Genomic DNA, 144,179 nt, shown 5'->3' on the forward strand with positions numbered 1-144,179 from the left:
AAAACCAAATCATAGTAATCTACTTCAAATAAAATATCAGTTAAATAGATAAACTGGTGCTATAAAATATGTAGCATTTGATTTATGTCATAGTAGCACATGGGAAAAATACCCAAGCCAGTCTTGAGGACAGGAGGTTAGAATCAGTCAAGCAGTCCTTACTAAATGCGGTTATGATTGGTCTAAGTCTTAAAGGACCAGAAGAATTAGCTATGAGAACTGGGGTGAGGAATGGGGAAGGTAAACCCATTTCAGACATAGGAAATAGCACATTCAAAAGTCCAAAGTATGAAAGGTGTGGCTATAGCAGAGGTTCATGTGATGATCAAATGTACAGTGTATGAGAGAGCACTTGGCAAATAAGGTGGCATGCAAATGGGGGACTGCCATGATCCCCATTTTCAATGATCTCTGCCTTTCAGCGACTCAATCAGGGTTAGGGAAGAGAATATAAACTCCAAGAGGCCAGGTATTTGTGTTCCCTTATTATCTCCAACACCTAAAACATTGTCTGGCATATACTAGGTACTTGATACACACTTTTTTGAACAAATGAAGGAAGAAAAATGAATATAATTGTATACAGGGTAGAAGAAATAGAGTAAGAGATAAGCCTAGACTCCTAAGCAAGGGCCAGATTGCAAGTGGTAATAAACACCATGGCATCCTGTTTGGATTGTGTTATGAAAATTATGAGTTCATATTGAACAGTATTAAAATCTGAACATGATACGATTCTAGTTTCCTTTTAGAAAGCTCTTCTTGGTAATTGTGTGGGGAGTGGAGTAGAGGAGAGTTTGGTAACCAAACTACATTAGGATTGCAAATATTGCCTATTATATAAATTAAATCTAGATTTCCTTAAAAACAGCTAACCAAGTAATGGGCTGAAAGTAATGGAAAGAAAAATTAGGATCCAGGCAGATACTGCATTTATTTATTTGCCTTATTTATTCTTGGCCTCATAACCTTTTTTTTTTAAACCTTTGGGCTAATGTGATAGTGATTATGTTTATGATTATATTTTTTGCATATGGATTTTATATAATGAGAAATAAAAAATTGTTTAAAGGAGGGATTTTTGCTAAACATTTTTGTAGTTGCTTATCTGTATGCAACTAATTATTAACTCAAAATTTTTTTTATTACTAAACTGAACTAATTATCTATAACAAAAGGTTACATAAACTGTCATCTGATGAGCTGTTTTTTTCTTGTTTCCCAATATATTTACTTCCCATTTTATATTTTTATATATAAAAATACTTTTATATTTTTCCTTCTATTTGTGTAACATAGTTTTTAACTACATTTGTTTTTAATCACATAGAATATACATTATCATAGACAAAACATGATGTCTTTTTCCTCATTTTATGTACATCTTTCCAGAATCCACAAATCCATAACTTATCAGGACATTTGAAAAACATCAGTAGACAGACACATACATATTCTTTATATTAGTTTTTCACTAGGTTTTACATAAGTAGTATTCCAAACATTTGGATTCAGTGTGGTTTAAACAGTATTGAACTATGATTTTAATATCTGTGTAAATTTGAAAAAAACCAACAAACCTCTTCCAACTCTGGCTTCTTATTTAAAAAAAATGAGGTTAAATACTTGAATGGCCTGTTGTTTTTGACTCAATTCACTGGCATGACACATAATCAAGAAGTTTGGAATCTTGAAATTGTCCTATGAGGAATTAAAATTATTAACATATCAGTGTCCAAATCAGTCATGACAAATACACACTCTGATCAACTGAAAAAGTAAATTCTGAAGGTAGCCCACTGACCAACACTTTTGGGAAAGTTTGTGCATTGGTGTTTAAAGATAAAAGGTTAAAAAAATATAAAAGATTAAATTCTGGGTCCTCAGAGAAAAGAATGTCAGAAATGTGTTATCTATGTTAGCTACCTACTATGTAAGTATTTAGAAAATTATAATGTTGACATTTTAATTTATTCTTACCATGTTATGTTCCTCACCTAAATATTCTATTGTTAGCTAATAATAGTATTAATAATACTAATTTTTAAACATCACTTTTCTATTTCTAAAAGGTGATGTGTAGTTGTTCCATTTGATATAAACAACATAACATTTAGTACTAGTCTTTCTCTCTACAGACAACTTGCTTAGAAAAAAAAAAAACTATTTGGTAAATTCTCTCTATGGTAAAGAGGGGATTTGAACCCAGCTATTTTTCTTTCCCAGAGCTGTATTCTTGATGGTAATCATCTTAATCCATGAACAGAAAGAAAAGTTTTACAGTCTGGATTATCTCATAATAGTTGAAGCCTCTGTGAAAAAATGGTGGCAAAAACAGTTATTTGTTCCCTGATATTTATTCTCCCCTGTTTTATTGGCCTTAAACTTCAGATTTTAGGCTGGGTGCATAGCCAGCTAGAAAAGGCTTGCTTCCAGTCTTGACTAGTAGGTATGTCTAAATTTTGACCAATGGGATTTAAGTCACCTTTAAAATGAGGACATGTCTTCTTTCTCTCTTCTTTTTTTCTTTCCTATTGGCTAAAAATGTGGACATGCTACCTGGAGCTCATGCAGCCATCTTAGACCATAAGGTCTAAGCTATAAATTGAAGATGGCAGAACAATATAGAGTAAGTCTGGTCCCTAGTTGTTAAGGAGTTGTGTTACTAATTCTGGACTGCTAACTTCTGGACAGTGGGAGGATAAACTTCTATCTTATCAAAAGAAAAAGCAAAAACCCTTTAATTTTCTTTTCCATGCTCTAATTTATTGCTGCTTCATGTCCTTCCAGCAAAGATTAAGACTTGCTTTTTAATATAATCACATTTCCAAACAGATATTCAATATATATATTGAATATGGCAGTTCTTTCTATTTGAGGTTGAAATATTATGAATAATTTTGTACATGTAAATACATGTTCCAATTAAGGTTGTTTCAAGAATAGACAGTTGAATCATACTTGAACAGAAATGATGAGTTAAATTATGATCTGCCTTCTGTCTCTTCTGTCAGATCTAATACCTAAAGTTAACATTGCAATTGACATTGATAATAAAATAGCCAAGTTGTATATTTTTTTGCCTTTCAAAGGTTTGGTGGTTTTGGTTAGAAACAATCTTGATTTTAAAAATCTGTGTTTATCAAACTGAGTTCTAAAATAAAATAGCACATTTCTTTTCTTTTTTTTTCCATTCTGTTTCATTTTGTTTTACATCATTCAACTTCAGTTAAATACATTTACTTTTCTTGGGGATTGTAGTTTAGAAACACTGAAGGCCTTACCATAATTTATTCTATAAAGCATCCTCTCTACTTGCAACCAAATAAAGCAATGGCCTAGAAAATTTGTCAAGTAAGTATTAAATAATAGTAGGATAAATAAATAAAATTATATCTATGTGTAAACTCTTTGCTTTTTGTAAGCTGTATTATGTATTATTTCATTGTTTCCATACACATTAGTACATAATTAGTACATATAGGGATCTACCTCTGGATTAGGTACTCAAGTGAGAATAAAAATTTAGGAAGCATGAAATAAGAGTTTCTGTCTTTATGGAGTTAATATTACTGCACAAATTCTTATATTTTGACAAGCAGGAAAAGAAACCTAATTTATGGAAGAGAAAGAAAAACAACTTTTTTGAATGTTTGTCTTACAAATTTTTATTTAAAATAAAAGAATAGTTTGAATCCTTGGAATATGCAATAATGCGAGGCTTTGACTAATCAAAAGAAGTATTATCACCAAACACTCTTGTGGTGGCTGGAAAAGGGAAAATAAGGAAATGTGTCATGACGGTTATTAAATGTTAAAAATAGAGAGCTGAAGTGGAGAAGTGGGCTTGCTTCCAAATATGACTCTTGAACTCAGGAGTGTTTTATATGGAGCAATGGGAAGCATAATATTTTATTGTACAATGATTAACTCTGAAAATTGCTGTGCATAATTTGAAACTATGTCAGACATTCTGATATGATAAGTTTCTTAGAATGATAAAACACTTATAAATACATCCTTCCACAACAATGATAAACCTGCTTCCATTAAAAAAAAAATACATTCCAATCTGGACAGTCTTTCACTACTTTCTTTAGAAGTAAAATCAATTATTTACAGTTGTTTTAGTTTGATGAGAAAAATGTCCTTTCAATTCCAAAGTTATGTTTAATCATGGACTATTCTTTTGCTCCTTTCCTTCACTGAGGTATTTATCTCTTGATTCATATTACCCACTGGTCCTTTTATGGTCCAATTCTTTCCTACTCAATTTGTTCCACAGTCAACCTCTCAATCATGCGTTTCAAGCCTCCATGATTCCCTGATGTCTTTGTCAGTATAGCACATTTGTCTTGTTCTTCTGAAGTCCTAGATATGCCACCTCATCTACTTTATGGTGCTTCAGAATGTTGAGAACATGGGGGAATTAGGATGACTTATGGAAGCATATAGTTATGGTTTGGGTTTCAACTAGGCTCTTGGTTCAAGATGGATATTACATTTATCTATAATTGCTTCCCAATCAAATTATCCAAATAACTCTTTTCAGACTCTTTCCTATTTCCTTCCAATGAAAAAGCAAAGCAAAACAAACAATAAAACCCCCACGTGACTCTTTGTAGTTGACCATTCTTTCTTGAAAAAGCATACAGTATGGACTTGCTTAATTTCCATTCTCTCCATTTGAAATTTTTCCTTGATTTGATTTGATTCCAGTGTCTTTTGTTTTTGTCTTCAGTGCCTAAGGTTCATGGCTGGTTAGAAAGTATTCTGCCAGATGATTTTATTTCCAAATATAAGCTATGGGCATGAAACAATAGCACTTTATTAAACTAGCAGTGTACATATTTGAATTTAAAAATGTGCAAGGTGAATTGATTCTCCTTGTGGTTATGGGTGTATGTTTTAGAAGAATATACTTAAGGCTATATATTGTGACCTTATGGCAAAAGATTGGAAACAACCAATGTCCATACACAGGGTACTGGTTGAACACATTGAGGTAAATCTACAGCAAATATGTACAGCTATAAAAGGACCCAACGGATATCTCCAGGTACTTGAAAAGGAACTTTAGATGAAAAAATAAAAAGTGAAGACAGAGTTTAAAATATATGAGTAAGGAAGGAGAGGAATGTTAATATACACATGTATTTACTTATAATTTCAAAATAAAACAAAGAATAAATTAAAATGCAATAGAATTGTTTGTTTTTTTTTTGTAGGAGGGAAAGGTGGTCAGAGGACAAAGGATAGAATTAAGACCATTGTGTATGCACTTTTTAGGTTTTTTTTTGTCTTTTTACTTTGAATTTGTAGACATGTGTGTTTGTAATTTCACATAAAGACAAAAATGAAAAATCAATCTTTAAAATTGGAAACCAATGGAAACAAATGAATCTAATTGTGTATCAAGTTGTCAGAATCACATGGTAAAACTACTTCAAACTATTTTAAATACTCACTCAGTATTTTAACTTTACACTTTAGTAAGATATAAGGACAAATAGAACCAAAGACAAACACAAAAAAATCCTCTCTGAAACTTCATTTATGTAGTCTTATTGTTAGTATATTGATTTAAAATGATCATAGGTAAAATGTAGGATAAAATCAATATAGATTATGTTAACATAATTAGAAGCCAGTATTTTTAGTGTGAAGTATGAAGGCACTGTAAAGAATCACATTCTCTTTTACCTGTCAGAATTGATTATTTTATTATAGTCTTTTGTCTAATTAGTGTTGACATAACTAATAATGAACTTCTAATCTTATAAAATGGTTTGCATTTATTTAGAAACAAGAAACTGTATTTATGTATATTTAAAATATTTATTATATAATTATACATATATAGCATACACATTTTATATATTACTTTCATAAAAATGAAGATATCCTAGTTCTAGCTGCCAAAAGTTTTGAAAGGAAAGTAAATTAAAACTCTAAGTTAAAAAAAGACTTTAATGAAAACATATGCTTACTATTATTAATCTACAGAATCCCTCCCTATTCAAAAACTTAGGAATATTATTCAGCAATAAAAAAGAATGAAATTTTGTCATATGTGACAACATGGATGGACCCTGAAGACATTATGCTGAGTGAAATATGTCACAGAGAAAGACAAATACTGTATGATCTTACTTATATGTGTAACCTAAAAACAACAGTAATGACCACAAAAACCAAGCTCATAGATATGGAGAAAAGACTGATGGTTGTCAGAGGTGGGAGGTTGAAGGTGGGTGAAATGGGTGAAGGGAGTCAAAAGGTAAAAACTTTCAGTTATAAAATAAATATGTCATGGGGTGTAATGTACAGCATGGTGACTATAGTTACTAATACTGTATTGTATATGTGAAAATTGCTAAAAGAGTAAATCTTAAAATTCTCATCACAAGAAAAAGAATTTTGTAACTATATACAGTGACCAATGTTAACTAGACTTGCTATGGTGATTATTTTGCTGTATACGGAAATATTGAATCCTTACGCTGTATACCTGAAACTAATGTAATGTATGTTAATTATACCTTTAATGAAAAAACAAAAACAAAACAATTTACTCATATCTTCTTATAATCAAAATTAATATGGAGTGAACTTACTTCCTCATTTGCTGCATTTCAAGGATCACTCCTAAGGACTGTCATTGATTTCAGGTTACAGTTGGTTTATCGCTGCCATCTTAGGTGAGTTGTCTTCCAGTAATTCACTACATAGACTTTATTTTAGTCTCTTGTGTTAGAAAGTGGGCCAGAAGTGGATTTACATTTTGAGTTAATAGTTAGGATTTAGGATTGACTCCAAGACAAGTCTGGGCAAAACCTCCATTTGCTTATTACTCCCACATCAAAGAGAAGGGTTAACTTGGAATCAGTACCCTGAAAATGGGTGTTAAATAAAGAAATACTGACTAATAGCAGCATTATAAAGGATTCTTAATATTTTTTTACCTTGTTATCATCCTAACTATATTAATTAATCAGGTACTAAAAGAAATTCAAAGTCAGTGCTGTCCAATAAAAATATTAAGCAAACCACAGATGCAAGCCACATATGTAATTTTAAATCTTTTTTAGCCACGTTTTTTAAAGTAGAAATAAATAATGTAAAAGTAATTTTAAAAATATATTTTATTTAGGTCACTACATCTGCAATATCATTTCTGCATGAATTCAGTACAAAACGTTAAGACTTTACATGTAATACTAAATCTTTGAAATTCAGTGTGCATTTTATACCCACAACACTTCCCAGTTTGAACTAGCCACATTTCAAGTATTTAATAGCCACATATACAGTGGCTACTGTGTTGAACAGCATAGGTTTAAAGTGTAAAAAAGATTTTTAGTAAGGCATAGTGGAACTCTCATGTAACTAATGTGATACAAGAGTTTAATATACTGCAAAATAAATTTTAGTGAAATAAATCTAAGTATTATTTAATTACTTTTCAGATTAGTCAAATTAAGTGTTTAGGTAGAGTTATGGAACCACTAAGGAAGCAGTGTTTTCTTCTATTTGTCACAATTGATTATTTATTTTAATTATTGGCCTGGATTAATGTGGAATAAGTAATAATGAACTTTCTTTAATTCTTACAATACTGCTTACATTTATTTAGAGTAAGAAGCCTATAAAATATTTAAAATAGATATGTTTTCATTAATGAAATAGAATGAGCTGAAATGACTTGAAATGAGGCTTCTGATTCCTTTGGTGACTACTTTAAATTCACAGGCAGAGTAAAAGGCATAGCAGGAGTTAGCATAACAGATATCAGGTACTGAGTGCTTGTCTGTTATTGTGGAATGCTTATAGCACTCTGTAAGATGGGTGCACTTGCCATCCTTATTTTACCAAGGAGGACACTTGTAAGGTTTTGAAGCATCTGGCCTAGAGCTGTCACCATGGAAGCCAAACCATCAGGCAGCTGAAGGTATATGGAAGGAGCATCAGATAAAAGCAGAAAAAAACTACTGGGATAATGGAATAGACATATAGAAATAACTAAGACTAACTTCTGCTATAGTACTGGAGTGTGTGTGTGTGTGTGTGTGTGTGTGTGTGTGTGTGTGTGTGTAGGAAAGAGAGTAGAATAAATTAGAACAAGGTCTTCCCACATGGCACATTCTTACCTTCCCTCATTCTCTATGCCTCCCAAAAAGCCTTCTTCATAGATAGACAGCTGAGAGAATAAATTATAAGTAGTATCTGATATCAATTGCAAACTCTTGGGACTATCATTTCTGCTGTCTGGACTCACACCACAGGCCCTCAGTGAACTTCCTCCTTCTCCTGTGGTAATTCTGCCTCCATGATAATGAGAACATTCTTTCTCACTAGCATCAAAGTTGGATTTTTCTCTTTTAGTTTGTGAGCAATTGAAATCTTTGAAGGTTTCTAAGTTCTTTTTCAGCATTTAGCAGAGGGAAGAAAGGACATTAATAGGTCACTCCTTAAACCTACCTGGTATGGCCTAAGGCACATCACTTCTTTGTCAAATTCTCCTCACCTCACTGGACAGGAAAGACTTGGTTATCACCTGGAGGTCCCTCGTCCACCTGCTAGAGCATACAGCTGAGAACTGGCATTTCAGGAATGAATGCTTTTCTTTGATTCCCTGCCTGTTACTGGAGAATATATAACCTGTAGACCAAGAAAGAATTCGCTGAACATTTAAGCAAAGGACATTTATTTGGGAAATTACAATTGCAATTTGGGAGACACAGATTCAAGTACACACCTTAAGTGTGTTCCAAGGAAGGCAAAGAAGGGGGCAGAGTTATATGGCAAAAGCTACCACTGCAGTTCTCATTCAGGTCCTCTATGCAAAACAAGGATTAAAACTAGGTTAACTGGAATTGGTTGGATCAATATGCAAATGAGGGATTGAAACCTGTTAAATTGCATTGTCTGTTTTTGAAGTAAAGAATGCCCATGATTCAGGTGTCCTGGTGAGAGGAAGTTAAATCCAGGGTGAGGGTTTGCAGCTTCGTGAAAGGTTTAAAAAAAAAAAAGTTCATGGCTTTTCCCATGATGATGTGCATAAATTCTTTTGCCTCCTGACCCTAATTTTAAGAGAAAACTCTTTTAGCTAGGCTTGCTTGTTCTGTTTTGAAAACTCCTTTTACAAACCTGACCTTTACTTCCGTTCCCAGCTCACACAGCTTCCTACTCAGCATGCTAGTAGTGTATGGGATTATTGGATTCTCTTGGTCTATACTCTTCTAGTTGTGTTGCATTGAAAGAGGGTTTTGGCTGCCTCCATTTTGACCTCAGACTTTCTATTTGGGTTCGTCTTTCCAGCTTGTCTCTTGGCTCAGGCAGAAGAAAGACCCTGAGGGCAAAGCATCCCCTGATGGGAACTGAAATTACCTTCTCAAGCAATGACGTCTGCCCTGAGCCAGCAAGACAGACTCCCAAGACAATGAGCCATTTGACCTTCACTGCCCAAGTTCAGTACCTGCTCACCTTTACCCTACACTTTCCTTATGTAAAAATCAAAGTATTTTTGGCACTTTGGAGACAGACTTTGGGATGTTAGTCTGCTGTCTTCCCAGTGTTGGCCTCACTGAGATAAATTATTTTCCTGTTTCGATACCACTCGCCTCTCTGCCTTTAGAACTTGTCAGTGGCAAGTGACCCAAGCTAGTCTATTTGGGGCCCTTGCAGCCAGGTGCTCTTGCATGCCTGTGCCCTGGCTATACTGTCTTCCTAGCAGCCTAAAAGAGCATATTCTCTTGGGACCTGTGTCTCAAGGCTTGCAAGGCTATGCAACATCCAACACCTAACAGCTATAGATGCTAAAATGTTAATAAATTCCTATGTTTTATTATAAATGTAAATGAATTAAAGAACAGTGATACAGTAATCGGCAATCTTATATTGCAGTTTATAAACTGTCTAGAGAGACTGTCAGAGAAAAGAGATGACTTTGAGGCCAGAATTGTTGGGGAGGCACTCCGTGTATCTATAGCCCCCTTTTCCAACAGTAATCTCAGCGTGATAAATCCTAGCAGACTCTGGGAGCTGCTGGGTAGATACTCTTGCTCTTTAGCATACCAATGACTAATTCCATTTCTCTGGCATTTTCCAACTATCAGTAGAAGTGTTTTCAGTCAACCATAGTACTTATTATTTAAGTAGTAAATGATACCTTTTCAATTCTAAGTTTTATAATTTATCCTACTTGTCATAATCTATATTTACAGATTATTTAAAAAACAGTCAACAATGAGTTCTTCAAAATATGAGCTTTTATTCTGCCTTTTAAAATAAATAGATGTGTATGTACTCATTTGTGCAAATACCACTTGTTCCCCTCTGCTGCCATTTCTGTGACAGCAGTATGCAGGACCATTCTTTAAGTGATTATATTCTGATGGGAAAACAGCCAAACAAAAACTGTCAGCTATTTCATATACTTTCTAAAGCTATTTGGAAATACAAATTAACATCTGATGTGAAGATTTATAAATATGGGAGAGTAATATGCGATAAATGTGCATTTTATTTTTTTTAGCTTCTCTAAGTTTCTGGCAAAATAAACTTGCCTGCTGATTTTTTTAAGGTTGGTTATGTGGTTTTATAGCATTGATAAGTGAATTGAATCATAATAAATTGAAAGGTCCAGTAATTAAAATAAACAAAAGAAAATGGCATAAGAGAAGCAAGCTCTCCCCCTCCCATTTGTATTCCTTTTTAGAAGAGTTACACTTTAATTAAGTTCTTTCTTGACTTATGAACTCCGAGAAGATTTTCTGCTGAAAAAAGATAGCCAGCTCATCACTTAGGGTCTTAGAGGTCTTAGAGCTCTGCTTCTGACAATGCTAATGTCAACTGGAGACTGCCTTGCCTTTGTTCTTTTTGGTTGTGGGAGAGGCAAGTTCCTGACAGAGACAAGTTTCACTGTTCTATTTATTTGTCATTTTGGCCTTTCAATGGGTGTGATTTATAAATAGCGAATCATTAATATGCTGAGTAGTTTAAAGAGCTTTTAAAACCACTTGAGAATGGTATAAAGAGGTTGTTCTTGTTTTCTTGCTGTGACAAAGAAATGAGGGGAAAATATTAGTCACTGGCATGTTGCAATAGGCACCATGCACGTTTTATGTTCTCCTCGAATGGACGGGTTATTCCATTGCAAAGAGGAGTGGAAACTGTAGTTGCTGGGTCACAAAATGAAACACAATTCTCTAGTTTCTAACCAACAATCCTTGAATGTTTTTCACAAAATTTAATGCTTTTGGGTAAGGTAACATAAATAACATTTAATGAGCTATACAGTGTACAAGTGCTCTCACTTACATTTTTATAGCATTGTTGTAATATGTTCAGGTGTATATTTCTACTGGGAAAATCAATTATATTTTTGGTTCAATGCTAGATGATGAAACTGTGACTGTGTTAATTATGAGGAAGATGCTCTTCTTTTCTGTCATGAAAATTATAGGTGTAACTGGGGACGCTATGCTATTAGAGGCTACTTTGACTCTCTCTGTAGGGAATAATTGTGGCTTCTTGTAGACTCAAATTACTTATATAGTATCATTCTTGATATATGTGATAACAGAAAAATTTCTAAGTTTCCTGGATAGCTGAATTTGAAATGGAAGGAAACCCATTAATATATTAATACATCTGAGCTCAGGCTACTCAATTTTGTTAATTTTGCCTCTTATTTTTTTCTCATATTTGTCTCTACTACTTCAGTCTAATTTATCAATGCTTCACTTAACTGGGTTTCCCATACTCACTCCCCTAACTCCATTCCATCCATTCTCTGATATGTGCCAGAGGGGGCTAATAGAAATCAAATCTGATCGTGCCCTCTTTCATTTCCCTATCTTCCACCCCCTGATCAAAAGCCTTCCATGACTTTTTATTGCTCTTGGGATGAAGATGAAAACCTTGCAAGTCCTACATGGCCTGATACCTGGCCTGGCCCTGGTCTTCAGGTCTATATATATCACACACACTTTGCTGCCTATGTCTGTGCTCCAGTCACACTGGACTTCTTTCAGTTCTTCTCTTTAGGGGAATTGGTACATTCCATTCTGTTTCCCTGGAACACTTTTTCTTCCACTCTTTGTCTAGTTAACAGCTTCTAGTCACTTATCTTTTAGCTCAAACATTACTTCCTCTGGCATATCTTCCCTAATGCCTTTCATTAAGTACCCTTGTTCTTCAAAACACATATCTGAATATGTCATTATTATTTTAGTCCTGCAACTATCTGGTTTATGGCCACCTATCTAACTGGAATCCAACATAAGTTCCATGGAGAAGAAGCCAGGCCTGAACTCCGTTGTCTTCCTTGCGTCCAGCACACCATGATTTGTACAATAGTAGGAACTGAGTAAATATTTGTTGAATGAATGAATGAATATGAATATATAAATGAGTGCCTGAACCAAGGAATCCATCTCTCAGAAGAAAGTAGCTGGGTAAGAGACATATTTCGGTGTAATATTGGAATATATTGTATCAAGAAACTTATTCTGAGATTTATGGGAATCACTATGGCAGCTAGGTGAAGAGATCAGCAGATTTTGTGCCAACAGCTGTACCCTGGCATTAATACTGAAGGAATGACACTGAATTCTCCAGAGGCCAAAATATGAAATTTTGCTTAAGAAAAGACCATGAAGGGAATCTTTGGGCATCAGTGTTTCTGAAGATTGCCTTGGTAATTTGGAATAATGGATGAAAATCCAGAGCTGAACAATTGTCCTAGAAAAGAGAAACTAGAATGGAAGGGTAGTGGACTGAGAGCATCTGCCCCAGTGGAACAGTAGAAAACTTGGAACAGAAGAGCAGAAATATGTGTGTGTGTCTCTGAAGAGACAAGAATAGGGCTGAATCTTCTTAAAGTGGCAGGAGGAATTAAGGAGGGAAACCCCTTCCCTAATTGGTCTAGATGCCCTAACTAAATCATCTTTGTCATTTGGAGATAAGGACAATTGGAAGTTGTTGGAGAATGGAGGATTGTACAATTATAAGTTCTTGCTAGGCACGGAATATTGTTGGAAATCAGTGTAGTTTGAAGTTCCAGAAAGTTGAATCAATTAGAGCTTTTGAAACAAGAGGTTTTGGATCACAACATTAGACTAAGAGTTAGATAAGCAGGATTACATTAATAGCAAATAGCTATTTCCAAGTCAGAAAACTATGGCACAGATTATGGACTGGTTAAGGCCTGTAAATACATTTGTCTGTCTTCTGGTATCCCTTAGGGATGATACTAAAGGGCCATTATTTTCTAGACCTCCTTACCAAAACACACATAAAAAGGTTTTATGAACTAAACAAACCTCTTGCTTTAATGTCTTCCAATTCAGCTGCTTCCTTAAGTACTATCTAAGTGATTTAGCAAGATAATAATGAAGCTGATTATGAAACAATCCCATATCATCCTCTGTAGTCAAACACAATTTTTGTTTGTTGATTTTTTGTTGTGGTTCACAGACATCTAGAGTTTTAAGTAATATTTTGGTTAGTTACCCTACTTAATAGAGAGAATGGCTTATTTTATGTTATCTCATGGTATAAGTTAGTTCTTTAGAGAAAATTTGAAAGTGTCTTTCCTTCCATCCAGTCTAATGTTCCTGTGTTTACAAAGAAGGTACATTTGGTTGGTACACACCTTTATGAAGGTGAGAAGCTATGTAAATAGTTATGTTAATAATACTTTGATACACCAAAGGTTTCTCCAAATGATGTATTTACAAAGTAACTCCTCAGGGTTGGTAAGGGAGAGAAAGAAGACAATATGTGCAAAGTCTGTCATTTTTCATCTAATTTAATTCTTCAACAACCTCATGGTATTATAATCATCCCCATTTTAGACACAAGTAAATAATGCTCAGATATGTTATATCATTTGGTTTGACTTTTGATACACAGACTATAATGATAGAACTAGAATTTGAACATAATTTTGTCTACTTCCATATTCCCTTTAATAGATTCACCTTTTCTTGTTTTTCAAACCAAGAATAGTCATAGAACTAGGGATAACAAAATGAATAATTCGAGAGTAGACTTTCCATTGTTTATTCATCTTAAAAGTTCTTCATATAAAGGGATTTTCCTGAAAATTTTCCCATGGTATGCCTGCCTGGAGAAAACCCTGTATTAGTTGGAAGACTGTCCTAGAATAAGTGATAGTATGTCTGAGGCCATGGAGGCAATAAAGGAATATAGCATTGTGATCACCCCAGGAGTAAAACCAAGTTAACAGTGAAAGTTCATCCACTGAGGGAAAGTGATTCATGGAAACTTCTCTTCATGCCAATAGAAATCTCTGAATCCCCACAAAAAAACAAAAGGTCCATTTTGGACATTAGAATATGTCTGTTAGATATCATTATGACAGTTGAATATACTAGTAGGCCACTGAATATTCTAGATTTAGTGAGAGGACTAGTCTAGAGGAATATGTTTAGGAATCACTGATATATACACAAGTGTTTATATCATCAGACTAGAGAAAACAACCTAGGAAAAATGGATATATGGTGATGGAGAGCCAGGATACCCAGGGTGGTTGTGCCAGAGGATCACTAAAGGGGAATTTGTGCACAACACACAAAAAGGTCATACTAGCAGGACACAGGGCCAGTCAGTTGCTGGCTATCATATAGGTAAGTAGGTCAGTCTACTTGGATCCAATTTAATATTTCCCCAATAACTGAATATGCGCTTAAACATACCAATACCTAGATACATAAAGTATATCTTATAACTAGTTTAATATTCAACAGAGTTGTAATTATTTCCTGAGATTTCAGTCATAAAATAAATCAGCCCAATCAATGCTGACATAATAAAAGCTTAGAAAGTATTTTTTTCATTAATTAAGATGTCTTTACCTGAAGGGTATACATGTTCTTCTAATGTTTTGAGTTTTGCTATCTATACACTATTAGGCAAAAACTGGACATTTCTTGCAAAATTTTAAACAACCTATATTGACTACTAGTTATAACAAGCATACACAAAGATACAGGCAAAAATACAAATGTAGTTTTGCAAAGTGGACACGGGCCAAAATAATTTAAATATTAGGCAGCATTAATTACCAGCTGTGTTTTGAAAACTAATGTGATCTGTGTGTGTGTATGTGTTTATGTGTGTGTGTGTGTGTGTGTGTGTGTGTGTGTGTGTCTGTGTGTGAATGTGTGTGTTTAACAAGCTAAGATTTTTAAATTTCTGATTAACATTAGTCAGGATTTTAACATTAGCAGCTCTTAAGACTGATTATGCTTTGGACACCTTAGGATGTCAATCCTCTCCTCAGGCAGTCTGATGTATACCAGGGAGCCAAGAGGAAATACCTTGATTATAAAGTTATCCAGGTTATTTTCAAATAATTGCAAGTAAACAGGAAGTAATGAACTGACATTCTCAAATATTAAAAAAAATTGTGGTCCTATTGTTTCTGTGATTTGCAAAGTTACTGTAGTAATTACTGCTTGTTTATTCAAGGGTTGCTTAATTTATACAAGAAAACTTTCCTTTCTGCTTGAAGAGAGTTTTCTCCTACGTTTGGCCATACCGAGTAATTTGTAGTCACCCCTCACTATATAAAGGGATGTCATAAAACAGTTCGTGCATATCATGCAGGGCTAGTCTATTCACCAAATCCTGTATCTCTTGAAGTAGTATGCACCTGCTGTTAAGATCAGATGGCTTAGATTATAAGGGGGAAGCCTGTGGAATTTAATCTAAGTGATGGCTTGTCATGATCTTCCCTCTGTTTAATACCTGTCTGTGAAATGGCCCTGGCAATGCAAGTTTATGTATGACAGGAAGACAGGAGACACAAAACTACACTGAGACACTGAACTTAATCTTGACTTTTTCATCACATGAATGGAGAATAGAGTCTTCAAAAATGTTTGGAAGATCAGTAAACATTTTTAAGAACCAAACTGATAAGGATATAAACATTCAAAATGTTTAGTCTTGGGAGAGAAACTCTGCTAGAAGATACTTAAAAAGACATGTTACTCAGAGGAAAGTAAAGTTCTAGTGCCCATCTTTACTTGTTTAGGACCCAACAAGCTGCTGACACTAACTGCCAAACTTCAGGTTCATCCCTGCCCAGTTCTTGACTAAACCAGGCAACCTAGACAAATCTTGGGATCCTCATTTATACTGGCCAGTAGGCATCTGTAGTAACTAGATCTGGTAAGTCTGGAGGATTTCAGAGCTTCTCCAGCCCACCTCCTGCTTGCCATTTCATCTTCTACTTCGATTGGACTCAAGCTATTTGAAGATGTTCTGAACTTCTAACCTCGGTATTAGTTTGTTCTAGAGATCTTTGCTATAATTTTGAGTTTTATCCTAAATCCCAATATGTAAATAGACTCTAGTATACTAATATAGTACTTAGTATAGTGATAACTACAGTAATTACTAATTATATATAACTAATATACTAATTATATAATATGTACTAATTATACTAAGGTAGTATATTAGTCCATAATGTTAATATAGTATATTAGTCTATAACACTAATGTAGTATATAGTCTATAATACTAACATATTAGTCTAATACAGTTTATCATTTAACTTCTCTGTTTCATTTTCCTTTATTGTAAGTGGAGTTGATCATAGAGCTAATATTTTCTACCTCATGTAGAGGTAGAAGTAGGTGGGATAATACATAATGTTCACAATGCAGTACAATGCCGCATAACGATTGTTTAATACATAATGACGATTATTTTCTATCTATAATGACCAAGTGTGACTCTTGGTGAGGCCCCAACTCAGCTTCTTCATCACAGCACTCAGTGTAAGAACTATTGGTCAGCAAGGAGGTCTGCATTATACAAAAGCAGTAGAGTGATTTCACACTGATGACAAAAGGTTTCAATGGTGTTGCACCATCATTCTTATAGGGTATGAGCCAAATGCAAACACTTTCATTGCCTTTGACAGTGAGTGGAATCTAAGTCTTTTGTATTTGCTCTTCCTTTCATTCATACTGAATCTGGAATAAAATGAAAAATAAAGATGACTCTCTTTATTGAGAGCTGGATATAATAGTTCTTGGATCCTTTATATATAAATACTGATGCTGTGGATCTATGACTTAGACATAAGATAATATTCCATTTAAAGAACTACATTTCAGCAACCACCTCCTCCTGCCACTATCTCCAAATTAAGAAAGCAATTTTATTCTTTAATTACACATCTTGAGGATCTAGTTCAGTATCTTCTAGCAATACGTTGCCCCTTTCTAATTTTTTGTACCTCTTCCACACTCTCCAGAGATCAGTTCCACAAGAATTCAATGCCTTTATTCTCTTTCACTCCTCTTGTTTTATCTCCCTCTCTTTACATATACTGTCGTGACTGATTCTTGCACCATTATTTCTCCTATCTTCTGCCTCCTGGGTTTTGCCCATTTCTATGCATTCTCTAAGGGCTTATCATCAAAGTCTAGTATTTGATCCAACAAAGACAGGTTTACTGTGAGATCACAAGGGCAGGGTACATGCATGTAGGGATGACCAGGATAGTAAACCTAAGTACTAATCTAACCTAGCAGACAATGATGGGAGAAGTTACAGGGATAGGGAGGAGTGGAGATGACTTGGCAGTTGTGACACCATTTCCATGTCAATAATTTTAGTCCCTATTGAAAAAATTGATACCTATAAGGTAGGCATTGACATTATATTTTTTTAAAAAAATGTTTACTTGTTTTGAGAGAGAGAGAGTGCAAGGGAGAGACAGAGAGAAAGGGAGTGCAAGGGAGAGACAGAGAGAAAGGGAGAGAGAGAATCCATGCAGGCTCCACGCTCAGCACAGAGCCCAGAGTGGGGCTCCATCTCACAATGGTGAGATCATGACCTGAGCTGAAATCAAGAATCGTATGCTTAACTGACTGGGCCACCCAGGCACTTCCCCTTTTTTTTTAACATTCTATTTTTACAGGTGAAAAAACTGACTCAGAAAATTTTTATTATTAATCTATACAAACATAACTAATATTTTTCTAAGTCAAATATGTCTAACTTGATGGTCTTTGCTTTTACCCTTCATTGTGAAATTTCCATGTTTGTTATATATGGTATTAGGTTATGTTATAAGAATTGTTATGTAAGCAATTGTATTAAATCTATCAACTACATACTATTCCATTATATAATGACATGCTCTGGATGATCTCAGAACTGGACTCACTTTACCTTAATTATAACAAAATCACTAAGTAAAATATGTATTTGTGCTAAAGTAAAAATAATCTAAACAAACAAAATTAACACACTTACTAAATCTATAGCTCTTTTCTTCCTAGAATAAAGGAAATTTTATGTTAGTATACTGAAAGATCTTATAGGCATCAGTGCAGGAAACACAGTGAGTGTCCGTGTGGATCGGAATGAGAGCAAGCATCTATCTCTGTGTCTGTCTCTCTCTTTTGGGCCCTACATGTCTCTTGTCACTACTGTATGTGTCTGCTTCATTTTTATCTGTCCAAAGACGGACTTCTTGTTATTCTATGTGCATACATCTCACCATGGCAACCTTCAAAAGGTATTCTCACTCTCCCAGTCAACATGACCTTTCAGTGCAAACCTCAAAACAATAAAAATTTCACTACTTGTGTCTTTATTCCAAATTCTGGGGTACAAGACTAGGATTGGCTGAGCATGTTTTAGTTGTTTACCCCAAACCAAATGGTGGTGGCCTGTAGGTCAGAGTCTTTTGCTAGATATCTGCTCCTTCTGGGATGTGTGAACATGTTTCACCAAAAAGAAGTGTGGATAGAAATAAAAGGATTGACAACCCTTTTATCATAGTGTGAGAAAGAAGAAGAAACCAGGTGTTTCTATGGCCTAAATGAACCCTGGATTTCAATTTGGGCAATTTTAGTGCATAGCTAATTATTCCAGGCTTTGGTGGCTAGACTCTAGTGAAAATTTACTGTGGTATTAACCTTCTTGTTCACTGAGTGTGGAGATGTTTTAGACTTAGTAGATTTTTTTTTCCCTGATAACTCACCCCTGGAATTCAATGATAGAAAATAATGAGAAAGATCATTTATATTATCTTTTCATCAGATGATTTTGTTGTTAACAGTTGTGAAGAATCTAAAATTCTACCCCACTTGACACTGACAAATTAGTTTGCAACAGTTTGATACACAGTAGTAGACGGCAGGAGACTCCAGGGTCAGAGACAGGAAACTTACTACTCAACAGCAATAGTGGTAGCCAGAATAGAAGCATTTGCACTGTTTTTTTCTGAGCCCTGGTTGCCATTAAACAATACCTGTTGTTTGAAGATGTTCTGGACATCTGCATATGAGTGTGCTATGCTGTAGGGGAGGAATTCTTAATTTAGAAAACCCAGCTCTTTTATAATGAGCAGTAATCCCAACTGCGGTTTGCCCCAGAGGGTAATATTATCTTTATAAACAAACCTGCCTTTTCCCCAGAGGGAAGTACTATCTTTACTTTCAAAATTATTTTCTGTACAAATATTCTTGGAAGATTGTTCACTGAGAAGGCAGTTTATGTCTCTACTTACAAGATATGCAGCAACAAGGGAAACCCGTACAGAATTCTCTCCCAAAAGTTACATTACTATCATTTTGAAAGAATCAATATAATCCTCAGAAAGGCACAAATTCATGTGAAAAAGTAAATAGGAAATTTCAAATATTAAGAAATAAAGTAAACCACTTTTTTTGGTTAAAATAACTCTCAAGATTTTCTTCCTAGTTAGTGATGTCACTCTAGAAAAAGACATAATGAGAAAATTCAAATTTAAAAGATGGATTTTAGATCAAACTAGTTTTGAGAGAAGTCTGTATGACATAAAAAATCAACTATTTTTTTCCACTGATTTTTTTTCTCATTTTCACCATTTTATGTCATAACATGAGTGATCATCAGCTTTGCTGATTTTCAACTATTAGAATTTTAACTGTCATCAGGGTTTTACTTGATCTTTTAAAATTAGAGTTCCTATTAGTGTCTGATTCATAAATGTGTTTAAATTGTTCAGAATTTATATACTCTGACATGTTTTTTCATAATTATATTGTTAGAATTCATCACATATGTATTCACAATATTAGAATCTCACAACAACCTGGGAGACAGGCAGAGCAGACATTTATTTTTGTCTTGACCTGAGGGATGAGGAAGAAAGCAGAGTGTTAAGTGGCCTCTCTGTCCAACTCCACAGAACTAATTAGAGTCCTAGATATTAAGTCTTCTTACTTGCAGTCCAGTCTCTTTCCACCACCTTGCAGTATCCTTTCCTCAGAAGCACAGTGGAAGTGGAAACTAAATTATACACAGGAACAAAGAGAATGATCCTCTCTAGTCAGGGTCAGAAACACATTTGTATAGCAGCATGTTGAAAACTTGGTTGAATTCATGGGGATTTTACTTGAAGAGGCTCAAGGATATAATCTCCTACCTTAATAGAAAACCTACTGAAGAAATAACTCTTTATGCTCAAAAGATCCAATGATGGCAAGTACAGAGAAACTCACTAGGATTTCTATTCAGACTTAAAGTAGGGGACTAGGAAAAAGGTTGTTAGAATAGCCATCCTGCAGTTTTAACATAAAGGTTTAGAGACTTTGAATGGATGACAGGAGCTTTCCAGATTTTTGAAGTAGTACCATGGTTTTTAATAAGCATTCTTGCTCATGGAATTCCTTCTTGGGCAATAGGTGCAAATAGTTTTGGGATCCCTCAACCTTTTATATTATTAATCATTTAGGTTTACCTACAGAAATAAAATATGAAGGTATATAATAATAAAATTTTAACTGAAGTACTGAAATTTTTAAAAAAATATGAACAGATTTATGTTATTGAATTCAATTAGTTAATTCCAATTGAAATGAAATAGAAAAAAATTAATTAGAAAACACAGAATAATTAGAAAGCTTACTCTTTAAGATTAAATAAGAGATAACAAACAATTGACTATATGTGCCTCTGTGTGTGTGTGTGTGTGTGTGTGTGTGTGTCTGAGTGTGCGTGTGTTTCTATGTGCACACCTGTGCTGTGTGTATGTTTATGTCTCCCACTCAAAACTATTTTGGGTTCAATGTGAAAATTTCTCATCTTCTGGTATTTGTAAGGATTAATATACCAGATTAGCTTTTCTACACCTCAAAAGGCAGAGAAAGCCAGACATAAGCTTGAGGGGATAATTAGGTAACGAGGCAGTTATCTATTAAATGGAAATAAAATGCTAGAAGCTTTATAGTGACTGGACTCAGGAATTTAGAGCAACATTCTAGAGTACCTCAGCTCAGTGGCACCAAGGAAGATAGGAATGTGCTGAAGGGAGTAGGGGAGACCATGCTAGATTTCTAATTTTTCCTCAGACTGGGCTTTGACAGGGTGTCTGAAAAGCTAAGTATGCTTTTATCTTTCTTTTCTAATTCAATTATCACAATAGCTCAGTGACTAAGGCATTATTCCTACCTTTGAATATACTGAAATCTCAGAGTTAAATGGTATGTGACTTGCTCAGGATCTGAGATTTGAATACAAATCTGGCCCTCAATTAAAAACCCTCTCTTCATTTCATTTCAGTTGCTCTTGAATTGAGCTCTTTACAGGTCAAAAAAGTTGGGCCAGACTTTTTTATTATTTTTAAAAATTAAAAAAAATGTTTCTTTATTTTTGAGAGAGAAAAGTGCAAGCAGGGGAGGAGCAGAGAGAGAGGGAGTGAGAATCCCAAGCAGGCTCTGCCCTATCAGCACAAAGCCTGATGTGGGGCTTGAACCCATGAACAGTGAGATCAGTACCTGAGCTGAAATCAAGAGTTGGATGCTTCACTGACTGAGCCACCGAGGTGTCCCTGGGTCTACTTTTTTGTGAAAATTAACTTAAAATCTTGACTTTGAAAAAACAGTGTTGACCAAGGATCGTTTATAAGTGAGGTGGCAGGATGTGAGTGAGTGTGTGTGTGTGTGTATGTGTGTGTGTCCGTCTGTATGTACGTGCCTGTATGTTTTTGAGACAGAGAGAGGATCAGCTTTTAAAAAATTTTAATATTAATTCCAGTGTAATTAATATACAGTGTTCTATTAGTTTCAAATGTATAATATAGTGATTCAGCAATTCTATACATTACTTGGTGCTCATTATGATAAGTGTATTTTTTATTTTTTCAAATTTTTATTTAAATTCTAGTTAGTTAGCATATAGTTGCAATATTGGTTCCAGGAGTAGAATTCAGTGATTCATAAGTGTATTCTTAATCCCCTTATCCCACCCACCCACACCTACCTCCTCTCTGGTAACCATCAGTTTGTTCTCTATATTTAATAATTTGGTTAGTTTGTCTCTTTTCTTTATTTGTTTGTTTTGTTTCTTAAATTCTATGTATGAGTTAAATCGTATGGTATTTGTCTTTCTCTGACTGACTTATTTCACTTAGCATAATACGCTCTAGATCCATTCATGCTGTTGCAAATGACAAGATTTCATTCTTTTTTATGGATAAGTAATATTCCATCGCGCGCGCGTGTGTGTGTATCTATCTATCTATCTATCTGTCTATATATCTATATATATCTCACATCTTTATTCATCTATTGATGGACACTCAGGCTGCTTCCATAACTTGGTTCTTGGAATAATGCTGCAATAAACATAGGGGTGAATATATATTTCTGAATTAGTGTTTTTGTCTTTTTGGATAAATACCCAGTAGTGGAACTACTGGATGACATGGTAATTCTATTTTTTAAGTTTTTAAGGAACTTCCATAATGTTTTCCAGAGTGGCTGCACCAGTTTGCATTCCTACCAACAGTGCAAGAGGGTTCTCTTTCCTTGCCAACACTTGTTGTTTTTTGTGTTTTTCACTTTAGCCATTTTGACAGGTGTGAAGTGATATCTCATTGTGGTTTTGATTTGCATTTCCCTGATGATTAGAGATTAGCTTTTTAAAAAAGGTATTTTTCATTATGTATTGAAATAATATCACCACTGACTCAATCTGAAAATTATGTATGTCATATCATTTGAAATATTTGTTATGTGTTGTGTTAGGTGAGGCTGCCATAAGAAAATATCACAGACCGAATAGTTTAAATAACAGAAATTTATTTTTTCACAGTTTAGGGGCCAGAAGTTCAAGATTAGGGTATCACCAGGATTGGATTCTGTTGAAGTTTTTCTTTCTGGTTTGCAGATGGCCAACTTTTCAGTTAAGTCCTCACATGGCCTTTTGTGTGTGTGTGTGTGTGTGTGTGTGTGTGTGTGTGTGTGTGTGTGCGCGCGCGCGCGCCAACTGGTATCTCTTAGTCTTCTTATAAGAACTTAAGTGCTATTGGATTAGGGCCCAGCCTTATGACTTTATTTGACCTAATTACCTTCTTAAATCCCTGTTTCCAAATATGGTCATATTGGAGGTTAGGGCTTTAACATATGCATTGGGGGGGGGGGGCCCAATTCAGTTTATACATTGTGTACTATCAAAAATTTGTGAGATGAATTAAAGAATGCTAATTTTGATGTATGTATATGTGTGCACATGTATTGTGTTTATATAGAATTTATATCTGATGTTTGAGAAGTCTAAGTGGATTTTAACACATAAAAAATGGAAATAATTTGAGATAGTTCCTGAGATTCAAAAGTTTCAACACTCCACCAATGATAGGTTACAAGATAAATTTGAGGCAGGTGTTAACAGCACAAACAAATCTCCATTTTAAAACTTCCAAGAAAAGTTTGGAAATGGGATAAGAAATATGTATGAAATAACTTTATTTTTTTTCTGAAGTCTAAAATTTCTACTCGTGAGTGCTCTGACATTGGAATGCCATGAATACTTTTAAAAAATAGGGGCGCCTGGGTGGCGCAGTCGGTTAAGCGTCCGACTTCAGCCAGGTCACGATCTCGTGATCTGGGAGTTCGAGCCCCGCGTCAGGCTCTGGGCTGATGGCTCAGAGCCTGGAGCCTGTTTCCGATTCTGTGTCTCCCTCTCTCTCTGCCCCTCCCCCGTTCATGCTCTGTCTCTCTCTGTCCCAAAAATAAATAAACGTTGAAAAAAAAATTTAAAAAATAAAAATGCGTATAATTTAACACATATTTAATAGTTCTCTGATGTCTTAATATTTGGAATATATTTGAAATATTTCATAAATATGTATTCAAATATCAAAACAGCAATTTCTTTAGTGGCAGTGCACTTCAGTAGTTGAGAACATAGGACATAGACATTAACTTCAGACTCAAATCCTGGTTTCACCACTTATTAGCTAGCTATGTGACTTTGGAAAATCTACTTAATAGTTTTGTGTTTACATTTTCTCATCTGTAAAGTAAGGATAATGGAAATGCCTGTCTCTGGGGTTATAGCAAAAAGTCAATGAAATAACATCTGTTAAGTGCTAAGAATAGTATCTGGTTCAATAAATGTTAGTTCAAACAATTTGTGTAGCTAGCCTTCAAACAATTGGTGGTAGATCACTTTTAATAAAAATAAGATCATCTACTAAAGTATGTGTACTTTTTTGAATACCAAAACATATTTCTAATTAGATCTGTGTAATCTATCTACCATTATATGTGTCTTTAGAGAAAAAGATGTACTTTAAAAAGCATGAGAAAGTTTGTCAGTATTCTGGGTATAAACAATGTTTATTTCCTCAGGTGTTGAGAATTGAAATGTTACCCAAAGCAGGGGAGGAGTTAAGATGGCAGAGAAGTAGGGGGACTCTGGGCTTTCCTAGTCCCTTAAGCACAGCTGTATTGAGGCCAGATTATTTGGAACACTGAGGAAATTGATCTGCGGAGTGGCAGAAGGATCTCCACAGTTGGAGGAAGACAGCTTGGCAGGTGCAAGGTGTGTGGATGTGAACTGGGGGAGAGAAAAACAGCAGTGGTGCAGAGAGGAGGGAACCATTTCCATGGAGTGACAAAAGAGAGAGAAAGAGAGGGGTTGAGACAATGCGACATTAAGTTAGCATAAGAGGAAAACATCTCTGGATCACGGTCTGGCGAGTGAGAAGTACTGAGTGTCCCAGTTCTTATTTTGCAAACAGCTTTTGGAACTCAGACTCTGAGGTTATTGGAAGTGTGTGATTTTCTCTAGAGAAGAGCTGTGGCATGCACTCCTGGGGAGGAGGGACCTGTCTCCAGAATGTATAGCCTGGGATAGCAATCTCAAGAACATACTGGGAAAGAACATTCCCCTTGCTGGAGTACTTTTGGAAGAGGGTTTATTGCCTCTCCAAGGACAAAAGACCCTGGAGGTGCCTTTCATCAACAGTAGAGAGGCTCTACTTTGGAGGAGGGGAGAAGTACTGTGCTGTGCCAGGCTCTTTAAGATTTGGGGTTTTAAATCCCAGTCACAGGCCAAAGAAAAAACAAGAGAGTTGTGGCACAGAGCAAGCTGACTGCCTTTGCTATTCTGTGAGGGCTGCCTGAACAGTGGAGGTTGAGATCCCTGGGCCAGGGTCGAGAGATTGGGGTGGCACCATTTTCCCCCCAATACCAACATGGTAGAACTTCAGAGAGCAGCACAGTGGTCTCCGGTGGCGGTAGGACACACTTACAAAACCCTGCCCCTCTGTGCCTGGAAAACGCTTATTTGCTGGGGCAAGACTGACTGTGAGCCAAAACAGCTGGCCTCTCCTACAGACCAGCACAGTCAGCATCCCCTAGTTGCCATCAGACAACTCTTTTTTTTTTTTCTCTTTTTTTTTCCTCCTCCTTTTTTCTTTTGGAATCAGGGTAATAGTTCCTTATTTATTTTTTTATTCATTTCCTTTTCTCTCTCTCACTCTCTGTCTCCCTTTTTTGGATCAGGCTTTTTGATTCTTGTCTTTTTTCTTCTATTTTCTTTTCTTCTTTTTTTTCTGTTCTTTTTCTTTGGAATCAGCCTTATATAGTTTTTTGATTCTCTGTTCTTTTGGGTTCCCTTTCCTTTTCTCTTTTTTGGGGATCAGCTCCCTCCACTCTTTTTTTTTCGAGGGTTACTTCAACAAACAAATCAAAACACACCTAGCTAAAGATCCAAACACTTAAGCACTGGAAGCAAGAAGGAGCTCTACAGAGTACTGATCAGTGGGAAAGAGCACCCAAAACACAACAGCAGAGTGCACACAGCATACACGGGAAACACTTCCTGAAGTGCCAGGCTCTGGACAGTGTATGACCCTTTTTAATATAGTAGTAGTCTCTGGTGCAGGAACACAGCAAGCTTTTAAAACATACAAAAGACAGAAAGTTAGCCAAAAAGACATGCAGAGGAATTCTTCCCAAAAGAAAGGTCAAAAAGAAATCATAGCCAGGGACTTGCTCAAAATAGTTATAAGCAATATATCTGAATAAGAATTTAGAGCAACAGTCATACTGGCTGGGCTTGAAAAAAATCATAGAAGAAGAAGAGGAACCCTTGATACAGAGATCAGAGACCTAAGAACTAGTCAGCATGAATTAAATAATGCTATAACTAAGATGCAAAATAAACTAGATACAGGGACAATGAGGATTGAAGAAGCAGAAGAGAGAATAGGTGAAATAGAAGATAAAATTATGGAAAATAATGAAGCTGAGAAAAAGAGGGAAAGGAAATTACTAGATTACCAAGGGAGATTTAGAGAACTAAGTGATTCCATGAAATGAAACAAGATCCATATCATAATAGTCCCAGAAGAAGAGCAAGACAAAGGGGCAGAAGGTTTATTTGAACAAATTATAGCTGAGAAATTCTCTAATCTTGGGAAAGAAACAAGCATCTAAGAGGCACAGAGAACTCCCTTCAAAATCAACAAAAACAGGCCAACACCATGACATATCTTAGTGAAACTTGCAAAATACAAAGATAAAGAGAGCAGCTAGGGGAAAAAGGTCCTTAGCCTACACGGGTAGACACATGAGGTTATTAGCAGACCTGTCCACTGAAACTTGGCAGGCCAGAGGGAGTGCAGGAAATATTCAGTGTGTTGGATAGGAAAAGTATGCAGACAACAATCCTTTATCCAGCAAGCCTGTCATTCAGAATAGGAGAGATAAAGACTTTCCCAAACAAAAACTAAAGGAATTTGTGACCACTAAACCAGCCCTACAAGAAATTTTAAGGGGGACTTTCTGAGTGATGAAAAAAAAACCACAAAAAAGAAACAAAGACTAGAAAGGACAGAGAACATCAATAGAAACACCAACTCTATAGTGGTGGCACCAAATTCATATCTTTCAGTAATCACTCTGAATGTAAATGGACTAAATGCTCCAATCAAAAGACATAGGGTATCAGAATGGATTAAAAAACAAGATCCATCTATAAGCTCCATATAAGAGACTCATTTAGATCTAAGACACCTGCATATTGAAAGTGAGGGGATGGTGAACCATCTATCATGCTAACAGATGTCAAAAGAAAGCCCAAGTAGCTATACTTATATCAGAAAAACCAGATTTTAAACAAAGACTGTAACAAGAGATAAAGAAGGACATTATATCATAATTCATGGGTCTATTCATCAAGAAGATCTAACAGTTGTTAATATTTATGACCCCACCGTGAAACACCCAGATATATAAATCAATTAATAACAAACATAAGAAACTCATTTATAATAATACCATATTAGTAGGAGACTTTAATACGCCACTTAAAGCAATGGACAGATCATTTAAGCAGAAAATCAAAAAGTGAACTGGTTTAAGACAAGATGGACTTTATAGATATATTCAGAATCTTTCATCCGAAAGCAGCAAAATACACATTTTTTAAAATATGAAATTTATTGTCAAAGTGGTTTCCATACAACACCCAGTGCTCATCCCAACAGGTGCCCTCCTCAATACCCATCACCCATCCTTCCCTCCCTCCCACCCCCCATCAACCCTCAGATTGTTCTCAGTTTTCAAGAGTCTCTTATGGTTTGGCTCCCTCCCTCTCTAACATTTTTTTCCTTCCCCTCCCCCATGGTCTTCTGTTAAGTTTCTCAGGATCCACATAAGAGTGAAAACATATGGTATCTGTCTTTCTCTGTGTGACTTATTTCACTTAGCATAACACTCTCCAGTTCCATCCACATTGCTACAAAAGGCCATATTTCATTCTTTCTCATTGTCACACAGTATTCCATTGAAAATACACATTTTTATTGAGTGCACATGGAACATTCTCCAGAAGAGATCACATAATGGGTCAGAAATCAGCCCTCAACAGGTACAGAAGATCAAGATCATAATATGTATATTTTCAGATCACAATACTATGAAACTTGAGATCAACCACAAGAAAAAATTTGGAAAGCCCTCAAATACATGGAGGTTGAAGAACATCCAACTACAGAATGAATGGGTTAATCAGGAAATTAAAGAAAAAAAATACATGGAAGCAAATGAAAATGAAAACATGACATTCCCTTTGGAGTCCAGCAAAGACAGTCATCAGAGGAAAGTGCATTGCAATTCAGGCCTATCTCAAGAAGCAATAAAGTTTTGAAATACGTGACCTAACCTTATACCTAAAGGAGCCATAAAAGGAGAAGTAAATAAAACCCCAAGCCAGCAGAAGAAGGGAAATAATAAAGATTAGAGCAGAAATAAATGACATAGAAACAAAAACACAGTAGAACAGATCAATGAAACTGAAAGCTGGTTTTTTGAAAGAATAAGCAAAATTGATAAACCCTTAGCCAGACTTCTCAAAAAGAAAAGAGAGAGGACCCAAATAGATAAAATGAGTGAAAGAGGAGAGGTCACAACCAACACAACAGAAATGCAAATGATTATAAGATAATACTATGAAAAATTATATACCAACAAACTAGTAAACCTGGAAGAAATGGAAAACTTCCTAGAAACTCATATACTACCAAGACCCAGACAGGAAGAAATAGAAAATTTGAACAGACCCACCAACAAAGAAATGGAATCACTTATCAAAAATCTCCCAACAAATAAGAGTCCTGGGCCAGATGGCTTCCCAGGGGAATTCTACCAGACATTTTAAGACGAGTCAATACCTATTCTTCTCAAACTGTTTCAAAAAACAGAAATAGAAGGAAAGCTTTTAGACTCATTCTATGAAGCCAGCATTACCTTGATTTCAAAACCAGACAAACAAAAACAGAAACAAAACCTAAAAAGGAGAATTAGAGGCCAATATCCCCAATGAACATGGGTGCAAAAATTCTCAACAAGATACCAGGAAATCGAATTCAACAGTGCTTTAAAAGAATTATTCACCAGGATCAAGTGGGATTTGTTCCTGGGCTGGTTCCTGAACCAGCAGGGCTGGTTCAATATTTGCAAATCAATCAGTGTGATACACATTAATAAAAGAGTAAGAACCATATGATTTTTTCAATAGATGCATAAAAAGCATTTGATAATATACTACATTCTTTCTTGATAAAAACCCTCAATAAAGTAGGGATAGAAGTAACATACCTCAACACCATAAAAGCCATATATGAGAGGCCCACAGCTAATATCCTCCTCAATGGGGAAAAACTGAGAGCTTTCCCCTAAAGGTCAGAAACTCTATAGGGATGTCCATTCTCACCACTGTTATTCAACACAGTTTTGGAAGTTCTAGCTTCAGCAATCATACAACAAAAGGAAGTAAAAGGCATACAAATTGGCAAACAATTCTCAGATGACATGATACTCTACATGGAAAACCTGAAAGACTCCAAAAACTGCTAGAACTGATAATGCAAATTCAGCACAGTTGCAGGATATAAAATCAATGTTCAGAAATTGGTTGCATTTCTATACAACAGTAGTCAAGCAGCAGAAAGATAAATCAAGGAATCGATCCTTTTTACAGTTGTACCGAAAACCAGAAGATACCTAGGAGTAAACCTAACGAAACAAATAAAAGATCTGTACACCGAAAACATTAGAAAACTTATGGAAGAAATGGGGGATGACATAAAGAAATGGGAAAATATTCCATGCTCATGGATTGGAGGGACAAATATTGTTAAAATGCTGATGCTACCCAAAGCAATCTACACATTCATCCCTATCAAAATAACAACAGCATTCTTCACAGTGATAGAACAAGCAATTCCAAAATTTGTATGGAATCAGAAAAGACCCCAAATAGCCGAAGTAATGTTGAAAAAGAAAACCAAAGCTAGAGGCATCACAATTATGGATTTGAATCCATATTACAAAACTGTAATCATCAATACAATATGGTACTGGGACAAAAACAGACATGTTGATCAATGGATCAGAATAGAGAACCCAGAAACAGATCCACAAATATATGGCCAACTAATCTTTGACAAAGCAAGAAAGAGTGAAATACAGTTTCTTCAGCAAATGATGCTGGGAATACTGGACAGCGACATGCCGAAGAAGGAACCTGGACCACTTTCTTACACCATACATAAAAATAAATTCAAAATGGTGAAAGACCTAACTGTAAGACAAGAAACCATCAAAACCCTAAAGAAGAAAATGGGCAGCAACCTCTTTGACCTCAGCCGCAGCAACTTCTTACTTGCCATGTCCTCTGGAGGCAAGGGAAACAAAAGCAAAAATGAATTATTGGGACCTCATCAAATAAAAACTTCTGCACAGCAAAGGAAATAGTCAAAAAAACTAAAAGGCGACCAAAGGAATAGGAATATATTTGCAAATGACATATTGCATAAAATGTTAGTATCCAAAATCTATAAAGAACTTATCAAAATCAACACCCCAAAACCAAATGATCCAGTGAATAAATGGGTAGAAGACATGAATAGACACTTTTCCAAAGAAGACATGCAGATGGCTAACAGACACATGAAAAGATACACAACATCACTCATTATCAGAGAAATACAAGTCAAAACCACAATGAGATACCACCTCACACCTGTCATAATGACTAACATTGACAACTCAGGAAACAAAAGATGTTGGTGAAGATGTGGAGAAAGGGGAACACTTTTGCACTGTTGGTCAGAATACAAACTGTTGCAGCCACTCTGGAAAACAGTATGGAGGTTCCTCAAAAAATTAAAAATAGAACTACCCTATGACCCAGCAATTGCACTACTAGGTGTTTATCCAATGGATACAAAAATGCTAATTTGAAAGGGCACCCCAATGTTTATAGAAGTGCTATCAACAATAGACAAATATGGAGAGAGCCCAAATATTCATTGACAAATGGGTAAAGAAGTTGTGGTATATATATAGATGTAATGAATATATATAGTAGAATATTACTTGGTGATCAAAAAGAATGAAATCTTGCCATTTGCAACAATGTGGATAGAAGTAGTGTGTATTATGTTAAGCAAAATAAGTCAGGGAAAGATTAATATATGATTTCACTCATATGTGGAATTTAAGAAACACAACAAATGAACATAGGAGTTGGAAAGGAAAAATAAGACGAAAACAGAGGGAGGCAAACCATAAGAGACCCTTAAATTCAGAGAACAAGCTGAGGGTTCCTGGGGATGAGGTGTATGGGCTAAGTGGGTGATGGGCTAAGCTGGGGATGGGGGTATGGGCTAAGTGGGTGATGGGTATTAAAGAGAGCACTTGTTGGGATGAGCACTGGGTGTTATATATAAGTGATGAATCACTGTGTTCTTCTCCTAAAACCAGTACTACACTGTATGTTAACTAACTTGAATTTAAATAAATAAATTTATAAAAATAAAAAACAAAATGTTACCTAAGGGTACAAAATATATCCATGGGATATATGGGATGCACCTTTGTGTGTGAAGTATATGGACCCTACAGAGTAGTACCAGGAAGCATGGTTTTTACCATTGGGCTCCTTTGGTCTTTACAGTCCTTTGGAAATCCTTTTGTAATTAGTTGAAGTTAAGAACTTAATGGTTAAAAGGAATTAGACTTTAATTCCACTAACATTTGTAGTGTGGTGCTCATTAACTTTTCTGAACTTGCCAGAATTGGCTGGTAGAGGCAAATGAATTTGTAAAACTCTGCAATTCTGTGGGCGTTGTCTGTGAACTCCTGTCTCAGACCCTTTCACTGGGTCCAGGAAATCAAAATTGTTTTCCTGTATTCTTTGCCTTTTTCATTGTGTTGACATTTGCCCTGATGATGCAGAAGCAATTGTGGATTAAACTGCTGGTACCATAATATAATTCAAGGCAGTGATACCAATGTGTACTGTCAGTTCCATTTAAGGATCTCTTCTATGAAGTAAAAATTAATAATTTTATGAAATTTTGATCTTTAGGATTTTAAGTATTCTGTGTGACAAACAGAAATTCATGGAAAGTACCTCTGCTGCATCCTAAATTATGAGGGTTGTTTTGTGAAAAGAATTTGTGTGATCACTGGAGGTACAAGCCAAATTTGTACCTTTTTCTTGGAGTACTTATTTGTGCTTTAAAACATAACTGACAAACTATGGTTATGCAGACTTAGGTACTTGGAAGATATTTCCTCAAAAGTAAGCAATATGAGTCTGTCACTTCAAGGAAAACAACGTGTAGAATATTTGTTACCAATGATAATATTTGCACTTTCAAACACAAATTAGAATCTCTGGCTTGTATATGATACCTGCCCAATACTTAAAGACTTTTCAAATGTGATCTCTAGTGATCTCTCTCTCTCTTTCCTTATTTATATATGTATGACAGTTTTGGCATTATATAAGTAGATGTGTCAATATTTGGAACATCTGCATAACTCAGTATTTTCCAGAGACCCAGTATTTTCCAGAGACCAGTTCATGATGCTACAAAATCATGCATGGGTAAAAGGTTCATTCAAAGTGACAAATATAATATAAAGTCATTTAATTTCCAATGTATTAAATGTCAATAGATATAATCCGTATAAACAAAATGCTTTAGGATCCTCAACATATTTTAAGAAAGAAAGGGATCTGAGATAAAATGTTGGTAAACCTTTAATAAAATCTGAATTTATCCTGGAAGCTGGTCCCATGATGTGGATGTTAGACATTGGTAGGGTCACCTTTGTTCTGTTGCATTTTGTCATTCACTGCATGCCAGTTTATGCCAGATCTGAATGAGGAACATCCCAAGGCCACTGGCATGTAACTGGACTTTCAGAACTTTCTATTTCTAAAAGAGTAAATACATTCTTTTTAATCTCTACATCTATCAAGTCAGTCCTCAATAGTAATACCCCTTTACACTTAACAAAATGCAAACTCATATAATAATCTAATGACTCTCTCCTTTTTGTTGTTATCCTGTATAGCCGTCACATATTTCTAGTACATCATGAAAGTTCAGTTTAAAACTTTTAAATTAAAAAATCTACAGAGGTGCCTGACTGGCTCTGTTGGAAGAGCATGCAACTCTTGATCTCGGGGTCATGAGTTCCAGCCCCATGTGTGGGTAGAGGTTACTTAAATCTTTAAAACAAAACGCTGCTAGTTTCAAAGATAATTTTTTTTTAAAAATCCACAAAAGACATTAATTAGGGAAAAGATTTGGGGAGGTCCTCCAGCATCAGTAGATAGTTATGTTTTCCCTTTGGGAGAAAAAAAATACTCAGTCTATAAGTTTTTAAAGTTGTATTGGAACATGTGTGCTTCTTTTACCAACAAGTAAGCCGTAACTGAAATAAAGAGAGGGAATATGGTATGTTTGAAACATTCTTGTGAGAGGCCCCCCTCTCCCTGCCTAAATTATGTTTGCTTATTGTTGTCACTATTGAGTGTATCAAAAATGAGGTGAGAAAGTCGTGACAGGAAACTACCTGTGGATCTCATTGCTGATCCAGAGGAAGTGGTACTCTTCTCTCCATAGTGAGCCACCGTTGTCATTCGTACATAAATTCCTCTTCACTGGTTCCTCATCTAAATTTTCAGAGGAGTGTTAGACTGCTTGGTTGTTCAAATAATTAAAAAAAAATCAGGTAGTGAGTGGAGTTATTTCAGATAATGTCTGAATGTCTGTAATAGAAAATGAAGGCACTGTTAACTCTAAGCTTAGTTTCTGTCTCTCAGTGTCCCAAAACATCCATTATATTGCAAAGAAAAGAATGAAATTAAAGCATTATTAGCATAAGAAGAGGAGTCATTTATAATTTTGCCAGATCCAAATACAGCATTACAATCTACTAAAATACATTTAATTTAATTTCTTCAAAAATAAAATTTTGCTATTTTGGTGTCTAATATATATCATATTTATTTATTTTAATGTTTATTTGTTTTTGAGAGAGAGCACACATGAACAGGGGAGGGGCAGAGAGAGGGGGCAGAGGATCTTAAGCAGGCTCTCTGCACTGACAGCAGAGAGCCCTATGTAGGGATTGAACTCAGGAACTGAGAGATCATGATCGGAGCCAAAGTCTGATGCTTAACCAACTGAGCCACCCAGGCACCACTAGATACTTATTTGTTTTAAGGATGACTAGCTCAAGTTTTAAATCAAGGTTGACAAATTATGAGGTTTTTTTTTTCTCCCAACTGTGCAGATGATTTTATTTTACCTTATTTTGGCTGAATTGGATGCATTGATTTGGGGTGTTTATTTTATAAAATTTAAATTTAAAAGCTATGTAACAATTTTCTTTTTCTTCTCTGCACATTCAATAAGTTTTTAGTGGAGGGAAAAATTTGAAATCTGGTATTTGAGAATAGCCTCTGCCAAAGTCATGAATAATGTGTATTTCAGACAGGAGGCTCTGGGTGTGAGAGGGTCTTAAAGAGTAGGGGGATGCCTCAAATCAGAATGCTTTGGGAGGTTTCCCAAGAAGGTCAGAAGCACTGAGTGTGTAATAAGCGGGGGGCACTACAGCAGCCATTATCTTCCCTCTGACAGAGCAGCTCACTGACCTGGCATGCTGGCAAATGGAGAGGAAAACTCTGCACCGAGATGTAAATTCCCCATCCAGGTCCCTCATGAATATCTTGTCTCCAGGATTCAAGCCAGTGACCTGGAAAACAAGGTTCCTCCCCAATCAAAATGACAGGCAGAGCTGGTTTCCTGTTAGGAAGACTGTGAGGTGTGTAAAAAAATTATGATTTCTGAGGGGAAAAAAATTAGATGTCACACAGAGCAAAATATTACTTTCAAATGGTCCTCTGCAGTTCTTTTGAATGGCAGCTGTTAAGAATTCAATTGTGTGCATGACACGCTGGAATCCAGAATGGAAGTTCTGTTGGGGGGCAGGAATGAATAGAAATTTTCAATTTAAATACTCATTTGAGAATATTTGAATATCTGTCATTCTTTATAGCCTAAAGGTTAATTCTTGAAAAATAATTTCCATTAGCAACACAAATTGTAACCTTGTCAATTCCTCTTATGTAATGCTTCAGTGCTGAAAGGCATACTCTTGCAAAACTATACTATTAAATATATAGCCCTGGTTTATACAGTATTTTCCTTTAGAAGTTTCATTGATTTATCAGTTATTTGTTTATGGAAATTCATTAAGATTTGTCTACTCTTATGTTCAACATAATATAATTATGGATCAATTTTTTTGAATTATGGAAAAGACTAAAATTATGAAAGATACCTGTGTTACATATTTTAATGAAAGAGATGTCTAAAATTTCTATGAAAAATATGACCATTTTAGAGTATTGTATTATACAGTACTGTATATAGTAAGTCAATGCTTTAGATTTTGATTATATTTTCAACAGCATGTTTATTTAAAATCTATTTTTTCTAGTAATATTTTATCCTCCTTTTTATAATAATTGATAAACTGCAACTCAGTTAAGACAAATCAAATGTTCTACCACACATGATCAACTTGAAACAATTAATCATATATCAAATACAGCATGTAAAGTATGTGTAAAAATCAGAACTAAACCTCTTTTGCTTTCCCAACAACAGCATTTGCACTTAATGTCAATTAAAATTAAATTTCAAAAAGAGGTTTTGAGAGTTTTAGTTTACACAGAGATATGTAAAAATTTTTTAGAAAAATAACATCTCAATATTCTTTATTTTAAAATGCATTTTATTATGATGATGATATATAGACCAATTTAAAAATCAACTTTGAAGTTAAAAAATCACTATCTGAAAGAGAAAACAAAACCAGGAACACATATTTTGGGATTTTCACTAGGAATATTATACATACATAGACATTTTTTTCCCTTGTTACTCCCACGTGAAATTTCTGTTTATATATTGCAGTTTTTAAGAACTTTTTGATTTAGTAAAATCCAGATGCAAATTACATTCTGTATTGTTATGATCTTTATATCAGAGTTGGGAGTTACCTTCCAAAAGATTTCTTAGCATGGGAAAATCTTCAGACTCAACCACTGGTGTTAAAAATGACTGGTTTTGATATTTTGGAGTTGTTATGGGTGCTTTTGGAAAACTACAATTTAAATTTGCACACAGAGCTTATACAGAATAAATATGTTAATGAGCTCCAGCCATGGATTGCACACTCAAATTATCATCAATTGTGCATGAAATTTTTCCAGGCTATTTGTTCTGAAAATATGTACTAAATTATGCATTCAGCTTAGATTCAGGCATAAAAATAGGTTTTCACAAATATTTTCAGATGGCAATTTTTGTGTGTGCAAATACTATACAATCTTGTTATATGGCATTTTTACTTTACTAGATTAAAATCAACATACGGACTAGTTCCATTCATTGTCAAAAAAGCACAGGCAGGTTTTTTGCCACTCTTAAATTATATCCTCAAATAATAAGATACACTATTGTTTATAAAAACTACCATAAGCATGCCTTCTGTTCACTTCTATGTCACTAAAATATGCCTTCAATCTAAGGAAACAATTCTTAAGCATTCCCTTGCAGTAAGCATTATAATGGCAACATTGAGTTCCTCTGAATTTTATGTTCAGTTTTTCAAAGGACTTTATAGATGTGAGAACTACATTTGTCTCTTTGAATTCTACAACAAAATAACTTAAAGTTTCAGATCAAAAAATAGCATTACAATCATAGCAAAATTTAATACTAGAAGAATAAAAAGGCAAATGAATGACCTTTCTGTGACTAGAACTAAATATTTCCTAATCTAAGATTGTTAATTTTACTGATGAATTTATTATTTGATCATAGCCAAATAACAGTCCAAGTAGCAGTTTGCAGGGTGATTCTTCATTCTTCACCACAAGAATCAGAGAAAATGTTTTCATGTAGTGGGGGTGAGGAAAGTAAGCATGAGCTTGAAGCAATCTTACGTCTTCTTTGCTGCCTCAATTGTGCATTTAAGAAAGAGGACGGGACTTGAAAGCAGATTCAGAGGAACAAGGACCTTTGTCATTGTATGAGCACAGAGGGGGAGATCTGTAGTAAGGGCATGAGTTACTGGGTATTTTCTTAGGCTCAGAGCTACAGATTTCAACTGCTTACTGTAAGGGCTTCCACTGCAGCTTAAAGGTTTATAATCAGGGAATGTTTGGGCTAGAAAGCATCATAAAGAACATAAGTCTGGGGGTGCCTGGGTGGCTCAGCTGGTTAAGCATTCGACTCTTGATTTCAGCTCAGGTCATGATCTCATGGTCTGTGAGGTCCAGCCTGACAGTGCTGAGCCTGCTTGGGATTCTCTCCCTCTCTCTCTGTCTTTCCTCTCCATGCGTGCTATTTCTCTCTCAAAATAAATAAACAAACTTAAAAACAAACAAAAAAGAACAGACTTCTGATCTTCTTACCATGCTCACTGGTTGCTGGGTAGGCTCTAACGTGGTCGCAGAGTAGTTCAGTCACAGAGAACTTCAGTGCTTCCAAATAAAGTTGTTTGGAGGCCAGATTATACTTCAAAGTTCATTATAGCCAAAATGTCAAAAATGCAACTATGTTTTTTGTAATAGAAACATGTAACTAAGTAAGTGAGTATTTGTGATGATCTTCGGAATGATCTAATTCGGTTAGAGTGTTTGCTAACTAATTTAGTGGTTGGAAGTATCCCAAACAGGCTTGTATCTTTTCGATGGCTTTGAAAAATATTTCATTCTTTTAGCAAAAATGAATGATCCAATATTTTTCAATTAAAAATTTTAAGAACATTTTTTGTATTATTTTTATATTATTTATATTTATATTTTTGAGCTCAGGGACAGCCATCTCTTAAAATGCTGAAGTAGGTAAAATTTGTCATTGGTTTCATCACTTTCCTAACCTGCACCCTTTTCTGCCCAAATTTTCTTTTCAGGTGAGTGAGTCTTTCCTTTAGATTTTCCCAAATGACTCCCTCCCATCCTTGTAAAGTTCACTGCTTTCAAGCCTTCCTGGTGATCCCACTGTCTGTGGATATGCATTCTCTGTACTTCCCTCCAAAGTCAGCCCTTGTTCTGTACATCCTTACCCTCCTTCGAAGTATATCCCTAGGTGGCTGTCTTTGCCAGGGATTGTTTGGTTTTAAGATATGGAAACCCACCTCAACTAATCTGAGCAAATGAGAATGACCATCTATCTGAAGCCAAGAGCAGAAACTGTAGCCATGCCTTAATGTAGAACTGAAAAAAAAGGACCTGGGAAGTCATCAATAATTAAAAGAAATTACCCTCTCCAACTGTTTTTCTCTGGGGTTGCATGTGTATACATCTCTTGTCTCCATGCATTTTCTTTTCTTTAACTTCAGAGAATATATGCTGCTTAGTTACAGAGGAGGCCTCATCATAACTTGTCCCTAGAAAGTGACCTTTAAATTTGAGGCTAACTCACTTTATAAGTATAGTATCTGAATTTTTTTGAGCCAGTCCTTGAGTGTACCAGTTGTAATTTTCTTAGAGACAGAATCTCATGGACCTAACACAGCCCCTGGATTACATGTCCAGCCCTGAATTAGTCAGTGTCTAGAGAAAGAGGTATCTCTTCTCAATGATGAAGGGTGGTGAGTGGAGAAAGATGGCGTGGCTATGAAAGGCACCTGAGACCTTCCTTTCTTTCCATGCAGCTTTGTTGTGTTTTTGAAATTAATAAATTGTTAGATAAATTCATTAATCAGTTAATATATTCAAAAAGTGCTAGTAAATTACCCTCTGATAAAGCTTTTTGCCTTTTAATGGCTCTTTGGTGCCTAGATCATAAGTTCAAATGCTTCTAAGGGGTTTGACTGAAAATTACAAGATGAAAACATCTGGATATAAGGCAGTTGTCTATAGAAGAGCCTCTGGCCAATTGGAGAGGGCATGCCCAGTGTAAAGACATTACACATCATTAGATCATTAAAAAATTATTTCTAGGGGCGCCTGGGTGGCGCAGTCGGTTAAGCGTCCGACTTCAGCCAGGTCACGATCTCGCCGTCTGTGAGTTCGAGCCCCGCATCGGGCTCTGGGCTGATGGCTCAGAGCCTGGAGCCTGTTTCCGATTCTGTGTCTCCCTCTCACTCTGCCCCTCCCCTGTTCATGCTCTGTCTCTCTCTGTCCCCCCCCAAAAAAAAAAAATTAAAAAAAAAATTATTTCTAGAAAAAACAAAACAGCTTGTTGGCCAGAAGTAGCCCACAGTCTGCTGTGGTTCCTGGTATGAAGCTCTGCTGTGATTCAAAAGGATGATTCTAATAGTTGCTCTGATTGGCATCATGAAAAAGCCAGTGGAAAAGGTAGTATTTATTGCCCTATACTATTTCTAAGGTCCAGTAGGAGAAGTTCTGAATGGGGAGTTAGAAGACTTGGATTCTGGTTCTAATTTTGTGCTTATTAAGATTTTTAAGGTAAGTTTCTTCTCTTGGGGCTCATAGAAAAAGAGATGACTGCAGACAGGAATACAAACTTAGTATTCATCAGAACAACATGATGGCGGTGGTGATTGGATATGGTGTGTCAAAGCAAAGAGGTCTTATTCTAGACCAACATTTTCAAAATGCCTGAGAGTAGTAACCAGGAATGTGTATTTCTTAAAAACTCACCAGGTGGTTTTAATGCAATTATGATGGTGACTGCCATTTAGGAAACTGACCTAGCTGTTCGCTTAGCTCTGACAACCAAAGAGACTAATATTCTAAGACTGACCTTTTTTCATGGGCTGCTCTGCCTGAAATGAAATCTGGGATTGCCATATTGAGTAAAACCAGACTTCCCTTGGGAAAGATTAACACATCCACCATTATTTTCTCCTCAGAGACTAGTATGAGGGATTTCTATTTTCCTACATGTTAAAGCTTGCCTCTGCTAGGGATCAATCATTCAACTGTTAATTCTTTTATTTTTCCCAACTATTCTTGAGTCCTGGTTTTGTAATGCTGTTTTTATTTTATTGTTGTGTGTGTTTGTGTCTTTGCACTGTCTACAATTTTTTGTTCCTCTTCAAAAAACTAACTCTTTAGTTTTTGAGTCTAGAAAGATTGCATACACCTCAATCTTTCCCAGCCAGATTTCTCTAAATGCTGTCTTATTTATACAGTTCTCTTGCATGTTTCTGTCATATCTTGCATAAGGTTTATGTATTTCTTATGTTAAACTGTGGAACTTGGTTTATTTTTCTGCTTTTTCCTATTCAATTTTATCTTCATAAAGCAAAAACTCTACCCTATTTATTTTTCTATTGCTAGTGTCCAATATATTGGCTAAAAAAAGCAGATATCTCTGTAATTAGTAAATTAGTAACCTGAAAATTGCTGCCACCATTGCTTATATCACCACCATCACTGCCATCATCATCATCATTGTCATTACCACTATATATGTGGAAGAGCTTTACACGCATATTTTCATTTATTTTTCACAAGAATGAGAGTAGTTGCCTATTTCTGTCTCCAGTTGTTTTCAGATGAGAAATCTGGGTATAGCGTAAAATAAATGGGCCAAGGTCAATATGTTTGTAAGCTGCAGAGCCAGAGTCTAAATCTAGTCTGACTTTGGAGCCCAAGGTCTTAACCACAAAGATATACTCCTTCCAACATTTATTACAATTGCTCTGAAGTCGGGAGTAAAGATTTGTTAGGCTGCTTTAGAGTCAGGGTCACCAAATTATTCACAAAAAGAGGAGCTGTAAAGACATTTGTTGCTTCCTATCACTGCTCACACAACCCTAGATTTTGTATCCTTGTCTCCTTTTTTTCTGCATGACTGCATCTCTGTGCAAGCTCTGGTCAAGGCAAAGTCACAGTGATTCTGGTTTACATTGTGAAAGCCAGGAAGAAAATGCACTGTTCTGACAGTAATACATCAACCTGTTCATGGCAAGCAGAACAAAGCAGCAAACAAATAAAAACTCCATAACCGTCATAGTTCACCAGGTGATCTAAGAAAAATAATACGTTCATTAAAAATACTTAGCATTGTGCATCACAGATGTACAAATTGACTCATATGCCACTATTGGTAATTTCTTATAAGTGCTGGTTACCTTTCTTTATTATTATCTGAAATGTTCTTTATAACTGAGGCAGGAATATATTTATGAACTCTCCACCATGCATCGCTGTCTCTGGTCATTTCTAACCACCTGAAATTCAAAAATAATAATAGCAGCAGCTAAAATGTTCTGAAAGTTTGCTTTGCATCATTGCATCATGTATTCTCCAGACATTCTCTTATTTCATCCTGAAAACAACCGTGTGAATCACAACTTAATACTATTTCCACTTCACAAATGCATGTACAACCTGAGGCCTAGAGAGATCAAGTAAATTATCATTACCATGTAACTAATAAATGGAAAAAAATAGTATTCAAATAGAATTCTATCTGATTTTAAAGCTCGTGATATTAACTACCACTCTGCCTCCTCACCATTCTGCCAAGTATTCCACACATTCATGTCCCTGCCTATGCTGCTCCCTCTGTCTGGGTTGCCTTCCCCAGAGTGGTACCCACCTGGCTTCCTTCTGCTCATCCTGCGAAAATCATCCAGTCACCACATCTGGAAGACCATTCTTGCCCATACTTTCACCATCTCTTACACTAAGTAAACTCTTTGCTTTTTGTCTTCTAATTTAGCAACACTCCATTATTATATTTGTGAAGTCATATTTAATTTTCCTATAATGTATTGTGAAAGTGTGCCCTCCTACTGCCAATGTCCAGCAACATGACCAGCTTGCTAGGAACGTGTAAGAAATACTAAATGGAAAAATAAATGAGCTCTATTACGGATTTCTTTAAAAAATACTTTCTTTTACTTTAACTTCAGATTAACAGAAAAGTTGCAATAAAAATTCATCACTTATTCAATATATTTACATTACTTCTCTCTAAAATGTATTTTTCATAGATCTCTCATATAAATATAAGAGAATGGTATCTAGATCCATCTGTAGATAAAGATATGTGAATATACATGTGTATACATATAATGAGAGAGCAAATTGCAGGTGCCACATACTTTTATTCTTAAATATTCAAAGTGTATTATCTGAGAACAAAGATATTCTCTTATGTAGCTGTAATACAGTTATCAAAATAAATATTTTTAACGATGATACAAAAATAAGGCTATTGTTACCTAATTCACAATTTTCAAATTTTACAATTATTCCAGTGCAAGATCACTCATTATCTAGTCCTCTTTTAGACTCATTTAATCTGGAATAGTTCTTCACTCTGTTTTTTTTTTTCTTTCACTCTTGTTACTTTGACATACTTTAGAGTATATGCCAGTTAAATTGTAGAATAACTGATGGCTTAGTCTGATGTTTTCTCTGACTTTTCCTCCTGATTTGATGCAATTTGTGCATTTTTGTCAAGAATTTCTCAGAAGTCGTATTGTATCCTTCACAGTGCCTTGCATCTGAAGGTGCCTCTTGGTTCTTTGGTAGTTGCTTTTTTGTTTGTTTCTCTCTACACTATTGGTGATGTTAAGATTTTATCATTCCTTTAAGGTGGTATCCTCTATTCACTTTAAAGAAGTGGATAATTAATATGTTATATGTGAGAATATATTTTGAGACCATATAAATATTCCTTTCCTCCTACAAATTTCTCATTCCTGCCTGAATCACTTACCCAAGGTTATTGTATAGTGGTGATTTTCTAATTCCATTATTTCCTGTGCATTTATTAGCTGGAATTCTACTTCAAGGATGATATTTCCTTTTTCCTCATTTATTTATATACTTTAATATGGAATAATGGATTTTTATTTTATTCAGTAGTTTATAATGAATACGAAAATTTTTAAAAATCATAAAGTGTTCTTACACTTGGCGAGTGGGCTCTCTTAAATCTGTGCTTCTTTTGCATGTTCTTTTGAAGATATTCCATACAAATTTATTTTTGATACTTCTCCTGTAAGAATTTTAATAATCAACAATGTTTTGATGTCTAGGGAAAAGGAACTCTGGGATGGATATGAATGGTTTCCTGAACTGTAGGAACTATAGTCTCGGTAGTTATGATATGCTGCAGCTGTCTTGAAAGACCCAGTTGCTTGCATTTCTGCCCAACTTCCAGAAACGTCATCATGTTTGTAGCTTGAAATCAGCCAGGCCATGAAAATTGTCAGTTTTCTCCTTCCTTCCTATCCCCTATTGAAGAGATAGTTCTTAAATATCTTACTAGCACACGACTAGCTATATCCAATTTCAAATTTGCTGTTACTTTTTTTCTGGCTAAGAATCCTGAGAAGCTGGTGTAGCTGTCCTTGAAATACTTAATGTCACCTACTCGTCTCCTGCCTTAGAACACAGTCCTAAGAAGCAGAAGGACATAATGAATGGGAGATAAACAGTAGCTGAGAGTAAATTCCCCCATTGGTTGTCCCTCCCAAACATGTAAAAGAGGCCTCATAAGCCTAGAGTCATCTGGTAAAAAGAGGTCATTCCAATTCTATGAACGTGGCTCTTTGGGGTCTCAGAGGGGTGTGTGCCTGGAGCTGAGGAGGTCTCTTCCGAACGGGCAAATACAATTACCCAGCTTCAATGGATGTAGCTGCCATTTGAGGTTCACTGATTCCTCTTCCTCTCAACCTCACAGCCCCCACACCATGTCTTTGTCTCACTGCAGCCCATCACAGAGAGCTGTCCCAGATAACCACAAGTTAAAGATGCTTGGGTGAATTTGTTCTGGAAAGTGGGGTCTCTATCAAATTCTTATTTAAAATGTGTGTGCCCAGCTGGAGCATTTATTTATCTCAGATTGATAAGCAAGCCTCGGCTTGTTTTCATCGTTCCAAATTTGCTTTGACACAGAATGTTGACACTACCAACCTGGGCTCAAATTTCATCACATGCTTTTACCAAAAGGGTGGCCAGCAGGATAGGATTTCTCTAATGTGACAGTACTTGAATGTACTATCCAGCTTTTAGTGTAACAGCATTTGAAAGGCTTGCTCTAACACTAAGAGGGGTTGTAACATTCTTGAACAGATGCAATTCTAAGTGCTGTGCCATTCTCAGAAAGGTAACCAGGAATATGGAAGCTTTGCTTACTCTCTTTCAAATCCACAAACGATCATTCTCTCTCAATCTGCTGCTTCCAAAGGAATGTAGATCATATAAAGATGTATTTAAATATTTTCTCTTTCTTCTTTATCTGGTGTCATAAACACTGCATTTTATTTTTTTGCAATAATTTGTAAAGTAAAGATGCGAAAATAAAAATTTTACCTACTTTATTATTTGTAAGATTGTTTCCTGACAGATCTGATTGTGACAACCAGACGAATATTAAATGCTGACACCTGCTATTAAGTTGGAATTTTTGATGAGGTTCAAAGATAGATCTCCATGACCTGGAAAAATAAATCAAGGTCACTGATTGACTCATGCAAAGTCTTTCAGCCATTTATATTACAATGTAATTATAGCAAACTGAAGTACAATTCTGGAAGAGCTGTAACCTAGTCACATTGATACATATGCATTGTATGATGAATAAATGAAAAGAGAGAAAAAGACAATATGCAGAGGAAATTGCTTATATTCTTTATTATGAGGGGATTCTAAGTACTGCATAGATACCTGAAAGATTAGTTTTCAGATACCCATTATTCAGTGATGTTCAGGTCATCTTGATTTACTATAATGTTGCTTGCATTCACTCTTTATTATTATTATTTGCATTTAAAACATAGTCCTATTATTTTACCTGATCTTAGAAATGAGCATTATTTCAAAACTGAAACACTTTCTGATTATAATAGTGAAGAATATCTAAACATCCATTGGTATATCTTGAAGAAACATCAAATCAAAGTGTGCATTAAGGTTTCTTCTGCTGCAGTGTCTTTGGGAAATTGTGGGAGGATAGAAATATTCATATTTCCAGAATCTTTCTGCTCACTTATTTCAGATTTAGACTCAGTACTATTAAGTCAGCTGGTCCCCCCCTTATCAAGGAGCAGTAATACAAATGTACAAATAGAAGCACTGTATAGAGTTATGTGTGTTCGAGATGCAACTTCTTGTTAGTAGTATTTTCTTTCTTGGATGAAAAGGAAAGTGCTGATTGGCAGTCCCGTTGCCTGAAATATGAAGGAGAATAGTCAAGAATTTATTGGTTAGGGGCGCCTGGGTGGCTTAGTCGGTTGTGTCTGACTTTTGGTTTTGGCTCAGGTCTATGAGCTCACAGTTTGTGGGTTCTAGTCCTGCATTGGGCTCTGTGCTGACAGTGAAGAGCCTATTTGGGATTCTTTCTCTCTCCCTCTCTCTCTGCCCCTCCCCCACACACTCTCTCTCAAAATAAATTTAAAAAAAGACTTTATTGATTAAAAAATTATAACATCAAGGGGTTACTTAGCCCTTCCCTTGGTTCTAGTCAACAGCAGTTCGTTTCCTTAGTTATTCTCTGGAGGAAAGAAAAAAAAAAAAAAGAAAATTTCAAGGAGCAAAGCTGTGGCTAAGAGGTATTATGACAAATTTCCTGTACCTGAGAAAATGTAAAATGGAGGACCAAGGTGGATTTGTTGTCTTTTTTTTTTCTTTCTTTCTAATTCCAGGAGATTCCAGTACATTGTTGCACTTTAATAGCTAAATGAAATACTTAAACACAGTGTACATAGATAATTCTCATAAATCAAATGCCTTTTTTGGAGATACACCTAAAATGTATTGTAGAAAACAAAGTTTCAGTATTTTTTAAAAATGGATCCCTCCTTTCAATATGTATGAATTGCATGAATTTTACCATCTTTTTGACTATATGCCTTTAGGCTGTGTCCCCTAAAAATTTTATATGACATCCCCTTCACCCAAGATTGCATCAAGCTTTTTTTCTTGTAGTTGGTATGATGGAAACTCTCTCTCTCTATCTCTCTCTCTGTCTCATCTCTATCTCTCCTTCTCCCTCTCCCTCTCCCTCTCCCTCTCCCTCTCCCTCTCCCTCTCCCTCTCCCTATCTATTTATGTTATCTAGCAACTAGCTCTCTAGCTATATAGCTCTCCATATTTAATACTTTATAATGTTTGGTATACCCTAGCATGACCTCCTTCTTGTGGAGTATGTTATATCATTCTGGGGATATTCTTTCGTGTTTTCTCTAAAACCTCAATTGAGAATCACTGAATTAAAGTAATCTTCTTACGGATCTTTTTGTGAAGGCATTTTTTAAATTAAAAATTTGCTGTTTAATTTACAAAGTAAATGATTTGAACATTTTCAAAAAGAGTTGGGATTTTTAAGGTCATTTCTGGAAATAATAAAGAAATTAAAGTTACCTTCTATTGAACATTATAACCCAACTCAAAAGTTGTGAAAATAGAAAAATAATTTATCTCTTATTTCCTGCTGATTAAAATTTGATGTTGTGTCAAACTTAATTAAGACTTAATCTCAAATTTTTGCTTTTATTCTCAAGAAGACTACTGATGACTCACTATGTCATAAAGATGATTTAGCCATACTTGAGTGTATCAAGGAGGCAAGTTGTTTTCTCAAGAAAATACATGATTCAGTGCACACCACATTAAACATTAGAATAAGAGAAATGTATAAGCCAGTGAAATAAAATGAATTCTCATGTCTATAAATATTTACATTTGCAGAATGTAATGTAGGATGTCCTAAAATTTGACTGAATGGAACATTTGTCTCCAGGTAAGGGCGGGGGGGCACATAGCAACACTTTTAAAAAGCTGAATAGATTGCAACACTAAATCACATCAGATGCTGTAGAGTAGCGTAAATAGGATTGTGTCTCTGTGCATTTTCAATAGTTAATATGCAGATAGAGCACTTTTGTGGAATTAGTTTGGCTCCTATTCAGGTCCCAGCAATATCAATATTAAATCTCTAGTACAGTTGAATAAGTAGGGGATTAACATATTTCCAGATTCATTTTATTATGTACCTTGATGGTTGATTTCTTGTATTGAAAAAAAAATTACTTCTGAAGTTACTCCATAGATGAGTAATTTCATTCTAAAGATATGGAAATTTGTACACATTTTAGGTATAACAAACCAACTTAGTAGCTTTAAGAAAAGTTAAAGGGGAGAGAATTCCTTTCTGCCTCATTTTAACATGACTAGTTATCTATATTTTTGTACAAATGGAAAATTCTCGATACAGTTGATGAATATTAGCCTTGTTGCTAATTTACTTAAATATCACATTTAAAATGTTACTAATTGCTCTCCCTTTCTTTTTTTCCTCTGTCTTTTTTAGGCAAGTAGGTATAACAAAAAAGTGCATAGCTGCTATCCATAATGTTCCCTATAGCGAGTTCTATTTTGCTTGTGCTTCGTCTGCAATTTTCCTCTTGAAATTTGGCACAATATACATAAAAATTAGAATATCTGCCACTAGTATTGTAGATTCTGCCAGACAGAACCATCAATATGAAAAAGGAGGAAAAAAAACCCAAAAACAAAAACACTGCCTTTCATAGATCACACTTCAACCATCACAGTGACAAAATAATTGCAGGACCAGTAATATTAGTCAGACCACATGGGCACAGGACACCGAGTCTGTGACAGAAGCAAATGTGCTATTAAGAAAGTAGCCAAGTAAGGGCATGCTGTTCTGACATGTCGAGTGCTGCCTGTGAATATAGAATGCCTTCTTTGAGTGAATGTCAGGGCATGGTGATTACCATAATTAAAACATACACATATGGCACATTTGTAACTGTTTAAGGTTCCAGCAAGTAAAGATTAGTCACAACTGGAAATCTGCCACAGCCACTGTGGCCTAAAGACATTTCCGAGTTCAGGTGTTAGAGGTAACACCCATTTAAAGAAAGCACAGCCCTAAACTCAAGGGGCTCTGTTGCCTCATGGGCCACCAGAATCTATTTACTCATGCTATGGTTTGAAAGAAAAAAATAAATAAACTCATTGGCTTCAACCAGTTTTATTTTTCTTACCAAGCAGCAGAAACTGAGAAGCTTTGGGTCTTATGTTTTATAGGGAAGTCAAAAAAACATTTCCCCCTCTGTGAGGGCCTAGCAATAAAATAGTCTGGAAAATCACATTAATTATTATGCATTGATGATTGAGTTGGTGAGCATTACATCAAGTAGTTCCTGGATGTACTCTAACTTTTCAAATGCACCAATACCATGGTTATATGTAGCCTGTAGATTAGAAGGGTTATACATTTCCAGTACTTAGTTGATTTATTTAAAAGAAATCCACTGTGTAACTCACACTTTGCTTCTCAAATTAGCTTTTTGGCACAAAGTAAAAAGTTTTGTTTTGTTTTGTTTTATAACAGATTATACTAATATGAAATGATGGTGGTTTGATGTAACAATTCAGTTAACAACCCAGGTAAAGTTATAGTTTTATTTCCCAATAATGGGTATTGCTGAGGAATACTTCCAGTCTATTTTTGAATAAGTCAAAATTGTGGAAAATTGTGGACACTAAATTGAAGCAGTTACCTGATTTAAAAATATTTCTTCTGGGGTGCCTGGGTGGCTCAGTCAGTTGAGCATCCTACTCTTGGTTTTGGCTCAGGTCATGATCCCAGCAAGGGTCATGGGATAAGCCCCACATCAGTGTGGAGCCTGCTTCATATTCTCATTCTCTCTCTCTCTCTCTCTCTCTCTCTCTCTCTCTCTCTCTCTCTTTCCTTCTCTGCCCCTCACCCCTACTTGCACACTCTCTTCTCTCTCAAATAAATAAATTTAAAAATTTTAAATTAAAAAAATTCTTCCAGGGGCGCCTGGGTGGCGCAGTCGGTTAGGCGTCCGACTTCGGCCAGGTCACGATCTCGCGGTCCGGGAGTTCGAGCCCCACGTCAGGCTCTGGGCTGATGGCTCGGAGCCTGGAGCCAGTTTCTGATTCTGTGTCTCCCTCTCTCCCTGCCCCTCCCCCGTTCATGCTCTGTCTCTCTCTGTCCCAAAAATAAATAAACGTTGAAAAAAAAAATTCTTCCAAACCACTTAAAATAAAATGTAAATTAATTATAGTCACAAAAGTTATACATTTTATACTAAAATTTTAGACACTTTTTTTTTAGAGAGAGGAAGAACAGAAGAGAGTGGAGAGGAAGAATGAGAGAGAATCCCAAGCAACCTCCACACTAGTGTGGAGCCCAATGCAGGGCTCAATCCCATGGCCACAGAATCATGACCGGAGCTGAAATCAAGAGTGAAACACTGAACTTACTGAACCACCCAGGTGTGCCTATTCCAAATTTTTAAATGAATATTTTGGAGAGAAAAATAATTCCTCATTTATATGAACTATCTGAGTAACAAATATTTATTAAATACTTGCACAATATTTGTTAAATACTTGTTATCCAAGGGGTACTAACTTACCCTAAGATACATTTTTGAAAAGTTGTGGCACCTTTCTTAAGGTCACAATGAAATTGGTGATATCTCCGGCATTTAGTGTCGGGGCCAGCCCGAGCCACCCTGCAATGCAGGGATTATTTGTCCCTTGCTAGCTAAAGTAGGCAGTTTCCACCTCAAACATCTTCATGTCTCTTCTTCTCTTAGTAAAACTTTTCTCTCACATCACAAGAGCTTACTCTGTCACAAGCAAGGGCAATCTGGAAGTCAGGAGTAAAGACTGGAGTGGGTCAAGGGAAGTAATGGGTAAATGCTCCAGCTTTCTTATCCTTGGTTTAGTTATAGAATTCCGAAGCATGTACCACATGGTTTCTCATGGGGGCTGGTCCCTATTTACTCACAGAGGTAGCCTACATAGTAATTCCTCCATAATTCCCTTTTCATCTTTCCCTTTACTCATGTTCTTGTCTCATTGTCTGCTTTGGGGAGACGACAATCTAAGACATAGTCTCTCCTAAGACGGATTGTCCTGAATGCCTCACAACTATTGAATATTCTGCTGGGTATTCAGTAAACCATATAGGCACACACATGCACACACACATGCACACACAACATATATGTGTTGTGTGTGCATGTGTGTGTAAACACATATATGTTGTGTGTGCAAACACATATAACAAAATATATATGTATATATATTTAATAGGTCTAGAATCTATGAATATAAAATAGATCTCACATGGTTTCAATACATAGCAAAATTTTCAAGAATACAACTATGGGGCAAATGGGAAGATTTTACTTAGTTTTGTTTCCATCTTCATCAAGAAATTTTCGGCATGTTGGAAAATCTTGCCACCATTAGTAGAAACTTGTCTTTTGAACAGACCATTGTGGCTGCAATGTAGAGAGCCTAATGAATAGGTGATTGTTGATCTTATTGACCAATTAGGTGTCTTGGGCAGTTATTACAAGGCACATAGTGGTAGCTTGGACTAAAGAATTGTCTTGGATCTGAAAATAATGATATAGTTTTAAGGGAGAGTGAAGAGTTAGAACTGATTAATATGGGTTGAGAGAAAGAGAAATGTATAAAGAGTGATTGCTAATTTTCTGGATGATATAACTGAATAGATGATGGTAGTGACATACACAGAGGCAAGGCAAAGTAATTATCTTCATATACGAATCCTGAGTTTGGTTTCTATAGACCAAATTTGAACTGTCATTGAGGTATGCAAAAGGAAATGTTAGGTAAGCACCTGAATATTTATTTGTCTGGAAATTAGAGAACAGGTCAGATTCAGAGACATAAATGTCATATATCATCATCCTTTAGAAAGGTAATAGATTTTGATGGCAGAGCTAGGATTGCCCAGGGAGAGAATGTAGGGTGGGACAAGAAGCTTGAGATGGAATTTTCAAAACAAGCTATAAAGCGGAAGCCAGTGGGGTAGGGGAAACCAGAAAAGGCATAATGATGACAGCCAAGGGAAGAGAGTACTTCTAGAAAGATTAAATGCCAAATTTTGCTTCACAATAGCAACTAAAAATTGCTAATTAGTTTTGGCAGCAGACAAGTTAGAAAGAACTGAATTCAAATTTTGGGTTCACCATTACATGTTTACTCTGTAAACTGAGGCAAGTTACTTATAATCCCTCCATCTATATAATCTAGATAGAATTATTGACCTCATGGAAATATTTTCAAGATTAAATGAGGTACTGTTTGTTTAAGGCTTATCATACGCTATCTTAATTAACAGAAATTTCATCAAAGGTAGAGGACGGTTAAGGTTAAATTTGCAACATCCCCGTAACCTGTTCAACATTCAGTGTAACCAAGAGAAATTGAATTGCTGATCCCTACTGTAAAAGAAAGGTGGCAGATACAGGTAGTATAAAGGAATTTCTAAAGCAATTCCAATAGCTAAAAATTCAGTGAACAGTGTTTGTTACAGAACCTAATTATAGTTAAACCACATTTATTGAGAATCATTGAGAAATAGTGGGATCATTATCAGGGCATTTTCTGTGCTATACTGTACTTTGCTACTCGGTTACTATACCTACTATTTATTTACATTTGTTTTCAAATTTTTATTTAAATTCTAGTTAGCTAACACATAGTATAATATTGGTTTCAGGAGTAGAATTTAGTGATTCATCACTTACATATAACACCTAGTGCTCAACACACGGGCCTTCCTTAATGCTCTTCACCCATTTAGCTCATCCTCCCACCTAACTGCCTTCCAGAAACCCTCGGTTTATTCTCTATAGTTAAGAGTCTCTCATGGTTTGCTTCCCTCTCTTTTGTTCCCTTCCCTATATTCATCTATTTTGTTTCTAAAATTCCACATATGAGTGAAATCGTATGGTACTTGTCTTTCTCTGTCTGAATAGTTTTATTTATCATGATACACTCTAACTCCAGCCATATTGCTGAAAATCATGCCTGGTTTTAAAAGCATTTCTTCTTATTATCTTCTTTCTTTGGTAGTCCATGGTGATTTCAAGTTGTGCCAGGATGCCTGTGATTAACCAACATTTCCTTCTCCTCAAACAGTCACTCTGTGCTGCTTTAATCAGTGATGAGGCTATTGTCTTTCCTTTTTTCTCATGTTATGGCTTGAATTTGGGGCAATGAGTAGCTTCTTTAGGCAAGTGTCTAATGTAGGTATGTATTTAACATATTAAATGATAGACAAAATTGCTGATTGCCATTTCTGGCTCAAGTTATGAATATTCACCTATGAATAGTCTTCACAATAATGATTTACTAGGGGCATCTGGGTGGCACAGTTGGTTAAGCATCTGGCTTCGGCTCAAGTCATGATCTCACGGTTCCTGAATTCTAGCCCCACGTTGAGCTCTGTGTTGACAGCTCGGAGCTTGGAGCCTGATTTGGATTCTGTGTCTTCCTCTCTGTCAGCCCCTCCTCCACTCATGCTGTCTCTCTCTCTCTCTCTCTCTCTCTCTCTCTCTCTCTCTCTCTCTCCCCAACACTCTCAAAAATAAATAAACATTAAAAAAAACTCAAAATAATAACTTATTTGATTTGGTCTATGGACCTTTAGTGTATGTACTTAAGAATCATCTGGGGAACTTGTTAAAAATTCTAAATCTAAAAAAAAAGTGAAATAAAGAAATAAATTATGGGGGAGAGGAAGGAAAAAAAAGTTAGGGAGAGAGCCAAACCATAAGAGACTCTTAAAAACTTAGAATAAACTGAGGGTTGATGTGGGGTGGGAGGGAGGTGAGGGTGGGTGATGGGTATTGAGGAGGGCACCTGTTGGGATGAGCACTGGGTGTTGTATGGAAACCAATTTGACAAATTTCATATAAAAAAAGAAATACATTAAAAATATAATAAAAACTCTAAATCTCAGCCAGAGTTTCTAATTCGGTAGATCTTATTTGGCACTCATTAGGCAATTCACTTAAGCTTTAGTTTCCTTATATAGAAAATGAAACTCATAATAGTAGCTACATTATAGGTTTGTTGTGAGGATTAAGTGAGTCAATCGTAAAAGTATTTAGCACAGTACCTGACACATACCTAAGTGCTTGTCTTAGGTTGAGTTCCTTAGAAAACAGACCCTAAAACAAGGATTTGTGCAGTTGTCTTTTTGAGAGATGACCATAGGAAACAAGTGAATGATGAAGGAGAGAGAGGGGAGGGAGAAAAGCCAGTGGAAGGTGAATTAATGGACTGGTTACCACTGAGGGCTACTAGGGTTCAGTGCCATGGGGAACATTCTGAGGGGAACCTTAGATCTGTCCCACCAGAGGAAGTGGAGGCGTGGTAATCAATCCACTAACTCCTGTCCCCAGCTGGTTGAAAGTTGCCTGGAGGTGATAATTTTTCTCGATTCTGGGCTCTACCTGTTCATGGATGATCATCTGTCTTCCTTGATTTCAGAAAAAGCCTTGCAGCTTAAAGCAGAAACACCACTGGCAATTTGATGGGGGCTTGGCATTGTGCATAAAACAGTCAACCAGAGCTGAGCTGAAATTAGGGGGCCTGAGTTATATGACAGGATTCATCCCAGGCATCTGTGGCAATTATTAATTATGAATGACACATATGTGTTCCATAAATGTTAGTCATTATTTTCAGATTTTAGACATTGTGCTAAAATTCTTTATATGATTATTTCACTTACATTTGGTAAAACCCTTTGAGGTGTTACTATGTTTATTTCACAGAAACTGATAGCTGGAAGGATTACCTAAAATGAAAATGCACAATATCACATGTAAGAAGAAGTAGGCATATTTTAAAACTAAGTTGTTTTTCATCATGACACTCTTTACTTCAATATGAACAAATCTGAACAGTGGTAAGAGAGAACAAAGACATATCCCCAGATTTTAAGGTCTTGAAGTCCTTATAGGAACAGCAGCAGGTTTATATAACTTTAAGATTCCAAAAGTTAAAAAAAAAATCAGAGTTAAATCTTGCCCTCAAAGTCATCTAATAACTTAATTTCCCGATGGGTAAAGTTCTTTTTTGTCAAAGTGTTTAAGAATACAACATAAAATGGATGCTAAAATTATTTTTGAAGCTAATATAATAAAAATCAGAAAAGCACAGAAATAACCAGTCTTTTACATCCAATAATTTTTGTCAGATATTGCTAAGAAAATAATTTTTATTATGTCCACTTTGCAAAAAAGAAAATTGATACACTAGAAGAGACTGTGTGACAAGCCTGGATTTACCGAGTATCATCTTGAATTCAAAACAATTACTTGAAAATTTCAGCTTGGTGCTTAGTATCATGAAACAATACAATGAAATAAATTCCTTGTAAGATCTTTCCATATTCCAGCATAGAGGTGAAAGAATACCTCAGAAGGAACATTTTTTTTTAAAAGACTATTTTGCTAAAATGAAACATGCAATCTCTGATATGCTGAGGAGTGATTTTGAAGTGGGATCCGGTGCTGTGCCTGCACTTGGGCTGAGCAGACCAGCTGTGCTAGTTGTTCTGTTGGAAGGAATACCTGCTGAGAGAGTAGCCCGCATGTGTTCCTTAATTTCCTGCATTATCATATCCTTATAATCAGTTTCTAAACCATGACGCCATTATGAAGACTGAAATACTAGGTGCCAGGAGAGTCTCTAGGAGATGTAGTTTGAAGTGGAATATTTTAGTTAGCCTCGTATCAGTCAGTATGTGTGTGTTTCTGTGTCTGTGTGTGTGTCTGTGTGTGTATGAATTTATACATGTATGTATATACACGTAGACTCTTATGTTTGCCTTACCTAAGCCATGAGCCACTTATGTTAATTTATCATAATGAGGTCTCAGACTCAGATGGTCTTCAAGTAGTTAAGTAAGAAATATTATCTCACTTTAGAAGGCTGAATCAGACAAAATGTATTTGGGTTGTGCATACACTGTGAGAAGAAAAAAAAAATCAAGTCCTACAGACACAATGCAGGGCCAAAATAATGGATACACCTTTAATTGAAAATGATATGCTTTTCATAATTTAATGATTGATGCTTCTTTACATGGGGGTGGGTGCAGGAAATAGACTGATCCATAAGAACCATATTTTTATGAGGGTCCAATAGTCCTTGTTTATCCTTTAGATATTCTTTTTAAAAAATATTTATTTATTTATTTTTTGAGAGAGAGAAGCAGAGAATGAGTGGGGCAGGGGCAGAGAAAGAAGGAGACACAGAATCCAAAGCAGGCTCCAGGCTCTGCGCCATCAGTACAGAGCCCAATGCGGGGTTCGGACTCATGAACTGTGAGATTACGACCTGAGCTGAAGTCAGACGCTCAACCAACTGAGCCACTCAGGCGCCCCTATCCTTTCGATAACCATGAGCTGCCATTTTATTCCATGAAGTTTCGCATTGCATGGAGACACTATGGGCTTTTACAGTTAATGAGAACTTAGTTTTAACTTCAGAGAACAATGATTGTTATTATTAAGAATACTAATCCATGTCTTCTAGAACATTTTGATAGGGTTAAACAGTAAAATTTGTCTTCCTTCCTTTATACTTTTCAATTGCTGTTATTGATAAAACTAAGTTTGTATTGTTTAAAACAATGTATTTTATTGTCAAAAGTTGTAAGCATGAGTGAAATGGAGGATGATAGTATGATATAACATAAAACAACAACAACAAGATAGGGTGTCCAGAAGAGAAGCCCATGTTCAGCCCATGAAAATTAAACGCTTAGATTAGGGCATATTGGGTCTGCAGGTCATTTTTGCATGCTCTGCTGGTCGAGGCAACCAAATGCTCAGATTCCCTCAAGCAAATTAATAATGTTTACTTCTTCATGTTTGAAGTAACCCTCTGGATCATTTTTAAAAAAAAGTTCAAATTAATTTGGCGGGAAGAATCAAATGTGAGAAGCAGTAGTAGCAAGATGAAAAGCCTTAAATGTGTGGGCATCTCACTTGGAGTGGACCCAGGTCTGGACGATGCATGAAGGCCACCCAATTAAATAATCTAGGCCCAAAGTGCCCCCTCTGAGCTAATGGTACTTGTATATTTCCAGACTAAATTTCTTTCTAAAGCCCTTTGAATTAGTCCATTTAAATGACCCTAGGGAATTTACTCTAAATATGCTAAAGAGCAGTCAGAATTTTCTGAAGCAGTGTCTGCTCCTCCTGTGTTCTTGATGTCAGGGAAGAACATCTCAAGCCTATAAAAGAAAGTTCTAGAAACTGTGTGTTTTTAAACTGTAAAGGACTTTTTTTTAAAGCAGTATGAATGAAATATTCTTTTCTCTTTCCCTTCAGCTTCACTTGGAAATGGCCCCAAATAAAACTGTAGTTTATAATTTGTCATTTTTACCATGTATGATTATTATATCCTATGCTCTTGGATTAAATAACACATGACTAACATGTCTTATGTTTCTTTTACACTCTAAACCACCCTCAAAAGGAACAAACAAATCCCCCAAACTGAATAAGTTTTTCTGTACTTATGAGGTCCTCAGCCACGAACTGGTGGTTTATCATTCGGGATGGCAATAAATTTCCCCAGACAGACTATCGATTTTGTCTCTACCATATTCAATGAACAAAGAATTTCATTTTACACTTGATAATATTGGCCATATGCTCTTCTGTGAAAGAGATGGTGTTTGAGGTGTGTTCAAACATTTTCATAAATTAAAACTTGCAGAGTGCACAGTCTAAGTAACAGGCACTATAGTCCTAAGCCCAGTTATGGAGGAACCAGGTCTGTTCCTTCCCGCTTCAAACTTATTTCATTCCAAAAATTGGCTGTTAAAACCAGAAAAATTGGGGGCGCCTAGGTGAGTCAGTTGGTTGAGCATCCAACTCTTAATTTCAGCTCAGGTCATGATCCCAGGGTCATGGGATCAAGTCCTGAGTTGGACTCTGTGCTGAGCATGGAGCCAGCTTAAGATTCTGTCTCTCTCACTCTGCACCTTTCCCCCACTTATGCTCTCTTTTTCTCTCTCAAATTCAAAGAAAAAAAATTGTTAAAGGGAAAAAAATAATTAAAATTATAATGTTTTTAAAATATGTTTTATGCTTATTTTTATTTTTGAGAGAGAAAGAGCACAAATGGGGGAGGGGCAGACAGAGAGGGAGACACAGGATCCAAAGCAGGCTCCAGGCTCTGAGCTGTCAGCACAGAGCCTGATGCTGGGCTCGAATTCATGGAATGCGAGATGATGACCTGAGCTAAAGATGGACGCTCAACCGACTGAGCCACCCAGGCACCCCTAAAATTATAATTAAAAAATAATTTATATACCTTAAATATTCTTGCTTCTAAATGTGCTGAGAACTTGGTATTTATTTATCCATTATTTTTTTCATTTTGTGCATGTTTGCTATATGGTAAAGTACTTCAATAACTAAATCCAAAAGAATGAAGTCTTACTTAACACAGTATTATAGTGATTATTTGAGGAAAAAAACTAGTAAATATTTACTTCTATGAATCATTAAGTTCGGTTCTTTCTACTTGATTCCTTACGTTATCAGTCTAATATGCTATTTACTTGAGAAACGATAGCCATTCTCATCAGTCAACTATAATTGAAAACTGGGGTTTGGAGGGTTTAGCCAAGTGTTACATTTTGTCGATGTTTGCTTTTTCATATCCCTTATTATAATATTAATATTTAAACAAGAACAATAGTGTTCAACATACGACTATAATATTCCCTATGTATATTTATGCTGGAGTCCATGAAAACGTAATCTAATACAGTATCTGTATGGGGATTGGATTTTATAATTTTATTGTGAAATTTTAATTCATTATTGGCCAGAGCATTTTCAAGATGTTAATATTGAAGCTTTTTTTAACCATAATACCAGTGCCCTAACCAGCTTATCAGGGTGACTGAGAGTTAAAGATAGTGCATATAGGGGCGCCTGGGTGGCTTAGTGGGTTAAGCGCCGACTTCCGCTCAGGTCATGATCTCCGGGTTCATGAGTTAGAGCCCCACATCGGGCTCTGTGCTGACGGCTCGGAGCCTGAAGCCTGCTTCAGATTCTGTGTCTCCCTCTCTCTCTGCCCCTCCCTCGTTGGCACTCTGTCTGTCTGTCTCTCTTTCTCAAAATAAAATAAACATTAAAAAAAATTAAAGACAGTGCATATATGTAGCTGTTTCTTCACCCACACCTCCAATCCAACCATACTAGAGAGATGGCCATCATTCTGTTGCTAGACTAGTTTTCTGCTCCACTTCATTTTCCTAGTATGTTGCATGCAAACCCTTGCAGATGCCTTCGGTATTTACTCCATCTCTTATTATATTGCACAAGCTTCAGTGTCCTAAAACAAAAAGATCCCTGTACCTCCTGCTCCTGTAACTGTTGCTATGGCAGTTCTGGTTTTCTGAGCTACACGGACTCACGTTTCTTTGCACGGTACTGTGCATGATATTGCTGTATTGAATTCCAGTTTGTTTTCTTTCTTTGTTGAATTCAACTACTGATACATCTAAACTTTCTTCTTTTCGTTTTAGTTTTCTTTCTGAATTTGGCAACTATTTTCAAGATCGAGCTTTTGTATTTTTGTTTTTTTTTTCTTCTGTTTTATTGAAGGACATACACTTATAAAAATCTAATAATACTCAAAAATAAAAGAATATAACAGTTAACCTAATTCACATTGGTCACACAGGAATAACAAATTTTAACATTAGGTCTTCTCATGTATATGCATATATTAATATATTAATAATAATAACAGTAATAACTATTAATTCTCCTCACATGTATGCATATATACAAAAGTGAAGACCCAATGAGATAATAAAATGTGACACATAGGCAGCAAAAATAATTTTATAAAAATTCAGTTCCCCTCTCTCTCTGCCCCTCCCCCGTTCATGCTCTGTCTCTCTCTGTCCCAAAAATGGATGAACGTTGAAAAAAAAAAAAAATTAAAAAAAAAAAAAAAAAAAAAGGGGCGCCTGGGTGGCGCAGTCGGTTAAGCGTCCGACTTCAGCCAGGTCACGATCTCGCGGTCCGTGAGTTCGAGCCCCGCGTCAGGCTCTGGGCTGATGGCTCAGAGCCTGGAGCCTGTTTCCGATTCTGTGTCTCCCTCTCTCTCTGCCCCTCCCCCGTTCATGCTCTGTCTCTCTCTGTCCCAAAAATGGATGAACGTTGAAAAAAAAAAAAAAAAATTAAAAAAAAAATTCAGTTCAAAAAAATTCTCTCTGCCCCTCCCCCGCTCATATTCTCTGTCTCTCAAAAATGAATAAATATTAAAAAATAAAACCACAGAGCTAATAAATGGACCACTGCCACTTATTTCAAAAAGTTTGGAGTCTAGTCTCAATACTCACATGATCTTCCCTCCTTTTACTAAATGTGGTTATTCCAAGGTCTACCCACTAATAGTGAGAATTGTTCATATATTTGAACATATTGTTTCAGAACCATTATGATTAATGTGTCACTATTTTCTACATTTATGTAATATGTGAGAAACCTGATGTTTACTCAGCTTCTGGGTTCCAAGCAGGGAAAAAAAAAAGCCTTTCAGTTTTGATTAGTCAACTAGAGTCAGCTTAAACAGAACATCTACTCAGGGGGCATTTTTTAATGTACCATCTTCAAATGATTTAATGTGTTTTCCATGATTATCTTTGACACTTTGGATAATTAACAAACACATTTATAACTTTTGAAAGGGCTAGGATACTCTTCTTCCTAGATGATGAGAAAATTTGTCTTAAAATTGTGACTGTCATCTGACTGGTTAGTGACCAGGAAGTCATCTACTAGCCACCATTTAAAAGCAGGAAAAAATCCACCAAAATATTTCTTCAGATATTTAATTGACCAAGATTATATAAAATCTTATTTTTACTTATAAATGTAACATATTTGGAAGCTTTATTAGTCCCTTCACATAATTGAGATATTGTTTTTTAGAAAAGTATAATATATATGATTATTATTATATATTATCTTGCTATTATCTTAGTGTATATAAGATTATTATCATATATAGTATATATAGAGATAATATATAAGAGATTAATCGTATATATGATTTCGGTGGTGAATAGTAATGGTTAGCCTAATCAATATAATGATAATAATCTTGCTCTTCTGTGAAAATGACACTAAGGATATTCATGTAACTTGTGCTCATCCTCTTGTCCACAATTTTGTCTGTCTGCATATAATCAGGAAACTGACCTGTGTATTCTCTATTCTGTTTCTTGCATATGTCTCTGGCATGTAGTAAGAATTCAATAAACACTACTGACTGAATGTATTAGTTCTAGAGCCAAAGGTTTTTAAGAAGTATATATTTATGTCCCTTCCATATTTGTAGAATTTTCCCTGGTGATTATTTTTTAAAGAATAATATTTTCATATGGTTCAAAATGTTAAAAAAATAAATATTATGAAATTATGTCTTTCTTATCCCTGCCTCTAAGATTTCCAATTGCCCTCCCTAGACTCAACCAATGCTATTAGTTCTTTATGTATGTGTTAAAAAATCCTTTTTCATACAAACCTGGTGGCATATTCCATATGTCCACATGACTAGTTACAGAAAATAGAATCTAGCTAGTTAGCTTAAAGAGAAAGATCCTTACTAAAGTATATAAATAATTCACAGAAATATTGGGATGTCTGAAGAAGAGACTTGAGGTTGAAATTCCGAGGATACTCTGAAAGCCATACCTTTTCTAGAACCAGAACTGTAAGAGAAAGTTCTAGCATTTATCCATGATTTATACAACAGCCACAGTGCCTGTGCCTGGATTCACATTACAACATGAATGCCTTACATTCTGCCACTCCTCTCACTCTCCCTAGGAAATCTCAAGCTATCTTAATATTTCAAAAGATTATTTTTTTTTCTCTGTATGGATTGGTTCTTAACAAAGGTCTATATGAATACATCTCATTGATAAGGTGAGATATTTGGAACTCTAGCTCTTTAGGTATCAAGAAAACACATTTTTATTAGATTTATATATATTTTGTCTTGGTTGTTATTTTTTCCCCTTTTCACTTAATGATAAATATTGAAACTTATTTTATATAGCATATAAAGATAGTATCACTCCTTTTACTGGATATACAGTCATCCATAATATGGCCTTAATGTGGTTTATTTAATCTGCTTTAGTCGGTGGACAGTTGTGTCATTTCTGATATTTGCAATTATAACCAAAGCTTAATTAAATAACTTCTTATCTACATTACTTTTATTTTTTGCTTGCTTTTGAGAATGTCTTTGAATAAAATGCTAAAAGTGGCATTCCAAACACAAGCTCGTATGTACCTATGCATCTTCAACTCAGTAGTTCAGAGAAATTAATGTTCTGTGGAATGAATCTTTGATTAGTGGGAGAAGAAAGCCAGCAGAGAAAATCTCTCTCCTTTTCCTGCATGTGTGATCTGAGAATTATGTGTTTACATGGTCTTCTGCAAGATGGTCTCAAGAGATAGAGCAGTTTGCTTGATGTCAGGTGGTTGCTGGTCTGCTAGCTCATCTGGTGTTGGCTCTTTCTCAGTTCTCAGTCTGATTTCCCTTTAACCTGACTTGTTGCTTGGCATTGCACTCTTTAAGAAAGCATATAAGCTTTCACCTCATGTTCTTTTGGGGAAACCCAGTATAAGCAAGGAGACATAGAATAAACAAAATATATGAATAAAAGACATACTGTGTTAGATGATATAAGTATAATGGGGGGTGGGGAACAGGGTAGGGGGAGAGCTGAATCTCGCAGGTAAACATTACTGCAATGCAATAAATGTCATAGTTTGTTGTCCAGATCCCTCCTTCTGGACTGAATAGTTATTCTCCCAGACAATGGAAGTGTTGACAATTGTTGGGTTTCACCTAAATCTGTTTCTGAGTATTACCCTTGGTTGAAGTGTGCCATCTTCCACGGTTACACTTCTTTTCCCAGAGTGCGTGTATCCAGTAAATGGAAAATGTGGGATATAAGAGCTTGGCTACCTTGGCTCAGTTGTGGACAATTTCAAAAGACCATCCCAGCTTCAGAGCTTCCTGTGGTATATCTCAACACCTTTTTTTGGAACTACTTTATAGTTTAACTCATCCCTTTGTCCAATAGTGTTGTATTCACTTTTTAATAGGTGTTGCTCCTATGGGCACTCCCAATACATATCTTGCACATTAATCTCTGTCTCAGATTCTGTTTACCAAGAAACCCTACATAAGATACTATGCAGTGATTTGCTAGAACACTGAAATTCAGATGACTTCCATACGGTGTGGTCCAGTTTATTGCCCCAAGTGCTCTCTAATCCTGCCTTGGTCGTGCCAGGTCTTCCCCCAAAATACCCAACTTCTCTTACTCACTAGGGGTCCTAAAACTCTGACAGGGCCTAAATTAGTAAAATATGCACAGTTGCAAACCAAGATTTGACTATAAGTTTTGACTTTCAAATTCTAAATTCTTTGTAATGTATTTAGATGGCGGCATCTCCATTGCCACACGCATCCATGATTATGTGTAAATGACAACTATGTGTAAATGACAACGTAAACCAGTGAGAAGGCACATTCTCTTATATCTCTAGTTTTCAGAATGAGAAGAAAAAATATTTTATAAAGGCTGCTGTTGAAACAAAGTATTTTTTACTGAGACAGCAGATATATGAGTGAAATATATGGATGAATGGATAGATAGTAGTTATATACATGCATACAAACATAATTGTTGTGCTTTTGATTAAGAACAGATCTCATCAATTAAAATAACTAAAATTTGTTGGTTGATTATCTATGGGAAAGTATGGTATAAAGGTGCCACATTAAAAAGTTGGAATATGGGGGCGCCTGGGTGGCGCAGTCGGTTAAGCGTCCGACTTCAGCCAGGTCACGATCTCGCGGTCCGGGAGTTCAAGCCCCGCGTCGGGCTCTGGGCTGATGGCTCAGAGCCTGGAGCCTGTTTCTGATTCTGTGTTTCCCTCTCTCTCTGCCCCTCCCCCGTTCATGCTCTGTCTCTCTCTGTCCCAAAAATAAATAAACGTTGAAAAAAAAATTAAAAAAAAAAAAAGTTGGAATATGAAAACAACCCATGACATAATAATATTAATCTTTTAAATAATAGCAAATTTTTAGTTGTTATAATTTAAGTAGTCAATACTACATAGCAATCATTTCTTGATTTTAATAATTCATATGTATTAAAATAGACATTATTTAAAGAAACACTAACAGAAGAGTAAGTAGCTATGGACTTCACCCCCTTTAAAAACATATGAAGCCACTTCTAAATTTCATTTCTGTTAATATTACTAATTTACTCGATATAGAAGGCTGTCTTTAAGAGCAGGTTTTTCCAATTTTAGTTTTAAAATTAAAATTAAAGAATGATCCTTTATTAAAATGATGGTGATAAGACATTTTAAACATTAATACAGTAAAATAAAAAGTTGCCAATGCTATGTATGGACTATTATTTTTGTTGCTGATATTTACTCTTTTTCAAATCCCAGAAATTTAGGCATTTGGTCTGACAAGATTTTGCTTCTTTTTTCAGAAGCAAAGCCAACATCAAAGAGTATAATACTACTGACAAGAGATCAATTATTGAAGGTTTCTTCATTTATAGCTATACAACTTAGCTTTTAAGATATTTAGGATATATACAGGACAAGATGTGTAAATTGATGTAAATATAAAATGCTATGCACTTGCAGTATTCTCCACTGTATTACAGGGCTAATTTCAAATTCACTGATTTTAGAGTGAGTGTTCTTAGCATTGATGTCACTGATGATTTTAGGTTAAGAGAGCGCTAGATTTGTGGAATGATAAACACAAATGGGAAGAGAAACGTTCCAGTGAGCAAGGAGTGCAGCAGGGTGGTTATCGTGTCCTTGTAATCTTGATAGCATCTTCCAGGAGACTTCTGGTGTTAAACTCCTCTGGAATCAGCTTTCACCTGTGGGGCCTGGCAACAGATTGTGCCAAAGTCTGACAAAGCTCCCTGGAGGCCGTACTGCTCCCGGTCACCATATGGCCTGAAAGGGCTTTTCACATGTTACAGTATTCTCCGGTCAGGTCTTCTGGCTAATCTTCAGAGTACATTCTTAATCTCATGAACCTAATTATCTGTAAAGAACAGTTTAAGGGGTGCTCCTTAGGCTTACTCATACTAGTCCCTGTACTTTTATTATCAGAGGGCATATATAACTCTCATCATCCAGTGATTACATTTTGGCTTTGAAAGTGTATTCCAAGAAGGATTGAAAGGATTATTCATTTCCATGGTGATCTGTGTGTCCATTATTGATCATAAACACCAATTTCAATGCCTCATTCACATTTTCAGAATACCTTAGCTTTCACATACTTGTTAAATGTTCATGTTTCACCTAGAAGCCATAGGGAAATGCTGAGTTCCTACTAGAGACCAATCTCAAACAAGTGCTTTTAGGATTTCTATAAAAAGAATTTGTTCTCATGTTGTATATCAGAAGCATATAAATGGGAGATGCGTTGTTGATTATATTTTAATCTCTTCACAACTCTGCTCTGATTACCTTTTTTGTTTGTTTGTTTTTTTAAACAACAAGCATAGGCTCTGAGGTGATTGTCCTTTTACAATGTTCATACCTGATGCTGTGATTACAGTTTAGCCATCATGAACTATGTTATGTGAATGAAGAGGGACTGAGCTAACACAACACCAAGTTCCTTTATCAAGAAGGGTATGTTCCTCCCCATATCATGGATAGTCACATTCCAAGCAACAACACAATGACAAGTGACCCTATTCCTTAACACACAAATGTTCAAATAGTAAACAGATAAAAAATAAAAATCTCTCATTATGAAATGCTTAATGTAAGTTTATGGAAAGGTAATATGCAGTTAAACTTGCAACAGTCTGTTACTCTAACAGATATGCACACAGTATACTATTTCCACTAAATTTTGATCACGAAAAATAGGTCCTTATTCTTGTAATGATATATTGGACCGAGGTAATAATTTAAGTCAAAATACATCTCCCCCCCCCCCAAAAAAAAACAGGTAAAATGTTTAATCAGGTGAAATTTCAAATAGCAAATAGTTCTAGTAAGCTAAATGCCTGCAGTAGCCTTCTCATTGAATTAAATAACCAGTATTACTATTATTATTTGCATGTAGTAACCTATCAAGGAATAGCACTTTTAGAAAATGTTATATTAAAAAATTAAATATTCAACTATTTGGGATAAGAAATATGCTTGAAGAAAATGCATGGTAATAAATCAGTTAGTGTAACAAGTAAACTTTCAAAGTATTATCCTAATAGCTGGACAGCCACAAACAGAAGAGTTAGAGATACCATTGGATGGAATACAGAATTCAGACAGGAGAGCAGTTGGTAACACTTCTGGGACTAAATCACTCCAGACATCACTAGCCTCATTGTCCCACCTCTACTCCTTTAAATGAACCTTTAATAGGTTCATTTGGTAATGCGCTGGAAGGGGAGAAAAGTCCTGAACCCCAGCTGCACTGCTCATTCACCTGTGCAAACAACTTGAACTTGACTTCTCTCCAAATGGTTTCCTAGTAATCTTCCCAATGTACAGCTGCTATATATAAAACATGAATTACAGTAGAGAAGGTCCTGCTGTGTTGTGAATCACAGTGCACTCGACCACATTTTAGCAGGTTGTGGATGAAAAGAATAAAATGTCTGCAAACGCTTGTTCTGTCCCCTTTTCCAGCTGGTAAAGTCAACGCATGGCAGCTTCCTGGATGCTTTATTCTGTATCCAGCTGTACTAGATAGGACCTGTCCATTCCCTTGCCATCCTTTAGTGTAAAAATAAATGGTAAAGAGCATCTTTCCTTTTTTGAGGCGCTAAGGGCCAAATCAATTGCCTAATCAAGTGAAAACAAAACATCTGTGATGTATGAAAGGGAGGGTGGCTTTCTCTGGAGATTTTTATAAACTGATTAAGTCAGGGCACTGCTAATCCTCTATCCTGCACTTCAGATGTTCCATTGACAAGGAAGATCAGAATGAAAAGATAATGGTTATGTCACCAGCATGCAATAAACAACCTGTGAAGAGCCAGCAGAGGTTCAGAAATGTTCCCATTACAAATGTAAATGTGAACTTCAGCAATGGGGCTGGAGAACACTGTGATAGACGCCTGCCTCTGTGTCAAGAAGATACAAAGGAGAGAAAAACAGAAAAAGGAGCTTATTCTAATAACATAAGACATCAATTCCCAAGTGCTTATCATATTAAGTTTAGGATATGTGAATTTGTCATGATAACATCTGTTCTACTTAATCTTAGAGTTGTTTTGGACCTTAAATTAGATATTTTGAAAGTGCTTTTTACAATTCAAAGGAGTCCCACGCAAATGGTAGTTGTAAATTGGCAGAATCGTACATGAATGAAATCAAGTTCTAGAGAAAGTTTAAAGAGAGGAGCTCTCGTTATACTAGCTCATAGGATCCAAGTTATGCATTAGAAGGAATCATGGAGTAAGTCAGACATTAGGGTTTGGGTTCATACCCAAACAAACCCATACATACCTGTTTATCTATAGACCTAAGTACTTAATGCTCTGTACACACATTCTTCAGGTAGCAAAATTCCTTTAAATGTTACTTCCATAATAGAAGTTACTTCTACCTTTTAGTTCTACATACCAGATAAATATGAAAGATGTTAAGTTTTTAGAAAAAAATAAACTTGCAGCAAGCAAGAAAATATCATAAGAATAAGGTGGCATTATTATTAAAAGGTCAATTGAAATGATTACATACATTCTGGCAAAGGGATAATTAAAAATAAGTGCATTTTATTTTCATCCTGTGCTAATTTATAATCTTTTCTGGTCATTCAATATTGAAAGCAATAGGAAAACTAGAATTGCCAACATACTAAGAATAAACACATATGATGGAAAATGATAAATTTTGAGAATTACAATAGCTATTTCGCTCAGGTAAAAAATGATTTATCAGATGGGACGCAAAGATTAGTAAGTTAATTTTCCCTATGCTTGGGAACTTTACAACCATGTAAGAAAGAAACATAAGTAAATATGTAATAATGATACAATGCTAAAAGTGCTCTGAGAGCTGGGAACATATAGGATACTATGGGAGGAGAAAGGAGAAACAAAATACCCAAGTTGGGAGCAGAAAGACAGGAAAGGAGGAAATGATGTTTGGTGTTAGTTTTTAATATGAAAGAAAATTACTGAACAAAGAAGGTAGGGAGACATTTCAGACAGAGAAAGTAGCATGTGTGAAAACTTAGATGCGTGAGATGTCATTACTCTTTAGTAGTTCAGGGTGATTGGCTCCCAGGGAGTGAAGAGGGACCTCAGAGAAAATAAGGATAGATACATAAGTAAGGGTCAGATCTGAAGAATTGTGTTTACTTGCTGTGGAATTTGGACTTCTGCTTAAGGATTTAGGTATCACATAGTGGTAAGCATATAGTACATACTTTAAAAGATTTGTTGCATGAATTCATGAAAAGTTCTTGGTGATATTTGGTCAGATGTGCATTTTAGAAAGGTCAGTCTTAGCAGTGTGGAGACTGGATTAGATAGCTGATGTTCTGGGCAACAGGACCAGTTAGGAATCTGTTGCATGAAATGGCCAAGAATGATGAGGACTTGAACCAAAGAGGAGGCCATGGAGTTGAAGTGTAGTCAATATTTTAACCTGTATGGGAGGTAGAATCAATAGTGTCTGAAGGCAGATTACATTGGAGAGTTCAGGGTTCAGTGCTGTTTTGAAATACAACACGCGTGTGTGTGCACGTGCGCGTGCATGCGCACATACACACACACACACACACACACTTATTCTAGATAGATGTAACTTCTCTAGACTGGCAAACAAGAAACGGCCTTGTCAAAAAGGTAGGGTGTGCTTTCCTTCTGCTTGATGGAGCACAGACACACGAGGCATAAAACTTGGAGAGCAGAGTGTAAACTAGGTTTCAACCCCAATTTGTCATCTCAACTGGACGCCTTTGTGCAGTGCACAAACAGTACCATCTTATATGGCAGCCTTAGTGGGATGATTCTCAGATTTCTTATGTGAATTATCTTCATCACTAGGATGCAATTTACTGAAGGAAGAAAGTCATCTGGAAGAGCAAATTTTGGGAAAAGAATGATGTTTTCTTGAAACTTCTTGAATTTGGTGTGTCTGAATACATGCAAATGAAGATCTCTAGATTTCCATTTAAAATATGGGTTTGCAATTTAGGAAATTGACTTGAAACTGTGAGTTTATTAATGGAAGAGAGTTACTTGGATGAAGTGGTTCCAAATTTTCTCTTTAGGACTATCTTTGGATGACAATGTGATTGGAAGTAGAGAGAATGAGCATTTAGAGATTGTGGTGATTAGAATGATCAAAACCAAAAATGAGGCAGTAAGTACCATAATCTGGTGTTAAGGAAGGTCAAGGTCAAAAGGGTTTTAGAGGATTTGCCACCTAAGAAGTAATTGTGACCTGCTTAGGCCAAAAAAAAAAGTGTGATGATAGAAGCAGTAGGTATGCTGGCGTGGGTTTATTTTGTTTTGTGTGTGTTCAGAATAATCTGTATCCTGAAAGTCCATTTTCTTCATTGCTTTGCATTAGCAATGTGTATTAAAGCATTATGTATCAATTTTTTAATGTTTATTTATCCTTGAGAGGGAGAGACAGAGCACAAGTGGGGGAGGGGCAGAGAGAGAGGGAGACACAGAATCCGAAGCAGGCTCAAGGCTCTGAGCTGTCAGCACAGAGCCCGACATGGGGCTCGAACCCACAAACTGTGAGATCATTACCTGAGCCGAAGTCAGACACCCAACCAACTGAGCCACCCAGGCGCCCCTGAAGCATTATATATTAAAACAACAGTAGTGTGCTTTTATTAGAACTTTCTCTTCAGGTTTGCCTTCTATGTATTTCAGTAACAGCCACATGATAGAAAATGGTCTTCCATTTTGGAAAAAGCAGCAATAAAATCACAAAATAATGGGATATTTGATATTAAATGTATCTTCATAAATTTATACATTCATTAATCTATTCTATTCTACTTATCTATGTATTTATGTGACTTAGGAAGCAAACAGGTGTGTAAGGATCTAGTGATAGCCAGGCTTCAAGATGGCTTTCAATGAAACCCACTTCTTGATATTCACATCCTTATGCAGTCCCTTCCCACATTGTACCAGAGTGATCTGTGTGACCAATAGGATGTGTCAGAATTGTGAAACGTCACTTGTGAAATTAGGTTATGAAAGACTGTGGCTTCCATTCTGGTATCCTCTCTTTCTTGGATTACTCCTTCTGGGAGATGCTACCTACCATGTCATGAGCAGCCCTGTGATGAGGAACTGAGGGTTGCCAACAACCTCTGCTTAGCAGTGGGTCCCTCTTCCCTCGTTGAGCTTCTGTATGGTTGCAGTCAGGGCTAACAGACCTTGACACAGAACTACCCAACAGACTGCTTCCAAATCCTTGAACTTCAGAAATTATGTAAAATAACATATATGTGTTATTTTAACTATAAAGTTTTGGAGTCATTTGTATATAGCATTAGATATTTAATACATATTTGGATCATCTCAATTTTGATATGTTTATAAATTCCTTTCTTCAAGGAATATAATCTAGATAATCATATAACCTGGATATATTGTATATAATTATTTTTTACTCAATGTATGCTTTAAGACTAAAGTAAATTTCTTTCTTTTTTTCCTGAGAATTCTAAGGTTTAGATAATCCAGTTAGGGACTCAAGTTAGTTAGCCTTCAGCATCTTACTTTTTTAGGGTGGCTTATTGGTGGTAGTGCTTTAACAATGATCTAGAAGCTAGATGCTAAAGCGTCTCTTTCTCCACATTGTGTGTACATGACATTCTTCCTGATATTCTTCTCTCCAGGTTTGCAAATGACACTGTACCTTCAGAGCAGCTGTGGGGCTAAGAAGAGTGGAGGCAGAATAGAAGGGAATTCCCTCCACACTCTTTCCCTTTCCACTCACCCCCTTTTCTAGACTTTCTTTCATTTTCCCTTCTTTCCCCCCTTTCCCTCCCTCCTGCCATTCTTGGCCTCTTGTTTCTCCCCTCAAATTAAATAATATTTTTGGAGTGAAGGCAGGAGGGTACCCCTGCTGTTTGTGCACCTTTCAGGTGATTAATGAAAATACCATGACAAGACGCCAAGTGTGCTCCCCTTGGCCTTTTTAGTGAAGGCAGCCACTCTCACAGGGAACCAGAGACTCCTGGAGACATTTTAACCTCTGGGTGGTAAAATAAACAAACAAACAAATCTTTATATGGGTGCCTGTATATAATATAGATAGAGATATATACACAGACATGCAAGCATACTCAGACACATGGATTTCTATAGCTTTCCAAATACTTTTCATAAAAATATAAAAATATGCAAAAATTACATGACTTGATGTATAGATGCAGTTGAATTTATAGGACAATATGGGCTACCTAAAGTTCTTATCAAGCTAATTGTATTTTGCCAAAAAAAATTCTTTCTGACTGGTGACTTGGGTTAAGTACAGTTTTTAAATGCTAGGTTCAAATCCATGCAAGTGTATCATGTGCAGAGTAATTCTCAATTGTTATAAAAATTATGTCCATTATGCTACTTGCTGGGATTCCAGTAATCATCTAAATTCCATAAAACTTAAATTTTCAAATTATCCTCAGTAATTTAAATGTGTTATTAGGCCTTTCATGAAGCATTTTTCTTCTCTGAAGAAAACAAGCTAAGTTTCTCAAAAGCACTGCAGGATAAGTTATAAGTGACTTTCACTTGTAATTTGCAGATGCTGTAATAGGAATTTTCCTTTTACCACCATCTAGGTTCAACTGTTTTGCATTCTAATTTGCAAGTAAAAAGTTTAAAACTTGGTACAGAAGTTTGTGAGGACTTTAAGAGATTTAAGGTATATTTTTTCAAAAGAGTCAGAAATTGGGCATGAAAATGAGGATGAGATTTCTGATAAAAAGGGGGAAGAATATATAGAAAAGGATGAGAGGGTATAAATATCTTTTATTTGACATCTTACTTTTTAGAAGCAGAAAATTACATCCTTAGGGGTTTGCCTGTGTCCTATAACACAAACATGTTTTAGGCTCTATTTTAACTCATTTTTGTACAGTAAATGATAAATGTCAATAGATACCCTATGGAGGGAAAAAAAAAAGATTCAGATTTCTGCCTCTTGTGATGTTGATGATTCAGATGTGACATTTGAGACAGTGAGCATCATAGTGTTATCAAGAAGATGATATAAGGCTGGAGATGTCGTCATCTCAGTAAGACATACACCAACATGGCATCAGTGCACCACCTTGGAGAAAACTGATTTTCTTCACAAGAGTCACAGAGATTCATAGAACAAAGTTGAATAAAAGAACACAGCTGCCACTTTGACTTGAGTCCTTATTGCCATGTAGGAATAGATTGCTTACAGATCAGGTTAGTTATGTTTAACATTAACGGCTCTTCAATGAGCATGAGTATTAGTTTGATTGAATTGTTTACACGTCTCACACAATAATTCAGATTACCATAATAGATTAATGATCTCAAATGCCTGATAATTCAGTCAATGGTGAGTATTTCCTAAGAATGATAAGTGTCACAATTGGAAGGGACTGTATATATTCTCAGGTCTAGTACCATCATTCAGGAGTGGAAACTAAATCGAGATGTGAAATTAATACTATAAGAACACATGGCTAAGGAACTATTCCTAGTGATCCTTCAGATCTGTCTTGTGCCACCTGCTGAGGGCCCCAATTTCTTTGGAAGAATCAAAAGCCAAAAATAAAAACAAAAACACTACAAAAACAAAAACAAAAGCACTGTATGAACACAGAAACCATAGAAAAATAATATTTTCCTCACACTAGTCGAATCCTTTCTAAAAGTAGGTAGGAGAGCAACCATATAAAATGCATAATTTCTATATACTGCATAGACATAAAAATATCTCAAATTAAAAATGCTATTATATTAAAGCTTAGAAGGGTTTAAAAAGCTGAAATTTTCTTTAATTAACATTTTCTTGAATTTAACAAACATTAGGTTTATTGTGTTGCAAGAGAGGTAGTATAAGATAGTGATTTAGGGGGCGCCTGGGTGGCGCAGTCGGTTAAGCGTCCGACTTCAGCCAGGTCACGATCTCACGGTCCGGGAGTTCGGGCCCCGCGTCGGGCTCTGGGCTGATGGCTCAGAGCCTGGAGCCTGTTTCCGATTCTGTGTCTCCCTCTCTCTCTGCCCCTCCCCCGTTCATGCTCTGTCTCTCTCTGTCCCAAAAATAAATAAACGTTGAAAAAAAAATTTAAAAAAAAAAAAAAGATAGTGATTTAGGACTCAGGGTCTAGTAGCACAGCTTCATGATTCAAGTCCAAGATGACACAAGACAAGGTTATTTTTTTAAATGTTTGTTTATTTTTGAGAGAGCGAGAGAGAGAGAGAGAGGAAGGGAGAAAGAAAGAGGGAGACACAGAATCCGAAGTAGGCTCCAGGCTCAGAGACCTTCATGGGGCTTGAACTCGTGAACCACAAGATCATAACCTGAGCCAAAGTCAGCCACTCAACTGAGTGAGCTACCCAGGCGCCCCAAGACAAGGTTATTTATTTTGAGAGAAGGTATGGAAATTCTCCTCTCATTTTATCTTTTCTAAGATGGGACAAGTAATGCTATTTGCCTCATAGGGTTGTTATGAGAAATAACAAGCTGATGTGTAAGTATGGTATGTATTATTATGCCCATATTAGCACATAGTAAGTTATCAACAAGTTGTTAGGTTTTATTATTTAGAAGCCTCCTTATAATTACTAATATAAAAGGCTTTATTTAAAGGAGAGTACTTTTACTTTGCTTTATTGCTGTACTTAATCAGCATTATTGAAATAGTTTTCTATAGTTTGCAAATATGTATCATTTTGGGGAGAGAAATAATTGGTCAATGGTATTTATCAAGAATATACTTTTTGGGGCACCTGGGTGGTGGCTCAGTTGGCTAAGCATCTGACTCTTGATTCCTGCATTGGGCTTGGCACTGACAGTGTGGAGCTTGCTTGGGATTCTCTCTCACTTTCTGCCTCTTTCTCACTGTCCCTAAAAAATAAATAAACTTAAAAAAAGAATGTACTTTTTGATTTCCACAAAATAGAATTTATAATGCAATAATATAATAATAATATAATACAACAATATATGTTAATATATATACTTTGTATATATATATATATATATGTGTATGTACTATACTATACATAAAGTATATATATGTATATGCACAAATAAGCACACACACATTTCTTATATAGTGGAGAAAGATTTGTTATATTGTTCTCCTGGAATGCTTTGCCTTTAAAGATAAACTGTAAATTCTGTTGCAAGAACATTTCCTGAAGTATGGGTCATGTTATTAAAAGGAAAATATATGTGAATGTGGGCTGAAAACCCCCCACAATAATTGCCATGTTAATAATGACTGTATCTATGGCTATAACGTGCAATATTTAGTAGCTGTGATTTGGTAGATTAACAAAAGAAAGCTCTAAATGAATCAATTAGGTTTTTAACAAAGGAAATATATTTTTGTATTTTGCACCGTAGCAATTTCCATAGATGGTAGCAATTTACAACAAGGATTAATAATACAAATTTGAGTTTCCTGGAAGGGGTCCGCATGCAGAGTGTTTCTTTGCCACACAGTTCTGACAAACAATAGGCAACTATTCATTACTTTTACTGTGTATTATTATTACTTCAGCTTAAGATGGGGACAGCAAGATCCTCCAAATTGGATATGGTCTAAGAGGCTTGAAAGAACAATGCTTCCAAATGATCCTTATTGTATATCAGAAGTCATGGTATGTCCAGGGAGAATGCGTAGCTGAAGGTGGGCTGGGAAGGAGCCCCAGGAGAATGCTCCACGTCATGTCGCCCACTGACATACAATTACAAGGCTTTGAATCCGATCCATGACACAATCCATGGTGATTACAGCACTCAGAGAAGCCAAAAGACAGATGAAAATGCTTAATTTGCTTGTTCTCAAATGTGGCAATTTGCCTAATGAATGAATTTGACTTCATAAAATGTCAGGGTTATCTTTTAGTTTCAAATCTGGAATGCAAGCATACCATAGATCCCAGTGTTGGTAGCTATAATGGATTCAAAGTGAGGCACAAACAGAGTGCCTCATGACTTCAGTTCTACAGGAAAACAGGTCAAAATAAACAGAAGAGTTGGTCAGCACAAAGGTTTTGCTGACAGAGTAAGAGAGAATCTGAAATCCTGGTCAACCAAGATTATCTCTAAACACCTGCACAAAAGGATATAGAGTTGTAGTTTATTCGACCATTTCCTTTCATTTCAGCATCTTTCAACAACATATTACATTGCCTGAGTGTCACGTGAATTCTGTGAGAAGTACAGAAAGAAAGATTACCAAGTCTATTTTACATGACAGAAAAGCCCCAGAATGTAGAGGGGAAAATCTGCAGATCTCGTGGGTAATGGGCGGTGGTGGTGTGTCTGGGGAAGGCAGAAGTTTTAAAAAATTTAAATGTGTTTTCTGAATTTAGAGCAGAAAAAAAGAATCCATAATCATCTTAAATCAAAATGTAGCTGAAGACATGATTCTAATATGACAGTGTAGGAAAAGCAAGAATTAAAGGCTGAAGACCTGTATTTCAAAGTATAAAAGGCTTATTACTCTAGGTCTGTTTTCTGTCAAATGTTTCCCTACCCATTCTCATCCATTTTTCAATTTGCCATTCCCTTATACTGCAAAGCAGGTGTCTTGCTCCGCAATAGCAGGGGTATGCGTTTCAGAAGGTCCCACGGGGAATAATTTATCATGCAAGATTACTTCATGACTAATGATGATCTCTATAAACATTCAGGTGCAACTTGACTGCCTGGTTGGTGGTGGTCCAACCTGGTGACAGTTGGCATGTGTTTTATCTCGTCTCACCTTCCACATTCTCAGCATAGGCTAATAAATGCTGGAAGGAAGCACTGGGATGTTATAAGGAATAAAATGAATAGAAGCTAGTCAATAAAATTGCTACAAATAAAACATTGAACATAGGACTTTATCATCTCTGGTTTTATCAGTGACATCAGAGGTCCTTTTGAAGCTGTATTGCAAACCTAAAATATTGGCCGCTGGATACTATAAGATAACAAGGAGCTCATTCCAGCCCAGCTTATGACTGGGAATGTGCTAATATGCTATTCTAGCTAAAGCTTCAAATCTACAGATAATAATGCGTTTAAAATGCTGTGGCAAGTGTAAACACTATATGAATATGAGGTGTTTTTTATATTACTGTAATATTTAAGTCATATATCTTATTAGATAAACATTCTAAACACCTGAGTTTAATGACTGGTCCTAGTCATTTTGAGCTCATTCAGCTACCTCAGCAAAGGAGCAAACACATGAAACAAATGTGTTTCTGACCTAAAAAATAAACCACAAATTGTATTTTTTTATTTAAAAAAATTTTTAATGTTTTATTTATTTTTGAGAGAAAGAGAGACAGAGCATGAGTGGGGGAGGGTCAGAGAGGAGGGAGACCCACAGAATCCGAAACAGGCTCCAGGCTCTGAGCTGTCAGCACAGAGCCCGATGCAGGGCTTGAACTCAGGAACAATGAGATCATGGCCTAGGCTGAAGTCAGACGCTCAACCAACTGAGCCACCCAGGCACCACACAAATTGTATTTTGATATTAGTATGTATAGCCTAAGAAGATGCAACTTATGAAAGAACTATTAAACTGATAATTTATAATTCTGAGCATAATTAAAATAAAAAATAACATTTTAGCAGTAGAAATTGAAATTCTACACAATTTCTAGAAAAATATCCAGTACATTTTAGGTTGTAGATAAATCATACAGAAATATTTTCATGAAAATGGAAACATTTCCTAGCACCACCTCCTTATGGCATCCAACATAATCTGCAACTTATGCAAGCAAATAAAACAAAATTTTTCAGTTTTCTACTTTTTTGATAGATGAATTAGTGTTTTTCTAAATGGCCAAAATTTACAAGCTCATTGTTTCTTCTGTCTTTCTAATGAACATTGAAATGACGAAGCTCTTGAAAACTGCAAAATAACTAGAAGAAATGCAGATAAGAACATTAATTTAGGTGTTAGGCTGCCTGGCTGTGGACCCTAGCTCTTCTCTGCCAGCTCCATTATTTTGGACAAATGACTTGGCAACTCTGTCCCCCAGTTGCTGCTTCAACTGTAAATCCGGGGTAACAATAGTGTCCATTTTTGGGGATTATTGTGAATATTAGAAGTCATGTGTAAAGAATTACGAATTTCCAACACATAGGCTGTGTTCAACAATTATTAGATGTTAATATTTGTTAGATGTTAATTAGATGTTAATATTATTTATCTTCTTTTTAAATGATTTTCACGCTTCAAAAAAAATAGCATCAGAACTTGGCAACTGTAATGAGGTGTGTTGTAGCAACCTTTAAACTCTACATAGACTTAATTAGTACTTGCTTCATGCACCACAGTGACTCCAGGACCCAGCCCAGTGCCTGACACACTGGGTATAGTCAATGCCTGTCCAATGTATGAACAAATGAATATGTTAATGAACTTGACCTCAAGGCCAAGGGAAAACCCTGTGTTGTTTCCTCTTTGGCCAGGAACAGCCAAGGATGCTTCTAAAAACTAGGGTCAGGTTTGTCTCAGTTGCCTTGTATCACTGTGTCCTATCTGTTTTGTCCTCAGAGCTTGCCCTAACATTGACTGAACATTCTAGTTTGGCATCCCAACACTTCAGAATCCTGATTACAAACTTCTGTGTTGATTTTCACGGTCAAGTTTGAGAACCTGGAATAGGTAGGACATGGCTTAAGATATAAGATATGTGCAGACCTCCAAGAACACTAAACACTAATTCTAAAAGTACCGAGGTATATCTACTAGTATATGCTAGTGTTATAAATATATACTCTCACTTAATCCTCATACAAATCCTACAAGATTATTATCTCCATCGTACATAGATGAAAGAAGTGAACACTAAGAAAGGTTAAATTAATTATCTGAGATCCACAGTTCGGTTAGGTATCACAATCACAACTAATAACTAATAGTTATTGCGTGCTAAGTAAATACTGGACACCTTAATTTGTATGTATGCATTTGCAATGCATGGAGTAGGTACTATTATTACAGTTGGAGAAACTGAGGGTAAAAAAGACTAAGTAATTGAATGCAAGTCACACACTTAATAAATGGCACTGCCAGAATTCAAATCTAGGCAATTTCACTGCAGAATCCACATACTTAATGATTTTGATGTAGGGATTGCCACTATAGGGTCAGTGCTAAGACTTATTCTATTTTATTTTAAGCCCATATGTTTTTAAAATTATTTTTTAATGTTTATTTATTTTTGGGAGACGGAGGCAGAGCATGAGTGGGGGAGGAGCAGAGAGAGAGGGAGACACAGAATCTGAAGCAGGCTCCAGGCTCCGAGCTGTCGGCACAGAGCCTGACGTGGGGCTCGAACCCACGAACCATGAAATCATGACCTGAGCCGAAGTCAGACGCTTAACTGACTGAGCCACCCAGGCGCCCCTTTAATTTTTTCTTTTTTGATCTCATTTACAAATGTTATGTACTTTAAATATATATATATATATGTATATATATATATACACTATATATATATACATATATATGTATATATATATAGTATATATATATATTTATTTATATTTAAGTCATATATATACTTTATATACATATTAAGTCATCATATTTAAAGAGTATCCCATTTAACATTTAAATATATTTAAATATATCTCTATCTCTATTTATATATCTATCTCTATCTCTATCTATCTATCTATCTATCTATCATCATCGATGTTGTCTATTCCCTTAACTATTCTGGGTCTGAAATCTTTGTAAAGGCAATTTAGAGATTGTTGAATGTAAAAATGAAGTTATGTTGTTTAGTTTTCTTGTACATTATCAGATTTGGATTTTTAGCATTTTTTTTAAGTTTATTTATCTTGAAAGAGAGAGAGAGAGAGAGAGAGAGAGAGAGAGCGCGCATGTGAGAGGGCCAGAGAGAGAGGGAGAGAAAATTCTAAGCAGGCTCCACTCCATCAGCATGGAACCAGCACCATGAGATCATGAGCTGAGCCGAAATCAAGAGTCAGGTGCTTGACCGATTGAGCCACCAAGGTGCCCTTCACATTTGTTGTTTTTAAACTAAATCTGAAATTAAATCATAATGGCTAAAAATTCACTATGGTAAGCATGATGGCATTTCTATATGGCATTTCCAGCAATACCTAAAGTTAGAAATAGAGGTAGTGTTCTTGGACAGACTATTTTAATAGGGAAACTAAATAAGATGAGTCTATGACATAAAATTCTCCGTAAATTGCACCTTTTACCTAACCATCACTCTTGGTAGAAAACTGTCTCTGCTCTATCTCTATTCATCACCTGTTTAGCTGACACATACTATTCTTTTTATTTACAAATGTGGAACTGTGTACAATAAACTACTCTTTTTAGGAGACCGCTTAACTCCATTCCTATTTCTTGGAGTTTAGGTTACCAATAATATGGTTTAGTTAGAGTTTAAAAACTTAGTGTGAAATTGCAAGGAACTAAGGGAAATAAAATGAAGTAAAACTGTGGTAATCAAAAGAATCAAAGTCAAGGAGACAATATAGAAACCTGAATTTTGATAAGAAACTTATGTATTCAAATTTTTTAATTTTAAATTATTTAAAAATTAAATTAATTACATTAATTTTAACTAAATTTTGTATAGTCAAGTTAACTTTTTAGTGAAATTCAATGGAAGGATTTGAGAAGGGGAGGCAACTTAGCTAGAATATTGACTCAGTGTGTTTCAAATTAACATCCAAAAAAACATTATTTAGTATAATATGAGGTCTGCTGTAATTTTCACCTCAAATTGTTACCGTTCATGTTTAAGGTTGACGAAAGCAGGTTGGGGAAAATCTCAAGGTGCCAACAAGTGGTAAGAATTTCTCAGGGCAGGACTGCAAAGCACAAAAGAAGTAGTTAGAAATTTGATGTGAGTTGGATAGCTATATTAAAATTTACAACCTGAGTAGTCATTATTATTCCCACTGTACAAATGAGGAAACCAAGGCTTTGAGATTCTATATAACTTCCCAATGGGTCCACAGCTAGTTAGTGGTAGAGCTGGCATTGAATTCCAGGCTCTCCTTATTCAACAGCTTGAACTGTTTATGGCACATTATATTGTGTTGGCACACAAACCAGCTGCATTCATTATTTAAATAAAAACCAGTTAATTGAGCATAAATTATGTGGTATAAGTCATGATATGTTCTTGAAGTGGGACAGTAAAACAAGACACTCAAATTTCTGCCCTCAAGTAGTTCAAACCTAGGAAGAGAAAGCTTCGTAAACAGACACTTAGAGGCAGTGTCATCAGGGTGACAGTGGAGGTATTGCACCATGGAGTAAAAGGGTAGATGCTGAATATACTGTCTTAAATGACAAGTTGAAAATGTTTCCAGGTAGGTAGGCTGCAGGGAAAAATATATTCCAGGAAAGGAAAATTACTTATGTTAAAATCACAGGGGCGCCTGGGTGGCGCAGTCGGTTAAGCGTCCGACTTCAGCCAGGTCACGATCTCGCGGCCCGTGAGTTCGAGCCCCGCATCAGGCTCTGGGCTGATGGCTCAGAGCCTGGAGCCTGTTTCCGATTCTGTGTCTCCCTCTCTCTCTGCCCCTCCCCCGTTCATGCTCTGTCTCTCTCTGTCCCAAAAATAAATAAACGTTGAAAAAAAAATTAAAAAAAAAATCACAAAACATGATGTCTCATGATGTCTTAGGGAATAGCAGGCGAACGAAGTTTCATGGACTGGTATAGAGGCAGTAAAGTGAGGTGGTGAATACAATCATGAGCTCTCTATGGTCATGATGGCAATATTTAAAAATTGTGTTTATGAGTATTTTTATCCCCATTTTCCAACAGAATAGTGCCCATTATCTCTAGCACAATATTAAAGGCTATTTGTAGCTAGCCCCTGCTTACATACCCCATGTCATCCACTTCCATGCTCTCTTCATAGATAAACCACCTGTCCTTTATCCAAACTAATATTCTTGTGTAGTGCTTACTGTGAGTCAATCATTCTTATAAGTACTTAAAATATACTAACATTTTTTCCTTTTTCTTTTGAAATAATTTTAAATTTATAGAAATGTTGCGTGAGTAGTACAAAACAGAACAAAACTCCTGTGTATCTTTCATTCAGAGGCTCCATGAAAGTTTTGATAATCATTCCTAATGACCTTTATAGCAAAAAAAAATCAGTTCAGGATAAAGCCTTCGCTTTTTGTCCTATCTCTCTAGTCTCCTTCAATCTAAAACATTTCCTTTGTCATTCCATGACTTTCATGACTTTTATGTATGGATATTGATGGGTACTATTTTATAGAATGTCCCTTCACTTGGGTTTTTTTTGGGGGGTATTTCCTTATGGTTCGTTGCACATTATTTATTTTGGGCCAAATATATAATGATATTGTATTATTTTCATTGCATTCTTTTGTGGATCAGATGGTGTTAGTTTTAAGTTTCATCAATAGTGGTCTTGACTTGGATTTGCCTATGATGATTCTCATGTTTCTCCAGTATAAAATTACTTTTTCTGAGGCGCCTGGGTGGCGCAGTCGGTTAAGCGTCCGACTTCAGCCAGGTCACGATCTCGCGGTCCGTGAGTTCGAGCCCCGCGTCAGGCTCTGGGCTGATGGCTCGGAGCCTGGAGCCTGTTTCCGATTCTGTGTCTCCCTCTCTCTCTGCCCCTCCCCCGTTCATGCTCTGTCTCTCTCTGTCCCAAAAATAAATAAATAAACATTGAAAAAAAAATTACTTTTTCTTTCCTAATAAGTATTTTGTGAGGAGCTTCCTTGAGGCTGTGTAAAGTCCTGTTCTTTCTGACACTTTCACCCATAGTGTCAAATATCCTTGTTGTTTCTTGCAAGAATTACAATTATTATAGTTGTCAAGTGGTGACAACTTACTGATCTTACTGATCTTTCCGTACATATTTGCTAGTTGTCCCTTTACTATAAAGAAAAGCTTTCTCTTCTTTTCAATTATTAATTAATTCATTTATGTCAGCATCTACTCATGGCTTCTACATTTCACTCAGTGGATTAGAATCTATCCCTCTCACAGATTATTTTGATGCTCAAACTGTTCCAGACTTGACGAGTCAGAGCCCATCCAAGCTGCTTTCTGCATCCTTCTTTGAACACTTCTTTACTTGCTCATACTGTGTGTTCCAGTCCCGGAATCAGCTGTTTCTCCAAAAATACTTTGTTTCTCTTGTTGGACAGTTATAGATGCCAAGACCTAGGTACTCAACCATAACTACTGCAATATCACTACTTCCAAGCTCTCTCAAGGATAGAACTAAAAAATATGTGTTTGTATACCAATACAACTTCTATACATGAATATGTGTATATGTATTCATTTAATTTATATTATTCTCTGTGTTGAAACCCCTAAGCTTCTACTGGTAACTCTAATTCACCATGAAGTTCATATTTGTGCTTTTCTTTTCAAAGCATGAAAAATTCTGGCTGTCCTTATCCTCAATACATTACCTTTTTCTCAATTTCTTTGCATATACTCAATCCCCTAATCCACTAGGCCACTGACACACTCAGCTCCTTTTGGGTTATCTTCTCCCTCTGGTCTAATGTCACTTTTTTATGTAGGTTCCAGCTACCACCAGCCTGCTTGCTCAACTCACTGGGGCTGCTGTAGGCTATTTTACTAGGTTGGAAGAAAGAAATTAGCGAAGGAAGATAGACTGATTTCTTACTATATTTCTTTTTATAATCTTGACAATGCTGTGATACAGTACTATTATTCCTATTTTGTAGATTGGGAAAATGAGGCACTTAATGGCTGGATAACTTGTCTAGAGTCACACATTTAACTAGGGCTAGGATTCAAACAAATTCGGGTATTGTGACTCTAGAGCACACACTCAGAACCACTACATTTTTCTGTCTCTCTTAGGCAGATAGAGGATGTTTAGAAGGGTATATCTGTGACACAGAAAAAAAATCTAAACTAGAGACGCAGGTTTGGGGTAGGAGGATGTTAATTTTTAAGTTCTGTGTTGTATTCATGGCACTGGAATTGAATACTAGTAAGAGAGGAAGTAGAAGAGGCAAGGATAAAGATTCAATATGCATAAAAGAAAGAAGGGACTGGTACAGAGAGACCATAGGTTGATAAAGAGAAAAAAATGATTGACCAGAAAGGCAGGAAAAAAAACTAACATGACAAAATGGTGCTTAAGCAAGAAGCTAGCATAAAAAACTCTCACTAGATTTCATGATTCAGTCACTGCTGCTTATTTGATTCTGTACTTCATGTGATTTACTAGCAGTCTGTCTCTATAACTAGAAAATGGTGAAAACACTTCAAGGTGTACCCACTTGTACACCTCAAACAATTCTCTGTGTAGAGCAAGTAGTCAATATGAAGCTATCACATTTTCAAAAGAAATTGAGATGAACTTAAATCATTATTTAACTTTACAAAAGAAGAGAACAGAAAAGAATAGAAATTAAAGGAGAAACATTTTAGGATCTTGGATTCCAAAAGAGAAAGAGAGAAGAGATAGGGAGTTCTTTTTGATAGTGTTTTGGAGAAGATTAAAGAAGGAAACACTTTGAGATTGCTTAATTTGCTTCTAGAAAGAAAACAAATTGTTTTACTAGAACTCTGAAAAATGATTATTTAATCTTAAAAACTGCTTCATGATGTAAAAAATGTTATTTTTCTCACTTTATAGACAAAAACGTTAAGACAAATTAAATATTTTGCCTAAAATCACACAACCAAGGAGTGGCAGACATGAGCTCCAAATCTATGAACCTTTCATTCCAGTGTCCTAGTGCTTTGCGTGGGAGCTTTAAATACACATGTAGCTTAAGATCACATGTATTTCAAAATTATATTATTAATGAGCCTGAAAAAATTATACCTGTGAGAACAGAGAAGAGAGATGAGAACAAAGGGAGAAGATCGCATCTTGTAGAGGAGGGGCAGTTTGTTATTCAGGAGTGCAGCAAAAATAGCAGTAATAGAAGAGTAGGGGGAGGGAGAGTAAAGGCAGCAGTTAACAGTTACAATAGTTGTAGTAGCTGTTGAGGGGTGCCCACTCTATGTCATGCATTGCTTCATACAGTACATAATATCTGTTTACATTTTTTTTTCTGGAAGGAATTCCTATTTTTTTAGATCTGGGATTGCTTCTAACTACTAATTATTTTTCTTCAGCCTCTGGCATTTGAGATAAGATGGACAAGAAAATTTTTCCACTTTTCAAATTCTCCCCACAAAATGACCTTTAGTGTTCTGGTTCAGTTTTTAATGACAGGCAGGATATAACTGCTCTCATCCATTTCAAGCATCCATGAATTGTTATTGTTTTTTCTCTCCATTATCATTTAGACAATCGATACATGTTTAGCTTCTTCAATAAATAAGTCAGTGATTTCAGAGCCTTCACCATTACTTGAACTCTCTCTAGTTGTGTCTTTCTGGTAATAAAGGGATGAAAAACAATCATACGGTTTTCCAGAAATCATCATAGTTGTGTAAAAGAAGGATTTTCATTTTGTTTTTCATGGTACAATGTCTCTGAACTTCACTCAAAATAATTGTGTGTGTGTGTGTGTGTGTGTGTGTGTGTGTGTGTGTGTGTACTATCACAGGGTGTATTCAATACATATTACAACTTTATCTCTTAGTAGGCATTTCTTTATTTTTCCCCTTGTATATCACTGCCCCCCCCCACAGAGATGGGGGAGGAAGATAAGTATTCATATATGCTAAATATAATGGAATTTCCAATATATGCCCAAGACAAAAATAAAGTAATTATTTAAACACACACCTGGTTTAAAGAAAAATTTAAACAACAATATAAGTCATATGTGAGATATAGTTAGTTTTTGCTGCCATAAAACTTACCTCAGAGCTAGCGATTTAAAATATAGCTGTTGAGGTGCACCTGGGAGGCTCAGTTGATTGAGTGTCCAACTTTGGCTCGGGTCATGATTTTATGGTTCATGAGTTCGAGCCCTGCATCGAGCTCACTCCTGTCAGCGTAGAGCCCACTTCAGATCTTCTGCCCCCTCTGCCCCTTCCCTGCTTGTGTGCTCTCTCTCTCTCTTAGTCAAAAATAAATCAAAATGTAAAATATAGCCATTTACTTATTTTACAATTTTGTAGAATGGTGATCTGGGCTGGCCCTTTTTGGACCATTCTTCTGGTCTAGATCTGGCTTGGTTAATCTCAGCTGGACTCATTCATACTTCTCTCAGTAGCTGACTGGTTATCTATGGAATGGCTGGTTTCTAATGTCTTTGGCTGTGACAGTCGGGATGACTTGGGTCCCTGTCTACAAAGTTTCGTAACCTCTAGCAGGCTAGGCAAGTATTCGGATGATGGTAGATTTTCAGAGCAGTACAAAGGCGCATCCCAATGGGTAAGGGCTTTTTATATTCACTGCCCCATATCATATTTGTCAAACTGTGTCAGGTTTGTAAGTCTCATAGCCAAGGCCAGAGTCATTGTGGGAAAGCAACCACCAAAGTGTGAGGATAAAAGGGAGATGTGAACAAATTTGTGAAAGTTGCACTTAAATGGCCAAGTAGATAGCATAATATATGTAATTATATATATTGGAGGAATGTTGATCAAACAACACTTTACCAAAATCTATAAAAACTGAAGTGATTCTTTTTTAAAAAAAATACTTTTGTTATTTTTCAGAGAATCTCTAATTACTAGAGATTAAAATGTTCTCAAAATTATAAGGAATCTAAGTGAATTATAGGATATGACCTTAGCCTGTTATAAGATACAAATAATCTTTTGGGACCAATAGGAACTGTACACCTAAGCAAATATGAAATGATAGAAAAAATAGTAATAAAGTCTCATTAATTTATTGAAACTAGATTGTAATGTGGATATTTTGAAGAAAATAATATGCTTTCCTTTATTGTCTTTCTAAATACATGACATTGGTTTCTATTTGATTCTAGATATCTGATCCAGTATGAGTCTGATCTAGTCAAGAATATAGGCAATTTTAGGAAATTTAATCCATGTAAAATGAGAGGTTTAAGAGATAATTATTGAGCAACCATAAATGAGCAAATTTACCATCTACAAAATAGACTAAAACAGTAAGACAGAATTCTTGTAAGTAAGGCCAATGTATTAGGAGATTTTCCAATATCTATTACATTTTCTTTAGTTTATTGAGGGTCAAGTCTTGAGAATTCAGCCCTAGAATTCTCCAGGTATGTAGAGAAAATTACTACCATTGCCTGTTATGATTTAATTATGATGTTGAAGTTGGAAATGAGGATAAATCAGAAAGGAAGTATCACTAAAATGAAAGCCTACCTCACTCCTGCTCTGTCCCTACTGAGGACTCTAGGAGGAAGCTCAGAATGCTAAGAGTCAGAACAGACAATAATGTGCCTTGATTTATCAGTATTGAGCTGCTTTGGATTCTTCTTCCTAAAACTCCAGGGATTGTTAAGACTGGGCCCAGAGTGGCTGGAAGTCTGTGTTAGAAACTGACAGAAGGAGCCGCTACAGAAGGGATGAAGTCAGCTGAGTATGGTACACCTTCTGCATCAGGGCCAGTGTAACTCCAAAGGGAACCAAGAGCCATCTTGATCACCAATGAAGGCCAAAGTAAGAGGTTTCCACAAGGGCATGCAATTGTACCAAACCCAAGCCTAGAGAGATACCCCATGATACATACCCAAAACAGAGGCACAACAAACAAGCATGCAGACGACACTCAGGTAAAAAATTAATTGTTTCCATCCACCCCAGGAACCAAGAGACTGTGAATCTTTTCCTTTAATATGATATTGAGTAATCTGTATCCCTACTACCTAGACCTACATGCCATCTTGGGAAGGGAAAGAGAAAAAGTAAGAAGATTAGAAATATGTTACTGTTATAGATTTCTTTTTCCAGTTAAAGTGAGCAAAAGTAAAGGCATTATTTAATTATTAGATGAGACTGAATTTCAATCTGAATTAAACATTTAGTTTTCATGCCCAAACCCCTTCATCATGATCTGGTGAAGATGAATGTATGTATAAAATATAAATACTTTGTTTTAGATGTTAGAATTTTGATATGTGTTAAGATTGATAACCTGGAATATGTCCCTGGTTTATGTTTTAAAATAAATATACATTATATTTACTTATTCCTTTGACTATTTTGCACCACCATTTTTTTATGTTTTATTTTTTTCACAAATGTGGTACCTATGATACAACATGAGTAAAATAAATTTATTGGATAATTTCATGCTACTTGTCATTGACTATGTATAAATGATGATAGCTAGCTTTCTGGCTTGAAAAATCTAGATAAATGGGAGTACCATTCACTGAGAAAGAAAAACAGAAGCGCATGATACTTGGATGGTATATGTTTAAAAGTTCAGTTTTAGATCTGTTTTGTTTGAGGGGTTTGAGTCATCCTGTAGAAAACATTATGCAGGCTACTGGCTTTGCAGTGCTACAAATGTTAGGATGGGATCCTAACTCACAGGATTAATTTTTTTTTTCAAGATTTACATACGTAGACTTAAAGTGACTTCATTACAAAAAAGTAAAATGATCAAGGTTGTTCATTTTTCAGGGTTACACTAGCACTGAATTTGGTGCTTTGATATTTATTTTATTCAATTTAAATACATATGCTTTTATAGTATATAACCTATTGATTTTCTTTTGGTATAATTCAACTCTTGCTGATGTTTCTTCTTTGCATTCTTGTGTGCTCTAACCACAGGCCCTTGGACTGTCTGAAATGCTCTTCTCTGTACCTCAGAGAACTTTCTTTCCACTTCCTGTTATCATCCATAGTTAGTTTCTAGGTTTTCCAAGGAGTCCTTTTTTACTTTCCCAATGGAGCTATTTGCTCCTTATCACTCTTAGAGAACAGTATATCTCTCTTTGTTGTTATTTACCACAGTTTCATTGTTACTCTATTTGTGTTTATTTGGTTAATATTTTACTCCCCCTTAGGATGTTGTGTTCACTTTGGCCTACCTCAATACCTAATCCAAAATCTGTCACAGTAGTGCTCAGTAAATATTTGTGAAAGAAAAACTAAATGAATCAGAGAATGGCTGTTAAGGTATAAAGTATTTAAGTAAAATACTTCATAAGTTCACTTCATTAGTGCATAACTCTTTCTATAACTCTTTATATACTTATACCACTAAATTTCTCTTGTATGAATGATGGCTTTAAGATATCATTTTTCATGGGCTCTTTCTAAAATTTGCTTTAAGTTTCTGTTTTATGGAAAATACTAAAACTAAGTTCGTTTGTTCTTGTTGACTTTGAATCATTATAAGCATATTTAATCATACTCTGTGTTATTAGAGTTGGTGTTTCCCCTTACTGTTTTCTTCTGCAACCTTTAAAGCCAAGGTATCATTCTTTTTTTTTAATTTTTAATTTTTTTTTATTTTACAAAAATATACTTCTTTTAATTTTTATTTTATGGATAAAGAAAGTTGCCTAAATTTAAATGAAAACACAACTAGATTTATAGGAAGAAAGAACAAAAGACAATCACAATAGTGAAACGATTTAGAACACAGAGTCAGAGTTTTTGGATAAAACAGTGTTGAACACTCATACTTAGAAATGTGTAATAATTATTTTCACTTTGCACTTTCAAAAAGCTTAAAAGCATTAATAAAAACAGATTTAGGGAGGTCAGTTCTACACTTCTCTTTTCTTCATTTTATTTTTGTTAATTTTATTTTTAATTTTTTAAAATTTACATCCAAATTAGTTAGCATATAGTGCAACAATGATTTCAGGAGTAGATTCCTTAGTGCCCCTTATCCATTTAGCCCACCCCCTCCTCCCACAACCCCTCCATCAACCCTCAGTTTGTTCTCCATATTTATGAGTCTCTCTGTTTTGTCCCCCTCTCTGTTTTTATAAAACAAAAATAATGTGAAAAAAATAATATAATTCTTTTATATGTCAAATTCCACCTTTTCTCAGAGTCCTTTGATACTAACCAACCTTTCTTCCTCCCTTAGATTGCTCCTTTTATCTGCTGTTGTCAAGCAAATAAGACATCCAAGCTTTTAAAAAAAGAGGCAAAATATGAATCAACAAGGAACTAAGTATAAATTTTAGGACTGAAGTAGAAAGCACTAAAGCAGAAACTTAAGGATTATTTCAAATATGCAACAAATTTTTTTGCTTATGTTTGAGTTTATAGATTTATTAATTTATAGATTTATTTATTTTTCTTAAATCTAACCCTAGAGAAGCAAGGTCTTCTCAAAGGGAAATAATTAGGAGATAGTTTGATGGACCTTACCTGTGAAAAGTCTAGAGTTACAAATTTCCAGTTATAAAATAAACAAGTCATAGAGTTCAAAAGTACAGCATAGGGATATAGTCAGTAATATTGTAATAGCTTCACATGGTGACTACACTTATGGTGAGCATTGACTATGTACAGAATTGCTGAATCACTGTGTTGTACACCTGAAACTAATATAACATTGCATGTCAACCAACTTCAATAATAATATATCTAGCTGTTTGAATCATGAGAGTATAATCAAGATACCACTTCTCATATGGTGTTATGAACCCGAAACTAAGACAGTAGAACTACAGTGAAATAAGCATAAGCTAGTGGAACTCACATGTATGAAAAGTCACCAAATCTCATAACCTCTTATAGAGCTTTTAATAATTTTCCTCATCTTACTTTCAGAGAAGTGCAACAAACAAATGCTACTAGATCTAGATCTGGAATGGTGTCTCTTACATCTTTGTGTGTATAAAGCCCCACAAGTGATCCAATTTCAATACTGGATCAAGAAAGAGCATTGTCAACCAGCAAGCTGCTGAATTTATAAATGTTTACAGGGTGATTTCACTAGAAATTTTCATTCTTGACTCTGAAACAAGCAGCCTATTGCATGATGGTGAAATTTTCTCTGGCACTTATATTATAGAGGTTGGACTGACTATTTCCCGAGGGTAAATGGAGATTACTCTATTCCACACATTTATGAGATTGTCTTAGATGTCAGAGTCAGATTTCTATTCTTACCATTTTTCATTATTGTCAACTTTATAACTTCAGTCAATTATAGGGCTGCATTATAAGATGTAGATTATATCAACCTTTTAAATTGGATAGACTGAGAATTTAAACCTCTCAGTTCCAACACTAGAAAGTAAATAGGTTAATAACGTATGACAAGAATGTTGAGACTGTAGAGGAAAAGTTTAGCTAAACTGGGGTTTTCTCTACTAATTAATAAAGACAGCAGTAGACTCAAGGAACCTTTTAAATCCCTGTGAAAATGGTGTCTATTTTTCAAATGCTCAGTATCAGTTAATGTCACATTTTTGTCTAGAAAACTTAGGCTCAATCTGTGTTGTTGAATAATTTAGGGACAATGATATATGGTTTGCCACATATACCCATGATAATATGAATCAATTTAGCAGGGAGGATAATGTTTTGAATCTTTTAGTTTCCTAGTAATTTTACAGTTTAATATAACTAAATTATTATTTTTCTTACTTTTATTTTGTATAGTTCAATTTTCCACAAATGTAGTAAGTCCAGACATCAAAATGATACCAGTAAATACATAAAGAGTGTCCTTTAGGAAAGTTAATTTTGACTTTGGCCATCATAATTCTATCTTAGATTTCACTGCTGAGAAACTGGTAACCTATACATCACTTAGTTCAGTGAATACTGACCTTTCCTCTATATTGATTATAATATATATTATTACTATAATATTTGATTAGTAAAGTGAATCCTAGTCTAGACTCTAGATGCAGACCTCCTGGATTCAATTCTGGCCCCTTAATTACATGCTCTGGGATTATAAGCAAGTTCCTTAATTATTTTGTGCCTTCGTTTCTCATATGCAAAATAAGCACAAAACAATCATACCTTACACGGTTGTTAGGAGGATTAAAAAGTTTCTGCATATAATATGCTTAACACAATAAATAACCAGTAAATGTTAGTTTGTATAAGTATATGTAACAGTAATACTATTCCTAATGCCAGAGTTTTAAGTGGAATGTAGAGGAATGCACTACTTTAACTCTATGATTGATATCATGAAATACTGAATTTAATTTAATTTATCCTAAAATCAATGGAAGACACATTTTAGTATAGTGAGGACTAGAATGGAGAGAAACTGTGGGAAAACAATTATGTTTGGATCTTTCTTCAATTTTTGGAGACTCCTTAAAATGCATCTAAACAGCAATTAGTTTGTTTTATAGAAAACATTTTATGAAACTATTTTATGAAAATAGTTTGTTTTATAGAAAACAAAGCATGGTGTGGAAAATACAAGAACTTCAATGAAAAAGAACAGCAAGAACACAAAGTTATTTTGTATGTAATGTAAGAAGTCTTTCGGAAGGTTCTTTTAGTTCTCAATTTAGAGGCATCATGAGTGCTCAGAGTTATTGAGAAACTCTTTTATTGCATCACATCGAGGGAAAGAAATATCAATGTAAGTGGACTGCTTCCTAGTGTCTGTCAATTAGTAGGCTGAAGAAGACTATAGTGGACTGCATTAGGAGAAGTCCTTCATAAAGTTGAAGATTCTCAATGTACCACTGGGTGAAAAGCTAATCTACTTGATGCTTAGTAGTATGCTAAATGAGAAAGGAAAACCTTGATCACATTTAGAGAGAATTAGAAACACAGAATAGTGCCAACTTAGAATCTGACTATACAAGTGAAACCTACTAATTGTTGACCTGAGCACAGTTATGTGAATCTTAACTTTATTTCCACCCAATGCCCAGGCAAATTGACATTTCAGAAATTGTATAAAAAAGAGCCAGATTGATTTCCAATCTCTTTTAAGATTAACATTAATAAATATGTAATAAATAATATTTATGGAATGCTTACTGTGTGGCAGGTACTATTCTAAATATTTGACAAAGTTTAAGTCACTTAGTCTTCACAACAGCCCTGTCAAGTAGATATTGTTATTCTGTCTACTTTATAGATGAGGCAACTGAGGCACATAGAGGTTAAGTCAGCATCCAATGCTTCTACTTATAACTAACATTGAAATAAAGGAATTTGTTTTTTATCTGCTTGTTTTGATGTCATATAAAAAGAACAGATAACAGTAATAAGAGTTACAAAATGATTTTTTGATTAATTAAAAATATTGCTGTATTATTTATTACTATTTCAGTCATTCTCAAAGAAGCTAGAAGGAATTACCAGCAGGAACCTTAAATGTGAATAAAAAGGCTACAGCAGTTACATTTCTGCATGGAGTTATATTGGGGTGAATAAGGAAATAAACATAAGAAAGATACAATTTCACATATTAAAAGGACAGTTTACACCCATACATGCATTTATGTGCTCCAAATTAGGCACAATTCTGAATGTTCATTTTCAAAGTAGAAGAAATCAGAAGGAAGAGTCTATATTATTAACTCAGGGTATAATCATTTTACAAAGTGAAGAAAATTATATTTTGAAATTTTGAATCTGTTTACCCGTATTTCTTTGGTACTTTCATAGGAGAAAATAATTTTTCTCCTCTCCTTCAGGTTTGGGTGAAAAGCTCCCATTTTAAAGAAAAGCAGTGCAAAATTGTGAGCTCTGAATCGTCACTGTTGTTCTACATCATGAGGATCGGTTTGAGACATTGAAAACTGCCCAACTACACATTTGAGCTGTGTCTGCAATTGTGTAATTTACTTAGGGTGCCACTGCTGAAAGCATCTTAATTGCTTGGTTTGTTTTGCCTTACCTCCTCACCTTTTCTCTTACCTTCTTTGCCGTGGTTCTGTCTGGTTACCAAGCATGCTGTTCCCATGAGTTCAAGCTCCTTTTTTTTTTTTTTTTTTTTTCAGTGTTCTGGTTAAATAGCACACATATTTATAAAGTTAGGACTTCAGAGAAACTTCACAGTGCCTAATACTGCATATTTAACAATGAGACTTTAACTACCCACTTTGAAAGCCATGGCATACCATTTATGAAAACGAATCCTGTGGACCTCTTTCAGGTTAGTAGCCTAACCGGACATTAATTAGATTAAGATGTTATCATATCTTTTTACTTTGAAATGTTAGTTTTCACTTCCAGAACTCAGCCATATTATGTGTCTCTGCCTAGTTTTTAGACTACTTTACAGCCCAATTCAAATTTGGGATTCAAACTTACTTCCTCATAATGTCTGCCTTGCTATGAACGCCACATCACTCTAGCTCTCTTTTATGTCTGGTTAACAATTCTGGATCCAGCTGAGTCTCTGTCACTTTACCTTGGTTGGCATCTTTATGGCAATAGTGCAAATACCCATTCACCTGGGAGAAAATGTTCTCTTTTTTCCACATTTCCCTTTTAGAATCCCCAGTTGCAGATAGTACTCAGTAGAATTACTCAAAGCAGTCCTCTTTTTCTTTAATGCCGTCCTCTTATATACTTTACATGTTCCTCTGTGTTAAATACAAAGAGCAGCTTGCTTCTTCCATTTATTGAGTAGCTACAATTTGCCAGACGTCATGAAGGAACCTAAACATACCATAAAGAGCTTATGCTCAAGTGGAGAAGACAGTTAATAAATAAGGAAATACATGATAAGAAAGCAAATTATAGAGTTTGGAGAGTGAGACAAAGCAAACATGGTGTTAAGATAGAGCGTATTGGGAGGGTGGGGGGTATTGATATATGGCAGAAGTTTACTTAGCATGAGTCAGCACCAGAGAGGGCATGTCCTTTTTCTGAAAGATGAGAAGGGGCCAGCTGAGTAAAGACCTTGGGGATGACACTGTGTGCAGAAGCAGTGGCAGGTGCAACAGAAAGCTTCAAGAGATTCCTTGACACATGGAAGGAATTGAAACACTAGATGAGATTGAAGAGGTTGGAAGTATCCTGATTACAGATGACTATGCAGTGAATAATACAACAGGGTTTCTGTTCTTTTCAATAGTGATGATAAGCCATGATAAATTTTCAACAGTCTCTCCTAGACTCCCATGGAATGAAAGGCCTACATAGGTAGAATACATTACTTGGGCCAGAATCTGTGGCCAAACAACAGTGTATTTGTGTAAAAAAATGGGCTATTAAGATGATTAATTCACAACTCTAATTACCTGTATCCTACTCTTTCCAACAAAATCAAATGGACCAGGCTACCTAATATATTGTATATCCATAAAAGACATGAGCCTTGTAAATATATTGAATCTATTTATGGGGGACTTTACAGTACATTTGATAAGAATAATTGAATCAGTGTTACTATATCTGTTTTTTATACTTTTATGAGAAAGATGATGACATTTGTTTAAATGTATGTAGTATACTTGGTATAAATGTACCTTTTACAAAGAAAGAATATACATCTTGTTAGAATCTTTTCTGGGCCTTTAATTTAAGTAGTATTAAAAATGTAGTCCCTATCCATGAGGTGAGAAAAATACAACAGGCCTTTGAAAATCAACTTGACTAATACTTTGCCAAATGATCATGAACATATATCAACGCTTATCTGTACAGGTGGTTCTTGTACAGGAAACAGCATTATGCACACTTTGACTAAAGGTCACAGAGGAATAAATAAAGTTCTTTTTGAACTCGGCAAGAATTTATGGGAATGTAGCTTACTTTAAATAACAAAGTGGCAGCCTAACCCTCAAAATTCTCCATTGTATACACTCATTTCACTGACTTGACTCATTATGGAGATAAACTGGTCCTGACTGAAAGAGAAGGAAGTTTGTGTTGAAAGATGTATTACTAATAACCCTTTAGTTAATACTGGCATGAGATGCTTCTCAAGAACACTGGTCTGAAAGTTTCTTATCTTTTGGGGATTCAAACAGAAGAAGAAATCCAACAGTCAGTGATTCAAGAGTCAGTTTGTCTCTCTCCCTATCTGTCTGCCTATCTGCCTGCCTATCTATCTATCTATCTATCTATCTATCTATCTATCTATCTATCATCTGTCTATCTATCTATTCTATTTTAAAATGAAGTTTAATGTAGAATTTGGGCAAATGTGTAAATTATACCTTAAAATAAAAGACTCAGTTTTAAGGTTGCTTCTGATGGAGTCCTCTGCCCAATTTTGGTTTCTTATTAGAGTTTTTTCTGCTTCTTGAGTTGATGTTTTGTTTTTGTTTTGTTTTTTCTTTGCTCTTTCTCTTGGTAGTGTAGGTATAGCAGCAAAGGCATCATAAAAAAATAATTTGTGTATAATTTTATTATACGTGTGGATAGAAAATGTTTACAAATATAATCAACATAATATTTTACTCATATTTTTAAGAATTTATTTTCTAATTTGACAGGTGTATATTGAATAAATAATTCCTGCAGTACCTTGCACCAGGAATGGCCCATGTACTTCATTCATGTGTGTTGCAGAATTTATCTAACCACTTGCCTCTGCATGAACCACAGTCTATCTCAGTTTCCTTATAAATTAAAATGCTTCAATGTACATTTTTCAATAGACATCCTTGTACACATGTTTTTTGAAAAGCCCATGGTCTTAATCATCATAATATATGCTCTAAAACAAGGAGGGAACATCTTTTCAATGTAGGTAAGTTATGTTTGACAGATAGTAATTGATGACTTAACCCCACAGAGAGAGGTGACCTGGGGACTAGGGTTGATGTTTGAAATTCTTAAGGAGCTAAGCATAACACCAAACACTGAGGATCTTGCTCCTACATCAGTGATGACAGATTCTACAGGCCATATCTACATTGATGTTTGTGGAATTTATAAATATGAAAATGAGATATATACCTAGTCTATGAGGATGGGTTGGTGTATCTATCAACTTTCCTACCCATTTAACTACTATATATCTTCTCATAGAAATTGCTTTTTAGTTGTTCCTTTTTCCATACACCAATATCTTAGTCTACATTTTTTAAATGATCTCAGCTGAACTCTTGATATTCTTCCTTGTATGAACGAAATACTATAAACTGACACTCGTGGCTTTGAATTCTGGATTTCTGTCTCTGCGACTTATAGCCATATTCCCTCATAGTTTCAATAATGGTGGGGATGTCAATTTTTAAATAAAGTAAACTTTATTGCTCTTTTGGTTGTCAGAGCAGAAGCAGAAAGGGCATTATCTTTGATTTTAAAGGTATTTTGCTTAAAAAATAAATCAGTTCAAAGCATATTCTCTTCTTTTCTTACAGCTAAGTGTTTGAAAAACTGGTGAAAGTGTGGTCATTTAGTAACTATAAGAAGACAAACCCCTTAACCCTCTGCAGGTGTTACTTTGTAATGGCTACTTTCATTAATTTTTGCAATTTAATATATATTCAAATAGACATCATTGTTTTAGTTATTTATCTTTAAGCTACCAGTATTAATGCCCTATAGATAACTATAAGTCTAACGTCCAAAACATGTAAAAATAATATCCAAATAAAGGTAAAAATGAAGGTAAATGGCTTTTAAGCATGTGTGTATTTAAAACAAATAAAACCTCTCTCCTTAACAAAAATGCATCAAATGCCGGCAGCTATAATGAAATATTGCTTATGTTATAAATAAATCATGCCTTCTGAATTTTAAATTAAAAAAAAATGATCCAAGAGTGATAAGCTTTGTTGAGAGAAAAGCTAGTTTTAGAAGTATACCGTTTAATAAAGTAATTATAAATGGGAATATAATATTTTAAAGGGAATGATTCACTTATTTACTAAATAAATATAGTATTCCTTCATAATAAGAAGGATAGGTAAAATAACATATATCTTTTCTTTGTTTTATAGTTAATCTTATCCAAAATGTCAGTATTTCACTCAATTAGAGAATGCCTTGAGTGAATTAATTGAAAATAGTTTAATAGCTATGTGAATAGAACCACTAGAAAGAATTCTATTCTTTGCAATCTAGCGTCCACACAGAGGTCTCAGGGGTAGCCACTATTTTTGATAGGCTGAAAGAGTTTGCTTTTAACTGGTCTATCAGAATTGAACAGTAGGGGACGATATTTCACTAGTTTGTGTAAAATCCATTAGCGTTAAAGCAGAAAAATAGCCTTTTAATGGGGCCACATAGCTAGTCAAAAGTAAAGACAAATCTGATAGAAAATGATTAATTTAAACTGACTTTTGTTTAAAAATATTTCTTTTTACTTGTTTATCTAAATCAATTTTTGTTACTTGTAGAACATTTGTCTATACTCTCATCAGCATTTTTTAATGTTTAGATTTTATTGGAAAGGCATACTTATCTTTAGTGCTATTTTTACTACATTTTCCCGATTAGAATTCTCCATAGGGGAAGACTTCACATTAAGAGATTTATTTAAATTAAAAATATTTTATCCTCTAATTTTGCCAAGAAAAAAAAAAGCCAAGAGTTAAGAACATATTAGGAGTAAAATCAATGGTGATGCTTCCATAGAGTTTATACCTGTGCTTTCAATTCTTTTCTGTGTAACAGACTGCAGGGTGGGGGGGGGGGGAAGAACTTTATTTTTTTTATATTATATATTTATATTTCTGCAATTGAGTCTCCCATAAGAGAGAATTCTGGCACTGAATGGTTCTAGAGTTTTCACTGGCAAAGCTGACTCTCACAAAAATTAATGGCAGAACATAAATGCATATTTATATAGAGATAACAAGAAAGTGTGGTGTAGTAAAATATTCCAAAGTAATGTTTTATATGCTTTTGAAGTTTGATATATTTTCTATGCCAACCTTGTCATGAAAACCAGCAGCAGGAAATTTACATGTTATTTTAAGTAGGGAGTATTTACTGATACTTATGTGTTCCAGTATCAAGCATTTTAACTATATGTACTAATGAAATATTAAGAAATTAATTAACAGCTTATCTAGAAATCTCATGATTCATTTTTTTCTAGAAATAGAATTTCTATTTACTTTTCCAAGAAATGATTTTGAAGTTCTTGGAATATAAAACCTAATATATATCTCAGTGTTTCATAAATTTACTTGTAAATTAGGATACTACTCTTAAAAATTATAAAATATAATGCAATGAATTTCTTTGTGAAGGTGTATTCTGTAAATAGTTGTTAAAACAATATTTCTGATAGTTTAATTAATCATGAAATAATTAACAAATTATGTCATCTCCATTAATCTTAATTTCTGCAATTGTCAGAGGCCCAGAAAATCAAATACAATTTTAACTTATTTATAAGTGTGCCAGTGATTGATTGTTTTTGGGGAGAGTATTTTCTTAGGAAATCTGATTTGGCTAAAAGAGAATTTTACTGAAACAAATCATATTAAAACGTACAGATAACTTACTATCCAAAAGTAGGACATGGTTTAAGAGGAGTTTCTCATACTGATCTCAGCTTAGTTGGAAAATGCGCAAGATCTTAGAATTGGTACTAAGCATTACAATTAATGACACCTACATATGACTTGGATAAAGAGAGTAATATAAGTAACAGATCAACAAGAGTAAAAGATGATTAAGCAGAAAGTGAGAATATCAAAGCAGCCATCAAATGGCATACTAATCCTAACTTCTCTCCTCCTGAGAATTTTTCAAACCAAGAAGAGATTCTACACTAAAGACATTACATTTAGGATTGATTTTCATTTAGACCTTGTCAGGACAAAGATTTTATATACAGTGCAGTAACAGATTGTGTTTTATCCATAAAATCCTTTTTAACAAAGCACACACACAACACATAAGCTACTTGCAATAATGAAGCTCATAGTCTCATTGAACATCCATCAGATTCAAGCTGTTTATCTAGTCCTAAGGATACCCTCTGAACAAAAACAGAATAGAATTCCCTTCACTACCCTCTTAGGAGCACGTGTCCTTTGTTTTATGAGTGACTCAAAGATATATGTGTGGAAGTTTAAAGGCACTGGAACAGTAGCTTTTATTTTTTTATCTTTCTTGTTTTGAAGTTTATTTTTCTTGAGAGAGAGAGAGCGAGCGAGAGAGAGAGAGAGTGAGACAGTGTGAATGGGGGAGGGGCAGAGAGAGAGAGGGAGAGAGAGAATCCCAAGCAGGCTCCATGCCATCAACACAAGAGCCTGACACAGGGCTCAAACTTGAAACCATGGGATCATGACCTGAGCCAAAATCAAAAGTCAGATGTTGAACTGACTGAGCCACCCAGACACTCCTGGAATAGAACTGTTAAATTGTTCTAAATAAGAAATAAGTACTAGAAGGGCACCTGGGTGGCTCAGTAGGTTGAGTGTCTGACTTCAGCTCAGGCCATGATCTCACAGCTCGTGAGTCCGAGCCCCGCGTTGGGCTCTGTGCTGACAGCTCAGAGCCTAGAGCCTGCTTCTGATTCTGTGTCTCCCTCTCTCTCTGCCCCTAACTTGCATTCTGTCTCTGTCTCTCTCAAAAATAAATAACATTAAAAAAATTAAAAAAAAAAGAAATAAGTACTAGAGTTAGAGCAGTTTTTCTCCTTGGAAGAAATTTTGCCCCTTGGGGAATATTTAGCAATGTCTGGAGAAATTTTTGATTGTGACAACTTGGGAGGGTTATGCTACTGGAAACTGTTGAGTGGAGGCCAAGACACTGCCCTTATACATACTTCACCCATAGCAAAGTATTATCTGGTCCAACATGCCAATAGTGCAAATGTTGAGAAATCCTAATTTATGGGAAGAGGAGAATGTTCAGGAAAACAAACAAACAACAAACAAAAACCCTCTCTGCCTCCTTTGAGGTCAAATGGAACTAGGGAGTAGGGAAATAAGGAGGATTCTTTGGCTAGAGGCAGGTTGAATATAAATGTTACGTGAAATAGGTGTTAATGTGCTAAGAAGTGTGACCCCTTCTTATGACTTACAAATCTTCAATATAAAGTATAATGTTTTCGTTGTGCTTTATTTCTTTCTGCAATCATACGAAGGACTGAGTTTTACAATTAAGGCTAGTCAGTCCATGGAGATGTAGGAGAACAAATACTGTTTTAGTTGGTAACTACTTTGTGCATACTGACTCAGTGATGGTTCAGTTATTGAGATATTTTCATGCCCGTTAATGAGTAATTGTTATCTTGAATCCTTGAGTGAACTTGATACCCCAACTAACCCCCAATACCTCTCACAATCCAGCGAGTAAAGAATAATGTCTGACACAGTTATAGGCCAGACAATGGCCCATGTCTTTTCTGATGGTTTGTGGTTAAATATTTTGAATGTTACTTTTTTTAATGCTCTTAATAAAATCAAACCTCAATCTTTCAAAGTTGGCACCTAAAGGACAACTCACATAGAGGGTCGTGTGAAAGGCAGTGAAAACCAGTCACCACTTCATAAGTTAAGATTTTTTTTTCTATTAACAAGCTTGGAAGTGTAGTCTTAAATTTATTAATGAAAGTGGCAGGTTTCTGTTGAGAGATTCAGTGTATGAACAATCACTTGTCAGTATGCTAGTTTTCTAAGTAAAGCTAAGATATTTTAAATAGCATAATATTTATTTGCTTAGTTTAGGCTCCTTGGAGTGAAAATGCTTTGACAAAACTGGCTAAGTGTCAAAATAATAAACATGTCAAGGAATGGAAATCTCCTTAAAAGCAAAATGAAGATGAGAATAAAAATGTCAGGTTTGGGCTGTACAAGTTATCAAATCAATTATCTCAAATGCATTTTCATTATCTAAATTTACTTGCTGTTATTTATTTTTAAGAAATTTTTATAGTTGCCATAAAACGTATTGCACAGCACCTTGGATTGGTTTGCATTTTTTTCTAAAGGAAGAGCTCTGAAATTGTAGTGAATAGTCATAGCAAGACAGAGGTCCAGGGTACAGAAACGATTCTACAATTCTGTTCAGGAAGACAAAATCAAAATGCAGGGGGGCAGAAAGTTGGATGATAATAGATACTGTACTGTGGCATTTGAACAATTTTTTTTCTTAATCTAGTAGAAGTTATTAATTGTAATAATTTCCATGAGATGTTCTTCCAGATGTATTATATTTTAGAACTAAATGGCATTTCAGTGGAATACCAACCAGCATAACATATGGTTTTGAAGAGTATCTGTTACAGAGATTGAGAGTAAAAAAAAATGTATCTATCCTATTTGAAGAAATGGATATTTAGATGATGAACTGTCACCATGGAAAATGGCAATGTACTCAAACCACAGCAGAGATCAGATGGCTTTGATGATGAACATTTAAATTAAAATAATTTTTAATTGCTTACACCAATAACAAATAAACTTTACCTTCACCTCACATGTATGCCCATTTCTATATCCACACCCATTCAGCTTGCTCTCATAACAACTTTCAAACATATGCCATCATGTTTGTTTTTAGAGAGTCTTAAAACTCCAATATTCATCTACACTGAGACACATTATAGTCATGTCAAAAATCAAAGACTGAGAATTATTTTAAGCAGCAAGAGAAAGATGACTCACCAAGTATGAAGAACCACCATTATTCTATCAGTGGATCTCTCAGCAGAAACCTGGCAGGTCAAAAGAGAGTGACATGATATAATCAAAGTGCTGAAAGGAAAAAAAAAAAAAAGTCTACCAACCAAGAATACTGTATCTGGCAAAACTATCCTTAAAAAATGAAAGAAAACAAAAATGTTCTCAGATAAGCAAAAAATGAGGGAAATTTTCATCACTAGACTTGCCTTACAAGAAATATTAATGGTAGTTTTTCAAGATTCTAAACAGGAACACAAAGCCATATGAAAGTATAAAGGTTGCTGGCAAAGACAAGACTATAGACAAATACCGAATACCATAATCCTATAATGATGTTGCATAAATCACTTTTAATAATTAGATATAAGTTAAAAGACAAAAGTATAAAAAATATAACTAAAATATGTTCATGGATACACAATATAAAAAGATATAACCTGTGACATCAGTACCATTAAGTGTTGGAGGATGAAAAAGTGTAGAGTATTTGTATGTGATTGAAATTAAGGTGTTGTCAGCTCAAAAGAGATTATTATAACTATACAATGTGTTATATAAATCCTATGGAAAAAAGTGGGTTTTTTTGCCATGTTGTGCCTTTCCTCCTGGAATTGTAAGTGGAACACAATACCAGTACCTGTTTACACTGTGGAGTGGATGTTGTGACAGAGAACACACTAGAGGCTTTCTTACTGTTAAGCAAATAATGCCTTGTGAATGTATGATCTGTGGAGAAAGGCCTCTAGTTTTAGCTGCTGATGCTGTCTGTGTTGTTGGAGAATAAATTTTGGATGTTATTTTTTTCTCTTCCCCCCCCAAAAAAGCCTATGGTAACTACAAAGAAAATACCTATAAAGATATATGAACAAAATGAGAAAGTACTCAAAGCATGTTGCTAAAAATATCAATGAAACACAAAGGAAGAGAGCAAAGGAAAAGAGAGACAAAAAGTCTATAAGACAGAAAAAAATGAAGAAAATGGCAATAATAACTTCTTCCCTATCAATAATTACTTTAATGTGAATGGATTAAACTCCCCAATCAAAGGACATAGAGTAGCTATATCCAAGTATATGTTGTCTATAACAGACTCACTTTAAATTTTAGAATGTGCATAAGCTGAAAATGAAACGATGGACAAAGATATTCTATGCAAATGGCAGCCAAAAAAGATTGGGGTGGCCATACTTATATCAGACAAAATATGCTTTAAAATTTTTTTAATGTTTATTAATTTTTGAGAGAGAGAGAGAGAAACAGCGTGAGCTGGGGAGGGTCAGAGAGAGAGGGAGACACAGTGTCCAAAGCAGGCTCTAGGCTCTGATCTGTCAGCACAGAGCCCAACACAGGGCTCAAACTCACAGAACCAGGAGATCATGACCTAAGCCAAAGTCAGACACTCAACCGACTGAGACACCCAGGCGCCCCAGACAAAATATACTTTTAAGTCACAAAGTGTAAAAAGAGACAAAGAAGGACATATAATGACCTAAAAAGGTCAATTAGCCAGAAAGGTATGACAATTATAAACACATATGCACATCAGAGTACTCACATATATGAAGCAAACAATGGTAGAACTGAAGGAAGATATAAGAAGAAACATGATAATAGTAGAGGATTTCAGTACTGTGCTTTCAATAATGGATAGAGCATCCAAATAAAATATGAATAAGGAAATGGGATTTGAACATTATAGACCATGTGGACCTCAGACACATTCAGAACATTCCATCCAACAGTAGCAGAATACACATTCTTCTCAAGTGCACATGGAACACTCCCCAGGATAGATTGTGTGTTGGGTTACAAAAAAATTTTTTAACAGATTTAAGAAGGTCAAAATCATACCAAGTATATTTTCTGACACAATGAATGACACTAGAAATTAATGAAGAAGGAAAACTGGAAAATTCACAAACACGTAAAAAATAAACAGCTTTTGGTTTGAACAAGAAATGGGTCAGTTAGGAAGTCAAAAGAGAAATTAGAAAATATCTTGAGACAAATAGAAATGGAAATACAACATACCAAAACTTAGTGGATGCAGCAAAAGTAGTACTAAGAAGGGATTTTATAATGATACACACCGTCATTTAAGAAGAAAGAGCTCAAATAAACAATCTAACTTTACACCTAAAGAACCTAGAAGAAAAAACAGAAGAAAGGAAATGATTATAATTAGAACAGAAAAAATTGAAATAAAGAATAGAAAAATAATAGAAAAAAGTAAAACTAAGATTTACTTCTTTGAAAATATCAATGAAATTGACAAACCTGTAGCTAGATTAAACAAGAAAAAAAGAAGACTTGAATAAATAAAATTAGAAAGAAATTTTCAATGAAGAGACATTACAACTGATGCCACAATTTTTTTTAAGAAGTTTAAGAGGCTACAATGAACAACTATATGCAAATAAATTGGGTAGTCTAAAAGAAGTGGATACATTATAAGTGTGCAATCTACTAAGAATGAGTCTTGAAGAAATAGAAAATCTGACTAGACCTATAACTAATGAGAAGATTGAATTAGTAGTAAAAAACATGCCGCCAAGAAAAGTCCAGGATGAGATCATTTCACTGGTGAATTCTATCAAATGTTAAAAGATGAATTAGTGTTACTCCTTCACAAATTCTTTTAAAATTTGAAGAGAGGGAACTCCCAACTCATTTTATGGGGCCAGAAATACCATGATACTAGAGCCAAGGAGCAAACAACAAACAAACAATAAACAAACAAACTCACTACAAACAACAATAATAAAAACAAGCCACTATCCTTGATGATTATATATGCAAAAATTCTCAACAAAATATACTAGTAAACCAAATCCAACAGCACTTTAAAAGAGTCATACACCATGACCAAATGAGATTTATTTCTGGGATGCAAGGATGGTCTAACATATGAAAATCAATCAATTTCATACATAACGTTAATGGAATAAGGGCTAAAAATTACATGGTCATAGCAATAGATGCTGAGAAAGTATTTGAGAAAATTCAGCACCATTTCATGATCTAAAACAACAAACTAGGAATAAAAGAAAATTAGCTCAATGTAATAGAGGCATATATGAAAAAAAAACACAGCTAACAGTATATTTAATGGTAGGAAAACTGAAAAGCTTTTCTCTAAGATCAAGAATAAGGCAAGTGTACCTACTCTTACCACTTCTATTCAACATTATGCTAGAAAGGACTACCTAGAGCAATTAGGTAAGAAAAAATAAAGGAATCCAAATTGGAAAGGAAGAAGTAAAATTATCTCTATTCCCAGATGACATGATCTTATACATTGGAAAATCCTAAAGATTACACACACGCGCACATACACACACAAACACACACACACACAGAGCTAATAAACTATAACTAATAAATTCAGTAAAGTTTCAGAATAGAAAATCAACATACAAACGTCAGTTGCATTTCTATACACTAATAATAAGAATCTGAAAAGGAAATTAATAAAACAATCTCATTCATAATCTCATCAAAAAGAACAAAATGGTCGCTAAAAAACTTAAGCAAGGTTATGAAAGACTTGCACACTGAAAACTTGCAGACCACTGATGAAAAAATTTAAAAAGACACAAATAAATAGAACAACATCCAATGTTAATGGATTGGAAAACTTAGTATTGTTAAAATATTCATATTATTCAAACTAATGTACACATACATTGCAATTCCTATTAATATGGTGTATTAGAAAAAAAAATCCAAAAACTCATATGGAAGCACAAAGTACCCCAAATTGCCAAACCAATCTTGAGAAAGAAGAGTAAAACTGGAGGCCTCACACTGCCTGATTATAAAGCATATTAAAAAGCTGTGGTAATTAAAACAGTATAGTATTACCATAAAAACAAACATTTAGACCAATAGAATACAGTGGAGAGCACAGAAATAAACCCACATACATCTGGTCATACTTGGTCTTCAACAAGTGTTCCTGGATTACACAATGAGGACAGGACAATCCTTCAACAAATGGTGATGAGAAACTGGATATCCAAATGCAAAAGACTGAAATTGGATTCTTAAACTATACACAAAAATCAACTCAAAATAGATTAAAATATAAACATATAACACCTGAAACTATAAAACTCCTAGAATAAGTTATAAGGGAAAATCTTCATGATATTGGTCTTGGCAATGATTTCTTGGATATGACACCAAAAGCACAGGCAACAAAGCAAAAGTAGACAAATGAGACTACATCAAACTAAAAAGCTTTTGTGTGAAAAAGAAAACAATTAATACAGTGAAAAGACAACCTACTGAATGTGAGATAATGTTTGTAAACCATATATCTGATAAGAGATTAGTATCCAAAATATATTAGGAATATCTCAAAGTTAAAAATAAATAACCTAATAACAAAAAGATCAAAGGATTTGAATACACATTCCTCAAAGAAGACATATAAATGGCCAAGAGGAATATTAAAAGATATTTAACTTCACTAATATCAGGTAAATGCAAATAAAAATCACAATGAGTTGTAACCTCACACCTGTTAAATGCTTATTATTAAAAAATAAAAGAAATAACAAGTGTTGGCAAGAATGTGGAGAAACTGGAGCCCTTGTGCTCTGTTGGTACGTATACAAAATGGAATATACTGTATACTGCTATGGAATATATGGATGTTCTTCAAAAATTTAAAAATAGAACTATATGATCTAGAAATTTTGCTTCTGAATATTTGTCCAAAATGATTAAAATCAGGATCTCAAAGAGACATTTGTGTTCCTCAATTAATTGCAACATTACTAACAATAGCCAAGAGATAGAAACAATGTAAATGTCCATGGATAGATGAATGGATAAAGATATATATATATATATATATATATATAGAGAGAGAGAGAGAGAGAGAGAGAGAGAGAGAGAGGATTATTCAGAGCTAAGAATGAAGGAAATTCTGCCATTTGGAACAATATGGATAAACATTGAGTATATTATGCTAAGTGAAAGAAGCTAATCACAAAAGGACAAATATTACATATTGATTCCACCTCTATAATGTATTTAAAGTAGTTAAACCCATAGAAAAAGAGTAGAATGGAGGTGGCCAGTGGCTAGGGTGAGAGAGAAATGGGGAGTTGATGTTCAATGAGTCTAGAGATCAGTTATGCAAAATAAAGTTCTAGAGATCTGTTGTATAACATTGTGCTTATAGTTAACAATACTGTGCTGTACACTTAAAAATTATTAAGAGGGTAGATCTCATGTTAAATGTTTTTTACCACCTTAAAAAAGATGAGAAGGTGGGTGCCTGGGTGGATCAGTCAGTTAACCATCCAACTTCGGCTCAGGTTGAGTTCGAGCCCCGCATCGGGCTCTGTACTGACAGCTTGGAGCCTGGAGTCTGCTTCGGATACTGTGTCTCCCTCTCTCTTGACCCCTTCCCCACTTGTGATCTATCTATCTGTCTGTCTCTCTCTTCAGAAATAAAAAAAAACATCAAAAAAAGTTGGGGGGCACCTGTGTGGTTCTGACTGTTGCATGTTGGACTTCAGCTCAGGTCATGATCTTGGGGTCTGTGAGTTTGAGCCCCATGTTGGGCTCTGTGCTGACAGGTCAGAGACTGGAGCCTGCTTCGGATTCTGTGTCTCCCTCTCTCTGCCTCTTCCCCAATCACACTCTGTCTCTCTCGCTCTTAATAATAAATAAACACTAATAAAATTATAAAGATGAGGAGGGGAAACACCCTTTTTTTATGGAAGACAGAAAGCAGAGAAAGTGGGCTATCTGGCTCATGTGGGCGGGGGTTCTTCCATCTTGTTCAATGGTGAACTCCCAGGGTAGTATATTCCAATGTAATTCCAAAGTTTGAGCAGTGCTCAATAGCTACATACTTCCTATTATAGTTTATTAATTAATTATGGTTATTAAAGAATGTAGTAAAGTATTTTTTCAATGTGTGCATATTATTATTTTAAATAACATGTTAGGACATAAATAAGTTGTTTAGGTATGAATACTTAATAAATAGAACTGTTTAAAGTATTTCTTTTGGCCTGGGGATGCTGCAAAAAATTGCTAAGAAACTTAAGTGTTCTATGAACCAAGACAGTTTGGGAACTTTTGCCCTAATCTATTGGGTCCACACAGGCAGGGGCTTTGTCTCTTTTGGCTTTTTCCTCAATACCTAAAAGAGAATTGACATATAGCATCAGTACAACATTATTAGGAATAGCCTTGAAAGACAATGGTAAAGGGAAACCTTCCTGGTGAGAAGAACTTCAGACATTTTTAGTGGTCCACTTAATGTAGAAGAGATGGCCTAAGGTTCAGATTGATACTAACTTATAATGGCTAATAGATTAGATGGCTGATAAAACAGGATTGAAGCTAAGTAACTAAGTAAATCAGGTTAGAAATATGTAGCTGGATCTCTCAGAGTTGGCAACAGTATGAAGATCTAAAATTTTCACCAAATGCCCACCAGAGGCCATTCACTAAGAAGTTCTCATTAAGCAGGTAGACAAGATAACCTATCCTAGGGTTGTTTATCAGCCTCTTTCCCTTGATTAAAGGCTTATGTAGGAAAGGCCCATGGAGACAGGGATTGGCTCAACAACATGGACTTCCTCTCACCAAGAGTGTTCTGGCTTCTCTTTCCGGTTGAGTTTTCAATCTGCCAACATCAGAGAGCAATCCTCAGCCCCTAACAGGTCACCATCTACTAGTGGTAGATAAATTACATTAGGTCCTATCTTTTGTGGAAGGGTTTAATGATTGACATCTTTTATTGGAACAGTTTTTTTCCTCCATTTTTGGTAGTATTTCTGCCAGAATAGTCATTCAAGGATTTTAGGAATGCCTTACCTGTCACCATTATATTCCATAAAACATTGCTTCTCATCAGATGATTCATTTTATGTAAAGGAAATGCAACAATGGGCTCTCCTACAGAATTATCTGGAATTTTCAGTTGAAGCTAGTTTTCATCACTCAATAGGAGCAGCTCTGAGAGAATGAATAGCCTGCTGATGACTTAGTTGTGGTACCAGCTAGGAGAAAACACCCTGAGAGGGCAAAACGTTTTCGTGCTGGATGCGCTATATGCCATAAACTTGTGGTTGATATGTGATGGTAATTGTCTCAAATACTCACTTTGTTGTTCTGAGGAAGAAAAGATTGGCTGTTCATAATTTCACTAAATTACCCCCTGGAAACCGTTTTGCTTATCTTCTCTGACACTTTGGACTTGTGGTGTTTAAATATTCTACTACTTGGGGGAGGAATTGTCCTATCAGAGAACATCATAATAGGTCAGATAAATTGGAAGTTGAGGTCTCCTTCTGGCCATTTTGGCTATGTTTAACCAAAAAGTTGGTTAGGAAGGGTGATACTAATCATCAGTAGGGATATTGGGTTTCAGCTATACAATTGAGATAAGGAGGATCTACTAAGGCACCCCTTAGAGCTCCCTGGCCTAGTATTCCTGATCAGAGAAAAGTTATAACTCAATAAAACTAAGGCCACCCATCAGGGACTCAGATTCTGGAAAATTTAAGGTTTGGCTTACTCCAACGTGGGAAGGACACCATCTAGTCAAGAGGATGGCTAAAGCTAAGGAGAGCCTGGAATATGTGCTCAAAAAAAAAAAAAAAAAACTATAATTATCAACTTGGACCTCGTGGCCAAGTACAGAAGCAGGGTCTATAGTAGTAATGTTTTATATGCCTATCTTTCTTTTCATTATTTGCTGTTTTTTTTTCATTTTCCACTCATTCTTTCATGACTTTATGAAAACACAATAAATAAAATGTGAGCTAGCATTACACTGCCATAATCTGAAAAAAGAAAAAGAATAGATTTCACAGAGAAAATGTATGAATTGTACTGGATATTTTCAGTTTTCCCTTCCAGATCTCTACCTTTTGACTCCTTGCTTGTTTCTTTGGGAGACCAAACTTTATGGACTTCATTATAGGAGTCCCTTGCTTCTGACTTCTGGTTGGGTTAGGTCAGTAAGAGGCACGAGTTTTGCATTGGCTGTAGTTTTATCCCCCTATTTAAGTCCACATATACTGTTTAGTTGGTTCTTCTTGTTTTGTAATTACTCTTTTTGGATTCCGGTAATCCCCCCCTCTCCTTGTCCATTCAGATCTTATGCTCGGGATGGCATTATTCCTTGTTCATTTCCTTATCCCGCCCACAGATTTATAAATGGTTCTTTTATTAAATTCACAATTTTGCTGTTTCAATGTGCTTTATCTTTCATGCAAGGACCCTGACTGTAAAAACAAACAAATAAATAAATAAATTTAACAAGCAAACTTAAGTAATAGTCTTTATGCCATATGTTGAGATTCATTTAGTAAACTCAGTGCTGTGGATAGGCCATCTTACTCCAAAGCCTCTTAACCACTGCACATGATCTTTAGGCAGTTTGAAAACACTTCTTTTAAAGTCATTACCCTGATACTTTTACCTCAGAATAAAGTTTTTGGTTTTTTTTTTAAGTGTATTTATTTATTTTGAGAGAGAGAGAGAGAGACAACAGGCGAGGGACTGAGAAAGAAGAAGAGAGAGAATCCCAAGCAGCCTTCATGCTGTCAGCACAGAGCCCAACACAGGGCTCGATGTCACATACCGTGAGATCATGAGCTGAGTTGAAACCAAGGGTCATTCAACCGACTGAGCCACCCAGGTACCCCCAGATTAAAGTTTGATTAAACCGTATCATCCTTTGCTTCTAGTTAGTAATCACTTTCTGTGTTGTCTGCTGTCTCACTCAGGATGGTGCAGTGAAATTGCACCCCATCTCATCAACCCAGCAAATGCCAGTCTATTTGTCTGTTTAAAGCTTAGCTGAAACACAAGGATAATTAATAACTCTAAAAGAAATAATGTCTAAGGCACTAATCAGAATAAAATATGGATGAGTTAGGAGTCCATCCTTATTAATTTATAGAATTTATATTTGAATTTTGTATCAGTACATATTCTTTAGGATACAAAGTTTACTGATTAATGTATCTCAGCTAACCCAACAAGCAAAGATAGTTCCTAGAGAATCATCAATAATATCACTTCTTATCTACCTACTAATGAATCTATGCACTTTCTAATTATATTAGGTTAGATTGTATTTCCCTTATACACAAAATAATTACTTTTTCTCTAAACTTGTTCCATATACTCAATTGAAAAAAATTCTTTCATTTTCTTTTTATCCTAAATCCGAGTTTGAGTTTAAGCTGAAACAAATGGCACTGTGGTTATTGGCAAGAAAAGAAAGAACGGCACAGTGGTGCGTAGCAATAATGAAACACAAAATACTGAAAAGCATTTCAAGCAGGTGGTGCCACCTGTACCCGTCTAATTCCCATCCTGACAGTCTGCCACCCACTTGTTAAAAGGATGGAGAACTTGATACTGGTTCAATCTTGGTGGGGAAAAGGTCCTGTGGCTCTAGCTCAAGTACTAAGTCAGATATGGAAGAGGAGATTATTACTATTAGTGCCAGTGGATGATTTTCTTTCTGTGAAACAACTGTGGGGATCCCCTCAACAAATCTAGCTTTGATATTGGCAAGCTATCAAATGTGAGAATGGACACCTGTGGGCCAGGAATTCCCAGCTGTACTTGTTGCCCTGCTGTTCCAGCTGGCTGGCATTTCCTTATAAAGAGTATAGAAAAGGGTCTGGATGAGGGGGAGGTAATCCATTAGAGAAGCTCAGCCTGCTCTGAAATCAAGAAATACATTAGGACATCATGTTGATGGGTGTTTTCTTTGGGGAACCAATAGAAGAATGAAGCCAAATAGCATCTTTTAGAAAACTCCTAGGATGACTTCTTTTTTTTTTTTTTTTTTTTTTTTTTTTTCTTTTCCAATGCCATTATGGTAGGGATGCTATGGAAGAAAATAATATGAAGCACATTGAATGAAAAAAATTATTAATCAATTCATGAGTGTTATAGTTTTCATTTTTATTATTCCAAATCCAAACACCATAATCAGGCTATGATAAGCATAGTTCACCTTTGCATCTTTTTATCGGAAATGCTGTCTGTTGTTAAAGATGTTATTCTGCCAGTCTTGGTGTTGAGATATAAAATTTATCACAACCATTTCTGGCTCTGTTGTGTTTGATCATACATAAATCAGTTTACAATGAGTCTTAGATTCCCTATCATCTAATACTTCGTGAATCATTAGAGAGGAATTGGGCTAATATAAGAAACCATGATAGTAACTGTTCCAGTTATGAAAAAACTCAGGTTTCTTTGGTAATAATCCTCATTTGAGGGTCTCCTTTTTTAAAAAAAAATTTACAGAGAGAGCATGAGCAAGGGAGAGGGCCAAAGGGGGAGAGAGAGAGAATTTTAATCAGGTTCCACGCTTAGCGTGAGCTTGACGCGAGCCTTGATCCCATGACCCTGGGATCATGACCTGAGCCAAAATCAAGAGTTGACATTCAACTGACTGAGCCACCCAGGGTCCCCAGGGTTTCTTTTTTTTTTTTTTAAAGTAACACCATGTGTACTTGAGTAGACTTAGCTATAGATATTGTTCCTCAGCAAGTGCTAATTTTCTTCAAGTTAACTCATGTTAATTTTTTTCAAGTTTTCTTCTGGAGTAAAAACACTAAGATAGGCCAGGCCTTAGCATAACCCTATGACCTCTGGTCATTGTTTTCACCCTGGCCAGTGACAGCAGAGGAAGACAATCATAATGGTGATAATAACTTTAGGGTCTAACTTAGCCCTTAATTTGTCCATTTCCCAAACATGAAGTCATTTATGGACAAGAGTTTATGTCATATCCTCCATCTACCTAGGTGTTGTAAATGATATCCATTATGGTTTGTGTGGCCATAATTATCTAACAGTAGTTACTAATCCATGGAATTACCTCATCTCCTGCTCTAGGGAGAAAGAACAGGCAAAAGTGTCTCTTGGAGAAACTAAAGTAGCTAGCATTACTACAGCAATTATTGAGCGCTAACGTGCGTTATCCAGGTTTGAAATAGTTAAAATTGTCTTTCATAAAGTAATGTGTTCTTCCGCTATTAAGTCATTTTGTTATTACATGTGTTCCAATCTTAGAGAAGGAAGAGCCTGACAGCCCTGGTGGTGTGAGGTCCAAAGTAGGATCCTGTTACTAAATTCCTTTTAGAAGCCTAGAATTTCTTCAAGAAAATGAATGTCTTATGCTTCTGTATCTTAATGCATCAAAGGGGCATGTAATTTGTGTAAAACATCTATGAACATGGCAGTGTATCAGAGTTCCACAGAAAAAAATCCTTCTAGTGGGGATATACAGGGTCCAAGATCCTAAGAAAAAATAACAATGGCAACTTTATATTCATTTTCTAGGCTACATATTCAGATTGTCTGGTGTGAAACAGCATTCAGCACCATACTTAAAGCTCATGCCAAGCAGAGTAACTAATCTCAGCATAGTGGTGACAGCTGCAAGCCTTATGGCTTCTTACTGTAGGTTCACTGGGAAATGACACCTAATAATGCTGCCCAGGTTCATACTGATTCAGAGAATCTGCTTTCCTACATCTTCAAGTCACAGATTTTCTAAATTTTTTTTAGAAATGGTGTTCATTTATATTACTAATAATTCATCTTGGTCCAAATAATTCCGCTTCTCTTTTTACTGCTCACCCTCTTGTAAAAGGCTGTTTGCTTGTTTATCATTAAAGAGGTAAGACTGGCTTACATGCATATGTGAAAATGATTACATGCAAAAAATTCTGAATTAGAATATATTTAACATATCCCCCAGAGAATAATACTACCTAAAGCACAGGTTTATTTAATATTATGCATAAAAAACAGGTTTGCACTATGATATATGTGAACAGATTCAAGTAATTTTATTTTAATGATTATTTGCGCAATGTTTACAAATAGCAATGATGCCATTATTTATTTCTTATATCATCCCTGCTGTAATGATTCATTTATATCTTTAAAGACATTCAAAATATAGGAGGAGGTTATTCTTTTTACCAGGCATAGACTTAGAATTCGTTTGCTGGCTGCCTTAAATCATAAGATACCTTTGTAATTTGAAGAAAAGGAAATATTTATAAATACCTTTTCCTTCACAATCCAAAGAAGTGGATAATGACACACACAAAAACACACAGAACTACACTATAATGTCACAGTAACATTCATATTATTTCATAGTTAATTCATATCTTAACATTTATCTATAGGATTTCAGGGATTAGGTAAAGGGGTTGCACTTGACTTATTATGACTGCTGTCCCAAGACTGAATTCTGTTCCTATTGGAATCTCTCTCTTTTTTTTTTTAATTTTATTCATTTTTGAGACATAAAGAGAGTGCAAGCCAGGGTGGGGCAGAGAGAGAGAAGGAGAGAGAAAGAGATACCAAGCAGGCTCCTCATGGTTAGTGCAGACCTACATGGGGCTCGATCTCATAAATCATGAGATCATTACCTGAGCCAAAATCAAGAGTTGAAAGCTTACCTGACTGAACTACCCAGGGGCCCCTGGAATATCATTCTTAATTTCACCTCTCAACAAGATTCTTCCTAATTTACTCCTCTTCTATCCGATACTTAAACAATTCTACTAATTTGCCTGCTTGTCAGTGACCATAGGTTCCATACCTACCTGTGATCCACAACATTTAAAGGGAGTATTTTTTAAAAAATCAGTTTATTTGACAAATTATAGATTTTTCAACTCAGAGGCCACATTAGAATTATTTGGTGAAATTACAAATAACATTAATGTTTTGACCCAACACCAGACCAATTAAATCAGAACCTCCGGGGCTATTGTCCATTGATTGGTATTTTTAGACATCTCCCTCAAGTTGTTCTAAATTAAAGAAGGTTGAGAACAATTGTGTAGTAGCAGAAAACACCAAGACACGTTGAAGAACTGTAGGAGCTCAATATTTGCTGATTTATTAATCCAGAAAAGAGCACAGTGAAGGGGGATAAAGTGGTTTTGATGCAAAACAACTGGAAATTTATCCTGTATGGTAATTGCCAACCACTGAAAGATTTCTAAGCCAGAAATTGATATCAAGTTTCAGTTTAAGAATGGTTATTTTCAGAAATGTAAGGACTCTTAACCTGCACTCAATGGTTCAACTCAACATTCTGTGTATGGGCTTCAAATTAAAAGTACAATTTCTGAAACGTTTGCATAGATAGGCCACATACAGTTTCCTTGGAAAATTATTTAGTTTTCACCTTCTCAAAGTAATATAGCTTAATTATATTCTCCAAAGAACAACTTAAATTTGTTTAGAAATCATTAAGTTTACTGGACGGCTAGGGGACTAGACGTAGAAAAACAAACTACAACTATTGCACTTCTGCATAGATTTTATTCATCTATTTCTGTAGATAACTTATCAGGGAAGATTGTATCAGAATCTTAAAATTTAATATCTATTGTTTGTTATTATCATTGTATTTAAATAAACTTTTGGGATAGAAACACAACTGGGACATTTATTTGATCACGTAATGGGAGGTCCAAAGGTAGGTTGGGTTTAAGGATTAGTTTATCTAATAATCCAATAAATTCATCAGTACCCAGATAGTTTCTGTCTGTCCTGTCATCTCCTGTGTCAATCTACGATACTATTGAATCCACTGAATGGCTGGTAGTAACAATTGTGGACATTAGGCTCTCTTGTTTCTGAGAAAGGGAGAGTTGACTTCTCTCAGAAGTTCCCAGTTTTATTGACCACAATCAGGCCAAATGCTCATGTCTTAAACATTAAAAACTCTGTAGCAAGGCACATCAGAATAGTGAGTGAATTGATGTAACCAGGACTTATCTTTTGTAACTCCTAATGGGCCAGCTTCAGTAAAGGCATGTGGACATGTAGAAATAAATTAAATTCCTAAGAAAAATTAAAATTTGTGAAGAAGGGAGAGAATATATTATATACTGATTAACAATAATATTTACCTCAACTATTTTTTTAACAGAGTATGTATTAGTGCTTTTAATTTCTGTAATTATTACAATATCATACTTAAAGGCATGCTTTTCCAAAACTAAAATCTGTGGGTTAATTTCACAAGTCTGCTATGGACATATTTATTGAAGTAACTTGGTAAAATTTTCATAATACTAAATTTAATTTCAAGATCTACACTTTTCTCAATAGCTGTTCAAGTTTTAGTATCACAACATTTTACTTTATAGAAATAATAATAGCAGATAAAAAATGTACTTAGCAAAGTTAAATTTGGTAATGATACAGAAATTCTCTTGTTATAAATACTATTATAACTGGATTTAATTTTTAAATACTATTTATCACAATATTTAAGGTTTAATCACAAAAATTTTAAATGATAAATACTTTTGTGTTCCACTGGGCAAAATTTGGGTCTCAAATGTAATTAAGTGAATAATAATGATAGCTAAGACTCTGAATTCTTGAAAGCTTCCTCTTTGCCTAGCATAATTCTAAGTCTTATATGTGGCATGGACCTCTGAACATCAGTGGTATATATTTTATCAAATGTTTGAGTGGGTGATAATCTATTTAAAGGTAGTGAGGTCAACCTTAGCAGAGAGGCAGTAAGTACATGGTTAAGAATGTAAACTTTCCGTAGCTACACTTGTGGTGAGCATAGCATAATGTATGGATTTGTGAAATCACTATGTTGCACAACTAAAACTAATGTAACATTGTGAGTCAATTATACTTCAATGAAAATAAAATAAAGAATGTAAACTATCTTTATCAAAATCTTGTCACCACCACTTACTAGCCATGTGAACATTAGCAATTATTAAATATTATCTATGCTTCAGTTTTTTCTCATATATAATAGAGACAAAATTAATAATTCCCCTAATACAGCTATTGTGAAGGTTAACTGACTTAGTAAATGTAAAACACTTCAAAGGGAATCTGACAGATTATACTGAAAGCATTATAAATACATTAACTATTGTCTAAGTCAGTGTTCAATCAGGGAAATAGACACTGCTCTACATGTTTCATACAGAGAATATATAATACAGGAATTGATTGTACTGGTGATGACAGAGCCAAGAAGCCACGGATGGAACAGTGAGGCAACAGAGATAAGGAAGAGCAGAAAAATACTGTCACATCAAGACTATTTGAAGGGATGTAGATAGGGAGGGAAGGTTAAGGGTATTCAGAGATAAGTCTCTCAGGAGAAATTGTAACTAGACAGGAAACTCTGGTGGAAGCTGAAGTTCTGGAAGCGATATGATTGCAACTGGAGTGGCTGTCCAAAGTAGGAGGTGAACTGTTTTAGCTTCTCCTTTTCTCCTAATCTCCAGTTTTCAACCCAGGTGTCTCCTGAGCTACACCTAGCTAGGGGGCCTAGAGAGCCTGCAGAGGCTAACCCTCCCACCATACAGAGCAGAGCAATTAAAGGGTAAAGAATAGATCTGTGACCAAACTGGGCCATTGCTGGCATAGATAACAGTTATTACCTCTTTAGGTGGAAGGTGTCTTGGGAAAATTACCTCCCTGTGGACTATTTTGTGTGATGAAAAGATAAATAAAATATTCATGTTATCAGTTTAGACAATTTTACATGCAAGATCTTTTTTCCTTTATATTGCCTTAGAGTTATTTTTTTCCCCTCAAAATTCATTCTTAGCTGTTATCTCATTCAAACATGAGGTGAAATAAAGGGCCATAGTATATTCACTTTGCCAATGAAGGAGTTGGGTGTCCAAATTTATAATTCGATCTATTATTTAAATATCCCTAGGGGAAACCAGATGTATTCCTCTCATCTCTATAAACTGAAATCCATTTGTCCTAATAAAATCTATCTCTCCATCCATCTATCATCTATCTATCTATCTATCTACCTACCTACCTACCTACCTACCTACCTATTGACATTGTCTATGCAGCTGCAGTTTTTAAGAAGTCTGGTAATATAATTTTGCAAAATAATGTTTTTGTTTTGTTTTGTTTTCATATTAATATATGAGTAAACAATGGATTCCCTAAATATTGGGTTGCATCATTTTTGTGTTTTTGTTTTTCAAATTCAAGTACTTTATCTTCAAATAGCCAATTTTTTAACCTATCAAATTCTGCTGCGGTATTTTGTTTGATTTCTTAGCAACATGGCCCTTTATGTTAGAAACATTTTCACAGAATGGAAGATTTGGTAAATCATTTTTACAATCTAGTGTAGTATTTTAATGGTATCCAAATAACAGACTAGGAAATGTAACTTTTTCTGACACAACGCCAGTTTATCTACCTTCAATTTTTTTCCATTAGCTTTTCAATCATAGGGGTTAAATAATAAGGCCCCAAGCCATGGTATCATTTTTCAGTATAGCAGAAGGTTAGGATTTAACCTTTTATGGCATTTTGATCTCTTCTGAAAGTAGATAATGACCTCTGCAAATTTGAAGTCGTCAGCGTTTTGAATATGAATTTTTCTACCTAATCAGCCTCCACCTGTGAGAATGCAAGGCTTTCAGTATTCATTCCAAGGTTCCTTTCTTATGTAAATCAGCTCAGCATATTTAAGACACACTTTAGGTTTCAGATTCTTCAAACATTATCTTAACTAATTTCTCAATTATCACATAGCTGTACCAATTCTAGGTTTGTTTCAAAGTCAGAAGAGGAAATGTTCCTCCCATTTAATGTGACCCATTTATGGGTGTCCCATACCAGGCTTGCTTGGGCACCAACTATCAGCGTTTGATGAAATGGTTTATACACAAAATGTCACACAACATCATACAGTAACTTTTTCATTCTCAGGAGGCATAAGATGTTCAGAAAATAGGAGTCAAGAAGGCTTTAAGTAATAGCCATCCTGTTGACGTTCACGCTTTATCACCGAATTGCCCTTATTAGGTCTGCTTTGGTCGTCTTTTAATTTTTTTTTCCTGAGGCACAGATTCTCTTGTGGTAGATTCTATTTTTAGTTTTCCTGCATCCTTCTTTCCAATTAACTCTAGGCCAGTGTCACTATCATGAACAGAGTTAGCTTACTTCGTCTGTGAAAGTCCATACAATTACATATACCAGGAAATACAAAATCTTAGATGAGGGAAGAAATTGTAAAGTAGATAAATCAATGCCAAACACATTGTATGCACTACATAAGTGCTTGTTATTAAGTGATTACATGCATAAATGAATGAATTAATGAGTAAATGGTTTGAACTCCACCCCAGACTTACTTGAATCTTCAACCCTCGAACCAACAAATAATCATAATAATACAAAATAATTATTTATATATTTTCTATTAAAATAAAATTTCTTTTCCGTAGAAAACTGATCCACTTTAAATTTGATACATAATTAAAAGCTCCAGGCTTTCTCCCACCCAAAGGGTTTTTGACATCTGCAACTCTCCTGGGATGGAATTTAATGCTGGCCCACATGGTTACACCAGTGTTGCAGTTTCAACCTAGAAGCTGGTTTCCAGACCTAGCCCACCATCTACAGTTAATAGGTCCTATTATTCATCAATATGTCTGATTAGCCAACTACACTGTAAATGCTTTAGATGAGAGAACTGCATGTTATTTTTATCTTCATTATAAATATGCACATGATTTGTACACAGCTTGTATTAATAGCTAATAAAATGCCTTTCTTATTATACAGATGAAACAAAGAATGAACACTCTTCATATTTTAAATCTTCATCTTCTGTGAAAAAACTAACATTAATAGAATATTTGGACTAAACCTATAGACAATGAAATGATCATTTAATAAATAATGAAAGTGTTTTCTAAAGTTCTATTTTATGCTTACATATTTAAATTCTCAATTATGATACTTGATAATAACAATGTACTCAAATCCTTATAGAAATTTACACAAACGAGTTCCACAAAAATATATATTAATTTTAAGTATCTTTAATTATCTATAAAGTAAAATTTTTACATATAATTTATGTAACACTTTATGTGTAATTAAAACTTTTAAAAAATACATGATAAAAATTAGAAATAAAAGAAAACTGAATACATTTTAAAATTTAGTGATAAAATCATTTCTATTTAAAGGTGCTAATCATCTTCCATGCATGTCTCAATAGAGGATGTTTTCTGAGTTTTTATGATGGATTCCACTTCAGTTTCTGTTTGAAAGAAAAAATGGAAATATTCTGAGCTTTCAGGAAGTAAAAAAAGAGTTTAAGCTCATAAAAAAAAAAAAAAGACTTTGTGGCCCTGCTTAATGTTCATGTCATCAGTTAAATTAGATGTGACAAGACCAGTAAGTCTGGAGATTTTCACCACTAGTGTGATTGCCTTGAAGTATTTTGTCTCCTTAGAATCTCTTTGGCTCCATTTCCCAAGGAAGTTGACTCTATGTTAATCCTGTTGACTCTTTCACAGTGGTTTTAAATAGTCTTTGACCAGCCCTAGGGAAGAGAATGCTTCTCTGAAGACTGCTAGCCCACTTAGCCACCCAGTCATCATCCTTCTCCTAGGAAAGAATGCTAATTACAACAAGAGATTGCTTGTATCTTAACACAGCGGTGAGAGTTGAAAGAGTCAATTACTTATTTAGGGATTGTGTATGAGGTTAAAGAGTATGCCCTCTCAAAGGTCTTTAAACTGAGAATTGCCACATTCAAAGAAGAAATGTCTTAAAATGGTGATGAAGCAAGACAAAATATTTTCATCACTCATAACACAATCATACTTTATAAGCAAGCTGGTGTTTGGTTGACTTATAGGGATCTGGAATCTTTATCATAATATGTAGGACACTTGGAATTTAATTGGTTGACCTTAAAATTTTTTTTATTATTTTTATCACTTTATAAGTAACATTTAAATAACCTACTATTGAATTGCATACAGGTCAAGATTTTAAACTTTACCCTGCTTTTTCTTCAATGATGAAAATACTGGTATTTGTTTTATGTACTCTTTAGTATTTATATAACGTTTAAGGTAAATGTTTTATTTATAGCAAAAACCTATTTAAATCTTCCAAAGCAAGATGGTTGAAGAAAATGAACATTTTCAGTGAATAATTTTTAAATAAATTACTATTAAGTAGAAAACATGTACTGTTAATAACCCAGATCAGAACTTTAGAGGATGAATAACAATAGACCAAAATGTAGTCGGAAAGCATTTCTTATAAAATGTTTCTTGAGAGATATTCAGCTAGCAGAAAAAATATACACTTTCAACAATACTCTTAGATTACTTAATATTAAAAAAGTTTGATTTTTATATTACTATATTCATGATTCAATTATCTGATTTATCTAGTTGTGCCTCCAGTATGAATGTCAAATAATTATTAAGATAAAATTATTACTATGCAAAACACTAACCAGTATTTATAAAGCTTTCATCAGTTTTACACATCATTGGTAGAACCTCTGGTTTCTAACAAATTTCTACTCAAGATGATTATGTTTCTTATCTTTAATTGTTATCCTTTTTAACTAATAAAACTGAAAATAATTCTCATGGGATATATTCATAAAAAGGTCTTTTATTAAATAGTAAGAATAGCAACTTAGACTAAACTATTTGTAGGGAAAAGCTGATACTCCTTCCCAAGAGCTAGTTTTAAGCAACAGAGCAATTTGAGATACTGTTGGTACATTCCAGAACTCCCCTTGGTCTTAATTAGAACAATTGAAAGAAACTGTTAATTTTGATCAGCTGGTGAAAAGCCCTGCTGTTGCAGTCAGTCATTTCTATGGAGTTCAACTTTCAAGTTCATAAGCAAAAGGGGTAGATTAAAGGATTTTTCCTCCCAGTAAATCATTAGCACAAATGCATCATTTCAAAATTAATACTTTAAGATTGAGCTGTATTTTAAGGTTATAGAGTTGCTAGTTTAAAATGTGACACACAATGTATAAGTAATTCATTTCACAGTGGGTTGTATATTTTTAGTTTCCATATTTAGAGCTAAATAGAATATTTTAATTTGTGGAAAATCCATCTTTTGGGAGCATATGCTGGTATTCATACTATATATCTACATGATAATCAAAAATAGTTTTGGGGAAAAAGTAATGTAAGGAGGCCACACAATATGCTAGAAGGGGCTGCAGTGAAGGGGAAAAATAAGGTAGGAATGTGGTGAGTGAGATGCCTTCAGCAACTTTTATTTGTAACAACAACAAAACAAAAACAAAAACAAAAACAAACCATGGGACTTTGAGAGGGGAAAGCAAGACAAGACATCACACTTACCCAGACCAAAAAAATGGCAAAGCAAGATTTCTCATCAATTGCCATAGCAACAGAAAGGGTGTGAGTATGCTTACCTGAGTGATCTGGCATTGATGATAGACATACTCAGTTGCTGGCATTGTTGTTGATTTGCTTTTCCTTTCTATATAGATGTCGATTATTATTGCCATTCCGTTGCTCTCCAGGTGTGTGCACTTGATGGTACATGCTGGGTGCTCTGTTGGGATTGAGGAAGACAACCTTGGAGCTTCTGCATATATTTGTTTTCTTTCTCTCATATTTTCCTGTATGATTTGTAATGTGCATATCGTATTAATACAGTAGTCCATGTATATCTACACACATTAAATAGGTGAATATAATGGTGTGCAATTAAAACGGTTTAGAGGCTACCTATATAATGATTGTTTCAATTATGATCAAGGTCCCTTCAAGCCTAACTTTATATTATTCTAAGTATGTGATTGTATGAATGTGTATATTTGCACTTGGATTAAGTACTTAAATAATTTTATATTTGCATCATATGGAGGGAAAGTTTTCTGTTATCTACTCAGTATCAATTAAATACAAGTATCTACCCACACACCTCCATTATCTTGCTGGTAATTTGGATGCATACCACGTTTCACTTTTGAATACCATGATAATTGTGTTTTTTTTTAAGTTTATTTATTTTTGAGAGAGAGAAAGCGTGAGTGGAAAGGGGCAGAGAGAGAAGGAGAGAGAGAATCCCAAGCAAGCTCTGCACTAACAGCAGGGCTCAAATTCCCAAACCTTGACCTAAGCCAAAAGAAATCAAGAGTCGGATGCTTACCAGAATGAGCCACCCAGGAGCCCTCACCATAATTGTTTAATCTTTACTGAGAAGAAATGTTTCCTAAGGGGTTGCAGACATAGCTTCATTTGCATACATAGTTCAGAAACTGCAGGGTATTAGGATAGTTGTCAAACACCCATTTGTATCTCCATAGGCATCCGTTAGTGGTAGTAAGGAAAGAAGAGCTAACATAAAAAGCAGCAGCAGAATTCACCAGGTTATAGAGGCTGAGAGGAACCAGAGGCTAGATACCAAAAGAAAGCATACAATGCTACTCAACCCTAATTGGCAAGGTGCTCAGCAATGGGTGGTCTCAAGGATGGTGCTGGTGGAAGCCAGCCTAAACATGACCTCAATTATTATACGTTTGTTTTGTTCTTCAGTCAGACTAATACAGGTACCAATAAACTATCTCCTCTCTTTTCCTCAGACAGAGTCTTATGAGAAAATAGGCTTTTGTGTAGTATATTAACGAGAACTTTCTTGAATGGTCAGTTCATAGCTTCTCTGTTTGCTCTTAGGAGAGTAGCCACTAAGGTATATGTGCCCACTTTTGCTTTCTAGTGGATAGAAGAGGGTGGTTCTTAAACCAAGCAAGAAGATCAGCTGGGGAAAGATTTTAAAGATGCTAGAGCCTAGGGTTGCCTAGGTGGCTCAGTTGGTTAACCTTCTGACTCTCGATCTCAGCTCAGCTCAGGTTATGATCTCACAGTTCAGGAGATCGAGCCCTGAGTCAGGCTCTGCACAGACAGTGAGGAGCCTGCTTGGGATTCTATCTCTCTCCTTCTGTCTCTGCCACTTCCCTGCACTCATATGTGCATGCACTCTCTTTTTCTAAAAAAAAATAATTAAAAAAAGAAATAAAAATAAATAAAAACAATGCTGAAACCTAAGCCATGTAACCTAATTCTGAGGTCTCTAGTGGAGCCAAGGATTCTGCCTTTAGGAAAAGCAACCCAGGGGATTCTGATGCAGTTGTTTAAATGTTTTATTCATTTTTGAGAAAGAGACTGTAAGCGGGGGAGGGGCAGAGAGAGAAGGGCGACAAAGGGTCCAAAGTGGGCTCTGCACTGACAGCCGAGAACCAGATGTGGGGCTCCAACTCAGGAACCAAGAGATCATGACCTGAGACGAAGTCAGACCTCAACCGACTGAGCCACCCAGGTGCCCTCTGATGCAGTTATTTAAAAGCACTACAAAAATACTCGTACTTAATCTCTTGTTCAAAAGCTTAAGCGTGAGATGTATTTTGTAATTCTGAAGTTTTTGAGTTTTAGAAAGGTAATATAGTATATATGCCATGTCTTGCATAATACACCCAGCAGGTTCTGGGGGAGAACACCAGTATCAGTCACAATCCAGTCAAGACAAAATAAATCTACCAGATATATCAGTAGAAGTTTAATATATGAGATTGGCTACATAGGTGCTGGAGAGATAGAAGTACAGAAAACACTACGGGATCCAGAGAAAATAATAGCAAGAAAAGTTTATGGGAATTTCGAAGGTTAGAAAAAAGCATTGCCCAGCTGTAACTATGAGGCTGATTCTAGAGGCACCAAAAGAAGCTGGGGGCTGGAATTACCTACGGAAGGGACTCTGTAGGAACAGCAACCCAGCAGAAAGAAGCAAGTCTCTTCTCTCCTGTTCCTGCCTCCCTTTAGTGCCCCTTACTGGTAAAACAGCATGGGAAACCAGTTGGCAAAGGAAAAATGTGTTTGGAGTGTTCCAGCCCCAGCTTTGCAGAGCCAAATATGGAAGGGTGGATTGGAGTGAGACAATAGCTTAACAACAAGTTAGTATGTCTATAACAAAAATAAGGAATATTCGCTCCAACTAGGAGCAATGAATAAATGGCATAATATCTGCTCAGTTGAGGATTTGCAGCTAAATGAGTTTGCTACAAATTTGAAAAAAATAGAGCCATTTTGATTTCAAAGTTATGGATAAGGCAGTATATACTTGTCTGTGATAGAAGGCGGCATATTCTCTGCTTTTTCAGTCTTCTGGAAAGATTTTCCCTAAGCACACGTTTGCTCCTTTACTGACTGAACTTAGAGAAGAAAAACTGGGCACACTCAGATCCTATCTGTCCTTTTCTCCTCTTGAGTACAAATGCCTATAGAAAGAATGAGTTTCCTTCTGCTTTTTTATGTCATAAATCAGAACCATGCTGGCCCCTTCTGTTTGGAAAGACTCTCCTAGTTTAGCTTTGTGTATGATTGGAATTTAATAGTGCAAACCCACATAACAAAGAGATCTAAAGCCACACTCAACAATCTGGCTCCTAATAGTAATAAAAGTGATAATTTTGCTTACTTTTTTACTCAGTAGGGAAGGTAGAAAACAGTGGTATGAATATTTGAGTATCTATAAGATAACTCAATTGTTCAACTTAATAATGTAAATTACAAAGTTCATTGATGAGAGAGCACTTTGCATGAATTTTCTACCTCTTAATGGTATTAGCCTATACTCTCCTTTAAAATTGTTGGTCTTTGGGAAATGTGTGCAATGGATGCTCTTTTTTAAAATGTTTATTTATTTTACCTCTTAATGGTATTAGCCTATACTCTCCTTTAAAATCGTTGGTTTCCGGGGCGCCTGGGTGGCACAGTTGGTTAAGTGTCCGACTTCAGCCAGGTCATGATCTCGCGGTCCGTGAGTTCGAGCCCCGCATCGGGCTCTGGGCTGATGGCTCAGAGCCTGGAGCCTATTTCTGATTCTGTGTCTCCCTCTCTCTCTCTGCCCCTCCCCCGTTCATGCTCTGTCTCTCTCTGTCCCAAAAATAAATAAACGTTGAAAAAAAAATAAAATCGTTGGTCTTTGGGAAATGTGGGCAATGATGCTTTTTTTAATGTTTATTTATTTATTTTTGAGAGAGAGATAGAGACAGAGACAGAGAAAGAGGAGAGAGAACTCAAATGGGGGAGGGGCAGAGAGAAAGGGAGATACAGAATCTGAAGCAGGCTCCAGGCTCTGAACCATCAGCACAGAGCCTGATACAAGGATCTAACCCACCACCTGTGTGATCATGACCTGATCTGAAGTTGGACACTTAACCAACTGAACCACTTGGGCCTCCCAACGATGCTCTGTCTTAAAAGTAAAATAGTTCAAGTATTAGGTGTGTTGAAATCCACACCGGTGAGGAAATCTAATCTAGTTGACCTTTACCCACACTGGATTTTTTTTCCACATTTAGAGCCCCAAAGCTTCTTCCCATCCGTTCTTATATTTAGCTTGTGGTGTTGTGACCAGAACTTCTGTATTGCTAACATTCTGAGATAATTTCTGGAATCAATGACTCACACTTGGGAAATGTACAAGTGAGTTAAGAGAGGTGGATCCAGGATGAGGTATCACCTGTGCATAGAGTGAAGTTTCGTCGAGAAAACTTGGAAGAAGGAGTGGGAGGCAGTGCCATATTTGAAAGCAAGGAAATTAGAAGTGGAAGCCCATGGTGGAAGTAATACCTGTGTGAAGAGGAGCATAACCTCTCAGTGGGTAGTCCTTTGGATCCTGAAGCAAATCTGTGGTAGCCAAGAACCTTTTACCAACTTTAACCATTCACCACCTTCGCTACAACTCCACTTACAAATAGCCCTGATCCTTGAGTAAAAAATTGTATACTCTATTATTTGTCTAGCCAAGAGAGTCATCTTGGATTAACTGAGGGAATGACTCGTAGTGGAGAAGTGTGGATTTTCTTATTTGTATTCCTTTGCAGATGTCCCTGGAGAGAAAGTGGCATCTTTTTTGGAATTTTGACCTTGGGCTTACAGGTGATGACCAGCAATGCAATGAGTATTAATATATAATAAAACTGAAAGTAATTGTTGAGATAAAAGCACAAACAAGTGAGGGAATAGAGGTGGAAAATTAAATCCTTCTATGCTAGAAGATGCTGACAAAAGAACCAGGTTGGGTGAATGCACAGGTTACCCAATTAATGCAATAAAATTGTAATCTGAAACTAAAGCTGCTAAGTATAGACATACTTTCTGGAACCCCCCTCAGAGCTCTAGTTCTGTACAAATACTGTTAGTAAATACAGATATTGGGCATGGAGAAAATTTTTCCCAGACCATAGAATATTTAAGGAACCTGAAGCTATTGTCTACTTGATAGCAAAATTTTCTCCAATTCTAATAAACCCAAATTGGGCCATATACATGAAAACAAAGGTAATGGAACAGGAATACAGAGACAGGGAATAGGAAGAGACCAGGGGTGCAGGGTTGGAAAGAAAGAGAGGGCTTTCATACAAGCCATATTGAAGGTGACTTAGGTTCTCTGAGCACATCCTTGCTTTTCTAGAATTGGTCATCTTCAAGTTTATTATGAGGTGATCGCTCTGTTACATTTCTTCTCTATCATCTTACTACCATCTCTAACAGGAAACTCAGCCTCAGGACCAAGGCTAAAGGGAGGCAGAAATCTACTACTCATAATTAAAGAATATCAAGGACAATGTTAATTTTCATGTTTGAAATAAAAGTTGTCAAAGATGTATATATATTTTTAGATTTAATTCAATCTCCTAGGTTCTTTAAAAGCTTCTTAAGCAAATTAGAAATCAAAACATTTATTATGTTATTGAAACAAATAAGAATTTCCCACTTGAATATAAATCTATATGTGCTCCTATTTTTATGTAAGTAGCATTGTCAGTGTCCTTGGTTATTCAGAAAGAAAGAAAAAAGAAATGGACCTTGACTCCAGCAAGTTAAAATATAAACTATACACCAAAGATAAAGCAGCAGTGTTATCAGTTACTCAACTTTACATACTTGGGATGGCATTCTTCTTTTGTCAGTGTATAAATTGAAGAGTCATATTTGAGTTATAAGGACAGAAGTAATGTCACACAAATTAAAATCCTTTATAACTATAGATGACATCATTGGTTGCTACAGCTACCTGTGCAGATGTTGGGGTGGTTGCTCACCTATAGGGGGAGGAGATGTTCAATAACCCTCCGTTTTCAGTGATTGTGAAAGTCTTCAGTCTTGAATAGTGGCTACAGCAATAAAAAGAGAACTTGTAGGGCAGCTGGTGGCTCAGTTGGTTGAGCATCTGATTTCGGCTCAGGTCATAATCTCGTGGTTCATGAATTCGGGCCCCATGTCAAGGTCTGTGCTGACAGCTTGGATCCTGGAGCTTGCTTCGGATTCTGTGTCTCCCTCTCTCTGCCCCTCCCCTGCTCATGCTCTCTCTCTCTCAAAAACTGAATAAACCATTTAAAAAAATTTTAAGAAGAGAAGTTGTGCTGTTATTAGCCTCTCTGCCTCAAGGTCCCTTTATGCACCTTCTCTTTTGATCCCCCCTCACACTTGTCAAACAAAACAGAATAGAATAAAAATAAAAACGAACAAGTTGTTCTATTTATTGCCATAATTCCCTGTTAACGTTAAATGAGTACATGTTTGTGTCCTTTTAAATATACAAGAAAAAGGGAGAAGAACACACTACTATCACAGGAGTTTTTTTTTTTTTCTTTGATAGATAAGACTATTTAGCATCCCTCTAAACTGTGAGCGGATTCTATGTGCAGAAATCAATCTTTTAATTACATAACATTGATTTTATGTAACTGGATACCAGGAAAAATATTAACAGAAAATACTAGAAAAATATGCAAGGAATAGGTATGTTTATTTTGGTAAACTTATTTCTTAATATGGCCTTTTTGAACTCTATACTACAGCTCAATTGTACTACACGAGGTTCCACTGCTTTCTTGCACCTATATGCCTTTTCTTTTTTTTTTTTTGCTAAACTCTCTGTCTAGAAAGTTCTTTCCATGAATGTTCACATGGCTAATTTATCTGTTATGATCTCACTCCAAAAGTTTTTCCTGTCTCCCACACTTGAATTTTACCATCCTTAGGTTTTACTATAGTAACCTGTGTTTCCTTACATTGTAGCATTGACTTCTGGTTTCCACTCTAACATGTAAAGAGATTGGAATTTATCAATTCTATCCTACAACTAGGAAAAAGTGACAAACTGAAAATAAATGACTTTTCTTTGACACATCAAAGAATTGAGGTTACAGGGAAAATTGCTACCCCAAAATTTGGAGAGACAGACTCACACCCAGAGACACAGTTGAGCTCTGCGTGTCTGCAACATGAGTTGCTGGAGCCTTGTTACACTGGTAGAAACACTTAAATGTTAATTTTTACAAGTTATTGGAGTCTGAGTGTTAACTGGCATAAGATTAAGAAACTCCTGGGGTGACAGTCTTACGGGAACCACCCCCTTTTTATAATCTTTATTTCTAGCCACCACCCTCCCTTATCCTAAATTCTCATGGTGAAGATCTTAGAAAGATACCCTCATGATGCTGGCAGGGGAAGGGAAGGAGTAATCATTGTGAAATATGCCCAGAACTTTTACCATATAAAAGGTCTGTACTCCAGGAGAAATGGCTTTGCCAATATTTTATACTATTTGGAGGAGGGGTATTTCTCCTCCCATTAAACCGACTTGTAGCCTTGCTGTCTCCTCTAAGGGAAGAGAAACACAATTCAAAGAAACAATAACTAATTTTTTTTCCAAAATGAATCAGGGATTCAGGGAATAAATTAGGGGCAATGCTGTCAAGGAAAGAAGCAGAAGACAGAGGACAAAAAAATTTGTGCCACTGAAGAAGCACTTGTGAATGTCACAGCTCCAAGGCACAGCCTCACTGAAAACGGTGACATTCAACTAGAAGGGTATGGAGCTCCCTTCCTCCTCTACATGTTACCATAATGGCAGTAATCCTCAAGTATAACAGTGAATTACAGCTGAAAAATATGGATGCTTCATTTGAAGAATATATAGGGAAGGTCAAAGTCAAGAGGGGATACAAAGCTAAGGACATTAGAGGACTTGGAAGCCTCTGGCACCTATAGCTAGAACACACATTAAACATAGCCTGCCTTCTAGCCAGCCTACTGTAAATTCTCACACGAAATACCAGATTACCTCAGTTCTTATTATTTAATACACATGCCCAGCTTTTAATAAAAAAAATTCAAGATATGCCAAAAGGCAAGTAAACACAGTATGAAGAGATAGAGCAATAATCAGAAACAGACTCAGACATGAATGTTGGAATTGTCAGACAGGGAATTTAAAGTAACTATGACTAACATTTTACAGGAGCCGATAGGGCAAAAAAAGATAGACAACAAGCAAGAAGGGATAGTATAAGCAGAGACATAAGAACTTTAAGAAAGGATCAAAAAGAAATGCAAGAAATAAAGACACTAACAGAAATGATGAATGCCTTTGATGGACTCAACAGTGTACTCAACATAGCTGAGGAAGTAAGCTTTTCTAAGCCTGAAAATAGGTCAGTAGAAACTCCCAAACTAAAAAACAGAGAAAAAAGAGACTGGGGGGAAAAAAGAAAACAACTGTAGGACAATTTTTTATTTTTTTTTTAATTTTTACATGATTTTCATTATTTATTGAGAGAGAGAGAGAGAGAGAGAGAGAGAGAGAGAGAGAGAGAGCGGGAGCACGCACACAGATGAGGGGCAGAGAGAGAGGGAAACAGAGAATCCCAAGCAGGCTCTGCACTGTCAGTGCAGAGACCGGCACGAGGCTTGATCTCACAGACCACGGTGAGATCTTGATCTGAACTGAAATCAAGAGTCAGATGCTTAACCGACTGAGCCACCCAAGTGCCCCTGTAGGATAATTTTTAAAAGTGTAATATACACATTGCCAGCATACCTGCCAGGAAGAAATGTTCAGTTTTTCAGGCCGAAGAAATGGATATAGATCAGAAAATTGGATCTATATAAAAAGATTATTTAAGAATGAATACATTAAATCAAAAATAAAATCTTTTATTTTTATTATTATTAACTTATCTAAAAGATAACTGTTCAAAGTAATAATAACAACAATGCTGGGTGATTATAGTGTGTGAATAAGTGAAATGAATGACAGCAGTGTCACAGGGGTGGGAAAAAATACTCTGTTATAAGGTACTATACATGAAGTGATTTTATTAGACAATCTACTCCTTTATCTTAGAATTTCCTATTTAAATACATTTATTTTTGGAAGAAAATATTTTTGAAGTAAATAAATTACTCTGCAGTGATTAAAAACAACATGGTGACAATTTAGATTTTCTCTATCATTTGATTTTTAAGCAACAGAACCTACAGAAGACTATTGTAAATAAATTAACTGGATGAATTTCCATGGGAATTTCAAGTGGTCTCCAATGAACTCAGTCTGTTTTAACTAGTGTATGTAAAAATTTACTTTTTTGGGATACCACCATTTGTATTCACAGGATGGCATTAGCAATGGCCTGAATTCATAATAAGACAACACAAGTTTTTTAAATATTTTCTCTTGAGCTAGACTAAAAACCCATTATCTTCTACGAATGACAGTACTAACTTGAATTTCATTTCTTTCTCAAGCAGAATAATTTTTTAAAACTATTTTTAACATCTATTTATTTTTGAGACATAGAGAAACAGAGCATGAATGGGGGAGGGTCAGAGAGAGAGGGAGACACAGAATCGGAAACAGGCTCCAGGCTCTGAGCAGTCAGCACAGAGCCCGACGCGGTGCTTGAACTCACGGACCGCGAGATCGTGACCTGGCTGAAGTCGGACGCTTAACCGACTGAGCCACCCAGGCGCCCCTCAAGCAGGATAATTTTATATAAAACCAGTCTAGTGATTCACTAGAAATTGATATTCTGCACTGCAATTAAGTAAAGAAAAAGAATCCTGATAAGTATTAGAATGTAAACATGTACAAAGTATATAATATGAACCTCCAATCACTAACAGGTAACACATGAGGTAACACATGTCAGTGTAACAGGTAACACATGTCAGTGGTGGAATTCATTTGGCACTGACAGGAACCTGAGAAAACTATAAATATAAATTTATTTTATATCTATGTTTAGTCTATTTTATATATACTATATTTAGTTTATATTAGTATTTTTTTCTCTCCTTTGGTATATACATATATATACACCAAAAATATATCACCCACATAATGAAATTTAGGATAACTATTGCCATATAACTCTAGGAGATACTTACCCTTAAATCAGAGACCTTCAAATATATACCATTTAAGAATGAGTATAATATAATAAAACTGTAGAAAAAGTGCTATATTAATTTTTTTCTCAAGCTAATTTTAAAAATATACCATATTTGCATTGGAAAATTTATTTGGTTTTATTTTCTCCAGCAATTATAGCTCCTCCAGGGCTAATTTATACTTCCCAAATGGACAAATTCTAAGGCTACTTACATAATATTTATGCAACATGCTTTCCACAGGGTTTACATATGAATGTTCTTGTAATGTAAATGTGTGGGGAAGCAGAGGGCAGTGAGGGAAAGACTGGAATCTTATATGTGGTCTAAAAAGCACTTCCATTTCCCACTTTTCCCCCTAGTAAATGAAGACAGGATGAATAGCTAAAGTTACTAATTGGTTTACTGATCAGTTGTACTTTGTTCGATTGATTTGCAATTAATTCTGGTTTGTGGTGCACTGAAGAAGAAGGTTGGCGCCAACCTTTGAGGCAGCTGATACCTAATACCCTGCTGGAGACTGCAGGGCAGGGGATCCATATTCGGTCTGGAGACAGCTCCTAGAGCCTTTCATGAAAAATTGCTCTGCTCCATCTTTCTAGGGAGGGTGAATTCATATTATTTGTTTCAAGTGTTAATAAAACATAAGCTTTTTAATTTTGTGTTTTTAATCAGGAATGAAAATACCACATACAAGCAATTTAGGAGTAAAAATCTTTTTGGTCATTTTCTTTCCTCCTATCTGTACCAAAAACTGTATGTAAAGTCAGTTATGGACACACATGAGCACCACACACACACTTGCAATCCCAGGTGGCTAAGGAGAAGCTGATGAACTCTTCCCCTAAGGAAAAAAAAATAATGAAAACTTAAGTATTAATCTTCCTAGGTTAATTTTAAATGTAATTTCTTTTTTTAAATATCAGAGTCAGAGGCTGAAGAAATGAAGCTATAATATTTAGATTACCATCAGGAGACAATCATGGGTTAAAAATGTACAAAGAAAAAATACCTTATTGGTCTTCATGACATTATGTATTTGCTGACTCTGCTAATATTATCCCCTGTCTGCCCCACCCCCACTAAGAAAAGTATCAGTTTCATGCCTTCTGTTCTTAAGTGACTTTTTCTGTCCATGTCCAATTTTTATAAGATTTTTCATAGTGTCATTTACTTGCTGTATCTTCTACAGATCAGGAATATATTGATGTCAATACTATAAAACTATATGGCTCTGCTTAATAAGAATTAAAATGACAATACATATTTTTCTCATTTTAAAATCCTCTTGTATAGATATAAAATGCAAATTTTTACAAAAATATTTTGAACGTTATTTTTATATTTTCATAATGGTAAAATGTGTCTTGTACTAACTGCTGATTCTCTGAAATATGTGAGCATTTTTCTTTCACTAATATCTGGATAGCTACTGTAAGAGTTAGGATTGCATTAGAGTACACTTAACAGAAGCTTAACAAAGTGGCTTAGTAAATAAGTGTTTACTCCTGACATGGAGCCTAGGGTTAGGGAAGTCATGGTTGATAATGCTGCTTAAGAATCTGATTCCTGTCTTCCTACTTTGCATGCTTAGGGTATGACTGATTGTCATGTTTGATAATCCTCTGTCCCACTTCCCAGGTAGAAGGATGGATGAAGGAAAAAAAGAAGCAAAAAGTCCAAACAACCTGGTCTGGTTTGTCCAGTAACTTGAGCTTATTGGTTAGGAGTACATCACATGGATATACTGAATTACTAGGAATTCTGAAAAATGAGTATGTTGTATTGGCACATTGCCAATTAAAACAAAAATAGAGTTCTATTCAGAAGGAGAAAATGAGAATTGGGAATTAAAAATTTCATATTCACTTATTGAAGTTAAGATACATTTAAGGCTTCAAGATTCTATTTCTTTTGTTTACTTTATTTGAAATTACTTATTTAACATTTATGTTCCATCTCTTCCAAATAAAATAAAAGTTCCAATAGAGGAGAGTTCTTGTTTTCTTTTTCCTCATTTTATTTTTAGGGCCAGAACAGATCTTGAAATATAGTAGTCACTTAATATATATTTGTGGAATAAATGAATTAATGAGCTTATTTATTCAATCATTAATTCAGTACAAATATATTGAAAATCTACTTTTCATCCCAGTGTTAACCAAAATTCTGGATATTAAAAATACAAACTCAAATAGTGTCAGTTCCTTAAAGTTAAAGTGCTTAAATTTATGATGAAATCAGTCACGGAAACAGGTGAAATGATGTGTGATAAAACACGATCAAGGTATTTATAAGGACATCTTCCTAGAGATAAGACATTGAAACCCAGGTTCAAAACAAAAGGGTCTATGAGCCAGAGGAAGTCCAGTAGGGATCTGACAGACAAGAAATGGAGGAGGAAGTATATCAATCAATAAGACAAAAGAGCAGTATGTGAAAACCCAGGAGATCCTGATACAGTCAGGAGACTAAATAGATTAATATAATGAAACAAGGGCTTGTGTATGTTGAGCATTAGGAAGGGAATGGCAGTGGGCAGGTGTTGATTGTAAAAGGAAGGTTGAAATTATAAAACATAACATTGGAGATAAAAAGGTCAGATTTTGAAGAGTTTATTAGTCAAGCTAAGGTGTTTGATGTTGAAGGCAAATAGAAAATTTGAAACTGCATAACATGTTTTGCTTTTTTAAAGTATGCAAAGTAAATTAAAGGTAAGAAAAAACCTGAGAGCAAAGGAGACAATTTAAAACAAGTTTCTATAAATCAGGAGAGAAATTATGAGAATGTGACTGAAGGAAAAGGGATTAAAGAGAGGTGATAGATGCCAGAAGACAGAAATTATAAGACATGGAAGTGGTTTAGGTGGTGGGTTGGTGTGAGAAAGGGAGGAGGCATGGGCAATTGATGATTTCTGAACTGGTTAGACAGAAATACTGGAGGTTTATACCTTAGGGGCGATGAAATGAAGAGTTCAGTTTCGCATGCATTCAACTGCAGTTTCAAGACATTTGGTGGAGTCATCTAGTTTGTCAGGGCTCTGAGAAGAGAAGTGGGTAACAAATTCATCTGTAAGATGTGAATAAACAATATGTAAGTTTATCTATGGGAATGAATATATTCAACTGGGCCTGGGGGGTTGAAAAAGATAGAAGAGAGGGGCGCCTGGATGGGCTCAGTCGGTTGAGTGTCCAACTTTGGCTTAGGTGATGATCTCACCTTTTTGTGAGTTAGAGCCCTGTATCTGGCCCTTGGCTATCAGCACAGAGCCTGCTTCAGATCCTCCGTCCCTGCCTCTCTCTGCACCTCCCTTGCTACACTCTCTCTCTCAAAAATAAATAAACATTTGCAAAAAAAAAAAAAAAACACCAAAAATGGAAGAGAGAGCCAAGGATAGAACTCTACAAACACCAAGAGTTTAAAGACTAATGAGAAAGGAGAACTTCATGAAGACATTGATAAAAAGTGACTACAAAGTGAAACAAAGCAGAAGAGAAAGATGCCATGGAAGATAAAGGTGGGCGCTTTTCAAGAAGGCAGTGGTGCTGAGTCAATTCCCAGAGAGTCAGCCATCATTACTTACATGGTTCCTTTCTTGTAGAGGATGCTATTATTGTAAAAATATCTCTTTAACATTTATAACTGAGGGAGGCCTAGATCCTTAACAGAATGGTTCTGTACTAAATCCAGCATCTCTCAGAGCATCTACAAAGTTTTGGACACATGATTGGTATTCAAGTGACTTTTTATTACTCAGTATCCTAGTGATTCAAACGTAGAATGAGGGTTGGAGAATAGAATGTCCTCTCATTTAGTGAAAATCAAAAATTGCAGACTTCATTTTTAAACCTTAAAGGACAACACTTCATAAACAGAAATACAACTGAATAATAAATTGTTGAAAGTTAAAGAAAAATAAATATACACCTCACAAAAGGCCTAAATTAACACAGGTTATATTAAATGACTATTAGAATGAGATATTTGATAATGTCTTCCTACAATAGCTTTTGGATTATTTTAAGGCTATTTATTTATATTTAATGGATTCTATTTCTATGTAAGAATATGGTCATTTAGAGAAGAGGTCATTTAGAGTTTGTTTGGTTCCCACTCCTCCCCCCTCACTTTATTGAAATATAATTGATATATAACATTATATAACTTTTGGGCATAAGATGTATTGATTTGATAAACTTACATATTAATAATAATTACCACCATAACATTAGCTAACACCTCCATCATGGCGCATAGTGATTATTTTTGTGGTGACAATATTTAAGATCTACTCTCTTAGCAACTTTCAAGTATATAATATGGTATTATTAACTACAGTCATCATGTTGCACATTAGAGTCCCAGAACTTATTCATCCTTAACTGGAAGTTTGTACCCTTTGTCCAACATCTCCTCATTTCCCTCACCTTTTAGCCCCTGGTAACCACCATTCCACTCCCTGGTTCTAGGAGTATGCTTTTTAAGATTGCATGTATAATTTGTATCATTTAGTATTTGTCTTTATTTGACTTACTTCACTTAGCATAATGCCTTCATATTGGGTCATACATATTGTTGCAAATGGCAGGATTTCTTCTTTCTCATGGTTGATATATATTATAATATTATATATGTATAGACATAGATGACATAGATATAGATAGGTTGCTGGATCTCTTTTTTTTAAGTTAATTTATTTTGCGAGAGAGAGCACATATGTGAGAGCATGCATGCGAGCCAGAGAGGGGCAGAGGGGGAAGAGAGAAAGAATCCCAAGCAGCCTCTGCTCTGTCAGCGCAGAGCCCAATCTGGAGCTCTATCTCAGGAACCATGAGATCATGACCTGAGCTGAAATCAAGTGTCAGTTCAACCAACTGAGCCACCCAGGAGCTCCAGATGGATCTGTTTTTCATTTTTTGAGGAATGTCCATGTTTTTTTCCTTAGTAGCTAAACCAGTTCATATTCCAACAACAGTGCACAAGAGTTCCTTTTTCCCCACAACTTCACCAACACTTATCTTTTGTCTTTTTGATGATAGCTATTCTACTAGATGTGAGGTGATATCTTATTGAGATTTTGATTTGCATTTCTCTGATTATCATTTATGTCAAGCACCTTTTCATGTACCTGTTGGCCATTTGTATATCTTCTTTGGAAAAATACCTATTCAGTTCCATTCCCCATTTTTCTAATTGAATTGTTTGCTTTTTTTCTATTGAGTTGTCAGTTTTCATATATTTTGGGTATTAACTCTTTTTATCAGATATGTGATCTGCATACATGTTCTCCCATTGCCTTTTTATTTTGCTGATCATTTCTTCTGCTGTGCAAGAGCTTTTTATTATGTATTTATTTATTTATTTATTATTTACCTATTTATTATTTTCAAATTTTTAGTTCTATGTAGTTCCACTTATTCATTTTTGCTTTTATTGCTTGTGCTTTTCGTGTCATATCAAAAAACACCAATGCCAAGTGGCTTTTTCCTTATGTTTTCTTATAAGAGTTTTATGGCTTCATTTTATGTTTAAAAAAATTTTTTTTCAACGTTTATTTATTTTTGGGACAGAGAGAGACAGAGCATGAATGGGCGAGGGGCAGAGAGAGAGGGAGACACAAAATCGGAAACAGGCTCCAGGCTCTGAGCCATCAGCCCAGAGCCCAACGCAGGGCTCGAACTCACGGACCGCGAGATCGTGACCTGGCTGAAGTCGGAGGCTTAACCGACTGCACCACCCAGGCGCCCCTTATATGTTTAAATCTTTAATCATTTCCAGTTAATTTTTGTGATTGGTGTAAGGTAGGGTTTGATTTTTTTTTTTTTTTGCATGTGGTTATCCAGTTTTCCCAACACCATTTATTGAGCAGATTATCCTTTCCCTTTTGAGTATCCTTGGCTCTCTTGTCAAATATTAGTTGCTCATATATGTGAGGGTTTGTTTCTGGATTTCAGTTCCATTGGTCTATATGTCTATTTTTATGCCAGCACCACGCTGCCTTGATTACTATACCTTTGTAATATGATCTTAAGTCAGAAAGTGTGATACCTCTAGCTCTGTTGTTTGAGAAGGAGTTTATTTAAAGACATTTTTCCAACAGCATGTAATCTTTAGATTTTTCAGAGGCTAAATCCTAGGCCATGGATTTTCTTTCACTGAGGACATTTATTCTTTTGGTGACAGTTAATGACTACCTTTATATTTAATTTTAAGTTTTTATTTTGGACAGCTATTTAATTCAATCATGTTTTTAGGCTTTCTAATGAGTAAAACAGCACTTACAATTTCACATTTTTGTCAATCTCTGAGTATCAATAATTGGAGATATTGATCAAAAAGTCATGCTTATGGAGCACGTGGGTGGCTCAGTTGGTTAAGCTGCCAACCCTTGATTTTGGCTCAGGTCATAATCTCATGGTCATGGCATGTAGCCCCATCTGTAGGCTCCATGGTGAGCATGGAGCCTGCTTGGGATTCTCCCTCTCCTTCTCCCTCTCTCTGTCTCTCTCTCTCTCTTCCCCTCCCCCACTCATGCTCTTGCTCTCAAAACAAATAAACTAAAATAATAATTATTTATGATTATTTATTAAAAATGATTATATCTAATCATTTTTGCCTAAATATATTAACATTATATTAGACCACATACCCTGAAAGTTAGAATGGATAGACAGGAAATTTGGGGCTAATATTACAACAAGAATAATGCAAAAGATGTCATGATGAAATGGGCATTTTGGGGTGACTGCTAAGTCTGGTTCAAGAACACTGGGTGCCTGAGTGGCTCAGTTGGTTGAGTGTCCAACTTCAACTCAAGTCATGATCTCATTGAGCTCAGGTCGAGACCCTCATTGGGCTCGGTGCTAACAGCTCATAGCATGGAGCCTGCTTCACGTTTTCTGTGTGTATCTCTCTCTGTGCCCCTCCTCTGCTTGTGCTCTCTCTCAAAAATAAATAAGTAAACATTAAAAAAAAATTTTTTTTTAAAAGAACCATGGGTGCCTGGCAATATCTTCTTACAAATGCAGGACATTAATTTATTATTAGCATTGTTCACTGTATGTGAACAAACAGAGCATAGCTCTCTTACATGTGTCAAAATTCAATCTTATGCTTCATTTTTATCAATTAATTCAAGAAGATTGGCAAAGCCAATTGGTTAAACTTCTCAATAATATTTCTTTATTTTTTTGTTTTCTCCTATCTTTCAAAATAAAATTAATTGAAAAGAATGTAAATTTTCCAAAGATTTGTAACACCCACTTAATACACTATTAACAATATTGTAGCAATACAGTATTAGCAATACTACTATTAGACATCTTTTCTTTTTAAAAATTTTTTAAGTATTTATTTTTGAAAGAGAGACAGAGAACGAGTGGGGGAGGGGCTGAGAGAGACAAAGAGAGACAGAATCCCAAGCAGGTTCTAGACTCTGAGCTGTCAGCACAGAAACCAACATGGGGCTAGAATTCATAGACCATGAAATCATGACCTGAGCCGAAGTCAGATGCTTAACCAACTGAGCTACCTAGGTGCCCCTGTTAGATATCTTTTCTTATCTCTTCAATGTAGGCCTCACCAGGTTTTCTGTATACTTAGTCCCTTTCAGAAAAAAAAAAAAGCCTAAAATAACTTGTAGCATCTTGTGGACTTAAAAGTATGGCATGACTTCATGTTCTCCTACATATTGTTTCAGAAAATTCATCTTGCTACAAAACAAGTTTAAGTGAGTAAACAAACAGTTTATTCTGATTACTCCATTTTAAGTTTCATTTGGCATCAAGAACAGTCCTATCCCACCTGGAGTACATTTCACACAAGAGATACCTATTTGCATTACTGTAATTTTATTATCAACATAGATAAGTTTTCATTTCCAACACTCTTAATCCTAATCTTGAATTTTACTCTTATATATTTTATTAGCACCTGGTAATGGAGGTTCTCTTTCTAAATGGACAATTTGTTTATTTCCATTAAGAATGTAGCAGCATGCTTCAGGTGTATAACCAAGAGAGAACAAAACAGGGAAAATAACATGTTGTTCAGACTTAGTTGAGTTAATAAATTAGACATCTGATTTGAAATATTAAAGAACAGTGATAAAAATGGATTTCAGACTATGTATTACTCTAGAGCATACTTTTCACTACTATCGTGATCTTATTTCTACTGTCGAATGAAGTTTCCAGCTCCATTTTAAATCAGATACATTAAGGCCACTATAGTCATCACAGAACATTCCCATGAGAACGGTGAGAGGGTTTCTTGATTCCAGTGTAAGAAAGCTATCTGTCACTTTATCTGATTGAGCTCTCTTAACTGATGCCATGCCTGCTTACATAGGAGCTACCATGCTTTGTCAGAAAGGCTTGTGTAGTGAGGCAAAATGGAGAGGCACGTGAGATGGCTTTGCTAAATGAATAAGATGATTCATGTGACTTTTTAATCCTGTATCTATTCATTGTGATATTTAGTTGTACAACTTCTCAACTGGGAGAACATGAATCTTTATGGGACAGTTGTCCGGCTTATGTCATAATTTAGTCAGCATGCCACATTATTTATGTATTATGAATCCAGAACCCTGATAGTGGATCTAAGAAATCTATAGATTCACTGCTTAATAATGAGAAAACGGTATGTTGTAGTATTTGAACTATACACCATCAGTAATTGACTGCAAAGTGAGCATGAATCCAACAGTAGTTGGTGGAGAGGATGTTAATGAAACATAAAATGTAATTTCCAAATTTAAAGAAAAATAATTATTATACCACATGATATTATGCTGGATATATTGGGCTAGAAAATGGGGAAAACCACCAGGAGAGAGAGAGAGAGGGAGAGAGAGAGAATCACAGAAACACAGGAGGTGAATTAAATTGTGAGAGACAGTGGAGAAATGAGTCATTGTATCTTTTTTACTCATTTTTAAAATTAATTTTATTAAAAAAATTTTTTTTGTTTATTTTTGAGAGAGAGACAGGGCACAAGCAGGGTAGGGGCAAAGAGAGAGGGAGACACAGAATCCGAAGCAGGCTCTAGGCTATGAGCTGTCAGCACAGAGCCTGATGCAGGACACGAAATCATGAGCCATGAAATCATGACCTGAGCCAAAGTCAGAGGCTTAACCGACTAAGCCACCCAGGGGCCCCTTTGTTTATTTTGAATAGTATTGCATCCTTTCTATTTTTTTAATTTTTTCAAATGTTTATTTATTTTTGAAAGAGAGCGAGACAGGGAGAGGAGCAGAGAGAGAGAGACAGGGAGACAGAGAATCCAAAGCAGGCTCTACACTGACAGCAGAGAACCTGATGCGGGGCTCAAACTCACAAACCAGGAGATCACGACCTGAGCCAAATTCGGATGCTTGAAGACTAAGCCACCCAGGCACCCTATATTGCATCCTTTTTAAAAGTATGTTTTTGAAAAATAGATGTGGTGTTTTAAGAGAGCATCTTTTGTATGAACCACACCACAGATCTGTGGCCCATTATAAACCTAAATAACAATAAATGCCCTGCTTATTAAAAACCACTTGAAGGGAAGAGAAAAACTTGAGTAGAAAAACACTAAAAATGTATTCTCAACAAAGCAAGCTTATGAGAACTTGGCTGTTTATGTCTTAAGGCACAGCCAAGGTGTAGCCCTCCCCATAGGGACAACCAAATTAATTGCAGATCAAGAAGTAGGTAAGGAAGACATGGGCAAGCCATCGTATCCCCAACTCTTACAGACAGGGAAAGGAGTGCATTTTATGTATGATTTGGACAGAAGGGGTCGGAAGAAAATCACAAACAGAACAGAAGACAGGAAATTGATGAAGTTGTTAGTAACTTAAACATTATAACAGGTGCATTGTTCACACAATAGAATGAGCAGTATGAATGATAAAGTGCTGGGATACCATGCAGATGGTAAACAGTCAGTCCCTTTCATGAAACTCCCAAGAGTTTGCCAGAATACATCAACTAAGTGTTTAAACCTGGAGCAGCAGGGTTTTTAGGACTCTGTCCAGATCTAAGGTCACCATCCATTCTGACTGCGGTGCTAGTGCTAGTGGCTTAGTATTATTGTAACATTAGGGCATCAACATATGTTTTTGTTTTAATTTAAAAAAATCTCTAGCAAAATGAAAAAATGCTTTAGAAACTTTAGGAATGACACAGAAATTTATAAACATGAGCAATTACAGTGGTGCTATATATTATTCTTAATAGAAATTAATTTGAAATAGGACTCTATGGCAGAGACACCACAAGCATACATTGAAAATGGGAAATTTCCATCAGTTTCTACAGACACTGTCTATCACTGAGCTGAATTTTGGGAATAATGGGAGTGGTTAGAAATCTTAAAACTGCCTGGGACTTCATTTTTTCTCATCCTTATTATGGTGGAGTATTAACCGTGTAACAGATATTAACGAGAAAATGACTACAAGATACTTTATATTGTTTTCAAGCGAACATTTTAGAATGGGTAAAAATGTGTATATCTGTGATAGTGATAGAATTTGGCTTTTTCTAAATGCTGAAGATTGTTCTCTCCTTATCTGTGCCATAGCTACCAAAACATCGGGCCATATTTCTATCAATTTTTCCTCTAGGATCTTAACATATTTTACTTTATTTTTTTTTCAACCTTCTTTCAGGAAATATTTATCCATTTAAATTTGTGCTTTCCAATCCTTCTTTTCTCAAAGTTGTTTCAATACATTGTCCACATTGCCAACAGTTGGGTTTATTTTTGTTGTTGTTGTTGTTATAATAATAATAACTATTATCATTAATGCTATTGATTATTATTTTATGTCAGATTTTGCTTAAAAGCTCTTTATCATTTTCATTGTATTTAGGATAAAACCAGAACATTTTCAAAATCTATCCACCCCACTTTCTTTTCCAGATTTTCCTTGTCTATCTTAGTGTCCTATTTCCCCAGGCTTTCACCCCTTCACACACATACGCACGCTTTGTTTCACCCAACTTCTTTTACTTTTTGAATGTGTCACATGATCCTTAAACTTTAGGACATTATACCAGATATTCTTTCTGCCTAAAATGCTTTTAACCCTCCTACTCTGCCACACTCGACTAATTCCTACTGATTGTGAGATCTCAACTATTTCATCTGGAATTACTTGCCTTCCTTGTGATTGTACAGGCTGCCTTAAAGAAGACTTAACATCTACCTTCATGTCTTGCACATAGATGCTGGATAAATATTAGTTGAATAAATATATGAAGAATGCCCTTGGACTTCCTATGCTCTTTTTCAAATCAGTTTACACCATGACTTTACCTAAATCTCTTTCTCCTTTGCCAGAAGAAGAAATGTCCTTCCCCCTCTTCAAAGCTAGTTCCTCCATAGGACCTCTGGTCAGCCTTTCCCCAACCCCCTCACACAAAACCATCCTTCATCAATAATCCCTTCCTATTTAGGTATCTTCAGATTCTCCCTACCTCCATTGGATGGTTTTTAATCATACTAAATATGAGTATAAGAAGTAAGTATACATATTACTTAAAGCTAATATGGGTGTACTTATTACAAACTTCCAAAAAGCAAATCAAAACAAAACAAACCTTACCATCCCAGGTTTTCATTATATGGAAAACATAAAGTTTGCATTGTTTATTATTGGATCAATTTGAAACAATTTGAAACAAGCAAGAGGAAAGAGATGGGAGAGGTTTACACACTTAAAAGAGGGTGTGGGGGATGGAATGATCACACTACCCAATCCTGTGGTATTCAATATTCTTAGGAAAATAGGTGAGACTTAAGTTCAGAAGCAAGTAGCTTGTGAGACATTTTAGACAAAAAATAGATAAAGTATATGTGGAAGTGATAGAAGAAGAGGAAGTGATAGAAGACCAAATAAATGTGAAATGTTCCTCTATTCATCAACCTTCCCCACTGACAGTGTGGATGTTAGGCCAGAGTTGATGGTATACAGACTAGATCAGCAGACTTTTTTGGAGCTACATTTGCTGTATTTGAGCAATGCAAGACTACCACAGTACAACTTCCACCACTGAGCCATCACTCCTTCAGCTGCTTCTGCCTGGGATGTCTGTCTGGCTTCCACCTTTTCTGGGAGATCCTCACCAAGTTTCAAGTTCCTGGTCAAGGTGTCTACCTCTAGGAATCCTTGTTGATATATGCTCCTGTAATTCTAGGTGCTACTGTAGCAGATGCATTTTCTCTATGATACTGAATAGAAAATATTTTTTCATGTAGAAAATTCCCTTATCATATATCACATATCTATTTGTACACCTGTAATATGTTTCCAGATAGTGTGAATTATTGTTGAATTTTCTTCTGTGGACAATCTGTCAAATGCTGTTCTTTGTCAATGGTATATAATTTACCTTGGATGTTTTTTGCAAATACTAGTATTTAGATTTTAGGGAAAACATCACAGTTTTATTTTTAGTAGTATAAATCTAGGTGCAATCAATACCTGTTAATTCAATTTTGTGTTTGTTTCTTCATTTATAAATCTCTGTCTATATATTATAAATATTTGGCTTAATTATAAAAATATGAAGTTATTAATTATGTTCCTTGCTCTAGTTATTTTAAGTTTGATTAAGGCTAGCCTGAGTTACTTATTTAAAAGAGAATCCCAATAAATAAGAGGAAATCATGGGTACTTTCCATATTTAAACATTCAATAAGAGTTGTTCAAGTGAGAGATTATTACCAAATATCTTCTCTTTTTTAAAAAAAGTTATCCATATATCTCATGTTTTCTTTTTATTAGAGAGAATTAAGTTACTTCAATGAAAGTTTGTGAGTTTCAGAAATCGTACTTAGTGATTTAAAACCATAGAGAGTTAATTGCATACTTAAATATATGTCCCTAGGACCCTCTGAAAAGGCAGTCTTAAGACCCATATAATATGTTCCTACTTTCCCAGTGCTTGCTTATCTGCTTTTTATCAACAGGAGTTTTACAAGGTCCTTATTTTTGCAAGCAAGTTAACATGGAGTCTTTGTAAAGAATTCCAGTAAAGTACTCTGATTTTCCAACATTCTAGGTTACATTTTCACTCTTGTTTTTCCTAAGTTTTTTGCTTTCAAATAATTGGTAAGAATTTTATTTTTTTAAGGGCTCCTCATGTTTCTTAAATCAATCACCTGATTCTCTACTTACGGCTTCCATATAATTGCTCCTGTAATTTTAGATAAAGGAATAGAAAAAAATCTAGAAAAATCATTATATATATTTCGGTTCTGAGCCTGTCCTGTTTACTCAATTTTATGTTCAGATTTCTTCATAAATGTGTTCTATGTGTTGCATGCCAATTACACAATGTATGAAATTATTTTCTAAACGTTTGTGTTTTTTCTTTACAACTGAATAGATTATTTT

Source organism: Prionailurus viverrinus, chromosome A1 (genome assembly GCF_022837055.1).
Source record: "Prionailurus viverrinus isolate Anna chromosome A1, UM_Priviv_1.0, whole genome shotgun sequence".
NCBI classification, from domain to species: Eukaryota; Metazoa; Chordata; class Mammalia; order Carnivora; family Felidae; genus Prionailurus; species Prionailurus viverrinus.